This window comes from Theropithecus gelada, chromosome 2, assembly GCF_003255815.1.
Source record: "Theropithecus gelada isolate Dixy chromosome 2, Tgel_1.0, whole genome shotgun sequence".
Classification (NCBI taxonomy): Eukaryota; Metazoa; Chordata; class Mammalia; order Primates; family Cercopithecidae; genus Theropithecus; species Theropithecus gelada.
The window spans coordinates 125,372,054-125,508,445 of record NC_037669.1 but is presented as its reverse complement, the minus strand read 5'-3'; the positions used below and the strand labels follow the sequence as shown (position 1 = coordinate 125,508,445).

The window sequence follows — 136,392 nt, the reverse complement described above, 5'->3', positions numbered from 1 at the left end:
TTTTTTTTTTTTTTTGTATTTTTACAAAAAATACGGGGTTTCACTGTGTTAGCCAAGATGGTCTGGATCTCCTGACCTCGTTATCCGCCCGCCTCGACCTCCCAAAGTGCTGGGATTACAGGCGTGAGACACCGCCCCCAGCCGCTTGCCTTCTTAAAGGTTTCTAAACACCATATATGAGACGAGGCCTCCTAGAGCCTTCTCATTTATTTCTTCTGTTGGAACTGATATTCCCCAAGATATTTACATGGTTTGCTGCCTCATTTCCTTCAGGTTTGGCTGACATATCATCTGTTATCAAACAGGCTTTGCCCGATTGTACATCTTTATTTTCTTACTCTGCTATATTTTATTCTTGGCCCTCACATTATGCACTTTTACTGCTTCTTGTTTATTGTTTCATTGTGTATCCTATACCAGTAGAATGTCAGTTCCATGAGAGAAGATTTTTCTATTTTGAACACTGCCATATCACAAGTGCCTAAAACTATACTTGGACAATAATAATAATAGCTGCTAAATTGTAAATAAAAACATGTATATATGTCCCAGTATATCCTGAGAAATATTTTGATATGTATATATAATGTATATGTATGCAGCTTTACAAAATATAAAAATTCATTAATACATGCACGTGGGAATATATCATACAAATAGAGATTATCTCTAATCAGTATAATTCCATTTTTTCATATTTCTAAGATTTTTTTAATGCACACATTTTAAAAATAAGGACATATCTTAGTAACATTTTCTAGAGATAAATGAAAAAGAAAAATATAGGATAATTAATTGGAACATGAATATACAACCATCAAATTGTCTTGAAGATAGAGGACCTAGGATACCTGACCTCTTATACTTTATCAAGGAGTCCTTCTTTAAGGCTGCTTTTAAAATCTGTTCAGTAGGAACACCTTAGATGGAAAAATGTCTCAAAATATTCCACCACTGAATATCTTTAGATGGGATCTAAGCTAGACTTATGTTACTGAAATTGACACCCTATGCATTGCAGTGGTAATAGTGATATGATCCATCAAATACTTTTCATTAGGAGTTTAGCATATAATAGTTTGAGTTTTTCTCCTTTCAAGGGGTAGTGGCAGTTAAAAAAGAGATTGAATAAATAGTTAGAAGAAGTACTAGACAAAGTTAGAAAAGTTAGAATGTTTTTCAGGCAATGAAGAATGCATGCAAAATGGTAGAATTTTATATACCAGTGCAAACTGATAATCAAGAACCTTAGATTATTCGGAATTTGAAGCTTTCCTTGGTCACCTTCAATCTACTATAAGTAAATGACTACCTCTCTAACTGGCTGTTATACTATGAACTAGGAGGAAGGGCATGGTACTAACTTCCTGTCTTTGAGAACTTACAAAATCTGAACAGAGAGAAGGAATAGTGTTCTGTTAGAATTGTCATTTAATATTTTGCACATGACTTCAAAGAGACAACTCCAAGGGAGATTATTAAAATTTTATCTTTCATGGTTATGAGAAAATGTTAATTCACTTACCAAAGAGAATATTATGCACACATTTAGTTTAATATTGAAATGCCACAGCAGATGTTAGCATTTGAGGTTTTCATTCACTTATTACCTTGCACGAAGATAGTAACTTCAAAATTATCGTATTACGATGATGTAAAACAAAGATAGCACATTTCAAAAAAAGAAAACCAGGGAGATGTCTTTAAAAGCAATGGGAGAGGAAGCACCCTCTAGGAATAGAAGTGTTGTTTTGTATCTGAGACTATAAACTAAAGACAAATTCCTATTGATGTGTTGAAAAACAAGAGCTAAACCAAGTTTTATGCATCCTGAAACTCAGACTCTTTAAGGAACCCTCTTTAAGAAAAATAATACAAATTTACAAATATATAGTTATAGACAGTGCCTTTGAAAGGGGTCTTTGCAAGTCATTATCTCTAAAACGTAAGTTATTTTAGCTTCCTGATAACTCTTTTTCTGGCAGAATGTTATTTTCCAGGGCCTGTTCCCAAAGGCCTAAGATATAATGGAAATTTGCATTACAGATGTAAGTGTAATCCTTTAAATCACCAGTGACTTTTAGACCATGACTCAAGCTCTCTAGCTATTCCTTTGCATTAATGGAAAAAGAAAGAAAAGAAACCCTTTATATAAAATAAAGTAATTAATTTGTTTAGAGTCATTCTGTCAGGAAAACAGTATAACCATGAAAACTTAGATTTGATATAGAAGGGAAGAAGAAGGAAAAAAAAACTCTGACAACATTAATAAATACTAAAAATGCAAATGCCAACAACTTGAGATTAACACAGGTATGCAAATTACTATCTGCCTAGGGTCTAAAAGATATTAGCAAAAGATTACACAAAAAGTAGGTATTCAAGACTTCTTATAAATTCGGGCTCTGCTACTCACTTCATTAGATTGTCAAGGGAATCACTATTTCTAAAGGAATTCTGCTGTAGGCATATACTTTTATTCTCCTGATATGGTAATAGAAAATCGGTAAAATTTAGAATGTGCCCTAGGCACTTTAAGAAGTGTTGGATTTTGGTTACTGTCAAAGTAAAAAATGCACCAGATAAAGTTAAACAGGCAAGGAAGACTTTATTTAAAACTATTTCAATAGGGGAGAAAGACTGAACTCAACTTTACTGAAACAAAAAACATGGTTTTTAAGTGCTGAGGTGAGCTAGTGGAAAAGTACTAGAAGGCATTAGAAGAGGGTTGATCAATGGAATGTGTAGAGAACATTGAGTAATTCCTGAGTTTGCGAATGTTTTTCACTGTGATTGGGCCATCTGTGTTTGGAAATTGGTGCCCATTGAAGTTAGGTTTTTACCTTCATACTTACATTGGGAGAATGGAAACACTATCTCTTTTGACATTAAATTTCCCCAGTCTTTGAGAAAAACCATAATATCCTGGATTATAAAACTGGTAAGAGGCTGGAAGAAGATTTCTTTTTGTTTCAAAGGGACAGATACAAAAGTTACAATTGCAAGTTCTCTACAGCAACTTCTCTTTAAGAAAAGAGAAGTCAAAGCCTATGGCGGGGGGCGGGGGGGGGGAACTGTCTAAACTTTGGTCATGTTGAAGAAAGTTAAGGCTATCTTGGTCAAGGCTAATAATTTTGAATTTTTATTTCATGTATAAATTGGTTTAGATATGTTAGTAACATTCTTTTGTGCTTTTTAAAAATCTTTTGCTGAAATTGGATCACTGCAACCTCTGCCTCTCAGGTACAAGTAGTTCTCCTGCCTCACCACCCTAGTAGCAGAAATTACGGGCATGCACCACCACGCACATTTTTTGGTAGAGACGAGGCTTTGCCATGTTGGCCAGGCTGGTCTCAAACTCCTGGTCTCAAGTGATCAGCCTGCCTCATCCTCCAAAAAGTGCTGGGATTACAGGTGTGAATCACTGGGCCCGTCTAAAAATATAACTTTTTAGTGAATAAGTCATGGAAAAAAAAGTCTATACTATACATTTATTATAAATAATCAGTAAACTGTGTACATTTCTTTGTTCAGAGAGAAACAATTAGTTCACTAACAAGTTCATTTCTTTCTAGCATAAAATTGCAGGTTTTATAGCTATGTGCTTGTGAGTACTCTAGCAATATGAATATTCCCCCAGTTCTTTAAATTAACTATCTAGAATGGGTCATTGGTTCCCCAACTTCATTGCATATTGGGACCAACTAGTGATCATTAAAAAATACTGATGCCTGACTCCTACTCTCACATTGTGATTTAATTAGGATGAGTTGTGGCACGAATATTGGAATTTTTAATAACTTCCCAGCTGATTCTAATATGTAACACATTTTGGAAACTACTGATCTAGGACCTATACTTGCCTCTCTGGAGAAAGCATTGCCATTAAACGTGTCATAAGAAATAGTGCTGTCATAGAAAAATAAAACAGAGTCATCTGGGAAACTTTAAAAAACAAATACCAATATCTAGGCTCTGTTCCCAGATATTCTCATTTACTTCGCTTAGTGTGCAGCAGGCCACAATTATCTCCAGGGATTCTAAAGTATGGTTAAGGTAGAAAGTTAGGAATCACTGAGTTAAATGCCCCATAAATCTACATAAAATTACTCATCGTATATATCTCCATTTCCTTATCTATTATTTCTTCCATGCTGAAACTCTCAAATGCCTAGACAGCTCATTTGGTGAAACTCAGTTCCAAGTGGCTGCAGTGATATCTCTTCTCCTCTTCCACTACCCGCTACTACTCATTCTCCTCCATCTTCTCCTCTTCCTCCTTCTCCATCTTTTCCTTTCTTTCCTCATCTTCCTTGGTTCCTCATATATCCTCTTGGCTTCCCAAAGGTTCACAATGAAATTTTCTTCCCACATAGCAGAATGAAACTCTTTCATATATTATTCCATTCATCCACTTAATAAGCACCAAACACACTTATGGAAGCATTGTGCAAGCATTTAGTATCAACTAGATATCCAGAGATGAATCTCTTACTATCAAGGCAGTGAAAGCTAACTGCTTTTAAAAGTTGTTTTTTTGTTTGTTTGTTTGTTTGTTTTGCCTTTAGAGTAACAATAAAATATTAAACTAAGAAATTGGTTAATATATGAAAGAGAAATAAGCCTTCTTTTGGTGAGATATATGGGTTTCTGTTGTGCTCTATATATAGGGACATGAGGCAGAGAAATTCTGGCCAGGAGAGTATTGACCCCAAGTAAGGGCACCATCGTCAAGCCGAAAAGCCTGACACCTTGACCCAAAGTGAGAACTTACATCCCTATTGTCCTGCTCAAATGTTGCCTTTTCTGAAACCATTCAGGGCCCGTTCCCATCCCCATCTGGTGCACATAAAAACTCTAGACTCAGACGGCAGAGACAGGAGAAGCAGCTGGACATTGGAGACTATGGTTGGATGTTAGAAATAAGTGGCTTGACTTCAGAGGGTCAGCTTGATGATGTAGCTTCAGAGAGGAACAGACTTCAGGGGAATGTCACCTTACTGCCCTGTCCCCTTTTTAGCTCCCATTTCAACTGAGAGCTACGTTCCTTGGCAATAAAATCCCTTGCATTTACCATCTTCAACTCATTTGTGCAACATCATTTCTCCTGCACTCTGAACAAGAACTCAGGCGCCATAAGTGTGGGTGCAAAAGGCTGTCACAATGACCCTCCACTGAGCTCTTAAGCCGTCTGCAGATGACAAAGCTAAAAGAGCACTGTAACATTTCCTTTGGGGCTTCAGGGGTCACGGGCACCCTCTCCTAGATGCTTTTGTGGGGCCAGTACAGATTTTGCTATTACTGACTCCCAAAAGCTCTAGCCTTGGCTCCTGTGCCTGCTCACCTGCGCTCCCCATCCTGTAAAGGGTGGAGCAGCAAGTGAGTGGTGTTCACCCCTGCTGATGCCCATGCACCCCAGTTCCTGCCCATGAAGGGGTCAGGGAAATATGTTTCATATGTGTATCTATTTGTATTAGGATTCACCTCTAAAACATTAGGCCACTTCTGTTGACTTATTATCTCACTTATTGGTAACTCTATTTTATTTTTTAATTTAAATTTTTATTTTGATTTTTTGTGGATACATAGTAGATATATATTTATAGGATACCTTAGATGTTTTGATATCAGCATGCAATACATAATAATCATATTGTGGAGAATAAGGTGTTCATTCCCTCAAGCACTTATCCTTTGAGTTACAAATAATCCAATTATAGTCTTTTAGGTATTTTAAACGTATAATTAAATTATTATTGACTACTGTCAACCTGTTGTGCTATCAAATAGTAGGTATTATTCATTCTGACAATTTTTTGGTTCCCATTAATCATCCACACATCCCCCCACACACAAGCCCTACTATCTTCCCAGCCTCTGGTAACCATGCTTCTTCTCTCACTCTCCACAAGTTCAATTGTATTGAGTTTTAAGATTCTACAAATAAGTGAGAACACATAATGTTTTTATCTCCAATTCCATCCATGTTCTTATAAATGTCAGGATCTCATTCTTTTTATGGCTAAATAGTATATTGTTATGTATATGTACCATGTTTTCTTCATCTATTCATCTATTGCTTACAGTTAGATTGCTTCCAAATCCTGACTACTGTGAACAGTGCTGCAACAAATATAGAAATGCAGATATGTTTTTGATATACTAATTTCTTTTCTTTTGGGTATATGCTCATCAGTGAGATTGCTGGATCATGTGGTAATTCTTTTTTTTTTTTTTTTTTTTTAAGGAACCTCCAAACTGTTCTCCATAGTGGTTGTACTAATTTCCATTCCCACTAACAGTGTATGAGGGTTCCCATTTCTCCACATCCTTGCCAGTTGTATTTTGTGTTTTCCTGTGTACTCACTATTACCAGTAAATTTTGTACCTCCAGGTGATTACTTATTGTTCATTAATGTCTTTTTCTTTCTGGTTGAAGTACTCCCTTTAGCATTTCTTACAGGACAGATCTGCTGTTGATGAAATCCCTTGGCATTTTGTTGTTGTTGTTGTTTGAGGAAGTCTATTTCTCCTTCACGTTTGACAGATATTTTTGTTGGATATACTATTCTAGGATAAAACTTCTTTTTTTTTCCTTCAGCACTTTATGTCATGCCACTCTCTCCTGGCCTGTAAGGTATCTACTGCAAAGTCTGCTGCCAGATATATTGGAGCTCCAAAAGATTTTTTTTTGTTTTTTGTTTTTTGTTTTGTTTTGTTTTTGTGTATGTGGCTTTTTGTATCCTTCCTTTATCATTGGCCTTGGTAAGTTTGATTATTAAATGCCTTGAAGTAGTCTTCTTTGGGTTAAATCTGCTTGGTGTTCTATAGTCTTCTTGTGCTTGGATTTTGCTATATTTTTCTAGGTTTGAGAAGTTCTTTGTTACTATCCTTTTGAATAAATTTTTTGCTCCTATCTCTTTCTTTAGTTTCTCTTTAAGGACAATAAGTCTTAGATTTGCCCCTTTGAGGCTATTTTCTAGGTTCTCTACCCATGGTTTATTGCTTTCTTCTTTTTCCTTTTGTTTCTTCTGACTGTGTATTTCTAAATAATCTGTCTTTAAGCTCACTAATTTATTTTTCTGCTTGCTCAGTTCTGCTATTAAAAGACTTGGATGCATTTTCTTTTCTTTTTTTCTTTTTTGGACGCAGTCTCACTCTGTAGCCCAGGCTGGAGTGCAGTGACACTATCTCGGCTCACTGCAACCTCTGCCACCCAGGTTCAAACGATTCTCCTGCCTCAGCCTCCTCAGTAGCTGGGATTAGATGTGCCTGCCACTGCGCTCAGCTGATTTTTGTATTTTTAGTAGAGACGAGGTTTCACTATCTTGGCCAGGCTGGTCTTGAACTCCTGAACTCATGATCCACCCTCCTTGGCCTCCCAAAGTGTTGGGATTACAGGCGTGAGCCACCATGATCAGCCAACTCTGATGCATTTTCAATAGCCACCTGCATTTTTTAGCTTCAGAATTTCTCCTTGGTTCTTTTTAATCATTTCAGTCTCCTTGTTAAATGTATCTGATAGAATTCTGAGTTCCTTCTCTGTATTATCTTGAATTTCTTTGAGTTTCTTCAACAAAGCTATTTTGAATTCTCTGTCTGAAACGTCACATATTTCTGTTTCTTTGGGATTAGTTCCTGCTGCTTCATTTAATTCATTTGGTGATATCATGTTGTCCTGGATTATTTTGATACTTGAAATGTTCAATTGTGTCTCTGCATTGAAGACTTGCATATTTATTATAATCTTTGCAGTCTGGGCTTATTTGTACCTGTTTGTCATGAGAAGGCTTTCCAGATGACTTAGGTGTTGTGATCTAAGCTGTATCTGCTTTAGGGTGTACCCCAAGCTCAGTAACATTGTGGTTCTTATAGACTCACAGCATACCACATTAATAGTCTTGGACAAGATCCTGGAGGATTATCTGGATTACCAGGAAGAGCCTCATGTTCTCTTTCCTTACTTTCTCCCAGATAGTTTTTCCTCTCTGTTCTAGGGGTGGAGTGACACACCCTTGTGGCTACCACCACTGTGACTGCACTGGGTCAAACCTGAATCCAGCACAGTACTGGATCTTACCCAAGGCCTGTTGTAATCACTCCCTGGCAACTCCCTATGTTCATTCAAGGTCCTGGACCTCCACAAGAACTATTCAGGCCTGTGTTTTTCCTTTTAGAGTGGCAAGCTTTCCCAGGCCCTGGGCGAGTCCAGAGGTGTTGTCCAGGAGACAAGAACTAGAGTCAAAAACCTTAGAATTTGACCACTTGTTCTATTGTATTGTGAATCAGTTTGCATTCAAACCATAAGATAGAGTTTATTTTCACTTCTTCCTTCAGTTTACGAGGCAGGAGAGCCTGAACCTGTGGCCACTGCCACCACAGGACTATGGAGAGTATTGCCAGACTATTGCTGATGTTCCTTTAAGGCCCAAAGGTTCTTCAGTCAGCTTGTGCTGAGTTCCGCCTCATCTAGCACTCACTTTTTAGGGCAGTAGGCTCCCCTCTAGCTGAGGCCAGGTCCAGCATCACCATCTGAGAGGCAAGGCTTAAAATCAGGTACTCCAAGAGCTTTCTTGGTGCTTTATTCCCCTTGGCTGAACTGGTACCTAATGAGCAAGACAAAAATTCCCTTTACTTTTTCCTGTGCTTATCTCAAACCTAAGTAGGCTCTCTCCATAGCCACCACAACTGGGAATGTGCTGAGTCTCATTTGAAGCCAGTAAGTCTCAGAGTCTCATCCAAGGCCCTCGACATAGTACCTGAGTATTGCTGCTGGTTATTCAGTACTCGAGGACTTTTCAGTTATCAGGAGATGTATACTGCCAGGACTTGGTCCTTCCCTTCAAGGCAGCAGGTTCCCTTCTGGCCCAGGGTGTGTCTGGAACTGTTTTCTAGACGATTGGCCATAGAAAGGCAGCCTCATGACTCTGACCTATGCCCTATCCTGCTGTGACTGAGCTGGTATTCAAATTGCAAGCCAAAGTCCTCCCTATTCTTGCTTCTCCTCTCCTTAACAGAAGGAAGGGGTATCTTTTGGAGTTATAAACTCTGCAACCTGAGGTTAGGGGAGAGGTAAGGCTAGCTCTCCTTTAGCTGCCTCTCCCCAGCCCCGCATCCCACCCCCGGCAACCAAGTTCACTGTCTCTTGACCCAGTACAGTACTAGGACTTTCCTAGGAGTTGCAGGTCTTGTGGCTTAAACTGCCTTTCAGGTTTATTTGAAGCATGAGAGCTCTTTAGCCTGTGATGGTGAGGCTTGCAGGAACTCAAGTTCCAACTACTGGAATTAGCAAGTCCCCTCTGGCTAGGGCTTGTTTGCTCTCTCTGTAGACAGGCATCAGATGTGCTTTAACTGCTTTTCCTTTCTGCTATAACAGAACAGCACTGAGTTCAATGCCTCACAATTGCTACACTCTCCTTCCCCCAGTGCACAGAAATGTTCCCCACACCATGTCACCGCTGCTGAGGAGTGTGGGAGGGGTGGTGTCTCTATTCAAGACTGTTTTTTCTACCTCTTCAGAGTCATGTTTAGTTATACAAAACTAAAGCCAGGTACTGTGAGAACTCACCTGATTTTTGACTCTCATGGAAATGCTTTTGTTGTGTAGATGGTTGTTAAATTGGTGTCTTTGTGGGGGCAGGGGACGATCCTGTAGTAACTCCTGTTCTGCCATCTTGCTCTGCCTCCTCTTTCTATTGCAAACTCTAATGGATTGATTTTTAACTAGGTGAAACACAGGTCAAGGTAAGTTAACCTCATTGAATCTGGGGGTTAATGGCTAACTGTAGAGGAAGATTTCTCGCTCATTCTCTCACTTTTCAAAAAATTCTGAATTATAGATATTGTTTACTTTGGATATACTATTAAATTTCAGTGTGGCTATATATTTTTATTATTTTTTCCTCCAGTAAAACAGTAATGCCTTCCTATTTTTGTTGATTTTTTTTTACTCAATTACTGACAATGTAATATAATTTTTCATTCAATTAAATTGTAAATAGAAATGTTTTCCAGTTACAGCTGCAGTTGAAAATGACAAATAAAAAATGATAACTGCCCCTAACATATGTTATATTATATACATTATGTATTTTAATTGTAAAATTATATATGTATATAAAATAATTTTTATCATTTTACCTTACTCCTTAATGTTTAATTAGATGACCTTCACATGATCACCACAGACTGTCCTTTTCTAGCATTCAAAATGTCCTTCTTTTTTCCTTCTTTTGGAGACATTTATTGAATGGCTCCTTAAAAATAAAATGCAATTTTCATCACTGTAATCGTGTGTTGGACATTAACAGTCTCCTGTATGTATAAATTATGTAAGTATACATGTACATATGCATGTATACATTTATAAAACTGGTGTCCCAGTTTTATTCTTTTTCGATCTGAAGGTATCACCAAGATGGTGTTGATAAATAGTGCTTCTGATTTACATTTACATTAAGTATATTTAGTCCAAAAAAATCTAATTTTTTTTGATCATCTCATTTTAACACAAACTGTTTACAGAGTATATTAAATTTAGTAAGACTACAGCTACAACAAGAAATTGTACTGAGTTTTTCACCCCTCTTCAGCAATGTCAGGAAAGTTCTATTTATTGGAATATTATTCATAAATGCCATAACTAAAATCATGTTAAAATTTATCTATGAAATTTAGTTTTGGATGGGCAAGAAATTAATTACCTTAACTTTAAAATTTATTCTCTTCAATATTGATTGGATCCAATATTGAAATGTGAAATCTCACATGATATTGTAATCCTCAGTATTGGAAGTGAGGCTTGGTGGGAGGTAACTGGATCATGGGAGTGGAGTTCCTGTAACTGATTTAGTAACATCCCCCTTGGTACTATATAGTGAGTGAGTTCACACAAAATCTGGTTATTTAAAAATGTGTAAAACTTGCCCCTTGTTCTCTCTTCCTCCCGCTCTCTCCATGTAAGATGTGCCTGCTTCCCCTTCACTTTCAACCATGATTGAAAATTTTCTGCATCCCTTCCAGAAGCCATCATACTTCCTGTACAACTTGTGGAACTGTGAGCCTATTAAACCTCTTTTCTTTATAAATTACCCATTCTCACATATTTCTTTAAAGTAGTGCAAGAATGGACTAGTATACTCTTCATGCCAATAATATTCAGCAGCCAATTTCTGGAAAAATACAACCAACTGTAATTTTTTTTAAGGAATGTGACTTATGTTAATTTTATAATACTACCTAAATAGCAAATGATAAAGGACGATTACTTTCCAGTACTTAAAATACTGATGGGGCTAAATGCCCTGATACTGGTTGGATTTACTACACTTGTTCTTTTCTAAACTTAGAGCTAATTTTCTTTCACACTTCGAAGAAATATACCTAAAAAGTTTTGTCAAAATTAGGTAATAGCCCCTGTGGCTTTGTATCGAATACAAATGCCCATGGCTTTGTGTATTTATGCTAAGACAGCATCTCATCACAGTACGTTCTGTAGGTAGGGTTTTATTCCATTTGGTGTTTTAATACTTATACACTGTTAATGTCTAAATTCACCAAACTTTTTGTCATCTATGTGCCCACTGAAGTACAAATTTCCAAGGGGAAGCCACAAATTCTGATTTCCAAGTTTCTACCATCACTTGGGAGTCCCTGAGTTAGAACCCTCCCTCTAAACTGACCTTTAAGTGGTCACCTCAGTAAGGAAACTCACATAGACTCTGATATGCAACTTTTTTTGTGGGTTTCTTGCTGTTCTTATAACCTTAACCTAGATTTCTGCAACAGTGCTGGGAAGAGTAGCTTCACGTTAGCTTTTTATAGAACAAACATGGAGAGGTTTACGTGTGGGCTGACACTTCTTGTTGCATTTGACCAAATGCTTTATAAGAAGTCAAGGAATTTCTAGATGTAATTCGAGAGCACACCAATTGTTTATCCAAGATGGGACAAAATAGTTCATGAGATCTTTTCATATGACTAGGACTTGTCATATTGTGTCCGGAACTGGTGTGTTCTTGGTCTTGCTGACTTCAAGAATGAAGCTGCTGACCCTCGCGGTAAAAGTTACAGTTCTTAAAGATCGTGTGTCCCGGAGTTTGTTTCTTCAGACGTTCAGATGTGTCTGAAACTTCCTCCTTCTGGCGGGTTCATGGTCTCCCTGACAGCAGTGAAGCTGCAGACCTTGGCGGTGAGAGTCACAGCTCTTAAAGGCAGCATGGACCCAAAAACTGCAGTAACAAGATTTCTTGCAAAGAGCAAAAAAACATACCTTCCACGGCACTACAAAAACATCTGACAGGTTCCCGCTGGCTATCTCAGGCAGTCTGCTTTTATTCCCTTATCTGACCCCTCCCACATCCTGCTGATTGGTCCATTTTACAGAGAGCTGATTGATCTATTTTACAGAGAGCGGATTGGTCCATTTTGACAGTGTTGATTGGTGTGTTTATAATCCTTGAGCTAGACGCAGAGTGCTAGACAGGAAGTTCTCCAAGTCCCCACTAGGTTAGCGAGATACAGAGTACTGATTGGTGTATTTACAAACCCTGAGAGAGACACAGAGTGCTGATTGGTGCACTTAGAGTCCTTGAACTAGACATAGAGTGCTAGAAGGAAAAGTTCTCCAAGTCTGCACTAGGTTAGCTAGATACAGAGTACTGATTGGTGTATTTACAAACCCTGAGCTAGGCACAGAGTGATGATTGGTGTGTTTAGGATCCCTTAGCTACACATAAAAGTTCTCCAAGTCCCCACTAGACTCAGGAGCCCAGCTGGCTTCACCTAGTGGATTCTGCACCAGAGCTGTAGACGGAGCACCGGCCACCCCCAGCCACGCCTGCACTCCTCAGCCCTTGGATCCTTGATGGGACTGGGCGCCATGGAGCAGGAGGCGGCACCCCTCGGGGAGGCAGGGGCTGCTCGGGAGCCAACCACCGGGGCAGGCTTGGACATCATGGGCTGCAGGTCCCGAGCCCTGCCTCACAGGGAGGCAGCTGAGGCCTGGTGAGAACTCGAACACAGGGTCTGCAGCTGCTGACCCTGGTGCTAAGCCCCTCACTGCCCTGGGCCAGCTGTGCCAGCCAGCCGCTCTGTGTGCAGGGCCGCTGAGCCCATGCCTGTGCCCACCAAAACTCACGCTGGCCCACGAGCATGACACGCAGTCCTTGTTCCTGGAGGCCTCTCCCTCTACACCTCCCTGCAAGCAGAGGGAGGAGGCTCCCACCTCGGCCAGCCCAGATAGAGGTTCCCACAGTGCTGGAGCAGACTGAAGGGCTCCTTAAGCACTGCCAGAGTGGACGCCGAGGCCGAGGAGGTGCCAAGAGCCAGGGTTGCTAGCACGTTGTCACCTTTCAATATCTAGCAGTTGTACATATGTTCTATGAACATCTGTTGTTTTCCTAATGATTAATCTTAAGTATATTTTTAAAGGGTCTTTAATGGTGTTGAACAGGTGTCTTCCTGTTGTTTTACATATCAGAGTATTCTACATCAAAAGGAGACTCAAGTGATTGAGAGAAACAGTGGAATCTGGAAAGAATGACACCTGAAACAAAGATGGTGGTGGAGAATTGAGAATCTAATAACCCATCTATCCTGCATGTGGTTGTTTTTTTCTCAGAATGAGGGAGAAGTAATAAGGCAAATATCTTTGTTTACAGTAACCTCATAAGTAATATAAAAACTGGCTTGACTCTTATTATAACTGTATCTAGGGTACCATGAACTTTGAGTGACTGAGTGCTGATGACAGACACATACTATATCTAACTATAGACACTTTTTGACCAATAAACAATGGGGCATGAGGCAAGGCACAGTGGCTCACTCCTGTAATCCCAGCACTTTGGGAGGCCAAGGCAGGCAGATAACTTGAGGTCAGGAGTTCAAGACCAGCATGGCCAACATGGTGAAACCCTGTATCTACTAAAAATACAAAAATTAGCTGTGTGTGGTGGCGCACACCTGTAATCCCAGGTATTCAGAAGGCTGAGGCAGGATCAGGAGGATTGCTTGAATCTGGGAGGCGGAAGTTGCAGTGAGTTGAGATTGTGCCATTGCACTCCAGCTTGGGTGACAGAGGGAGACTCTGTCTCAAAAAAAAAAGAAAAAAAAAAAAGAAAAAGAAATGATAGGGCATGCTTTAACCGTCAGTATACAGACCTATAAATTCAATTTGTCCTATCCTGAGTGCAAATTTTCAATGCTTAATTAGCATAAATAATATACACTCCTTTGTTCTACAATTTAAAATATCTTGACTTCTTTCCTTTAGTAAACTACTCAGTGAATTTATTCAATGGCATATATTCCCTTGCCAAGCATGCTAATAAATGCAGCTCTGTAATTTTTTTAATTGCAAAAATAAGATAGTTTGTCTACAGAAAGTACAACCATTTCTCTTCTGGAATTGAACAATTTTCCTACTAATATGTTAATATTTCTGGGTCCAGGCAAGGGTTGCCCTGTCCCCAGTGGTACACAACCTAACTTTAGACTTCTATGCATCCAGGTTTTTAAAAATTTTTGAATTACAGGAAAGGTAATTCACATATGTACATGTTTGTGGATAGTTGAGAAAAGAGGTGGTGAGGGAGAGCAAGAGTCAAATGAAGAATATAATTTGAAGACATTACATAAATAATTACATTATTTTACATTTTGTTTCTTGGTAGCAGCATTCTGTTTCTATTATAAAGTGTTTTAAAGTGACCGAGCCTCTCATTTTAAGATTCTTTCTTGCCTTTATATAAAAAACAAAGAGACCAATGATTTTCTGTGCTTATTTTAATATCTCATATTGACATTAAATTCATATTTTAATTAGGAAACATAATATTGTAAACTATGGTGTACAGTGTTTCAAAATTTAATTCATTTAAAAAAGATACCTTTTTACAAGTGGTAATGAAAATACATGTGACTAAAAGCAGACCACTGATAATTTTGGGTGGAAAAAACTTAAATTTATTAAGGAAAGAAATAAATTGAAGCAGGACATTGTTTTAATATGCATATAATTAATTGTACAACTGTATATTGTGAAATTTAAACACGTTCTAGCCATTTGGATTTTGAAATGCTAGGTAAAATACTAAGTTAAAGATGTGAGGAATCGATATCATCCTTCTGGCATTTTTGTTTCAGCTACATAATAGCTTTCTTAGTAGGTGTGTAAGAAAGCTCCTGATATTTTTGCCTTGATCTAAAGGAAAATAAATGTTCTATAAAGGGTAAATCTATTAATTAGAGACCCACACAACTTTCTTTCTTGCTAGTGTAATCATTAAATTGATTTTTCCAGTCCATCATGTAATTGCTCCAGCGATGGAATCCTGCTTTCCACTCCCATTCTGCTTCATCAATATTTCCTGTAAAACATAGAATAAGTTGTATTAATCTAAATTTTAATCTGTTTCATTAATTGAAAAACAATTTAGAATACAAAAGCCATTTTCTCTAACTACACTGTACAGCATTATTTTCTTTTTTCACTTATTCTTTATTATTTATTATTAGCTCTTTCTGCCTGAAAATAGATTTTAATAAAATCTTTACAGATTATGTGAAAATGCAAACAATATATATAATTTATGTAAAGTGTAACGTATAAAATGGAAAATGAGTTTATATATTGTATTATGCATAATTACATTACATATATTTTCTTTAGTTTTCAAGAAGATATGTAGATATTACGCTCTTCTCTTGACCCGTTTTAAAATAACATAAATTTAATTTAATGGTCTAATTTACATATATAGTTATAAAACATCATTATTTCTGATGAAAATTATGTATGAATACAGTCATCCTTAGTATTTGTGGGGAGTTGGTTCTAGGACCTCTCAGGGATACCAAAATCCTCAGATACTCAAGTGCCTTATGTAAAATGGCATAACATTTTCATATAAGCTATGCGCATCCCTAGATAATTTATACCTAATATAATGAAAGTGCTATGTAAATGTTTATTATATTATATTGTTTAGGGAATAATCATAAGAAAAAACATCTGTATATGTTTAGTATAGATGCATTTATTTATCAAATGTTTTTGACTCATGGTTAGGTAAATCCATAGATGTGTAATCCATAAATACAAAGGGCATACTGTATTTATTAATGCATAAGGATAACTTTGTAATTGTCATTCCACATAGATTTTACCCTTATTATAATACATTATTTTATTATTATTTTTTGAGACAGAGTTTCACTCTTGCCACCCAGACTGGAGTGCAATGGCGCCATCTCAGCTCACTGCAACCTCTGCCTCCTGGGTTCAAGAGATTCTCCCTCCTCAGACTCCCGAGCAGCTGGATTACAGATGCGTCACCACCATGCTTGGCTAATTTTTGTATTTTTGGTAGAGATGGGGTTTCACCATGTTGGTTGGCCAGGCTGGTCTCGACCTCCTGACCCCAGGTGATCCGCCCGCCTCAGCCTCCCAAAGTGCTGAGAATACGGTCATGAGTCACCATCCCCGGTCAATACATTTTAATAGGAAACAATGTTTAGTCATTGTTTCAGCCACTTACTGTGAAAGCAGTTTATTAATTGTGTTGTAAAATAGAAAGATGAGTAAGATAATTTCTGTTTTCAAGTAGTTTGCGAAGTATATGCATGTGTTAGGAGAAAGGAGTTTGTAGGCAGGAATAGTGTGAGGTGGTGAACCACAAATGGTCTACATACTTCAAGAACTTTGAAATTCTGATTTATTTGGAAGTGTATTGTTAAATAATACAGATTATGAACAGTAAAAACTATTAAATTACCATGTTTTAAGACACATATTTCTGTTCCTGATATAAAGGCATAATAAGCATTATATATAACTGTGGTTTTCTTACTTTTTAAACTTTTAGAATGCTAAGCTACCAAAAAATTTTAAGTAATTTCATGTATACTGAAAGTAGGGACTGGCAACTCTTCTAATACATACTTTTCAGTTAGAAATCTTTGAAATTAATTAAACTTTGTAAGATATTACTTTGGAGGAGAAAATGTAGTGACTCATTTTAAGCTAGTACAAAAATAAAAATACTTAAATATTTGTACAGACATTACAATATCCCTTGTAATTTAGGATATATTTAGGTTTGAAATGTTCATAATGCTTGGATATTGGAAAAATATTTGAAAGTTTACATAAAATGTTTCACTTTCATGTAAAATGGCTTTTAAAAAAGTCAATCACTATAATCACTTTTTTGTGTGTGTGAATAATAGAACTTCTATAAAGGGTCAAAAAAGATTACATGTGGAAGAAAGATGTTATGTATCACATCAAATCATCCACTTCTATGGTCTTTTAAAAAATAAATAAATGCTGTTTTCAATGTTACTTATATAAAATAAAAACTCTAAAGTCCAGAAAATCTTTTCTTGATAAATAAATTTTTGGTAATTTAAAATTTAGACCATGAATTTTAATCCTTATAGAAAGTGTCCTAGATCTGATTTTCTTTTCTTGTTCATGGAATAATACCAAATTCACTGATTTATATAAATTTACATTTATTTCCTATGTGCCATAATCAAATGTCTATACAATTTAAATGCTTTTAAGTGCACAAATGCTCTATAAATCTAAATACTATTCTGCTTTAGAAATAGGGGGCATTGATTAAGACAATAAACTATGAAACATTTAATTATTTTCTAACAAAATCCAGAGAAAGCTAATATGCCATAAAAGTAAATACAATATTGAGTTTGAAATAAATCAAATTCAAAATTAAAAGTTTTCCTCTTTCATCTTCTTCTTTTTTAAGTCCTCCTCTCTTTCTTTTTTCTTCTTATTTCATGTTGGCTTGTTTATTACTAAGACGACAAAATCTAGTCACAACTCAATTTTCATATTATTATCAACATCAGCAATATTCATGATTAAAAACCATCTAACTTAAATGGTTGGAACATCATAATAAAAAAGTGAGGGCTGGCACATTATAAACAGAGATTAAACTTGATTAGCAAATTTTAACTTACTTAAAATTTGAGGGAATAAAGACCTTTATGGGGGTATTTGCTTTACAATTGATTAATTAAAACATAATTATATTGTAGAACGGTCATAATGCTCAAACAATGTAAGTTTCTTAGAATTGTAACCTCAACCAAAATGCAGGCTTCTAACTCAATGTACTTATTGTAAAGGAATCAATATATGTTTTGTATGAATTCAGAGATATAAAGGAAGAAGAACGCTGCCACCGATGTTTCTTTTCATGCCTCATGGTGTCTGAAAGTCCATAAATGTAATGATAATAGCAACGTTGATTGTCATTCTCTAAGTATAAATATTTTTTATAAGAAAGGGAAAAATAATCAAATTCTGAATGAGAGAAGAAAAAGAAATGTGTAGAGAGAAAAAGAAAGTGGAGGCTTGATACTAAATTCACAGGTCAAATATTGATGTGATGTTTTCTTTAAAGAAGATAAAAATTAATTTTAGAAATAAAGAACCCTAACTTGTAGAAATAGTTTTTTTTTATTATTTTCTCTTCTTTATAGTGGTAACATTTTGTGTTTTGGATACTGTGAACAAAATGGAAAGATTACCATAATATATTACGGTTTTAATTATATTTTATCAAGAAAAATGATGAATCAATTGATTGACCTTTCCAGATTCTTATGTAGAGAGTAAATATAAAGTCCTCTTTATGCATACTACAATGATCATACTATATAATAATATGTATAAAAAGTGTCTTAATTCATAATATCAACAATAGGTCGCATAGTATTTATCCATTGACCTCAGCTGATGGCATTTAAATAATACATGTAAAATACAGTAATATAGAGGAGTGAAAATAAAAGAACAAGGGCAAATATATAGCAGAAATGTAAATAAAATAAACAAATCAGAGTTGGCAACATGTATAGCAGGTATGGTAACAATCAAGGCCAAAAAATAAATGCGTAAATAAGTATGTATTAATAGGATTTTAAATCTTCAATATTAATAAAGCTTACAACTCTCATAATTATTTTTCAGAGAAATATCTTCATGATTGTAGAATTTCATGCATCTTTATTATTTCTTAAATAAAAATAGAGCAGAAATAATTAAGGACATTGAGGACCTTATTCATATAACTATGTAGTAAGAATATAGTTGATTTAAAGCATATGTAACCTTAGAGATAGATAGTTTACTTTTGTCAAAGAAAAACAATGTGTTAAAAATAACGTGTTGTTACATTAATTATCACCCCCAATAGAACTTACTAAATTTGCATTTAATACATAAATATGTAAAATAGGAAACTATATAATTTATTTTTTATAAAATAAATTTCATGTCAAGATGTCAAAAGATCAAATAGACATATCAGTTAAAAAGATTATCTAATACTTAAGACAGTTTGTGAATATTTATAACTTACACATATGTGTAGAGATATTAAAAAATAAGTTTCTCCAAAGCAAATCTCTGTGTGCAAGGGCAAAGCAAATTTGCAAGTACAAATGTTTAAAAGAAAAAGTAAAAAATATACACACAGTTGACCTTGAACAACAGGAGTCTGAACTGCACAAATCCACTTATATGTGGATTTTCTTCCACCTCTGTCACTCCAGAGACAGCAAGACCAACACCTCCTTTCCCCTCCTCCTCCTCCTCCTCAGCCTACTCAGTGTGAAGATGACAAGTACGAAAACTTTTATGATGATCAACTTCCACTCAATTTCTCTATCTTATGATTTTCATTTTCTTTACAACAGCTTACTTTATTATAATAATATAGCATATAATACAAATATTATTCATAATATATGGTAATCAAATGTTTATGTTATTGGTAAGGTCTAGTCAAGTAGGCTTAATTAGTCAACTTAATCAGTAGTTAAATTTTGGGGGATTCGAGAGTTACAGGCATATTTTCAACTGTGCAAGGGTTGGTGCCCCTAATCCCCAAGTTGTTTTCCAGAGTCAACTGTTTATGCAAACATAGATGATATTTCCAAATTTGCATTCAGAGGCAAATTTACTAGTAAGTCCTTTTCACTAAAACAAGAAAAAGCAATTTTAGATTAATTTTTAAAGCATAAATAAAATAAATATAAGAGAAGTGAATATATTCCTGATGCGAATGAACCAGCAAACAAAAGAAGCTATTTGGAAGAACGACCCTACCTCAGAAATGAAATTATCATGTTGATGCCATAATAGTCTTACATACTCTAAGAAGACAAAGGTAAAAAATAAAACTCGTGAATATAGTAAAAGCTTATACATTTATGAATCAATAACCAGAACATGTCAGTTTCCCATTTAAAATTACTAAATGGCTTTACTTAGGATATAATTTAAATTCCTAAGCATGATACACAAGACACTTCATCTCTGATTCCTGCTTATCCACTTTGCCTTCACATTGAGATTCAGTGCAGGTATCTTCTCTTCTTAAAAGCTTTTCATGGTCCTGGGCCCTGACTCCACTTCACTGTGAGTAAGCAGACCCTGTCATTTTCATCTGTGTAGCTCTAGCTGCTAGTGCAGTTCCTGGCTCACAGCAACAGTGTATAGGCTCTGTAAATGTTACCAAATTAGTTGACAAAAAAGATTTTTTAAAAGATAAATTATATTTCTATTAGGTATCTTGTTATACATCTGATAAGATGTCCTGAAAAACATTCAGAAACTAGTTAACTGTCAACTACCTAGGAAAGATGACCCATTTAAAACCACCACAAATGTCTATTTAGAATTTTTTTTTTCTCTTTCCATTTTTTATATTTTCATGGATAATTGCTATTAGGAACACTTCACATTAGTTTTCATTAATAAATATTTTGCAAACCAGTCGCCCTCCGAACCTGCAAAATACTTGTGTTGGCTTTAAGAAAAATGTTAAGTGCTATTTTGGAGAGGGGATTATACCAGCATTACTCATACTCATTGTAATTTTGACAACATATTAATCTCGTACTATGGATGCGAGTACATTTTCCACTCTCTAGGAAAAGAAACTTCGAAAATTCTGCAAGGGAAATGGCCTTCGATAAAATTCAACATCCCCTCATGTTAAAAAGTCTCAACAAACTAGGTATTGATGGAACGTATCTCAAACTAACAAGATCTATTTATGACAAACTCATAGCCAATATCATATTAAATGGGCAAAAGCTGGAAACATTCCCTTTGAAAACCGGCACAAGACAAGAATGCCCTCTCTCACCACTCCTATTCACACAATATTGGAAGTTCTGGCCAGGGCAACCAGACAAGAGAAAGAAAGGGTATTCAAATAAAAAGAAAGGAAGTCAAGTTGTCTCTGTTTGTAGACAACATGATTCTATGTTTAGAAAACTGCATCATCTCAGCCCAAAACCTCCTGAAGCTGGTAAGCAAATTCAGCAAAGTCTTAGGATACAAAATCAATGTGCAGAAATCACAAGCATTCCTATATGCCAATAATAGACAAGCAGAGAGCCAAATCATGAATGAACTCCCATTCACAATTGCTACAAAGAGAATGAAATATGTAGGAACACAGCTAACAAAGGATGTGAAAGACCTCTTCAAGGAGAACTACAAACCACTACTCAAAGAACTAAAAGTACACAAATAAATGGAAAAACATTTCATCCTCATGGATAGGAAGAATCAGTATCATGAAAATGGTCATACTGCCCAAATTAATTTATAGATTCTATGCTATTCCCATTAAACTACCATTGAATTTCTTCACAGAATTAGAAAAATCTACTTTAAATTTAATATGGTACCAAAAAAGAGCCTGCATAGCCAAAACAATCTTAAACGAAAAGAACAAAGCTGTAGGTATCACGCTATCTGACTTCAAACTATACAAGGCTACAGTAACCAAAACAGCATGGTATTAGTACCAAAAGAGGCATATAGACCAATGACACAGAACAGAAACCTCAGAAATAACACCACATATCTACAACAATTTGTTCTTTGACAAACCTGAAAAAACAAGCAATGGGGAAAGCATTCCTTATCTAATAAATGGTGCTGAGAAAACTGGTTAGCCATATGCAGAAAACTGAAACTGAACCCCTTCCTTACACTTTATACAAAGATTAACTCAAGATGGATTAAAAACTTGATGGTAAAACCTCAAATAATAACAATTCTAGAAGAAAACCTAAGCAGTACCATTCAGGACAAAGGCATGGGCAAAGACTTCATGACAAAAATGCCAAAAGCAATTGCAGCCAAAGCCAAAATTGACAAATGTGGGTATAGTTAAACTGAAGAGCTTCTGCACAGCAAAATAAACTATCATCAGAGTGAATAGACAACCTACAGAATGAGAGAAAATTTTTGCAATCTATCCATCTGACAAAGGGTCTAATATCCAGAATCTACAAGGAATTTAAACAAATTTATAAGAGAAAAGCAAAGAACCCCATCAAAATTGGGCAAATGATACGAACAGACACATCTCAAAAGAAGACATTTATGCTTCCAAAAAACATACGAAAAAAGGCTTAACATCACTGATCATTAGAGAAATAAAAATCAAAACCACAATGAGATACCATCTCACACCAGTCAGAAAGGCAATTATTATAAAGTCAAGAAACAGTAGATACTGGTGAGGCTGTGGAGAAATAGGAATGCTTTTACACTATTGGTGGGAATGTAAATTAGTTCAACCATTGTGGAAGACAGTGTGGCAATTCCTCAAGGATCTAGAACCAGAAATACCATTTGACCCAGCAATCCCATTACTGGGTGTATACCCAAAGGAATATAAATTATCCAACTATAAACCATGCATGGCCAGGTGCAGTGGCTCACGCCTGTAAGCCCTGCACTTTGGGAGGCCAAGGTAGGCAGATCACCTGAGGTCGGGAGTTCTAGATCAGCCTGACCAACATAGAGAAACCCCGGCTCTACTAAAAATACAAAATTAGCTGGGTGTGGTGGCATATGCCTGCAATCCCAGTTACTCCAGAGGCTGAGGCAGGAAAATCGCTTGAACCCAGGAGATGGAGGTTGCAGTGAGCCGAGATCGCATCATTGTACTCCAGCCTAGGCAACAAGAGTGAAATTTTGTCTCAAATAAATAAATAAAGCCCATGCACATGTATGTTTATTGCAGTACTATTTACAATAGTAAAGATATGAAACCAACCCAAAAACCTATCAATGACAGACTGGATAAAGAAAATGTGGTACATATATACCACGGAATACTATGCAGTCATAAAAAGGTATGAGATAATGTCCTTTGCAGGGACATGGATGAAGCTGGAAGCCACCATCATCAGCAAACTAACACAACTAACACAGGAACAGAAAACCAAACACCGCCTGTTCTCACTCATAAGTGGGAGCTGAACAATGAGAACACATGGACACAGGGAGGGGAACAATACACACTGGGGCCAGTCGGGGGTGAAGAGTGAGGAGAGGAAGAGCATTAGGACATACAGCTAATGGATGCGAGGCTTAAAACCTAGACGACGGGTTGATAGGCTCAACAAGCCGCCATGGCACATGTATACCTATGTAACAAAACTGCACGTTCTACACATGTATCCCAGAACTTAAAGTATATAAAAAAATAAAGAAAATTCTGCAAAAGACCAAATGGCTCAGTATGCATAAAACAGTTAAAAGCTGGCAGATTATAAATTTTTATGTGGTATGAAAAATAATAAAGTTTTTATTTTCTAAAAATAATTGCCTAATGGATGAGTGGTAAACATACACAGAAAATGTGAATTTGTATGATACAATGTGCATAACTAAATGTAGCTACTCATATTGTTGACCTGAGAATTCCTTGGAAAAAGGATAGTACTTTATACCTAGGCTAGTAGTTTTAGTATAAATTTTCAAAGCATATTAATAGGACATAAATCTAATAAGAAGTTAGAGGCTCTACATATAAGTATGAATACATTACATATATATATATTTACCTTGATACATATGACCTATTAATCTGTTATATTTTTATTCTTCAGTTTTCTATGCCCAATTTTAAATCAACAATAATATCCTTTTTAACCAACTCAGTAATATGAATGATTTCACTGCTTTAAAATTATTTCAAATGTCACCAAGTCTTGTGATTGTAAAACAGAGACAATTTGCTTTGTGTGTGTGGGTTTTGGGGCGATAGAAAAGATGGGAATCAGTTTTTTGTTTAATGTCTCACAGGGTAAAGAGAAGGGAAGAGTCATGGAAGGCAATCTGTGAAATAGTAAATTTATAAACATATTGGCATAACTTTTTTAGTTCACTTCTTCGTGATCTTTGTTTTGCATGTATTGTCTTATTTGAAAAAAAAATTGTTTTCTCTCCTGTGAAAATAATAATGATAAGTTTTTTTGTGTGTGTGGTTGTTGTGTTCTGTCTAGCCAAAAAGAACACTGAGTAAATTTTCACCAGAGCCAAGTCTATTTAATAAAGTCTAGGCCGGGCGCGGTGGCTCAAGCCTGTAATCCCAGCACTTTGGGAGGCCGAGACGGGCGGATCACGAGGTCAGGAGATCGAGACCATCCTGGCGAACACGGTGAAACCCCGTCTCTACAAAAAAATACAAAAAAACTAGCCGGGCGAGGTGGCGGGCGCCTGTAGTCCCAGCTACTCGGGAGGCTGAGGCAGGAGAATGGCGGGAACCCGGGAGGCGGAGCTTGCAGTGAGCTGAGATCCGGCCACAGCACTCCAGCCTGGGTGACAGAGCAAGACTCCGTCTCAAAAAAAAAAAAAAATAATAATAATAAAGTCTAAGGAATTAGAAAATATTTTAGTCCATTCACACTGCCATAAATAAAACATCATACACTGGGTAGCTTATGTACAACAGAAATTTATTTTTCACAGTTGAGGAGGCTTTCTAGCAGATTAGACTTCCATCTAAGATCAAGCAACAGTAGACTGGTGTCTGATGATGACCTGTTTTCTGGTTCATAGGTGGCAGTCTCATTGCTATGTTCTCACATGGAGGAATGGGGGAGTTCTCTCAGGAATTTTTTTTTTTTTTTTTTTTTTTTTTTTTTTAGAGCATTAATCCCTTTTGAATGGGCTTTGTCTCCATGAACTCATGACCTCTCTAAGGATTTGCCTTCTAATACCAGCACCTTAGTGATTAGGATGTCAACATATGAATTTTAGGGGGACACAAACATTCAGACCCTAGCAGAAGAGAATGCAGAGGCGAATTAACCCATAATTGCTAGTGGAAGTGAAGATAGAAGAGATTATACTGATATTTAATTATGTTTGCCATCATAATTAAGACACAACAACAACATTCTTCATGTATTTGAGTGTTCACTGAAAATCTCTTCTGTCTCCATCACATTATTATTTTTCTGTTTTTGATCAGTTATTAAACTTGTCACGGAATGCATACTTCTTTATGCAATAAATCTCAATCATTAATTGTTCTGTTGTAATTTTGAGTATGGGGTAAGATCATATAGTGAACCAGTATAAACTCAAGCTAGGCTTTGTGAAGACTTCATGTCATTTAAAGTGAAACAGTTAATTTAACTTGATTACTAAGTTATTTAAAGCCACTTGTTTATTTGTTTTGTTTTGCTTTTAATGAGGAATTTATAATTCAGGCATATTAAGACAATAAGCTAGTATCATTATTTTCTCAAAATCACTTTTGCACTCCCTCATCTTTGACTGACAGTCTTGCTGATTAGCAAATAGCAGTAAATGACTCTCAAAGTAACCAGTCCAAAGGGTATTTTGGCCCTTAAATTTACACGTGGTTTTTAGTGTTGGCAAGCACGATTTATTCAAAGGTCAAAGGAGGAATTATTGGATCTAACGTTTTTTCTTCATTGGGATAAAATGAAGGACTTTTGTTCTTTAAATAAATTTACCCTTCCACTTTTAGTGAAAAAAATATTATCCTTGATAATGGGTCATTTTTCTACTTCCTTTTCTTTTTTCAAATAGGTATGAGATTGTAATATTGAATAGTTATATTCTTGTGTAAATCTGAATTTGTAACATTTGAAATAAATATTGTGAATTTTATTTCTTGCAGGTGCATGCAATAACAGCATAGCCATGTGCTGAAGTATGGTCTGAAAGTAAGCGTTAGAATTTGTGTATTTAAACAAGTCTGAAGGATCATTTTATTTGAGAACATTTATTGCTCAAATGTAAACTACTGCTGAGGTGGTACTTACAAAGCTTATTGGGCTTCCATCTTGAGTAACGTAAACATTTTTCCTTTTAAGAAAGCCAGCTAGTAGTTATTCTTTGAAATTTTTCTTTACGTATAGAGTTGCTTTAAAAAAAATTACAAAAACTTTAGCCCAGGTCATCTGAATAACCCATTCTCAAAACATTAAAGATTAAAATATTTGAAGTTTTGTGACTTGAAAAATGTAAGGTATGGCAAGAACATGGGCCCTTAATCTTTTTAATCTGTCCAAACTATTTATTTATAAAACAAATCCTTCTAACTTCAAACTGACTTTGTTCAAATGTAACATTTTTATTACTAATGAATACATGTTACAATAATCCTCTCATGCATTTACTTTAAAATTATAAAATATATCTAATATGAAAACCTTATTATGGGAGAATTAATTAGAAAAAATGGTATAATACAAAATTATATTTTCAAGACACACTGAACCCAACCTTATGCATGGTCCTAGACCACAGCTAGATAAATATTTCCATAGAGCTCAGTGTTACACAAGCTAGGAATTTGTTCAACATTGTATGGGAAATAGCGGCAGCTGGCCAAAAACTTTGGAGTTTGTTTATTTAATCTGCTTTCTGACAGGTAAGTACTTGGAAACAGAAATTTGTGAAGGATAGTTTTTAAAAATGCTGACATTCAAATTTTATTGTATCATCACATAAATTGCAATAGATCATATATGATTCAACCAGAATGGCTCAGCTTGGCTTATAATAAATAAGTCACTTAAAATAACCCACTAATTTTATCTCAAATTATAACCCTCTCATATAAAAATATTTTAAATAAAGATTAAGAATATGTAGTATGTGATAACGGTAAATCATAGTATCTCTTTGGGTCTCTTGGCAGATTAATGAGTTACCTCATCGTTATTTACACCCGGAGGACACAAGGACGGCACTGTTGCTCTGCCAAGAGAAGCAGAATCCCATCTCTAGTTATATATTATGTCACAGAACATTTGGTAATATGCAGAGCACTGACTGGTATATCAGAAACATTTCCCAAGCAGATGGAGTACATTATTATAATTTTGGTGAGTAATGTCTGATGATCCAAAGGCATATGAAACAATCAAATACAGCTCTGAGATGCCCATGTTTGCTGAAACTAGCCCCTAACTTATCTAAACAAGAAATGGAAAACATCTACTGTATTGTGATACCTAACATACAGCCTGAAAATTACAGAGCATCATGATGAACAGAATAGCAAACTCTGAGGGACCTGACCAGCAATATGTCTGATGGCTGAAAATTACTTGTAGAAAGTACACTTAAAGAACCACATGGATTATAAACAGCAGAAATTTTAAAAATTAGACAGCGAGTTGGATATATGTCATATTTGTCAGAGAAGATCAAACTAAGGTGACACATGTTTGATCACTCAAGTGGATTGAATATTTTCTTAATAATGAACATTGAGATAATAAATGAACAAATTTTGATAGTATTTCCTTACATATTTCTCATCAATCACTTCCTGAAGACTAGTTAACTAAATAACTATTTGTTTATAATATGTAATATTATATAATATTATATTTTGTAATGTGTGTGTGTGCTCTTAGATAAATATTTCCAAGTTCAGAATATTTAGAAATTTTTTATTGTGTTTTTAAATATGTAAACTTTGGAGTTTTTTTCTCCCTTTAAATCAAGGTTTTATTATTTATTAATAAATTTGTTTTGGTATTTTTGCATGCTTTTTTTTAGTTCTATACATTATGATTGATATATTTATTTCTTTGCTCATTAATTAATTCCATAAAGATTTTCTGAATAACAAGGAGAGTTCTATTTTAGTTTCCTTTTTCTATTTTATATTTCCACGGGGTGAAATTTATATTTTAGTTTTCTTTATTTAACTACTAAAGTATTGCTTAGATAGTAAGAGTTCAAAACATATCTAAACTTGATAGAAGAAAGTCTTAAAAATAATGTATTCATTAAATCAAGTTATTTTAAAGTCAGAGATACATACAGTAACTACATCATCATGCCTTGGAGAGTATACTTCATCCCTCTTTTACATAAACCATCATCTTTTAAATAACCAAACACTAAAATACACACACCTGTCATTTCCAAGACTTTTGGGAAAAATGATGTCCAGAATCGGCATTGCTGAGCACGTAGTTTAGTCAATATTCTTGATGACTCTGTATTCAAGGTTAGATATTTTTGTTCAGTGCTTTTGAAGACAGGCCATTTTGTGCTATTATTATGAGTCCCATTTGGATTCCTAAATAATAAAATAGAGACATTATAGTAAAATTGAAATCATTGTTAGATTAAAAAGAATATTGTTTTCTAACAGTGTTCACAAGAGCTTTAAAGAGTTAAAGATAGAAAAAATGTGGATATATATTGATGATATGAAACGTAAGTGAACTGGGCTTAGTGGTTTTAGAACTGAGAACCACTATGGTATTTAAAATTGTAAGAACTAAAATTTAAAGTTGAATTTTTTATATGCATTTCCGCTTAACATATTGGAAGAAAAAATTTTTTATTTCAATAAAATATATCTTCATTCACACTTAAACGTGCTCAAAGGGTGGTGCTACTTTTGTTTCATTCTTTTCCCTTATCTTAGACCCAATCATTTCACAATAAGGAATCATATCACTTACACATCTTTTATATCTATTTCATTCTATATACTCTTATTAATACTTCCTGAGTTTAATACCAAGTTTAATTACAAATCTTATTATGTAATAATCTCATTACTCCAGGAAACTTCTTTCAGTCCCACATTTAAATTTATCTAACATCTCCTAGATCTGTTTACCAATTAAAAATCTTTCAATAATTCTTCAGTGGTTTCATATTAAGGTTAATGAACATGGTACCACCCATATTTCCAAGTTTATTTTCAGATATTCTTTTTATAAACCCAGCCAATAGGAATTAGGTAGAGTTCCCCAGTAAATCCCTCTTTTTTTCATTTCTTCTCTTTGCTCCAGCTGTTACTTCTGCTTGGAATTCTTTTATTTTCCAATTTTATGTGTCTAAACTCATTCAAAACTTTTATATTATCTTTTCATGATATTTTCCATATTTATAGTTGTGATTTGAAAATGGATAATTGTCGACTTTATCTTTTCAATATCTATAGTGTTGAGTTCATTGATACCTTTATAGCGCTCAATAATATATTAATGGCAAGGTCACACAAGTAGGAACTCAGAGTTTTTTTTTAAAGTGGCTCTACACAGTCACTACATCTGTAGATTTCCTTATAACATATCTTTGTTATTAGTATGAGTTAGACACGGATCTAGGCCCTAGAAATATAAAAATGAAACACAAAGTTTTCCTCAGAGAATTTATAAGCATGAAAACCCAGGGTAACAAAGAACTACAACATAAGACAGCATAAACCAAGCCTAAAAAAAGGGCCACAAATTGTTCAGAAGAGGGAGCAGTCATTACATGCTTGAAAGGAAATTACCTTATGGAATGGGAATCTGACTGAAAGAGAGGAAATAAGGAACTGAACTAGAAAGGAAAGCTGGGAAAGCTAGAAAAAGGGATAGAATTAACATAGACATTAACGATTAATCTACTTCTTAGTTCAAATAATAATGAAAAAACTAGTTTTGTTGAATTCTAGGATAGAAGGAGATGCCATTGAATTTATGTACTTAGCATATTAGTGTTATCACATTAGGTCTAACAGCCCTGGAAAATTGTTTAGAATCGAAATTTGTAGGCATTTAATACTCTTGAGGAACTTTTGACTAAATGGCTAGTGTGAGCATAATATTTTAGAAATATTGATCTCAAGGTGAGTATTTAGAATAATCAAGAAACGATAAAGTTTTTCAGCCTTCTCTAACATAAACGAAAGATTAAAGTGACATAGATAAGTAATTCATTCCTTGCTCTTATTCAACCTTAGGCAAAATCATATAAGAAAAACTTTAGTTGAACTTTTCTAAAGTTCAACACAAAAAATCCTTCATCATTCAGATATTTTCTGTATATTATTAATAGATAGAAATTTTGAGTAGTATGAGTAGATCTAAGTTTGTTTTGCTTTGTTTTCTTTAGCCAAAGTCTCTAAGTCCAGTAGAATTTGGAAGGAGAAGTAAAAGTATGGTTATCAAGAGGCAGATTTTTGCCATCAAGAACTTATATTGAATACGCACCATATATTCATATTTTATCACAGATGCAGACATGTTCAACCATGAATTCGGGAGCTTTAGAGACAAATAGTTTCTTGATGTACTAGTTTATTTTATGGAGGAATGGGATATTTTAATAAGAATTATTAATAATCAGAGCTAGTCAAGCTAAACCAATATCATAGCAGGGTTGAAACCTCCTGCTTTAGGGTATTATTTGAGAGAGATCAAGAAGAAAATTTCTCCAGATCACAGATGGCACACTTGTCTAGGTAAATTATGTAGTCTTTTTTCTTTCTTTTAAAGCTGTAGAAACTAACAAGTACAGCTGCTGGAGGTTGGATATTAAACCAGGAGAACCGATGGTCTGATTCAGTACAGCAATTCTTATGTTCCTAAATTGCCCACTTTTCTTCTAATTCTGCTCTAATTTACTTATGGCACCATTTTAACTGCACATTCATTTCTGTCCTCTGTGAATGGCGACTTAAACAGAGCTGACGTGTACTTGAGTTCAAGAGCAAAGCACTGCCAGTGTTCATTTAACAAACTTTGTCCTATGAAATAACTCATGACATACCAAATTGTAATTTAGAGATAATAAAATTCCTTTGCCTGTAGATGTGGATACAGTTTTCAAAAGATTGAAATAGCTATTGAAGTGATGAAGTATTTTATTCTATAATTTGAAGAAATCTCCATGACTTACAAAGTAACAAGAGAGACAATTCTTTCTGTCTGTATCAATTAAACACTTTGTGAAATACAACGTATTTCCACTATACACAATTCCAAAGCATTACATTTTTAAATCTCAAAATCATAAGATCAATTTAAACATCTTGACTTTGCTGTTTCTCAAAGAAGTTTTTGTTCTCGTCACAAAATAAAGACTTCAAAATAGTAATAATTAAAATTTTCCATGAAGTTGTATATGCTCTATTTTTATCAGTATCAGGTTCTTTTTCTACTTTGTAGTATACCAAAATGCTCTATAGATCACCCATTAGAATTTTCTTCATATGTAGGTTTGAAAGGTTTTAAGACACAGCTAATTTAACAGCAAAAAAAGCAGAGAGTATCTTTCTTTAACATCTGTGTTACAGAAAATTACTTGCTTGCCATTGATATTTCAGCACACAGTTGATAACTTATTTTATGAACAGATTAAAGGAAAAGACATCAATTGATTCAGGATGCCCTGATACGAAGAAAAATTTTGCATCTAGCTTCAAAATAAAGTTTTCTTGGAATTATAGAATCCTAGGATTGCCTACCCAAGCCTAAAATGAGAATTAAAATTATCCTTAGGAATTCAGAGACAGTTATTTCTAAGTAAGCTATAGTAGTTTTTGAGAGAATGTATTTTAATTAGCTTTAAAATCTAGTAAAATGAAGCTATAGTTAATAGTTATATATTAAAAGTCTAGATGAACTTTCACTGTCGTAAGAAGTTTGAAGAAAATATATTGGAAAAGTTTTAAAACGTTAAAATATTTATAGATTCCGTTCCATGTCACTTAAATGAAATTCTATTTTAATATAAGGAATAGAAGGGCTATAAGAAGACTTAAATTTAGAAAACAGATTCATTCATTCGTTCAACCAATATTTATAAAGTGTGTACTAGGTCAGGTATTATTTGAGTGATAAGAGATTCAACAAATACAAAATAGAAATTTGTTTATCTTGCCATTTTTATTTGATGAGAAAGACAAGAAATAAGATCAATAAAGAAATGATGTAATATGTCAGATGATACCAAGTGCTAGTGATAATAAAATGAGGAATGGGGATAAATAGAAATGGCAGGTGAGTAAGTATCAGTGTGTGTGTGGCAGGGGGATGGTGAGGGAGTCCGTAATAAAACATCTGATTGTCGTTTGTCTCTTGTTCTTGCAATGTAATCTCTAAACACTTGGGATATTGTGTTATACATGATAGCTTATGCTAACATGATGCCTTATGGTGAGTATATAATAACTGAGGCTCATGAAATGACTCAGGGTGGGGATGGCCACACTGATCATCTTAGGGTAGGAACTAGCCCTGCCAGAAATACCGTCCATGTTATTAGAGGGATGAGACTTTTAGCTATGTGATATCATCCCGACCTCCACAGAGGGGAAGGAGCTGAAGAGTGATTTTAACCATGCGAGCAATGATTCAATCCATCTTGACTATACATAATAATAAAATCCCAATAAAAACTAGAGATACAAAGCTCAGGTGAGCTTCTTAGATTGGCAATACTCCATAGATACAGAAGCACAATAGATGTCGTGAAGATAATAGATCTCTGAGAACAGAGAAGTTTTGTATTTGGAACATTTTAAGTCCAAGATGCTCTACATGTCTCATCCTCAGCTAGTTCTAATTTATATATTTTTGTTATAAGAAAACTGTAATTGTAATTACAGGGCTTTCCTGAATTCTATGAATAGCTCTTGTGAGTTATAAAATCTGACTGAGTCCAAAGGGACTCCATATTTGTAAACAGCTAGTCTGAAGTGAGGGTAGCCATGTGGACCCTAAACTTCTGACTGGTGTGAGAAATCCTGGACCAATTTCGCAGACTGGAAGATTAAACTTGACTTTCTGTAGCTCTGGGTAAGGGAGCTTTGTAATATTTAATAGAAAATGAAGTGAAGAGGAGAAAAGGGATGAGCCAAACAGTTGTTTGGGGAAATAGTATTTCAGCAGAAGGGATGGAAAACAATGATCATGAGAAAAACGTTTGCTTAGAGTTTTCCAAGGAAAGCAGGGGGGACAGTGTGACTAGAATAGAGGCAGGAAGGGAATGAGTGTAGGAGGTGAGGTTGGAGAGGGGACAGTAAGGTCACATTACTTAGTGCCATATATGTCTTCAAAAGTATTTTGTGTCTACTCAGAGTAAGAGAGGGAGGAATTGGAGGGTTTGCACAAAGAAAGAACAAGATTGACCAGGCATGGTGGCTCACGCCTGTAGTCTTAGCACTTTGGAAGGCCAAGGTGGGTAGGTCACGAGGTCAGGAGTTCAACACCACCCTGGCCAACATGGTGAAACCACGTTTTTAATGAAAATACAAAAATTAGCCAGGAACGGTGGTGGGCCCCTATAATCCCAGCTACTCAGGAGGCTGAGGCAGGAGAATGGCTTGAACCCAGGTGGAGGTTGCAGTGAGCCAAGATCATGCCATGGCACTGTAGACTGGGTGACAGAGCAAGACTCCATCTTGGGGGGTGGGGAAAAAAAGGAAACTATAAGATCTCATTTACATTGTTTAAAAGATCATCTGTCTGTAGTGTTGGGAATAAACTACAGATGGTTCAAGAAGACCAATTAGGAGGCTACTAAAATAATTTATGTGAGAGTTGATGGTTACTTGAACTAGAGTAGTAGTGACAGAAATTGAAATAATTAGATCTTACATATATTTTGTAGGTAGAGTTGTCACTAGGCCGATAGATTAAAGAGGAAAGGAGCAGGCAAGGTTGACTCCAAAGATTCTGGCCTGAGAAACTGGAAGAATGAATGTAGTTGACATTGCTGAGATAGGAAAGACTGCAAGAAGAGCACGTTTGGAATGCAATATCAAGAGTTCATGGCTGGGCATGGTGGCTCATGCCTGTAATCCCAGCACTTTGGGAGGCCAAGGCAGGCAGATCACTTGAGGTCAGGAGTTCAAGACCAGCGTGGCCCACATGGTGAAGCCCCGTCTCTACTAAAAATACGAAAATTAGCCGAGCATGGTGGCGCATGCCTGTGATCCCAGCTACTTGGGAGGCTGAGGCAGGAGAATGGCTTGAACCTGGGAGACGGAGGTTGCAGTGAGCTGAGATCTCACCACTGCATTCCAGCCTGGGTGACAGAGCAAGACACTATCTCAAAAAATAAATAAAGTAAAATAAAATAAAATAAAATAAAATAAGGAGTTCACATGTTAAGTTCATGTGTTAAATTTTACATCCAAATGGAGATGGTAAGTAGGCAGTTGGAAATTTGCAGTTACTCTTGATTTTATTGATAGAATCTCTGCATTTCAATTAGATCCACAAGTTCTTATTTAACTTGTATTTTTTATTGGAATGACCTTGTCTAGAATGTAACACACATTCCATGATTAAAAATGAAAAAATAACAGAAGTTAGAATAGCTTTGTACTGAATAGGAGATTAGACAATATTATTTCAAGGTAACTTCAAATTCATTTAAAGGGCATAATATTACTTTTGACAAAAAAAAAAAAAAAACTTAAGTCACAGAAATTTTCTTTTAGGAAAAATTACCCAGAAAACAGTTAACTGAAACAATTTAAGAATAAAAAAATCTTTGATCATAAAATACTTCTGATTATATGCTAATGAAATAAAATGCTTCCATGAGAAATATTTGAGGACTGAAATGAGACATCATAAAACTTCCAAATAATAGAAAACATGAATGGGATATTTTTACTTAGTAATGATTAGTAAAATAATTGGGAGAAAAAAATTATTGAAAAACAACATTCCATTATATGAGGAAGGTAGCAAGCATATCTTTATTGTTACCTCTCTAATATTAACATAGATTTGAAATTATTTTGGTCAAAGGTTTTCACCAATTAATTAAGATTCTGAAATGGATTACTAATATAAAATAGATTATTTTGTATGTATCACCATTTTAATGGTTACAAATTCAGTGTTCTTAGATGCTCACTTTGAAAAATTCACTAAACATGATATAGGCTCAATTCTGTATGTATATGTATTGCAATAAAAACTGATTTAAAATGTTTGTTGTGCTGACATCTTCCTCCAAAAAGTAGTATCATTGCTGTCTGAGCACCTTAAAGTGGCACATTTGGTTGTTTTATCTTACTTTTCCTATAAACAATGTCTTTTATTTATTTTCAAATACTTATTCGCATTCTGGAGGTTGTGTCTTTTCTCTGTTGATTGTTTCCTTTGCGGTGAAGACTTCTTTAGTTTAATACCGTCCCATTTGTCTAAATTTGATTTTGTTACCTGTGCTTTTACAGTCTTAGCCATAACATCTTTGCCTACATCAGTGTCCTATAGTGTTTTCCTTATGTTTTCTTCTGGTAATTTTATGGCTTTAGGTCTTAAGTTCTTGAATGTAATGTTCTCCCGGTTACACTAACAATGTTACTCAATTTACAAATTTCAATACAGCTATAATATTTAAAAACACACATAATGCAATATAACAATTCATAGGATATACAATGCCTATATTTCCCGAAAGCATAGCTCCTTGTCCTACTCTCCTCCTACCATCTCTTCAGACAGACCTTCCTCGGGAACCAAATTGAAGTAGTCAGTGTTTATCACCTCATATTGTTGTATGTACTTTAGCTGTCCTTTTTCCTTTTTCTCATGAGAGGCTAAGAAGTCTCATTCAAACTATCATTTGATTGTTTTGTTGACAACCTGAAATTGTGCCTGACTCATAGTGTGCAGATGGGTACAATAAGTAAGAAACATCACAACTGATGTGTGCTTACCTCTTCGTCCTTCACAGTAAATGTTCATGTTTAAAAACTACTACCACATGGGAAATAGTTCACAGATGACAATTTCTGTACTTTCAAGAAAAACAGTACTCCAAACCAAATAATGTGAAATTCTGCTTCCAATAACTATTTGTTGTGGCAATCAGACACCCTGGGATAACTTTTCAGTGCCTCACATGCAAACTACTTTTTACCATGTGCACTCCTGTAATCCCAGCACTTTGGGAGGCCAAGGCCGGTGGATCGCCTGAGGTAAGGAGTTTGAGACTAGCCTTACCAATATGGTGAAACCCCATCTCTACTAAAAGTACAAAAAATTAGCCAGGCATGGCGGTGTGCACCTGTAGTCCCAGCCACTCTGGAGGCTTAGGCAGGAAAATTGCTTGAACCTGGGAGGCGGAGGTTGCAGTGAGCCGAGATTGTGCCGTTGCACTCCAGCCTGGGCGACAGAGTGACACACCATCTCAAAAAAAAAAAAAAAAAAAAAAATACACAGATTTATTAAATTAAATTAATTATAATATTTATTAACTATATACCCAAATAAAATGGGTTTAATATCCATTGAATTTTATTAGAGCAAGTTAGTATTAACCCACGAACGCATTACGAGTAATTTAATCATGCTAGTTCCATTTTAATCCACAAGGCAATGTCCTGGGTAATTTGTTAGTTTTATAAAACCTTGTATTTCATGGTTTTCTACAAGCTTCTAAGATAAATCTTTAAAGATAAAAGAAAAATGTATTTTTTCTTTGCATACGTACACATATACACAAGCTATCATAGTCTGCTTGGGATGGTATAACAGAATACCATAAATTGGATAGCTTACAGACAACAGAAATTGATGTCTCATATTCTGGAAGCTGGGAAGTTCAAAATCAAGGCACTGGGAAATTTGGTGTCTGATGAAAGAGCTTACTTCTTGGTTCATAGACAGCAGTCTTTTTGCTGTGTCCTCACATAGAAGGGAGAAGGGAGCTATTTTAGATCTCTGATATAAGAGCACTAATCTCACTCATGAGGACTCTGCCCTCACCACCTAATCACCTTCCCAAGGCCTCACCTCCTAATGACAGGTGACAACGTGCTAGCAGCCCTGGCTCTCGGCACCTCCTCGGCCTTGGCGTCCACTCTGGCAGCGCTAGAGGAGCTCTTCAGCCCTCCACGGCACTGTGGAAGCCCCTCTCTGGGCTGGCTGAGTCCAGAGCCACCTCCCCCTGCTTGTGGGGAGGTGTGGAGAGAGAGGCGCAGGTGGGAACCGGGGCTGTGGGCTGCACTCGAGGGCCAGTGCGAGTTCCCACGGGCAGGCGCGGGCTCGGGGGCACAGCACACGGAGCGGCCAGCTGGCGCTGCCGGTCCAGGGCAGTGAGGGGCTCAGCACCTGGGCCAGCAACTGCAGAGATTGCGCGGGGTCCCCCAGCAGTGCCGGCCTGCCAGCGCGGCACTCAAATTCTCGCCGGGCGTTAGCTGCTTTCTGGAGGGACAGGGCTCGGGACCTGCAGCCCGCCATGTCTGAGCTCCTTCTCTGCGGTGCCCCGTGGCAGCCGGTCCCATCCACAGCCCAAGGGCTGAGGAGTGCAGGGGCGGCTCAGGACTGGCGGGCAGCTCTGCCTGCAGCCCCTGTGCAGGATCTACTGGGTGAAGCCAGCTGGGTTCCTGAACTGGATGGGGACTTGGAGAATGATTATTATCTAGGTGGAGGATCCTATGTGCACCAATCAGCACTCTGTATCTAGCTAACCTAGTGGAGACTTGGAGGACTAGCACTCTGTGACTCTGTCTAGCTCAAGGATTGTAAACGCACCAATCAGCGTGCTGTCAAAATGGACCAATCAGCTCTTTGTAAAATAGACCAATCAGCAGAATGTGGGTGGGGCCAGATAAGGGAATAAAAGCAGGCTGCCCGGGTCAGTCAGTGGCAACCTACTCTGGTCGCCGTTTGCACTGTGGAAGCTTTATTCTTTGGCTCTTTGCAATAAATCTTGCTGCTGCTCTCTCTTTGGGTCCACGCTGCCTTTATGAGCTGTAACACTCATTGCCAACGTCTGCAGCTTCACTCCTGAAGCCAGCGAGACCCTGAACCCACCGGGAGAAACTAACAACTCCAGAAGTGGTGCCTTTAAGAGCTCTAACACTTACCATGATGGTCTGCAGCAGCTTCACTCCTGACAGCGAGACCACGAACCCACCAGAAGAAAGAAGCTCCAGATACATCTGAACCTCTGAAGGAACGAACTCCACACACACTATTTTTAATAACTGTAACATCGCGAGGGTCCGCAGCTTCATTCTTGAAGTCAGTGAGACCAAGAACCCACCAATTCCGGACACAGTATTACCTAATACCATCACATTGGGAGTTAGGATTTCAACATAAGAGTTTTGGAGGCACACAGGTTTTCAGCCTATAGAGCAGACAAACGTGTGTGTGCGTCTGTGTGTTTGTGTATTCTGTAACTCGAATATTAGAAATACCCAAAATAACTGAACAAATATCATTTATATAAAATTTTATTTTATATTGTGATACAAATGAAACACTGCTAACAATGCCAAATTATATAAATTAAAAACTTGTATTTTGAGCCTCAGAAAAAATCAATCTTATTTATTCATGCCCACTGCCTACAATAAACCTAGGAAAGTATACATTGAAAAAATGCTTTTTGCAATGAGAAGTGAGTAGCTTTCGGAACATTGGATGTATGTTGGATCAATTCACTATCAGTTCTAAAACAAAACTTTTCACTTTATTAAAAAAGGGAAATTCACCTTTTCTCATGTGTTAAGTTAAAGTAAAATGTCTTGTAAATGTTAATTTTCTAAAACTCACGTTGACTAAAAACACACTGATTCTTCAGGTGCCGTGAGATAGCAAAACGTTTGACTTCAACTTCATCTGGTAATGAGGCGTCATTTTATAGATGAATTTCTCTTAAGCTTGTTCACAAACTAAAATCTAACTCAAGAGTTTTCAAGGCCCACTTATATTCTCCATCTTGACTTACTATGGTTTGTTAAGAAGGTCTTTATAACTGTATTCTTTTTGTTTTCTGGAAGATGTAATAAAGGCAGAAAAAATTAGTTGCTAAAGCAATGTGAACTGTATTATAATGCAGCTATGGATAGAGACTATAAGAGGATTATTTGCAATTTAGATTATATTTAATGCAAATATTTAAATCTACTTCACTTTTATTAGTTGCTTCCTCCCATCTCCAGATATTTCTATTGCTAACAGTAGAAATGAGAAAAGTGATTACTGAAAAACAATTCCCTAGATTCATTATAGTTTGTTCAGTTTTTTTTTCTTTGTTAAATAATAAGGTTTGTTATTTTTAGGCAGGAATCAAGGTACCCAGAGGGACAGGATTATAATAACATACCTTAGAAATTTGCAAAAATTCAGAAATTAACTCAGGATGATTTCTCGTATCTAAATATACTGTGCTATAAGAGTCCATGGCCAAGCGGCTTATTAAACTTTTACTGTTTCATCATTCTTAACTTGTGGATTGGAATACATTCTCAGCTTCAGGGAGAATTTGGATATAGGTTTTTATGAGAAAAAAGAAGGGAAGAGAAAGGGAGAAGAGAGGAGGAGAGAATAACCCTACGGGAAATATATAATCTGTATGATCCTGTACACAAATTTGATCAAAGGCAAAACATTTCAATGTGCTAAACTTTCTAGGAAATAAAAAAGACTTATTTTTATTCAGCTCTAATAAAGAGGAACAAATTACACTTCAGTTAAATACTAGGAAGATGACATATCAGCTGCACATAATTTTCAAACTTTAAGAAAAATTAACAGCTGTAGTTCACGCAAAAATATGGGATGAGGCTTCATCACTAGAAATAAGCAAAGACCAATTATGATATAATATAGCTTGGCATGTGTTATCAAAGTGGATGCCTCGTAAGAAAGAAAGAAACGTTTTGTTTTAAGGGGAAATAAAAACATATAAACAAAAAATGCAAAACTGAACCCTGCATATAAGGTGAGACTTCTTGAGTGATTTCTGGTATCAGGAGTCCTACCTTACTCTAATCATTTGTTTTATTACTAGGTCCTAATTAAGAGTCTTGTTCATGTTGTCAATCAGTATTGTTAAGCTCTGTTCTGTTCAAGAAATAAAAAGGAGTAAAAAAAGCCTTAAGCGCACAGAAATATGTTTCTCTTTTTAATCCAAATCAAAATCTTCATGTAGATTTGATTTTAATCCAAATCAAAATTTTCGCTGTTGCTGAGATGTACTGTGTTTTTTTAATCCTAAATTTCTAACTGGGAATCAAGTGCCCACTTAAAGCACATTTTTATATATTATGAGAACATTTTAATCTTAATAAGTATTTAAAAGAGGCTTGTGTACTTAACCCACTCTCCTAAATACTTCACTAAAGTAGTTGGATAGAGTCATGAAAACAAATTGATTCCCAGTGCATAGTTCTCTTCTAGTAATTTCTTTGTATTGCACATCTTCAGTTATTCATCAGCTGAAAGGTCAAAGAGTTGCCAGACAAAAGATCTCTAAGATCTTTAGTACACTGTTGGTATGATGGATGAACAAAGCTTTCATGGTCTGGAAGATCATTCTGTCTTCTTTCCTCTGCATTGTTTGGATATAAAGGTTTGCATAATTAGCTGGTGAGTTAAAGAGGGATACTAAGCAATGTTTAGCCTCCTCCAACTCCAGAAAATGAATTGGGCTGAATACTAAATCGTATTACAGAAAATTAGACACTTTTTCTTTTCCTTCCTTCCTTCCTCCCTCCCCTTCCTTCCTTCCTTCCTTCGTTCCTTCCTTCCTTCCTTCCTCCCTCCCTCCCTCCCTCTGTTCCTCTCTCCCTCCCTCCCTCCCTCCCTCCAGTCTCTCCTTTCTTCCTTCACTCCTTCCTTTATTCTTCCATTTTTCCCTTTATTCATTAGCTGAGCAAGTGCATCCAGATGTCTTCCCTAATTTCGAAATGTGAAGATGCATTATGTTTGTACCCATTTTCATTTTCTAGTGATAGCAAAGCAACTGTTTTCATTTGGATGTGAATCATATGAATCCCAGAGGAGTGACAGCCTAACGATCTGTAGAGAGCTCAAATGTACTTTCAAATAATGGCACTAGAACACTTATTTTGATAAGGGGGCAGACTTTGCATTAATTATAGATAAGAAAATAATCTCAAACTTGAAACAAATTGGCTACTTTTTTGAGTCTTCCAAATTCTATCAGTTTTGCTCTTATTCACGTCTGTTTGCATTAGTCTGTGCCACAAAATTGATGGCAGCAAGCCCACAGTTTCAGGAATGAGCCTAGGAATTGCCAAAAAAATGTCCTGGAAACTTAGTTTTATAGTAACACATACAAATCTTAAAATAGCTTGATTTTTAAATGAATATTTAAATATTAGAAAAGACCTGGGAAATAATACTCCAGGAAAATTATATGAAAACTTAATTGTGATGTTTTTCTTTAATGGGTAGTTTCAGCATATCAAATAAATATTCTTGAATTCAAAGTTATTGACTTTATACCACTATTCACTGGAGGTCCCTATATTTGGCTAATCACCTCCATTAGACTTTAAGGCTCCATAATAGCAGACAAAATGTCTGTTTTGTTGACTCTTGTAGCCTTGCATAGAGTCAATGTTTGATAAAAGGCTGTTTGGTAAAGGTTTTACCTAAATAAGTAAGCCATTAGACTAATTGTATCAGAATGAACTTTTAAAGTGATTAGAATTATACTGCATACACTTGAAACTACAGTGTATCCTTTCAAACGAAATAACAAACTCTGTGTGTGTGTGTGTGTGTGTGTGTGTGTGTGTGTGTGTGTGTATTTTCTCTTCTAAACAACTGGTGTGGATGTTGGCTAAGATATTTTGAGGTTGTTTGAGATCTGTTTCAGAGGTATATGAGTAAATTTAAGAAGAATATACTTTAAAAACATTTATTAGAAATTTTGTATCTATTAGACACTGAACTAAGCACTTTTTATGCAAAAACTCAGTTAACATTAACTATGATTATTTGAAAGAGGCAATTTTATTATTCAGATTATATAGACAAGGAAGCTGAGATTGTCCAATGTCACACAACTTGAATGGCTGAGGTAGGTGAATTTTCAAATCTCAAAGCCTACAATGTCAAAAACATAAATCTGGTGTTTTCATGGTTTCAACTAAGTACCTCAACATTAATACTTTTTAAAAAATTACTGTTTCCCAATAAAAAGCAATTTTGCTGAGTGTTGTTGTGTATGCTTGTAATCCTAGCTAATTGGGAGGCTGGACTGAGTTAGAAGGATTGCTTGAGTCCTAGGGTTCTAGATCTGCCTGGGCAACATAATGAGCTCCCCATCCCAACAAAAAAGAAGAAAGCAGTCTTCTCATGCAGATTTTGTAAAACAAAACAAACAAACAAAAAACTAGAGTATATAGTTGCATACAGAGATACAAACGGAACATAAAAAAATTTCATTTTCAATGACAGAATTACAAATAATACAGTTTTTAGGATAATATCTGTGCCTGTGGGTGGCTATCTCGTCTCCTTATTTCTTTACTACTTATTCAAAACACATACTTATATCATCTTACAGATGATTTGGTAAACTTTGATAAATAAAACATTTTTCAACTTTTAAGTTGAAATATTTTTTCTATTTTATTTGAAATCTTTACAAAAATCCTATCCAATTTCCAAAATATTTTCTCTGTATTTAGCATTGTGTTTCCTTCCAAATGGCACAGATCTCATCTTGGAATAATGAGAATATAATTGCCGTACATATTCTTCCTGCTTTAGAAAAACTGTATGTTATTTTAGTTGAAATTCCTTTTATGAACCTACACTCCTGCCTAGTAGTGAATTTAGGTTAAAAATTTTAAGGTATTGAACCTACTGTCATTTTGTGTATAATACGCACAGTGTCTAATGTGCGAAGAGGGGATTTTAGGTAATATAATGAATTTAGTGAAGCTAAAATTTTAAATATATCTATGTGTATTTAATTTTATTAGTAGATCTACATAAAAGATGTTGTATATAGGGAAAGTAAGATGTAACAACCAAATGTGCCACATTAAGGTCCACAGACAGTAATGACACTGTTTATGGAGGAAGCTGTCAGTACAACAAATAAACATTGGAAGTCAGTTTTATTACCATAAACATACATACAGACTTGAGCCTAAATCATGCTTAATGAATTTTTCAAAGTGAGCATTGAACATTGAATTTGTAATAATTAAAATGGTGATACACAAAATAATCTTATTTCATTTTAATAAAACATTTCAGATACTTAGCTAATTGGTGAAAACCTTTAACCAAAATAATTTCAAATCTATATTAATATTAGAAAGGTAACAATAAAGATATGTTTGCTACCTACCATATAAAATGCCATGTTATTTTTCCGTAATTCTTTTTTCCCAATTATTTTACTAATCATTAGTAAGTTAAAAATATGCCATCCATATTTCCTACTATTTGAAAGTGTTACAATGTCCCATTTAGCCTTCAATTATTTCTCATGGAAGTACTTTATTTTATTAGCATGCAATCAGAAATATTTTATAATCAAAGATTTCTATTCTTAAATTATTTCAGGAAGCACTTTTCTGGGTATTCTTTTCTCCAAACTTTTTTTCTGTTACTTGAATACTTTTTTTAATCAAAAATAATATTAGGCCCTTTAAAAGAATTTAAAGTTATCTTGAAGTAATATTGTCTAATCTTCCATTCAGTGTTTTATTCTCTCTAGAATATCTGCACAAAGCTATTCTAACTTCCGTTTTTTCACTTTTAATAATGGAATATGTGTCACAATCTGAACAAAGTCATTCCAATCCTTGATAACTTTATTCATTACTATATCTAGTTGGAAAAACAGACCTGCATTCAGGCCCTACTAGAATTCCAGGCCCTGGGGCTATTTTTATTTTTATTTTTTTCTCAAAGAGAACTATGTCTTTATTAATAACAAATATAATACTAAGCTAAACAATATCTCCATAAATTTTACCCAGGATTCTCTGTTTTTCCTGTAGAAAAATCTAAATTCTCCCTATGACATAATTTTAGTTGTACTTGACACCAGATGTATTCACTATTGCTACTCTCTCTCAGTGTATATAGACCTCAAGACTTAAGATAACTTCTTTATTGTGAAAAAATTAGATTACTCTTTTCTGGAGAAATAGCATATGAGGGCCAGTATTCTGTTGATTTTTTAAAAATCCACAATAAAAAAACTGAATTGACTTTTTTCCAGGAAGCTGTTTGTTATTCAATAATTGAATTTTGTTGCCTGACATGTGCCAGGAATGTGGGCAATGGATATAACAGTAAACAGAACCTGTAAGTCACTGATTGCTGAGATCCATCAGTTTAATGACTGGAGATAAATAATAAATTGACTAATAGATATGAATTAAGGTAGTAATATCATCTATGAAGAAAATACAAGCATGATAACCAAATTTTTTTAAAAATGTGGTAATTTGGAACTGACTATTGAGTCATAGAAAGGAGTTCTCAGCTGAACTGAAGAAGGGTATTGAAAACCAACCTTCCTTCCTGCCCTTTTTGGCTAGAGCTTTCTAGCTTTTCCAAACAAACAGAAACGTGAAAAAGATGAACAGACTGGACTTTGCAGCTCTCATGCGTGCTAAATATAGCACAAGCAATTCCTTCTAGACTCTTCTGAAATGACAGTGATGAATGTGATTTCTGAATGACTTGCTAATTGCAACTAAGTCAGTCACAGGATTTCGTTTCTTATGTCCAAGGCAGATGTGCCATAATGAAAATGGCAAGGGTAATTATTTTATACTGAAAACTATTATTTAATAACTTATGATTTAAGGGCAGTGTACCTTGGAAACAATCTCATGACTTTCATTCAAAAATGTCTATCTGAGCGAATGCTGAAGAATCGGAAGCATCTTGTTATATTAAATTTTATACCGCTTTATAATTACAGCTACAGAAATATTGTAATGATAAGATTTGTTTTTTGCATTTTGTATAAATACGTGATTATGAAATATAAAACAAAACATGTAATATACATTATAAAAATAAATAAATAGAAAGATTTTGAAATTCGAAATTAGAAAATGTCTTTTCGGATAATGTTTACTTACTACACCGAGCATGGTAACTTTATAAGAAAGATGAGAAGTATCCCTGCCAACAGTATATTCATCTTATATTTAACTCTTGTTTTTCTGATTTTAGGATTCCTAAGGTATTATTTTAGGTACCACAATTTAAAATAATATTTTACAATCAAGACACACAGGTGGAAAAAGTAACCCACAAAAATTAAAATACTTAAAAAAATGTTAGTTGTGTGACCTAAATTTCCAATCATCACTTGCTTTATTTGTAAAATAGGGATATTAATGCATTTTACACAGAGTGGTTATAAAAACTACATGCAAAATCTATCTGGAATACTTAGAACCCTGCTTGGATCTTAATGAAACATTTAATAAATGGAAACTATCAAAGGAAGAAGAAGATAATGAAGCAGAGGAAGGGACTTTAATGAAGACAGCTACAATACCATCCTGTTACCAATCAAGCTGTTGCTTACAGACTCATCCGTAGGTATACCCAGATCTATTTGCACATATAATAAAATACATATATACATATTACTCACTGGTCAAGTTTACACAATAACCATGTGAGGTAGGTTTTATTAGAGAAACAGAGACATAGAGGGAACAATTAGCTTGGCAACTATGTGGCAAACACACCTTCAAAATCAAGCTGTTTTCCTCTAATGCCGTGCTCTTTTTGATGCATCATATTATGTTGGAAATTCAATTAAAAGTCAAGGTGTTTTCTTTGAAAGTGAAAAAACCCAAGAAATTCATACTTAAAGGTGTGTTTAGGTTTTTTAACATCTAACCTGAATTGTTTTAATATTTTTTGAAAGTAATAAAACATATTTTTAGAAATTTAATTAAAAGTAATTAAAGTAAATAGTATTACATTTTAAAAAATGTTTATAATTTTAAGAATCATCATTCCAATTCTTTTCTAGGAAGTGCATTCTTTCAGGCATGCATTTACCAGTAAGTCACACTATTTTTTATATTGTTTATTTAATGATAAGAGTTTTAGCCACAAAATAGTTTTTAGTTAAAGTACTTATTTATTTTTAGGCTGTACCTGTTTTGCTACTACCATTTTAGCCAGTCATAAGCTGTTGGGAATAGGTCTCTGAACCTTCTTCTGTTTTTGAGTGCTGACCAATTCATGAATCATTATTTGCTCAAGTAACCTCTGTTAAATTTAGTTTTCCTAAAGCATTTTCTTTTAACACTATAAATCAATGATTCTCAATGGGAAGAAAAATTAGAATGAGGAGAAATTTTGGTAATTAGTAGACACATCCATGTAGCAGATGGTACCAGACTGATTTTCAGGACTTTTAAATTTACCAACCAGAGATTGTATTAAAGATATATATGTCCCCTTTTCACCTTTAAACTTACTGTTATTTTGGCCTGGTGTGGTGACTCACACCTGCAATCCCACCATTTTGGGAGGCCGAGGGGGGCAGATCACCTGAGGTCAGGAGTTCAAGGCCAGCCTGGCCAACATGGAGAAACCCTGTCTCTACCAAAAATACAAAAATTAGTCAGGTGTGGGAGTGGGTGCCTATAATCCCAAGTACTTGAGAGGCTGAAGTGGGAGAATTGCTTGAACCCGGGAGGCGGGGTTGCAGCGAGCTGAGGTAGCACCATTGCACTCCATCCCCTGGGCGACAAAGCAAGACTGGGTCTGAAGAAAAAAAGAAAAGAAAGAAAGAAAGAAATTGCTGTTATGTTGACCTAGTATTCCAGAAACAAGTAAGACCTTAATACTTAAATGTTGTAAAAAGTAAAAAATCAAACTACGATTCAGATTCTGAGTTCCCAAGACATAACCTCGCCCCAAATTTCTTTTCTCTATACACTATTTTGACAAATATATCCGTTTTTGTTTCTAATTATACTTACACGTGGTGATTCACATCTGTGTCTCCACATTCTTTCACCCACAATATCTTCCTGAGGTCTAGTCATAATGTTACACACACTGCATATACACCTATGTTTAGCTATTACCCACTTCAATGTTGCAGAACCACGCTATATTAACCTTCACTGTCCCCAGCCCATACATTTTATGTTCTGTAATTTCATTAATGTCCCCAACTTGTTTCCAGTAGCACATTACACTCTGAGGTGAGAACTGTATGCTGCATGGTTTGGAATCACCAGCTTTGCAACTGGAGTCTGCTACTAAAAGCTGGTTGAATTTGCATGAAGTTATTCAAATTATCGAGCATATTTATCCATTAATTTGCAATAAGTGATATGAAGAAGACCAAGTTGGTTGGAGTATAGTGAGCAGAGAGATTATCTTATCAGAGATTGTCAAAGAATTTGTCATATGGGCCCATTTAGATAATGATAAGAAATTTAGATTTTATTCAAGATAAAATACAAAAATCACTGAAGAGTTATTAATCAGGCAGTGCTAAGATCTGGCTTATATTTTGAAAGGATCGCTCCAACATAGGGAGGAGAATAAACTATGAAGAGAAAAGGATGGGACCAAGGAGACTGGCTATTGTAGTAAACCAGAAAAGATCCCTTGGTGGCTCAGATTAGGCTTTTAGTTCTGAAGATAACGAGACCTAAGTTACTTTCAGATCCATTTTGAAGATCAAGATGACAGGAATTTGCTGATGTGGAATGGGGAAAAATTTTAAAAATAGCAAAATTGGTTTTTTTTGGTAACTTGTTAATGAAGGAGACATTTACAGAGATATAAATTCATGAGCATTTACATGATGTTTAATATCATAGAAACAAATGATTTAGAAACAAATGATTTTGTTTGTTTGTTTGTTTTTGTTTTGTTTTGTTTTTTGAGACGGAGTCTCGCTCTGTCGGCCAGGCTGGAGTGCAGTGGCAGGATCTCGGCTCACTGCAAGCTCCGCCTCCCAGGTTCACACCATTCTCCTGCCTCAGCCTCCTGAGTAGCTGGGACTACAGGCGCCCGCCACCAAGCCTGGCTACTTTTTTTGTATTTTTAGTAGAGACGAAATTTCACCGTGTAAGCCAGGATGGTGTGGATCTCCTGACCTCATGATCCACCCACCTCAGCCTCCCAAAGTGCTGGGATGACAGGCGTGAGCCACCACGCCCAGCCAATAGATAATATATATATATTTTATATATATATATAAATATATATATTTATAATATAAATATATATATATTTTTAAGGAAGAGTTCAGGAAAAGAGAAGAAAAGAGATCTAAGAACTTAGCTCTGGGAAGATTTAGAGATTGGGAAGGTGGGAATAATCCATCTAATAAATAATTACTCATATATTAAAAAAGTATTCATTGACTGCCTATTGTGTGCCTAATAATGTCGTAGGTACTGGGAATATAGTTGCAAACAAAATAAATGAAAAGTCCCATCTTTTTAGAGCTTACATTTTGGTGAAAGAGAGAGAGATGAGCAAGATCAATCAGTTAAGTAAATACATGCTAAGGAAAAATCTAAGTGTGTAGGAAGTTGCAATGAGTTTCTAACTCATTCTATTCACTTGTTTAATTCTGTAGTACAGATACTATGATATTGTACAGCTAAGAAATTTAGTATGCACGTCTAAAAAAAAGGTCATATTCTTACTGAGCCAAAACAACACTCTCACACTTAATCAATTTATTTAACAATAATCTCTTAATATCATCCAATACCCAGACTATATTTCTGACTATTCTAAACTACTAAATATGTAATGGGCATAATAATTATAAACAATGTAAACTCTTAAAGAGAATTCTGACTTGGTTATTTTTCTAAAGGTCAAGTTGACAGAATTTACTAATTAACTGGCTATGGAGAATGATGATCAATATTGATCTTGAATTTTTTGGCATAAGCAAGAGAAAGAATGAATTTTTTTTTAACTGAAGTGGGGAAGTATATGAGGAGAATATTAAAAGTAAATTAAGAATATATAAAGTTTGAAATGCATATTAAATACTTAGGTAGATAGGTACATAAGGCACAGGGGTTTAGGAAGAGACCTGGGCTGCAGATATAACTAGAAGTCATCAGTATGTAGAAGTTAGCTAAAGCAGTAAAACTGACTGACATCACCCATGGAATAAACATGCACAGGAAAGAGTTGTCCAAGGACTGAGCTGCAGGACACTACAGTATTTTGACATGAGAAGAAATCACAAAGGAGACTAAAATGGTAAGACTAGAAAGGTTAGGAAAAAAAAAACTCTGATGATTCCTGGGTTTCCATGACTCCACTGAAACAGATGCTTCAAGGAGAAGAGAGATTACATGCATATCAAATACTGATGATAGGTTAAGATGATTCAGAAATAATTAAGTGACTTGGCAACATGGAAATACAGACCAATATGAGAATAGTTGGAATCAGGTAACTGGGATAGTGAAATAAAGAATGAGAGGATAAAAGTGGGCAATTGGTAGAGGTAAATTATTAGTGAGTTTTGCTGTCAAGAAGAATATGAAAATGGGAAAGTAGTTATTAAACAATATGAGTTCTTTTTCAGATTACGCATTTTTTTTTCCCAGCAGTAAAACTACATGAATAATTAAATGGAGGGCAGAAATGATTTTTAAAAAAAGAAGAAAAATACTTTTAGAACTAAATTCTTGCATAGTCATGCGTGAATGGGCTCTAGAGAATCCCACCGGCAAGTCTAGATGGGAGACAAGGGCGTAATTGACATTGCAACTGGAGGGAGTTAGAGAGGACTTGGCCGTGGTTTTTGATAGGTTAATCGATTTTGTGATCTGATTAATTTTGGATTTTGTTTTCTTGTGTGTGACTGCATAAAAAGCAAGTTTGTAGCTGTGTGAGTAGAGAAGAAATTTTTGAGTTTTGGGAAGACAGAACAGGTATAAATATCCTTTAGGAGCGCTGAGGGAATAAATTGGCTAGAGACATTAATGCCAGGCAACATTAAAGAATCTCTTGAGTTTAAGGTCTTGAATTTATTAACATAGTGTGCATACACGTTTATATCCAGACACATTAATTAAGCTGTTTGATAGCAATCACATATTTAAACATAAACAAGTTTGTGATTCTTGCAGGTGAGAAAGATTAGATAAAAAGGTCAAAGCATTGCATAGTTTATTTGTATAAACACTGAAATAATTAAAAATGTTTACAAGATTTTTAGCAGATAGAAGGAAAGTGAGCTAGATGCTAAAACATCTCCAATGGATGAGTAAGATTCAGCAGGCTTTAAGCAGATGAATGCAGCAAGAATAAAATGTAAATCGTATACTCTGATATAATCTAGTAGAACCTATTTCAAGAGAGTTTATTCTGTGGAGGAAGGAGGAATAATGTTTTGAAAACAATGACAAGCTCTTAGTAGGCATATATACGTATATATGGCTGTATGTACATGAGTAGTGGAATAAAAAAGCCATCACTTGAGAGGGGTGAAGATGAAATAGAAACTTCACGATCAGTCACACATCAGTTAAAGCCAAAAGGTAAAATAAGTGTTCATAAATTGAAACTGCAGTTAGTTTTGCTGCCAGATTGCAAATCCCAAAAGAAGAGTTGAGGGCTTTAGAAGCTTAGAAAATGTATTAGTTTGACTAATGTAGATTTCAGTATAGGTTACTAAAGGTTACTAACAGGTTACAAAAACCTATTTCCAAAGGACTTTCAAACATGTTTCTTAGTGGCTTACAAGGTTTTGTTACATATTTTAATTATTTAACATGGTATTTGCACGCTCATATGCACATAGGCAGATGGAAAGACATGTCTCTTCATATGATTCGGTAAGATCTGAGATACAGCACAAATGGATGACAGCAATAACCTAAATCATTAAGCATAACAATCATATTTTTAATCTTTACCAATCTTTCACTTTTATTTTGGTTAAACTTACTTTCTTTGCATTTAGAAATGCCACAATTCTTTTTCTAATTTTTAAAACACTTTGTCTTACTTTAATTTTCAGTCCTACACACGTTCTTAACTCATGAAATAGCCCTGGGTATTGCTAAGTAAGAAAACTGAATCACATTCATTGATTTTCCTTTCTTCTCACACACTCTTCATATCTACCTGATTACCAGAGCTCATAGATAGTATTCCCTGAACATCTGAAATCCATCCTCTGGTTTGTCTTTTCATTCCCAAAGTTACTCCCCAGTCTACACAATTTGTATTGCTGCCCCGGAATGTGACAATGTGTCTCTTCTCATTCTCCCTGTCAGCTTTCTAACTCTCCTCTATGCCATTCTCTCTTCTGCACACAGAATGATTTTTCTAAAATTCAAATCTGATAGCATTCTCCCCTCACATTAAAGAAGAATTTTCACATGGTGCTCTTGGCATGTGATCTGAAACAAGCTTGGTTTACAAATGTACAATCTGGTTTCTTCATAACTCCCCAGATCATGTCTCCTCACACCTGACCTTTTACTTTCTCTTTCTCTATCACCTCTCGGTCTTTGCCTGTACTGTTTCATCTTCCCCCAAAACTTTTTATTTTTTTGAGAAAGGTTTCTGTAAGCTTCCAGGACTGGACTGGGGTTCCCCTATGTTTATTTCCTAAGCCTGTAGTTAACCATAGTATAGTTCTCATTACGTGGTTTGGTAAATTGCTTATTTGCTGTGATCTGCCAGCAGTAAGTGGTAACCTCTGTGATGGTAGGCCTGCATTTTATTCTACGATATACTCATACTGACTCCATAGCACTTAGCCCAGTGCCTGGCTCACAATTGGTGCTCAATAAGTATTTGTGAAATAATTATAGTAAATCATACAGATGTGAGGTAAAATTTAATATAAAATATCAGATATTTTATGATCATCATTTATATTCATAATGTTGGATAAAACCAAAAGGTATTAGAACCAGATACACAAATAATGGTGTAAACACATCTTTATAATAATCATTATATAGTTTTTAAAATCTGCCTAAATAATAGCCAAATCATAAATGAAGTATTATTCTAATTGTTTAATGGCTATATTTGGTTCTCCTTACGACAGTGTTGACTGACTATGCAAAACTCAGTTGTTAAAGGAAGAAAACAGCATGACCAGAACACTATAATCTTACAGAAATAATTATAAATCATGACGCCATGTCTTTAGGAGGATATGTTAAATAAATACAATCAAAATCTCTAACTTTAAAACAACTATGATCTATCATATTTTCCTTAAGAAATTATTACCTTTTTGGGGGTTGGTGGAGTAGAAAAGGAAATGTAAATTGTATCTAATTTTCATTTCCTTTTTAATTTTAAAGCTAAAAGATTTCAAAACTGAAGAAAATGTTTCACTGAGTTCTTCACGTTAATTCATTTAAATTTTTCACACTGGTATTTTTTATAAGTTCAGTACAAAAACCTTGCAGATTGAGGTAAATTATAATTGAATTATAATGTTTGTCTACCTTTCTGACATAATATGATTTTTATTTTTTCTGTGATCTCTCATGATAAGGGCCATTTTAAAAATCAAGTCATATTTCCTGGAACCTTATTTGTCTAGTAAATTTCCTTAGGAACTATAGTTAAAGTTCTCCCTGTTTGGAATACAATAATACTATAATATACCTAAAACATAGTTGTTTTCAACAACCAGTTACTATCAGCAGCATAGTACACTTAGATATTTACTTAATAATGACTGAGATAAAGATAAAGAAATGTTATTATGAGATTTATTTATTTATTTATTTATTTATTTATTTATTATTTATTTTTTATTTTTGAGACAGAGTCTCATTCTGTCACCCAGGCTGGAGTGCAGTGGCATGATCTTGGCTCATCACTGCAACCTCCGCCTCCCAGGTTCAAGTGATTATCTTGCCTCAGCCTCCCGGGTACCTGGGACTACAGGCACATGCCACCACGCCTGGCTATTTTTTTGTACAATATTTTTAGTAGAGACGGGGTCTCACAATGATGGCCAAGCTGGTGTTGAACTCCTGACCTCAAGCGATCCGCCAAACTGATCCTCCCATAATGTTGATATTACAGGCGTGAGCCACTACACCTGGTTGAGATTTTTTAATGCAAAAATTATTTACTCATAGTGAAGTTTTTATGCTTAACATTTGTTCAGTTGAATTTCCTTTAATAGAAACTGACAACCTGGTATATTGTTGCTTGTTTTAAATAATGTTAAGTGTTCCAACTCCAGCTATTGAAAAATAGTGACAGGTTCTGGTCATTAATTTATATATGCTTATGGAAAACATATTTCAAGATTTATTTTAACATGTCAAATACATACCTAATTTTTGCATACCAGATACCTATACCATATGAAAATAATGAGAAAATCATATATTCCTTTTAGTAGCTGTTGATATGTTTAATTTGTAATACTTTAGTGACTTTTATGAACAAATGCTACACAGTCTATGATGTTGTAAGATTATCTTTAAAATGTGTTTTACTTAAATACCAATTTAGTCTTCTTTTATAAACATGACAAATAAATATTTAATTTTAAAGGCTGTGACTATAGACCGGGTGAGGTGGCTCATGCCTGTTATCCCAGCACTTTGAGAGGATTGTTTGAGCCCTGGTTGGTTGAGGCTGCAGTGAGAGCCGTGATTGCACCACTGCACCCCAGTCTGGGAGACAGAGCAAGATCCTGTCTTTTCAAAGAACAACAACAAAAAAAGGCTATGACTATACTATGGTTACTTTATTTCTGCTACAACTCAAAAAGACTAATTTTGAATCACATCTATATTGCTATAAATGTACTTCTAAAGAGCCATACATATCTACAAAACACGGGCATATACTGCAGAAAAATGTTAAATATAATTTTCTCTCTGGATAAGTTAAGAAAGTAAAACATAAGAAAAAAGAAAACTATCAATTATGGAGTAATATACTCACAGTTTGTATCCCTTTTGACTTTATATATTATATTAAGTTTAAAAAGGAAGAAAGCCAATGATTATGCTTACTTTATTTAAAAAGTAAATGATCCATATGTATTTATCAAAATATTATTAAAATATTTTTAATGGATGTCATAATGTTATTTAGTATTTAGATTATGGAAGAAAAAGTTGTTATGGCCCTCATGTTTCTATATTGCAAAAACGTTAATTTGTATTTTATGTGGTCCTTTTGAGGGATTGGATGGACAACATTAAGCCAATATAAGCTAAAATATTTAAATCCAGGTATAAAACCATAGCTAAACCCAAATTCCATATGGTTTAAATTTTAATCATGTATGAGTGTTTTCAGCTGTTGTGAACACATCACTATTGCCAAATTTGAATGTTCATGTATTTTTTTTTGTATGGTATTCTGAATAAAACTTACTTACTGTATACTTTTAATGCATTTATTTTTATGCAATAAACATTTAGGATGAATAAGTAGATTTTAAATCTTTTTATATCCAATATGCTTTAAAATGTTATTTTTCACTATGTATATGTCTATATAATCCTACATGTATAACTTTTTAGATCCATTGCACAAATTTATCAGAGGTATATTAAAGCAAATGTTCGTTAGGTATATTTTAGTCTAATAATTCACCCAAATTTCTGTGCATTTTCATAACACAAGGGTAGCATACTTTCATGATATAGTATTTCCCAAAGAAAAAATACATACTATGATAATGTACACAAATCAACTAAGAGAAGTGTCATTGCTTTTATAATGATTAAACTTACAGTAACAGCAGCAGCTCACTTTAAGGGTGTCTAGTAGAGCATTGTCTTAAATTTCTTTAACTGTCAAACTTTTTAAAAATTATTATCATGCTAAGAATTATGTTATCATAGTTTATGAGAAAATGCTCCTATTTCCAGTCTTTCATTAGTATTTTACAGTGGTCAGAATTTTCTACACTCCTAGGAAACTTTTATATATTTATGATTATTGGTAGTATAAGTTATTATTAAAATTATTATTCTTAGTCATGCTTACTAAATGATAGACATCATATTACATGATTCACATAATTCTTTAACATCAGTTACAGAGTTGAGATTTATTTTGTAGACAAAGTAGTATGTTTCAGATAGGCTATCTTTTGCTTACTGAGTTTTTAAACATAAATATCTGATAACAAGAATTAGTTGTGTTATCTTTAGTTACATTCAGTGTGAGGTAAGGATATTCGTCTGTTCAAGTTCTGATATTCTAGCAGCAGATTCTAGTTCACAGAAAGTGTCTATGAAAGTTATCCCTATTATCCCTCCTAGGAAGATTATGCCCACTCAAAATATCTCAATAGACATTACATATGGTGTTCCAGAAGAATGCAGATTCCCAGCACATACATTTCCTTCCTGTGTGTGTGGATAAGCATATTTTAAGAGATTCACTGAGTACTTTGCATGGATTCATCACTTAACATTGGTTCTTATTTTATCTTTGGATATGCTGTTTTATTGCCAGATTTCTACACTGAGGCTAGGCTAGGATATTGTGCCAGCCAAATCATCTACTAAAGGCATGACAAACATGATAGGAAATATGCAAACAAACACCACTAGTCAAAGTGCTGCTGGGAGTGGGGATGCATTGTGCTCATTAGTTCTGTTTTGTGGCTACCTGGAGAATTAAGTTCCTCCATTTGAAATGAATGGTAAGTTTTTCTACATTGGCTTCCTTAGCAGTATTTGAGGTAAGCTTGCTGTTACTCTTTCTGTCTCTTTCAAAATGTTTTGGTCTTTAGTATACTGTTAAATGAAGAACTGGTGTGGTGCTTTCACATCAAAGGACACACCATGACATATCCAGCTGATAAAACTGATGGAGAACTTTTAGAAGAACGGAGGATTTGGCTCAAGATTAATATATTACAACTCTAAAATATGTAGTAGAGTGAAGTATCCTTTTCCTTCTGCATTTTATTGGAGTTATAAGTTAAAGTGACTGAAATTTATTGCACAGTGATGATAAAAGTAGAGTTGTGTTACCTAATTGATATTTAAGATGCAAGAAATCTTTATTTTAAGAAATCGGTCATGAAAATAACAGTAATGTTATATTTTAATTAGTAGAATATAAAAACCCAACAATTGAAACTCTCTTGCTCAGAAGTGAAAAAGTAAAACTGTAGGTGAATTTAAAATTGAGGATTAGACCTCTCCATTTTGTAGGCAGTTAGACTCTTGACAGAAGGGTTAAATTTAGAAATGATCTCTAAAGATGCAGGTGCAGGTTTAAGGCTTCTTCTATCTGAATTTCCATTTGATACCTAAGGAAACCAGTCTGACAAAAAAAGTGAAAACATAGTTGCCCGCATATTAATGAATGGATAACAAGTTGTATGTAGATGTGCCTAATAGAGCAGTGTAAGTGTGTGTGTGTGGAATGCAAGAATGTGTGATAAATGAAAAAATAATAAAATTATTTTAAACATAAGGGAGGTTTTGCATGAACAGACAATGGTAATGCTCTAGGAATAACTGAATTCTCTTTGTCTACCAAAAAAAATCTAAACTGACAAAAAATTAATGTTATTTGCTCTTAGAAAATTCTACTTTTGGAATTCTGTTCTCAGTATTATTATTTTTAATTTATTAATTTCAAAGAAAACAATATAATAATTTAGATATAATATTTCATCAGCAAGATGATAGTGTACACAGATAACCACAGTTTTACCTTCCTAATGCATAGAGTTAGAGCCTAACAACAGAAATATTATTAATGATAAGTACTGATCCTAGTAAGGATTAAGAAATAATCAAAAACAGTAAATTTAGAGTGACAATGTGGCTAGGTGATCTAGTGAAAAGAAATGGGCCCTGGTGTCAGAAAATCTTGGATACAGAAGCCCATTTCAAACCATATCTGGCCTTTTGACTATTTTTCCCCCTTTTTTTCCTTTCTGTTCTTCTCATCTTTCAATCTCCAGAGATTCCTTTTAGTGTATGTTAGTTCAAGCTCAAAATATCTGAAGGCTGGATATGAAAGACTGTGAATACTGACCTTCAAGAACAGAGGACCATCTGAATTACATCAGGAACAAACAAGTTTATATACATAAATATTTTTGATCTTTATTCATTCTCAGTATTTTAGTACCAACTCTAAGATACACAATTTGTCAATAGCTGAACAGTTTGGAAGTATTAAAAATACTATAATATCCTTATCCAACTATTTCTTAGACATGAATCTATCAATGAAAAAAATGGATCTCATGAGTCTTTTGATTTTTTTTGTGGTCCCACTACAAGAGTTTATCATGTATTTTATCAAATCTTTATCACATACTTTATCAAGTATTTATCCATACTTATACTCTATATATAATTTTAGACATTATCTGTTATTATTGGCATGATAATCTAACCATTTATTTTGCATGTTACACAATAAAATGATTTTAGTGTACTTTCAAACAAATGGACTGTTCCATGCTTAAACTGGATTTAGCATGGGCATTTCCAATTTTCTGTATGATAACATCTTTATTTCATTTGAAAATTTATCTCTTGCTTGTATTTAGAACTTAACTACTGTAGAACAACAGAAAAACAAAAAGAGAATTAAATATTTTACATAAAAATGTCCATTTTGTTTTCAGTTGCCAGTGGCATAATTGTTATTTATTTGGGCTGTATTTTAATGTGGTAGTTTCTCATAATGAAAAAGGTTTAATCAATATTCTCTCAAAGGAAGCATAATACAGAGAATATGCATATACTCTAATCATGTCTGAGTATTGGAGAGGTGCTTCCTAAATGCCCCCTCAGAAATGAAAGTATAGTCTAGTCATTAAAGGACTGTGGTCCATAGCACTTTACACCAGCATTAGTTCTTCCAGAATTTTTTTCTATACCTCTTTCTCTGTGTCCTCATTGAAAGCTACTAGAAATGTTCAATATCCTTCATAATGTAATAGGACTTTTTACATTTTTCTAATTACTCTATCATCATTACTTTTGGTCTGAAGCATTCCATGAGGGTCCTTTTTTTTTTCTGTCAGGATAATTGTTTAAAACTTTTTTTACCAGAAAAATATATCATAAAACGAGAGACTACTGTGGATTTAGTAGCAGAAGTTGCAAAATTATAATAAACAGTTCTCTGCATCATACTGTTAAACAAGACTACTTACTAATAAAATTTACAAGATAATTTAATATGTAGTTGAAATCTTTCTATTGCTGAACTAATTTTTATATTATGTATCGGTGTTAAATAATCAAGTCATTATGTTTAATGTTTTACAATAATCATCTATTTTGTTCTCTTTTATATTTTTCTTCTTTGTTACATGAATAGTTTCTAGTTCTAAAATTACTAAAGATTGCATGTTCATCGTCTTATTCTTTTCCATTTGTAGATATTTGATTATGTGTTTATACCTGAAGTAGGTTCACACTTCTGGTTTATCAACATTTTGTAAAGTCAATACTATTGAAATCTCATTGAAATATTGATTACAAGCAGATTGTGTTACAACTGTGATTGAACTTATGATTTAGATTCCTTTACTTCAAAATATTTTCTAGTCCAAAAAAGAAGGAAAAAATATTGAAACACAATAAAAATAAATGTATGATTAAAAGCGTATTTTCTGTAGAAATTTCAAGAATAACAAAGGACAATTTTAAAGATAAGGTTTAATTTTATATTTAGTAGATAATTATCTGACTCTAATATTATTTTTTCTTTATATGTAAATGGTCTGCATTGTACTAAAGGAAGATAAATAATGTAATTAAATTAAGAAAGATTAAAAAACAACCAGTTCAGCTATCACCTATAATTTAAGGTAGAAATTAAAAAAAAAACAAAACAAAACTGCCTTAATTTACACATACTCTACTGTAAGTATGAGTAACTAACAGAATATCTGACCCCAAATTTGATGGAGAAAACAAGATTAGGATTTGTATGTACTAGAAATTTAGTAATTTTTCATAAGTGTTAGTTTTCTTTGACTTCCACAATGATTTCATTTTAATAAATACAAGTAGTATCCCTCATATTATGATATCTGAGTTAATCGTATACTAAGTATATAAGATTATTGTAAGTAGTAAATTTAGTAATAAATAATTTGCACATGAAATCTGAGATTGCAGTGTAGTGCTGTAAATAGAATTAGTTTAAGGTTTTACAAATAATGTTTTCTGGTTTATTTTATTCTCCTCTCATTCTCTATTTCAGGGTTCATTAACATGATTCAAAATTTTTATGACTGTCTTTTTTGAAATATTTATTCCCTAGATGTTACCATTTTTTTAAGAAGATAAAATGAAAGAAAAATCCAGAAACAATAAAATAAATGCAAATACATAGTTATAACTTTAGAGATTCAGGTTAAAGGAGAAGGCAAGCTTAGTTTAGTTATAATGTCAATAGTTTAGTTTTTGCTCTTTTTTATGATGTTAATCCTTACTTTCCTCAGCTCACTAATCCTTACTGGAAACCTGAAACGTGCATGCTGAGCCCTGCCTAGCCAAGAGCCTATCTTCAGGAATTCAGCTAAATCTTAGAAATGCAGCTTGTCCCTTGAGTCCCCATTCTCCAGTTCTTGCTGGCCTGATTTCTGTTCTGCCTACCAATCCCTGGGCCCTTTGCTGAACTTCTCTAAACTTCTCTCTGACATATTTTTCAGCTTTTGTCAAAATTTTTTTCCTTCGGGCTACTTCCTGTTCTCTGTAGTCCATAAGCTTGCAGTTAGGTTTACCTCATTTAGTGAAAACAAAGCAAAACACCCAGTTCAATGTGAATTCCAACCAAAATACAAATAATGTTTAGTGTAATTATGCCCCATCAGATTTACGGGGCATATTTATACTAATATATATTATAATTAGTATTATAGTTATACTAATTTTTAATTTATACTAATGTTTAATTATAAATATTATATTTATAATATATATCAGTATATTTATAATACATATTAGTATTAGTATTATATTCATATCAATATATGCTAGTATTGGTATCATGCTTACATATTTAAAATAATATATATTACATATGTATTCCTGGTTTAGCTTATTTTCATATTTAACTGAATGTTCTGTATTTTATCTGGCAATATTACTTAGAGTATGTATCTGGAATAATGTCAGGCATATTACATATAGTTTCTCAAATTTCCGGAACAGCCAAGGAGATAGGTATTAACACTTTGATTTTAGAAATTAAAAAAAAAAGGTCAAAGGAGATGGAATTTTTACTCTTTTCCTTTCCTAGTGGTATACAAAAATTCTAATAAAGAGGGAGCAAAGTTTAGGGAAGATGGATCTGGGTTCATCCATCACACCACAAAGTTCAATGTGGAGTTCTGTTTTTCACTAATAGCTGTGGAATTTTGAGCAGCTTCAGCTCTGTAAGCCTCAATATCCTTATTAACACCTGTTGAGGATGATGATACTTCTTTAGAGAATTGCTATAATCATGAAAGTGAAGTCCTGAGCAAATATTAGCAACTAATAAATTTAATTGATGTAATTGTTAATATTATAGATTTAAAATTATGACTCCAAAGGCTAACTGGTTGGTACTTTCTTAAGACTATCCTACCTACACAATAGGCTGAATTATTATTTTTCTTTACATATTACATGAGAAGTATATTCTTTAAGGACTCAATTATTTTTATCATAACATTCATTATATTTTAACAGATTAATTTTCTATTAGACATTACATAATACTTCTATGAATGTTCAAGGACACACAGATAGCAGCACGTACATGTTTTGTGGTCTCAGGGTCAATATTTTGTCACTACTTATACCAGCTTTCTTATGAGAAGTTATTTTCCCCCTGTTTCTTGTCATGCAATTAGAGTGTGACCTCTCAGTTCTGTTGTAAGGTTACTTGCCTTCTGCCTATGCCTTCTTAGAAATTTTTTGTTTCTGATTTGTCTTTCATCAAAAAAAAAAAAAAAAATCAATGAGTAATTCTCTTAAAATTTAGGGCACACTACAAGTTAATAGGTTTCAATATGACCTTTTCTATGGAATACATATCAAATAAATATTTGTCATACTTTTTTTGATGTTCAGAATATCTAGGATGTTGCCTATTTTTCTCTTTGCTACCTGTCTCTTGATTCCTTTTATTTGAGCTCCACATAGTCTTAATTACTGATGACCTAAGTTCTAACCATGTGGCTTGCATTATATTAATGAGGATAGTTTTCTATAAATAAAGCAAATAAAATTAAGTAGACAGACACGACGCTTACACAAAACCAGATTAATCACTATAATCACTATACCATTCCCATCAGTTCACAATCATGTTGCAATATTCCCCATGAAAAAGCAAAGTCAATCAAAAACACCTCTACCTTCTCTTGTCCAGACATCCCCTGAGTTGACTTCCTGATCCACTTTTGAGTGATGCTCTTTGAAAGAGTTGCCTCAAATTGCAATTACTGATTCCTCTCCTGTCATTCTCATTTGCATCTCTATTAAGGTTTTAGTTCCCACCATCCCATCAAAAAACCGTATCTTTGCTACCAATATGTCTACATTTCCAAACCCACAATCATACACGATTTCACATAATTTTCTTTGCATTAATTCTATATTTTATACGGATATTCCTTGGCTGAATAGTTTCTTTACTTAGTCTTGAGTGGATACCATGTTCTCCTAGTTGCCCTCCAACTCATTTGGCTACTCCATTCTCTCTCTACAGTTTCCTCTTCCTCCTCCCACCCTCTAACCTTGGGGTACTTAGACATGTGTTTTATCTAAAACTTCTGTAAGTGAAATAAACCTGTCTCATGGCTTTAAATACAATCTTCATACTTTTAGATACCAAATTTATAACTTTAGCCCCCTTTTCTCCCTTGAATTTCGGATGTCTTGGCACAATAAAAATTTAAATCTAAATTAAAGAATTTAATTTAAATATTTCTGGAAAAACAGGTCCCTTAAACTTGAAATGTCTGAAATAGCACTTTTGATTTCACTGTCCCAACCACATCCTCCAATAGTTGTCAATAGATCAGGAAATGGTACCTCTACTCTTCTGGTGGCTTAAGTCAAAAATTTTGCAGTATAGTATCCTTGTCTCAATTTATTCTCTTATATTCCACATCCAATATCTCAGCAAATATTGTCAGACCTTCCTTCAACGTATAACCTGATTCTGATCATTCTTTCCCACTTTTACCCAATTTAAGATATATCATTTTTTAATTGGATTGCTGTAATAACTTCCTAGTTCTTCTGTACACTTCATTCTTGTGTACTTACCAGTCAGAGATTTCTTTATAATGTTTGAGCCAAAATATACTACTTGAATTCCTGAATATTTCATAACTAAATGTCTCACTCAGGAAAGATTTCAGAAACTCATCTAAGCTTAAAATCATATATCTTGGCTCTTTGTACTTCTCTGACTTTACCTCTTATCACTTCCCCTTCACATACCTACTCCAGCCACACTATCTTTCTTGCTTTTCCTGCAACATCCCAAATACTTTAGTCTTAGAGGAGTCTTAGAGGTTGTTCTCTCTTCTGGGAAAATTTTTCCCCAGATACTCACATGATTTACTCTGTCCCTCTATTTTAGTACAACTTTGTCAGAAGCTTTTCATGACCGCCTTACAAATGATAACACATTCTATCCGCATCTTGTTCTATGCTTCTATGTTTTACATTTTTTTTTCAGAACTCTCACCATGATAAGACACAGTATGTATTTGTTTCTTGTCTTTTTCCTTCTTTAGATTGTAAGGCCCTTGAGGGTAAAAATTTTCTCTGTTCTCCATGCCTCACTGTTTTTTATTTGCTTTGTCATCTTTGCCTATTTATGTTGTGTTTACCGCTGCATCCCTATTACCTCAGTAATGCTTGATGCATGTGGGCTTTCAAATGTATTTGTTGACTAAATAAATGAAAGAATGAATAAACAAGTCTCCATAATATATGACCTAATCATACAAAAAATTTTAACATACAATTACAAAGTCTTCCATCAAAATTGTAGACTTTTATTTCAAGCAGCTTGAGAAAGCATATATGTATGTATATATGTGTGTGTGTATGTGTGTGTTTGTGTGTGTGTGCGCGCGCGTGTGTGTGTGTGTGTATATATATATATATATATATTTTTTTTTTTTTTTGAGGCGTAGTTTTGCTCTGTCAGCAGGCTGGAGTACAGAGGCATGATTTTGGCTCACTGCAAACTCCGCCTCCTGAGTTCAAGCGATTCTCCTGCTTCAGCATCCCAAGTAGCTGGGATTACAAGCGAATGCCACCACACACGGCTAATTTTTTGTAATTTTAGTAGAGATGGTGTTTCACCATGTTGGCCAAGTTAGTCTCCAACTCCTGAATTCAGGTGATCCACCCACCATGGCTTCCCAAAGTGCTGGGATTATAGATGTGATCCACCACACACATCCAGAGAAGGTATAATTATAAGGCTTCCAGAAACCTTATCGAATCACCCAAAGCAAGACTAGTATTATGGCTCCTAAGCATAACCTAAAATTTAACACTCATTACATCATTGGGTTATGATGTTTCTTTTTTATGATATATTAAAATATTTTTCCAATTAATATTTTGACTTGTCATAAAACAAATATTATTTTGATATCAATTCCTAGATGTTGATATGCCAAAAACTGTTCAATTTAATTTTTATAAGGTAAAAATTCACTTGTTTTTAAATAACAGAGATCTGTGGATTGGTTAATATTAACATTTCATGTACAATAAGTGTGTGGATCATCTCATCAAGTTAATAGTACCTATTATGGTAAGATAAAAGAATACTAAAAAATATTAACATATAGAAAATAAAGGTGGTGGGGTTCTGCTTTTTAGCACTCTGATCTTGAGTGTTATAGACAGAGAAAGAAAATTGCAGCAGGTATAATTTCTTAAAACTCATCAATCTGACCATAATTATTTTATACTGAAAAGTATTATTTAATAACGTGTGATTTTAAAAGCACTGCACCTTGGAAACAATCTCATGACTTTCATTCAAAAATGTCTATCTGAGGGAATGCTGAAGAATCAGAAGCATCTTGTTTTATTAAACTTTATACCAGTTTATAATTACAGCTACAGAAATATTGTTATGATCAAATGTATTTTTCACATTTTAAATAAATACATAATTATGAAATATGAAACAATGCATATAATATAAACTATAAAAAATAAATAGATTTTGAAATTAGAAATTATACAATGTCTTTTTGGATAAAGTTTACCTACTACACTGAGAATGGTAACTTCATAAGTAGGATGAGACATATTTCTGCCAACAATATATTCTTCTTATGTTTAACTACTGTTTTTTCTGATTTTAGGACTACTAAAGTATTATTTTAGGTACCATAATTTAAAATAACTTTTTAAAATCAAGACATGCAGCTGGAAAAATTAACCCACAAAAATGAAAAATTAAAAAATTAAAAGCAAATGTTAGTTGTGTGACCTAAACTTTCCAATCATCAGTTGCTTTATTTGTAAAATAGGGATATTGATGCATTTTACAAAGAGTGGTTGTAAAGAATACATGCAAAGTCTATCTGGAATATTTAGAACCTTGCTTGGATCTTAATGAAACATTTAGTAAGTGGAAACTATCAAAACGAAGAAAATCATGAAGCAGAGGAAGGGACATTAGTGAAGACAGCAACAATACCATCCTATTACCAATCTAGTTGTTGCTTACAGACTTATCCATAGGTATACCCAGATCTATTTGCATCTACAATAACATACATATACACGCATTACTCACTGGGCAAGTTTTCACAATAACCATGTGAGGTAAGTTTTATTAGAGAAACAGAGACATAGAGGGAACAATTAACGTGGCAACTACGTGGCAAACATGGCTTCAAAATCAAGCTATTTTCCTCTAATGCCATGCACTTTTGATGCATCATGTTATGTTGGAAATTCAGTTAAAAGTCAAGGCCTTTTCTTTGGAGGTGAAATAATAATAATAATAATAAATACTTAAGTAGTGTGTGTTTAGGTTTTTAACTTTTTTTTTTTTCCTTTTTTGAGATGGAGTTTTGCTCTTGTTGCCCAGGCTGGAGTGCAGTGGCACAATCTTGGCTCACTGCAACCTTGGCCTCCTGGGTTCAAGCGATTCTCCTGCCTTAGCTTCCCGAGTTGCTGGGATTACAGGCATGCACCACCACGCCCAGCTAATTTTTGTGTTTTTAGTAGAGATGGGGTTTCATCATATTAGCCAGGTGGATCTCGAACTCCTGATCTCGGATGATCCTCCCGTTTCGGCTTCCCAAAGTGCTGGAATTACAGGCATGAGCCACCACGCCCGGCCTAGGTTTTTAACTTCTAACTGGGACTATTTCAACATTTTTAGAATTAAAAGTAATTAAAATAAAGAGTATTACATGTCTTAAAAATGTTTTAAAAAAATCATTCCAATTATTTTCTAGGAAGTACATTCCTTCATAAATGCATTTACCAGTAAGTCACTCTACTTTTTATAGTGTTCATACAATAAGAAGAGTTTCAACCACAAAAAATAGTTTTGAATGAACACACTTATTTATTTTTAGGCTCTATCTGTTTTGCTGCTATCATTATTTTCTTTTATGCTGTTAACCTTGTCTTCTGTGTTTGTAGTTTTAAAAATATTTTAGGTGTGTTTCTGTCCTTATGTTTTTGCTAAATTCAATAAACAGAGAATCATTAGCCTGAGTCATATCTGATTGTGGAACAGAAAACTCCATACAGAAAAATATTTAAATTCACATTTTATTTACTATGTTTTGTTACTTTGTAATATTTAAGCTATTATTTCTGACAGGTCTTTTGAAGCATTATATCAATGTGTACATTCCTGAAATAATTACTTTGATTTCTAAAAAAATGATTTATTCATATCAGACTGAACTTAATATGTACAAGTGGACTGAATGTTATACTTTTTCCAACTAAAAATCATGTGCGGAAACACAGAAAACAAATCAGATTATTTCCAAGTAAATCGATCCTATAAATGAGATTTTCCATGTTTTAATGAGCCATTTTATACTAAGAGTGCTTTAGGGTTTTTTTTGTGCTGCACTGTGAGAGAGTATTCTGAAATATTTGATCAAACATATCTCAGCTTTATAGCTCTCTTTATAGATTTGCCCCTTTGGGGGACATCTGATTTCTCTATCTCATTCCACTGTCATTCATTGTAAAATATTGCTGCACTCTGAAATGGTTCTGAAAGTGGTCTTATGTACAGTTTAAATTGTCTCATAACACAATTCTTTCTTTTCAAATACATGACACTAATGGGTATCAGTTTTTTTTTAACCTACATTAATACTCTATCTGTTAAAATAAGGTAAGTTACAGGAATACTGCAGTTGGCATTTTTGCCTTATTCATTTCTGAGTAACTCCTAAATTAATTTCTAAGGAGAAAAAAAAGGATTTAAAGTGATAGAACATTGATGCTATTATGATAGCAATAAAATAAATTCAAGGGTATTAAGCGCTGATTCTTTTTCAAAGTCACGAAAATGTTCCATTGGGTTAATTATGATAATATACCACAAATAATTATAGAATCAGAGGGTAAAAATTTTTTTCTTCACTCTGGAAACCACATGAACTATTATCTGTCAGAAAATCTAATTATAAGTCTGATAATAATTGGGCTAGATGGACAGATGACAGTCTCACAAACTTAAACTTGCCTCTAAGTCTCATGACATCTAATTTTAGTCTGTTCTCTGCCCTTACCTCTATAACATTAACCAAGCAGGTATAAGCACACTAACATTTAAAATTACAAGTTTGCAACCAAATGCATTTTGTAAGCATACTTAATGACTGCTTTAAAGAATTCATGGTGAAGGCAGCCTGGAGAATGTATAATACAAGGAAATGAAAGTTAATAGCCTTGAGTCACAGTTAATCTTTGTTCTGTCACCTATTAGTTGCAATTCACTTTTCTTCTGTGGAACACACTTTTCTCACTTAAAAAATGTTAGATAGTCTCATCATTTCAGGATTTTTAAATTCTAATAATAGAATGCACATACCTCACACCTTATTGTTGTGATAGTACACTGTTCATGTTAAGAATATCTTTAACAGATATTATTTTGATATATTGAAGACAACTCTAAGAATTGTATTGTGGTGAAGTTCTATAATATTTATTATTTGAAAAATATAACAAAATGTAAATTCAATTATACTTTGCAAGTTAATTTCTTGGTGAAGGGATTTGCACAAATACTATATAATAAGTATAAATATATGCTAAATTCCTATGCAGACATTTAGAATGAAGTAGCATGATTTCTCCACCCATAATTTCTTTGACCTTTACCTTGTTTTTCTGTTGTCCTTTAAAAACATGGAATGGTTCCAATAAAAAAAAAAAAAAGAGAGAGAGAGCGCACCAAGAAAATATACCCATTTGGGAAATAAGTGATGTTAAAATACTATTATTTCAATCCATTTTTTATTGTGTCATATAAAAATATACAAATTAAACGTTAAATATTATTAAATTAAAACTACATTAAAAGCTTTAGAGAATAAATTATTGAGTGTATTTCAGATATTTTAATGACATTATGGACATCTATGTGGCCACCCTTCCTTCAGTGTGGGTGTGTGTATCTCAAATCAGAAACAAAATTGATTCCTTTAGGAATCTGTCAAATCTGCAATTTCTGATTATTACAATTAAAATTTAGTAAAAAGGTGAATATCTATTTTCAAACTGTCCCAATCATTTTAAAATATCTTGTGTATTAACAACATTTGGCTTAGCATGTAATTTAGTCTTACCCACTCCCCATTACAAACATCAAGAACTGTTCTCATTTACTTTTTTCCAGATCAGTTAACTTCAGTAGTGAAAAATTTATTAATACATTTTTGTTCTAGTTTAATAAATTGCTCATTCTGTGATAAATTTCCTTAAAGTGTAAGGGAATAAATAATAAATAAAATATTTTGATATGAGAATAGCAGCTGGTGTCCTATGATGTTACTTTCAAATTACTTTGTTAAGTAGCTTGTGATTTCATGATATCAAAACAGGACAAAATAAAAGTGACATGTCAGAACATTTATTCCTGGCAAAAAGCATTAGAAAATATTAATCATTTCAGAGAGGTTCTGAATAAATAAATGATAAATAAATAAGAGGCTCTGAATGAATGAATTAATGAATGAATAAGTATAGAAGCAAGTAAATTGCCTCAATATTGAAGTTTACCTGTATTTGTTTGAAAGCTTAATTGATTAATTAAGTAGTTTTGAGTCAGGAAATTAAACAATTGTACTTTTTTTGGCACAGAATCTAAGTTTAATCTTAGATGAGATTAGAGCATGAGAAATAAATAACTGATTTTTTTAAATAGACAAGAGGAATACAATTTTCTGTCAACGACAAGTTTTAATGGCAATGAGATAGTTATATTTATATTCCCATTTTACAGATTAGAAAAAATACCACGGAATTTTAAGTAGTTTGCCTACGTTTACATATACAAAGGATCTGTAGAAAGATTGACACTGGGCACATTACATTGGCTATCACGCATGATCTGGAAGGCTGTGTAACTGCACTGTGAATGGTTTTCTCTGAGATTTTACACTGAAGAAGCTCTGAATGAAGATAGTACCAAGGGAGGATATTGTAAAGAAAAGATTATCTGCAGGAGTAGAAAGAAGCTGGAGGGGTTTTGAAATAATGATAACCTCCATTTTATACTATCTTACTAATTACATTTGGCATATTTTCCTTCTTTAGTGCTCTAGTCTTTCTCATAACCCAAGTTTAATTTCACCAATTTTCTGTACCATTGGGATAGTATTGACAATATTTCATTAAGTTCTGGTAACTTAATTTTTTTCACTATCAAGTTATTTCTTGGATGGGTGATTGGTAGACGTATTATGTTGTACTGATATGTTTGCATATATTATAATGTAATAAACATAATGCACATATAGACCTGTGTGCTATTTAGGTAAAATTTTAAGTTCATTTCTACAGGTAGCATTAGAGGAAGAGCAAAAGCAAATAAAATATATATAGGTAGCAATTCCAGTTAGCAAAGGCCTAAATTATATTGTGACTTCTATTTTGTAAGAAATCTTAAAACACCGAAACTGAAGACACCAAATCTGAATATCCTTTAGTGTTAGCTCAAAATAACCTTTAATTTTATTAAGAAATCGAATTTGAAAACCTTCCATCTCTTTCATAATTCATAAAGTAACTGAAAAATGAGTTTTATATAATTGAATGAGATCTATAAAGGTTAAGATGCCCTTAAAATACCAATGGAGAGGAAAATGTTGGACTTTCACCTTCATCCATGATAAGGTGAGATTAGCCTTCTCATCATAAACAATTATAATACTGGACAAAACAAACAAGGCAATGAATTTCAGAAACCGGATAATGGGCAATGCAAACCTATGACAGTTAAGAGAAGGGGAATGCCAATTGATAATGGAATAACTGGAAAAATAATCCTTGAAAACTATAAACTATCAGTACTGAATCAAGAAGGAATAGATGTCTAGATAGCTGTATATCCTATGAAGTAGTATATTTATAATAAGATATTTTCCCATCAGGAAAACTCCAGATCTAAGTGGTTTCATTGATGAAATATGTTAAATATTTAAAGACTTAAATAATCCCAATGGTATGCAAACTAAAAAATCTTGAGGCAGAAGGAAGATTACTACATTTTTTTTTTTCTCAGAGATGAGATCTGTTCTGTCATCCAGGCTTCAGTGCAGTGCCATGATCATAGCCCACTACAGCCATGAATTCCTGGGCCCAAGTGATCCTCTTGCCTCAGCCTCCCAACATTTTTTTTTTTTTTTTTTTTTTTTAAATGTAGAGATGAACTCTCTCACTTTGTTGCTCAGGCTAGTCTCAAACTTCAGACTTCAAGCAATCCTCCTGCCTTGGCTTCCCAAAGTGGCAGGATTATAGGCATGAGTCACCATGTTCAGCCTAAGATTATTCTTACATGAAAGCTTTACAAATAAATTAAAATAAATAAAATTATATACTGATATTCCTCATGAATAAGAGGAAAACATCAATAAATTGTATTATTATTAGAAAGCAATATAAAAATGACACGGTATTATGACAAAGTTGTTTTTATTCCAGGAATTCAAGACTGTTTTAATATAATTCACCACACTAACAAAATTAATGAGAAAACAAAGCAACAAAAACACGATGGTCCTTTCAATAGAAGCAGAAAGAGCATTTGTCACAATTTAATATCTATTTATAATAAGGACTCTCAAGAAATAGGAACAGAGGAGAATTTCCTAAATTTAATATAGGGCAAAACTATAGTTAATACAGACAATACTAAAAAGATGAACTCATTCCCTCTAAGATTTGAAACTATATGCTTTCACATCTATTATTTAATATTGTGCTAACAATCCTAGAGAATGCAATGACAAAATCATCAACAAGAAAACAACAGATATAAATATTGAAAAGGAAGAAGCCGACTGTCCACAACCATTCACAGAAAATAGCTTATTTAACCCCCAAATTAAAAATATTAATAAATCTACTAAACTTTATACGTGAAATTAGCAAGGTAGCATGACATAGAAAATCAAGTGTATAGTGAGATACTAGCAAAATCTAAGTTTTAGAATACATAAAACTCTTAGGGATAAATTTAGTTAAATATATTCAAGGACTGTACATATAAAACTTTTAAATATTTATAGAAACTAAAAACATAACAAAATAAAAGGAAAGGTAAACCATATTCATGGATTTAAAAAGCAGTAATGTTAATATAAACATTCTCTTTATATTAATCAATAATTTCAACACCTCATCAGCTTTTGTGAAAACTGAGAAACTGATTCTAATCTTTATTTGGAAATGCAAAACTAAAATAGACATAAGTGGTTTTTTTTTTCAAATCAAAAGTTTTGTTTGTGAAAACAAAATGTACTCCTTTAAACTCTCCAATTAAAAAAATACTGTGTAGACATACTATATAAGACACTCCAGTACTGGCATAAAAATAGACATTAGACCATTTAGTGTGACAGAATAAAATGTACTCATCCATATCCACACATATATGGTCAGTTCATTTTCAAGAAAGTAGCCTAGGTAATTTAGTAAGTAAAGAAGTGTCTTTTCTAATGAATAGTGATGTAATATCTGAATATTTATATGGGAAATAATGAACCTCAACCCCTACATTAAAAGTTCACAGGTATGAATTTAAATATATTATGAATCAAAAGTAAAAATCTAAAACCATAAAGCAAAAAAAAAAAAAAACAGAAAAAAAACAGTCTTTACAAATGTTGGTGTAGGGAAATACTTATTTGATAAGATGGAAATAAATTAATAAGCTGAGATTCACTGAAATTCAACGTCAAAAATCAAAGTAAGATAAAAATTGGGGGAAAATACTGAAAGTACATAGGATATGTATCTTAAATATATAAGAATTCTTACAAGTCAATGAGAGATAAACCCAGTAAAAAATTGCAAAAGATTTAAACATTTCAAAATAGAAAAAATACCAGTGACCAGTTAGCATAAGAAAAGATGTTCCACATCTATATCCATCAGAGAGAAACAAAGTAAAAGCACAAAGAGATGTCATTATAAAGCCAGAAGAACAGCTAAAATTGAAGATTGATTAGTTGCGAGTGATGCTGAAGATGTGAAACAAGTGGGGCTCTGGTACGTCATTGCTTTTGGCAGTATAAAGTTCTCAACTAAGGAAAATGGTTGAACAATTTCTTTAAAAAAATAAGCATGTGCTTATATATGTTCCTGCAATTCCTCTCACTTTTACTCAAAATAAGAGAAAAAAAAATCTTCTACAGATTTTGTACAAGACAAAAGTCTTCCAGAAAAATATTCATAGAACGCTAGTCATAATACCCCCAAAAAGAAACAACGCATGGGTGAATGGATAAACAAGCAGTTGTACAATCATCCACAGGAAATAGTACTTAGCAGTGAATAACAAATAAACTCCTTACACATACAACACAGATGAATTGCGGCTCTGTTATGCTGAGCAAAAGAAGCCAGACACAAGATTATATAAGCTATGATATCATGAATATAAAATTCCAGAAAAGGTAAAACTAATCTATAATAAAAATAGAATCAGTGATTGACTGGACATGGGGAGTAAGAGGACTGTTTGCAAAGAGGTGGGGGGACTTTATTCTGAGGCAATGGAATTATGCTTTATCTTTATGGAGTAGTACATATTGGCAAAACTTACTGATCTGTATGTTTATTATGTATATTTTTTATAGTATGTACATTATATTTCAATGAAGATTATAAATAATACACATAGATTTACTAATTAAGAAGAATTTATCAAAACATTTCATGAATCATGAACTTGAAAACTCATTTTCCTAAATGATAATCATAGCTCCAATTCTACTTTTACTTTCTTAATAAGACATTTTGAAGTTCTGAGGAAGTAGAGACTAGCAGAGTTTCTCAATCTTGGCATTATTTACATTTTGGAAAGAATAATTATATCACTGTGGAGTGCTGCCCTGTGCATTACAGGGTGTTTAGCAGCATGCTGGGCCTTCATCTGTTCCCCCAATAGTGACACTCAAAAAGGACTCCAGACATTGTTAAATGTTCCTGGGGGGTACAAAGAAAGGGTCCTAGGAGCAAAGTCTTTGACCTTGGAAATTACAGATTTGGGACATCAAGTCTGTAGTCAGAAAGATGTGGATAGATTTCCAGACTTAACAGTTGTCAACTTTGTTTTCACTGCAGTTCACTTAATTATTCAAAGCTTCTATATTAATTCACACGTATACTTTGAAAATAGATAATGAACATCAGGATATTAACATTATGCTTGACATCAAATCAACCCTTAACACGAATATATAGTGTTATTATCTCCGTTCAACTGTGCAAATATCGTCTGTGAATAAAATTACTAAAATAACATCTTGTTATTGCTACACTACTTTACAGTTTAACTTTTTATAGCTTATGAGCTCCATTACATATATTTATTATTATTAAAATGTTAATTTTTATTTATTTCCCATTATAAGGCTAATATTAAATAATCTTATTAAATAATTAATAAATAATTAAATAAATAATTATTAAATAATTAATCCTATTGTCAAAGATTTTCTTTTTTGGTCTGTTATATGGGTGCCAAAAACAAGGCATTTAACACATCTGATTCTTTGTGTTCTCCATTGTGAAACAAGAAAATGTAAATTCTTTAATTATTGCAACATGCAAAAGAAATGAAGTCTTTTGAAAAATTTAGGTTTCAATAATTAAAAAAATTATCCTTAAATCCTTAAATTATTTACAGTCCCTAGAATTTAAAGAAAGAAATAAAAACATATATAAATGATGTAATATGGATAAAGCCTCGAGGGAGAGAGCAGAATGAGATATAAGTAATTCTAATATAGCTCTAAAAATAAGCTGATGCTTCATTCCTTGAGCAGAAATTTATGCTGATGTTGACAAAGAATAAAATATTTTACAGCCACAGGTAATATAATAGCCCACGTATCTTGAAAAGGCAATATAATATTTTTTACTCATACTACCTTTTACCAGCTCTCATTCAATCATTAGCCAAATATTTGTTAAGTATGATAGATACCCATCATAGTAATTCAATGAATATCAAATCAAAACCACAGATTCTGTTTCAAGAGGGTAGTTTAGTATAGTTGAGGAGGAACAGCTTACAATGAAAGAGGAAATAGACCAGTTACAGTCAACTTCTGTGAGAGTGAACAATAGGTCTGAAGCAACTGCACCTCTAGTAATTAAAGAAATGCTGCATGAGATGTGTAGTAGATTAAGACTTCAAAAATGTAGCACTTTGTCATTAAAGAGGAAAGAGGTGTTTTAAACAGGGCATATTGCTAGAAGAAAGTTCTAAGGTGCAGTTAAGCTGAGAATCTTTGGTATTAGTGAGATAACTGGCTCACCCAGAACCTGGTGTTACTGAGTAATGTGAGTTGCAGCAAGATTATAGAGGCCTTTCAATGCTGGGTGGAAGAATTATAACTTTTTCCACAGTGAATAAGTATTAAACAATTTGAAAAGAATTGTACAATTGATATTGTAGAAATATACATACAGTGACATGAAGTACAAAGAATTCCAAATGGAGAGTGGAAAAGAACACCAGAGAGCAGTAATGTAACTATCAGCGTTTTGCTTAGTTATAAAAGATAGTGTGAAAGACTGAATTACTGTATCAATCAATTTATGATTTATGTAAACACTTCTTGTATAAATAAATGTCTAAATTTCTATTTTTTAAAAATTATTCACATTGGTACAATTTACTCCCATGCATAAAATGTGGTTTTGGTTTACAAATGTAGTGGAAGGAAAAAAAATACTTTCTATAGATACATGCATGCACTTAAAAAATATATTCTAAATGGTTATTTTCTTCTGACTCTTGAGGACATAATATCACAGTATTTATAATATGTGGGGGAAATATGTTATTTGTAATGTCTCTGATTATCTAATATCAGCCATAAGACTGCTCAGGTGGAGAACAGCTTAGCTAAACCATCATGGCCCCAGTGAAACACAGGCTGCCTCAAATCTGAACAGGTCTATCAGGAAAAAAATAAAAACCAAACAATACAATGGTAAATGTTGTGTATTTTGGGTAATCTGAGGGCCAATTGCATCACCACCATGTTCCTTCAATTTCCTAAGCAGAGATGTATTACTTCATGTATCAGGTATCATGGGACCAAGCTGAAGAACTTGGAAAGAAATAGTCCTACTCTGACCTCAATCTGTGAACTTTGTAAAATACCATTCAGGACATAGGCATGGGCAAAGACTTCATGTCTAAAACACCAAAAGCAACGGCAGCAAAAGCCAAAATTGACAAATGGGATCTCATTAAACTAAAGAGCTTCTGCACAGCAAAAGAAACTACCATCAGAGTGAACAGGCAACCTACAGAATGGGAGAAAATTTTTGCAATCTACTCATCTGACAAAGGGCTAATATCCAGAACCTACAAAGAACTCAAACAAATTTACAAGAAAAAAACAAACAGCCCCATCAAAAAGTGGGCAAAGGATATGAACAGACACTTCTCAAAAGAAGACATTCATACAGCCAACAGACACATGAAAAAATGCTCATCATCACTGGCCGTCAGAGAAATGCAAATCAAAACCACAATGAGATACCATCTCACACCAGTTAGAATGACGATCATTAAAAAGTCAGGAAACAACAGGTGCTGGAGAGGATGTGGAGAAATAGGAACACTTTTACACTGTTGGTGGGATTGTAAACTAGTTCAACCATTATGGAAAACAGTATGGCGATTCCTCAAGGATCTAGAACTAGATGTACCATATGACCCAGCCATCCCATTACTGGGTATATACCCAAAGGATTATAAATCATGCTGCTATAAAGACACATGCACACGTATGTTCACTGCGGCACTACTCACAATAGCAAAGACTTGGAATCAACCCAAATGTCCATCAGTGACAGACTGGATTAAGAAAATGTGGCATATATACACCATGGAATACTATGCAGCCATAAAAAAGGATGAGTTTGTGTCCTTTGTAGGGACATGGATGCAGCTGGAAACCATCATTCTCAGCAAACTATCACAAGAACAGAAAACCAAACACCGCATGTTCTCACTCATAGGTGGGAACTGAACAATGAGATCACTTGGACTCGGGAAGGGGAACATCACACACTGGGGCCTATCATGGGGAGGGGGGAGGGGGGAGGGGGGAGGGATTGCATTGGGAGTTATACCTGATGTAAATGACGAGTTGATGGGTGCTGACGAGTTGATGGGTGCAGCACAGCAACATGGCACAAGTATACATATGTAACAAACCTGCACATTATGCACATGTACCCTAGAACTTAAAGTATAATAATAATAATAATAATAATAATAATAAGTATTCTCACATTGATTTTAGTTCTCCAACTAAGCATCTTTTTCTATACAAACTTTGGCTAACATTGTTGAAATGCTTTGAAATATTCTGGAGATAAAATCGGAAGATTTTTTAAATAAAATTTCTATGATGATGATTTCTTTTAAACACTCTGACACAGGGAGTTGAAATGCACTTCATAAGAAAAAATAAAACCAGCTTTGGTACAAATAGAATAAATAATTAAAACATTTCTGTGTCTTTATAATAAAGTTTTCCCCAGAGACCAAGCAAAACTAAGCAAAACAGATCAAACCAAGTCAGAGAACAACGACAAAAATCAGCACTTACCCATATTTTGCAAAATTTGCCCACCGTTTCACTATGGATCTACTCAAAATTTCCTCAGCTTTTGTGTAATTAACTCTTCTTTCCAGAGGTAAACCAAAGACAAATTCAATTTCATAGCCATGCATCACTCCCATCCATTCTGGCCACGGAAGTTTGGAGGATCGGTGTTCAAAATAGTAGAAAAAGGCATTATTTCCCCATTCTGAGAACTTCTTGGTGAACTCCAAGGCAGGGCATATGATATTATAATCCCCAACAACATCATCCAACGCCTCACGGTAGTTTTCAGGTCTCTGATCATCTACCCAGTCTGTGTAATGAAAAAGGATGGATTCCTTTCCAAACTCACTCACGCCTGGAAAAAATATTTTTAAACCTTCCTGAAATTCGTTTCTAGTTATGATACTATCGTTATCTTTGCTGAAGCCAGGAGCACCATAGACTAAAAAAGCTGTCCCTTCATCTTTATTAACACCCACCAAGATCTGGGTTTTTTTAAATTGTCCAAGTTCAAGTAATATGTCTGGCATGTCAGTGAGAAAATCACCATCCATGGTTGGACCGAAGTTTACTGACAAGAGAGTCCCATAGGGGACAACAAATGCTTCATTCAGAAGAATTTCATGGGGATCTTTATTTCTAAGGCACTTGACTATTTCAGTCTCATTATCTCTAGAGCAACCAGTCAATTTAGCCAAGGTCAATGTTCTGTTCCTAGCTTCATAAAGAGATGTTACTGCCCAAGGAGCATTAGAGGATCCACTTTGTAGAATGGCTCTGGTGAACAATGAATGGCTTCCAGGAGAAAGCAAATGCAGGCTAACTGAAGCTGCTCCTGCACTTTCTCCAAAGAGAGTTACACTTTTAGGATTTCCACCAAAGGCTGCTATATTTTTTTGAACCCACTGAAGAGCCAACTGTTGATCAAATAAACCCATGTTCCCTGGAGCCTCAGGATTTCCTGGCAAAGCTAAGAATCCAAGGGCACCCACCCTATAGTTCATTGACACTACAATAACTCTTTCAACTCGAGCCAGAAACTTGCCATCATACACATGTAAAGATGATGTTCCAGTCTGAAAACCACCACCATAAATCCATATCATTACAGTAGCATTTTTTGGTTTAGGTGCCGGAATCCATACATTTAGATATAAACAGTCTTCACTGAGGTCAGTGTTTGGGTTCCACATCTCTGATCCGTGGAAGCCTGGAAAACTTTGATCTATGTTTTGATAGCAAGAATTTGCGTATTTTGTGGCATTCCAAATATCAGACCACTTGGTCAGAGACTGTGGCTTTTTGAATCGAAGTCTACCAAGAGGTGGCTGTGCATAGGGAATTCCAAGAAAGGCTGTTACCGTGCCACCAAGAACTGTTAAGTTCATCCCTCTGACTTTTCCATTCTTTGTTGCAATTACGATGTCATCTTCAGTATGTGACTTTCCAATAAGCATGCAGAGCAAAAGAAACCAAAAGAGAAATCTGATGCATATGATTGTGACTTTGCTATGCATATTGATTTCTGAAAGAGAGGTAAGTATAATGTTTTATAAGCCTTCTGCATATAGCATATTATACTTTACTGATGATAATTATCTAAAATATAGTAGTTAGTAATTCTACAAATTATGAAAACAAGAGATATTTTAGTTTTCAATTTAGAAAAAAATAGTGGAATGGAAAATAAAAAATATTCATTTTGGGGATATTTATTGCTAAAGCTTTGTAAGGAAGAGCTAGTAGAATGTTTGTCCTAGTCAAATTTAATATTACTTCTGACTATATGTACAGTTCCACCAAAAAAGCAGTAAACAGTAGTCTACCTACATCAGATATAATTTCTACCTTGGTAAGAGGAGAAAATACAAGTTCATATATTCTCTGAAATATCATGACTGGCTGGTTCTTGGCAGCACTGTTAAGTAGGTTAAGAATTTTTAAGGATCAATAGATTGTCATTATTGTCCTTTTCTGTTTTCTTTGTCTTTTCGGTGGTCCCTTTTGCCAAGTGATATCTTCCTCTGTACGATATCTTCCTCTAGTATATAAACTGAAGATAATGTAAACAAATTATTCATAGAATATTAAGTAATGAATATATGGTAGTCACCATTATTCTACAAACTGTGAAAGCTAACAAACATGCCACCACTGGTAAGGGCTATGGAAAAATAAAAAGTGAAGGCTGAGGATATATTTCAGGTAATTTCTCTAAAATTTAATAAACATGAGGGACTCTCTATAACATTTATAATGTCAACAGAGAGAAGCAGGGGCTAGTACTGTAATGTCTGGGAGAAGACTGTGGCTTAAGAGGAATTTTATACTCAGTATTACTCAACATGTATTAAGATTTGTTATAGCAATTTGTTAACAGATTAAAGTATATGCAACTAGTGAAGCTAAATGTGTTAGCACAGTCAGAATTACTTGCATTTTTATAGTGAAAAAAATGACTGAAATTAGAGGATCGAAGCTTAGAAACTATTGGGCCACATGGCAGAAGCAAAAATAATCTTTGTGACCTACAAAATCATAAATATTTGACATTTATGAAATATTAAACAATATTTAATGGATGACACAGACTATTGGGGAGATCAACATTTTATCAGAAATTCATAATGCAGACATGAGTTTCTTTTCAATAAGAAAGAAATTAAAAATCAGATTTGGGAACTGTGACAAAAAGGGACAGCAAAATGTAATGCAAATATCATTTAAAAGAACTAATGCCTCTTTTTTTTTTTTTTTTTTTTTTTGAGATGGAGTCTCACTCTGTCGCCAAGCTAGAATGCAGTGATACGATCTCAGCTCACTGCAACCTCCACCTCCTGGGCTCAAGCGATTCTTATGCTTCAGTCTCCCAAGTAGCTGGGATTACAGATGTGTGCCACCACTCCCAGCTAATTTTTGTATTTTAGTAGAGATGGGGTTTCACCATGTTGGCCAGGCTGGTCTCGAACTCCTGACCTCAAGTGATCTGCCTGCCTCAGCCTCCCAAAGAGCTGGGATTACAGGATGAGCCACCACGCCTGGTCATAAAAGAACTAAAGTGTTTATGTAATTGAAAGAAACCCGACTAAAATAGTCAATTGCAAATACTGATTCTCATTCACATAATAATAACGAAGATCCATTAATGTACAAAGTCTTCCCTTTATTTTTTCTCAAGTTGCAATCCAACCTACACAACCAATGAACAAATCCTACAAACACTAAGCATTTGTATTAGTTTTTTTCTTTATTTAATTTAGATTTCTCAAAACAAAGAGAATAAATAACCATTCTAATGTCTATGTCCCAGACCTAGGATATCATATTTCAAATCAGCCTAATTCACCAATGGTCATAGGACATCTGGTGACCTACAAGTATTTTTCATCCCAATAAATATCTGAATTGATTAATTCATGATCTGGAGCATTTGGTTCAGGGCTTGATACTTAATGGATATATCTATATCTATATCTATATCTAATTCTAACAATATCCATATGCATATGCATATATATTTACATATAAAATGACTGCTATAATAATAAGGTTAAAAAAAATCAAGCTACAAGATTATTATGTTTTCAGTTCTGTTTGGTAGAATTAGATGTGTGCTAAGATCAATAAAACATAATTAAAATATATTTTTAACAGCATTTCTACATTCATGATATTTAGGTACTATTATATAATAATAAATGCAATTTGTTGTACAGTCAAATGCCACTTAATGAGAGGGATACATTCTCAGAAATGCATTGTTAGGCTATTTTATCATTGTGCACATATTATAAGTGTACTCACGTAAACTTAGATGCTATAGCCTACCACACTTTTAGGCTATATGGTATAGGCTGTTGCATCTAGGCTACAAATCTGTACAACATGTTCCTATACTGAATACTGTAGGCAATTGTTAGAAAATGGTAACTGTATGTGTATGTATGCACAGAAAAGGTACAGTGAAAATACTATATTATAATTGCATAAGACCACCATTATTGATTGAAACATCATTGTGTATTGCATGACTGTATCATAAATCATAGTAAATAAATAAAATATAACAATGACTTAAAGTTTCCTATTACCTGACACTAATAACATTTCAGACATAATCAAAGTTTTAGAGGCACTACTGCTTCAGTTCTTTTTTCTTTCTGATAACCACTAATCCCTTTCTCATAAATAAACGCAGGAGAGCACCAGGAGAAAAACAAAGTGCTAGTATGATTTTTTATTTTCTTTTTTGAAAACGTCCTCTAGGAAGAAAAAGTGAATAAGGTGCAAAGTTGATTGGACTGTTCGTTCTAAGCTGCAATTTAATAAATTAATTGCAGCATCCCTGGTTGTATCCATTCTCCCTCTTGCCTAGTTCAGTCAATGTTCTTCTAAGTCTAATGCAAAAATCATCTGTTTTTTTTCTTGATTTTAGTTGAATATTAGTTTGTCTTTAGAAAACTCCGAATTGTAATAAATTTTGGTCTCTGATAGTTTTCAAACTTGTTCTATAAACAGTTTAATAATCTTATTGCAAAGCAAGTACTATAGTTATTACAAAACTGTATTTGTGTTTTGTGTAATTATGAAATGTGGTTTCATTGTTTATGTTAAATAGTTGCTATAACATCTAAATGGTTGTAATATCTTCCCAAGTCACTTAATTTGATTTAATACAAAATTTGTTGTATGTTTGTATTTATATTTTGTGCTGAATAAATCTTGTTATATAACAATATGATATGAATTAAAATCTTTAATTTTTTGGTAACGATATCTGAGTCATCAACTTGCAAATAAAGTAATTAGTAACAATCCAAACAATCCTTGTAAGCATATATTCACTGCAAGAATGACAGTGTAATGCCAACTCATATGTATTGTTGCAGAGTGTTATATGACATTTAGTGTGTACTTTAATGTAAAAATATGCAGATGTTTATATACTTACTGTTAGTGTATTGTAAGCTAATATTTTTATATTTAATTGCAGTACTATTTTTAAATAAGCATCACTTTGCCCTTTTTATAATCTGGTATTCTCTATTCTAACATGCTGCTCTGTAGTTTTGACATTAAAAGATTTTACACATTTTAATATGTTTATCATGTAATTGAGCAATCAAAAGAGAAATAAATGAAAATAGAACAAAAATATTGAGTCTATATCTCAAAATTTTTATTAATGATTAATATATTCAATAAAACCTTATTTTTCTTTCAATAAATTCTGGTGCAATTGGATACTGTCTCATTAAATGATTCTGAGAGAACATAATATGTTTATCATAAAGAATGAGGCACATTTTCACAATTACAGCTGTATATCTGAACCTAGAACAATTTGCTTATCAAAATAGTATTTAATATTGGAAATAAAGACAGGAGTTTTTGTTTGGAATTGAGAAAATCACAGTTTTTGAAGAATTGAGTTTTTGAGGTAACTGAGTTTTGGAGGAACTGAGTTTTAGTTTGGAATTGAGAAAATTTACTGGCAATTTTTGAAAATGCTAAACTGTTAAAACAATAAATATTCAAATAAAAAGGTGACAAATCTTTTTTTTTTTTTTTTGCATTTTTAGTTGAATTTTGAAGGTACTATCACAATTGCCTAGCTGACATTAAGAAAAAATACGAAATGTTATACTATAAGATATGAGTACGATAAAATAATTTGTATAAAGAACTTTTATTTGGGATACTTGACTATCAAACAGATTTTCAAAATAGTGGGCCAGCCAAGAATTTTTAAAGGATGGTCAAGCAAATATTCATAATATTTTCCCTGCGTATATAGTAATTTCCCTATCTTTTAAAAAGTTACAATTAAATAAATATTTATTTCTACTTGGAAATAAACCCTCTTAAAATGTTAGAGAAAGAGCCATCTAGGTAATATTAATATGATCTAGAACGAGCACTATTAAATGTATTTGATGAAATTAGAACAACAATATCTTATATCAAACTTAAAAGCTTGTTTTGTTGCAGACTAAGTGAAGCGGGGAATTGAGGAAGTCTGTTTATAAATAGACTACATCACTGTCTTTCAGGGATTCTTCAGCTATGCTTTAGGCATGTATACATACAGAAGACACTACATTAGATATAAGAAACTTAAGATGTGTATCTGTCCTCAGTTAGGAAGAACATTCACAAACTTCATCGTGTGAATAATTTGAACATTTGTTAGAGATTTCTTGAGTCTTCTTTGAAAATTAAATCTTCTCTTAGGTTGCTATCCAATTACAATTCTCTTAACATCTGGGACCGTCTAATTTCGGTAAGAGTAAACAGATGCTGGCAAGAAACCATCGAAATGAACATAATATATAATATAAATATGTATTACACTTATCAAGAAATGAATCAAAGAAGGAACCAAATTTATAGATAACACGTGACTTTAGCTACTATTAGCTTATATTTTATAAAAATGAAATATGGAGTACATCCCAAACATATTTTTACAATTAAAAAAGTGGGACATTTCAAACAAATGATAACCAAAAAAATTAGGAGAATATAACAGAACTTTGATAATCCAATTAGAAATTTTATTTGGCATCCAAAAGGCTACTTTATTTCATATCCAGAAAAAATTCTGAAGATTTTTATTCAAATGTTAAAGCCACACCTTAAAAGCTCAGACTTATCCTTAAACAAAGTAACTATTTATATAAGTAAACTGTCATTGTATTTATTGTAACTATGAGTTTATATTAAGAAAGGTATTACACAGACTAGTGACAGGAACTCCTAATCGAGTTTATTATCATGAAATATATTCATAAAAACATAGAAGACATACTCATAAAAGTATATAAAAATAGAAGTCATAAACAATGAAATCACATTTCAGTTTACTTTTAAACATTCATACATTTTATATCCTTAATATTTGATTCCCTTGTTAAAGTGGAACTGATGTTATCAAAATAATAGTTTTACAAGATTATAGGATGAGCAGAAGGTATATTTGCTTACTATTTCTATAATAGCAAAATAATAGCAAATGTAAAACATTTTGCCGCAATTTAAACAAACATATAAAAAGTGAACAAAAAGGGCAAAGGGGACATGTTCATAATCATCGTAAATCAAATTAGAAAAGAGGTTTTTTTTTTTTTACATAAAATAAACTTCAATGTTTCATTTGTCAATTGTTATTGTTACAGTTTTAGGTGACAAAATGTTGACTGAGAAAAGTTCAGCAAAAAATGAGTTAACTATTAACTGTATCCCACTTAAAAAGAAAAAAAAAAAACAAAAAAAACAAAGTAAGACTAGTCGAAGATTACTTTTACAGAGAGATTCAATAAACAATGAATTTAAGGGTAAACCAGTATGGAATGTTTTTTCTTAGGAAACTCGCTTAGAATATATATCACTGTGATTCCACACGCGCTATGGTCCTTTATACAGAGTTGAATAAATTCATTATTTTCTCAGCAGTTAAATAAACAAAGTCTGCGTTCCCTGAATAATAGGAAGATTTCATGCATGTGCCTGCTGGCTCGCTTCCTCTGTCCCATTTGCAAGCTTCAGTAACTGTTCCCCACAGAGCACCAAAGGGACACAACAAACACGTGAAGAGATCACTCTTATCCCACAGAATGAGCTTTACAGTAACTTGAATCTCTATATGACGGTGTAAATTCAGAGCAACTTACCCGATTCTCTGCAACAAAGGTGGTAAACTTTTCAAGGAGTGAAAATCATGCAATACTTCAGAGAAATGCAGGATGCAGCTGCTGCTCCAGCCTGTAAATTGGACTGCACTGACATTCAGTGTTACTGAATGTAGCAATCAACTGTTACTGACAAAGCTCGCGAGAGTTGGCAGCAGCAACTTGATCTAGAGGCAGCCAGTCTTTACTTTCTGACATCTGTTCAGAGGCTAATGGTATGAATGCAATAGTGATTCATTTACAGTAGTATTACAGGATTCATGCTTTACAATTGCAGATACTCTTCTAAGAATGAAGAAAAAAAAACATAGAAGCTTCTTTAAAATAATCTGAAATGTAACAGAAAATGCATGTTTCTTTTAACACTATCTAAACTTTAAAAAAATTATTTTTTAGAATATACATATTTCCTATGCTTGTCTTAATATTTAAAGATGTATATATCATTCTAAAGAAGTGCTATTATCGAAATCCATTATAGCTTCAATCTGTGCTAGTTATGCAGCTAGAGAAGATAGTAAAAGAGAAAATAAGAAACAGAATTCTCCATATATAAGCTATGCAAATCAAAAACTTAGTCCTACTAACTGAATGAATGTCTCTGATATGTATCTCCTTTCAACCCCCACACTCCAACACTTATTTAAGTCATACAAATTTCAGCATTGGTAATTTCCTATTCAGAAGACCCTGCAGGCAGTCATATATGATGAGAAGCCACAATTTTCTGGTCCAGACAGGAAAAAGAAAATGAATAACCTTCACCAAACTCTATAAAAGAGACACATTTGTCAACTGGCAGTGCACATGCTCTGGGGAATATATTTATGTCTTTGGCGCTCATCTTTCTTGAAATGATGTTCAGGAAAATAATTAAAAAAAAAAAACCTTTAATAAACTCTTTAATCCCTATCTTCTCAATGCAGTATATTCTGAATCTTCTGTAAGTGATAGCTTTCACTTTTAAATCTCTTACTTTTGGGCTCACTATGGAGTAAACAGAAAGCATATTTGCAGGTGAGCACTTTTTTTGCCTTTTGACAGAGTGTTAAATTTTCAAACAAACAAATATAATTGGCATTTGTTGTAATTCTAATTTATGCCATTCATTATAATTGACAATTTACATTAAATCTTTTATATTATTCCAACAAATATGAGAGTTATTATTATTAACCACCTCATCAGATGAGAAAGCCAAGGTTTATACAAGTCAGATGCTTACTATATTTCTTACCACTAGTACCCGCTGGGAAACAGAATTTTAATCTGTATTAGTCTATTATTTCATATCAAATGCTTCCAAGAGAATAGCCATTTTGGTCTTTTAAACTTATCTTTTCTGTGAAAATTGTTACTTAGGCAGTATTGACTCAATAATAAATATCACGATCACAATTTATCATGATCATAATTTATAATGTATTTAGAATATAGTTTATGTAATAACAACTTAGTTACACAAAAGGTACAGAATACATAATCTATCTAAAAAGGAGGAAAAGGAGGTGGAGCACAGTGGTTCACGAATGTAATCCCAGCATTTTGGGAGGCCTAAGTGGATGGATTGCTTCAGTCTGGCAGTTCCAGACAAGTCTGGGCAACATAGCAAAACTCCATTTCTACAAGAAAATGGGTCAGGCATGGTGGTGCACGCCTGCATTCCCAGTTACTTGGGAGGCGGGTGAGGTAAGAGGATCACCTGAGCCTAGGAGGTCCAGGCTACAAGCCATGATTGTGCCACTGCACTTCATCCTCGGTAACAGAGTGAGATCCTGTCTCAAGAAAATAAATTAATTAATAAATCAATTAAAGCAGGAAAAGGCTTTTAAAATGGAAGTATACTGACAAATTTGCAATGATCTATATAGTGATGGCATTTCTGTTTAAAATATAGTAAATCTGATGTTCTACATGAGAGTTCATGGGTTCAATATACATGATTTTTAAAAATCCAAATGTCAAAATTCTTCTCTCCAACACAAGTCTACTGCATTGTTTCCTGTGTTAACATACAGTCAGCCTATCAAACCTGGCAATTATTAAGGAATGTTTTGTGATGCTAGTGAATTCAGCAGAGCATTTTACACTCTTTCTGTATCTACTCACTGCTAGGTAAAAATATGTCACATATATACACGTATTTCATTTTCATCTTTAAACAGGAAGCCAAACAATAAAATAATTGGTTTCAAGCAGATCTTTATCTTTAATGCATGTTTAAACTGGCTAACTAGCAATATCAACTGATTACACAAGTTGGCAATTTTTCTTCTGCTCAATGTCTTTACTTCAAAGAACCATCTTCTGTTACTGCCGCCGTAGTTCTTTTCCTCACATGATTTCACAGCTATGCCACATTAGTTCATTATTTCAGTGCACCTCTAAAGCATTTCTTCTTCCTGTCTTGGGAGTTTCTTCCTTGTGGCTCAACTTACAGCAGCTGCCTTGCTTCTGTGAGGTCATCCTTTTCTCACACACATCCAGCGGAAGGATGTAGGTCACACACAGTGAGCTTGTTTTAGGGTTAGTAGGCAAGCACTATTCCATTACCTCACAACCTGGATGGTTAATGATCCTGCTGTTAAATGTTGAGTATGCCTTGTAAGCGACACTGATGAAATACCACAAGACACTTGACACGGCACTAATACTGCTCAGATTTTGCAACCATATATGCTGAAGTCTGGGCAGGACAATCATTATGGTCTTGGCTCTGTGATCACTTTCAATTAGCCAGTCACAGTGGTTTTTTGCTTTTACGGTCCCATTGTAACTCAGTTACCACTGTTTTCTAGATAGCAGCATTCAGTAAGATTTGAGATGGTGTGAAAAACATTAATCCTGTATTACACATTAGTTTCCCGTAGGCACACTGATGCCAAAAAAGTGCTCTAAACTTATATTAATTTTATTCATTTTTTACAGTAGCACTGTGTTCTCTGAAATAAATATGGATGTAAAGAAAAGTGTATTCATGTGTGTGTGTGTGTGTGTGTATATATATATATATATATATATATATATATATATTTTTTTTTTTTTTTTTTTTTTCTGAGATGGAGTCTCACTCTGTCCCCCAGGCTGGAGTGCAGTGGCACAATCTCGGCTCACTGCAACCTCTGCCTCCTGGGTTCAAGCAATTCTCCTTCCTCAGCCTCCTGAGTAGCTGAGATTACAGGCACCCACCATCACATCTGGCTAGTTTTTGTATTTTTAGTAGACACAGGATTTCACTATGTTGGACAGGCTGGTGTCGAATTCCTGACCTCAGGTGCTCCACCCGCCTCAGCCTCCCAAAGCGCTGGGATTACAGATGTGAGCCACTGCATCCAGACCAGAAAAGTATATTTCTACATTTTACATATCACAGAGAATGAAAAGATCATTTTGTGTATTCCAGTCAATTTTTAAAAATATGTGTATGTGGTTATAGTTACACAGACAAATATAGTGGTAGTCAAATGGCTTATTATCATTCTTCTTGCTTTTTATCTTACAATATTAATTTCCTATTCAAATATTTTGATTACTGTATGATATATTATCATATGGGCATATTATGGTTCATTGTATCTCTTGTTATTTATAAGATGATAATAATAATGTTAGGTAATAAATATTATTTGAAAGCACTATTCTATCCACTTTGAATACATGAATTCATTTAAAACTCATGACTACCTTTAAAATAAGCACTATTATTATCCCTATTTTACAGTTGAGAAAATATAGCTACAAAGGGTTTAAGTAACTTGCTCCAAATCATACAGATAGTGAGGTTAGTTTCTGACTTTTTTAATGTAAGTGTTATTACAATAGGCATTTTGTATATTGATATTTGAGTGCATCTTTTAATTATTTTCTTAATTTATTTTCCCAGAATTGGAATAACCAAATATGATGGGGACAAAGTACATATACATATATGTGTATATATGTGTGTGTGTATGTGTGTATATATGTTTATATATATATGTGTATATATATTAAGTCTTCTGGAATCCTACACAGACTGTTGAATAGAAATAATTTTCCAACAATTGTGGCACAAAAGGGAAATGTTTTTATAATCAGACTGAACATGTCTCTGGAGCCCAGGGACCAGACCCTCACAGCTGGATGTGGCAGGTGTTTGAAGGTGGATATCTCCAGAGATATTAGAAGTAGGTCCAGCGTCATAGGTAATAAAATTCTTTAGTGATGTTGTGGCGACTAATATGGAAGGCCTTGCAGGAAGTGATATCTGCAAGGGATAACACATAGATATTTTGGGGTTAAGGGAGAGTGAGTGATGGGAGGTCTGTGGTGCTTTTTACATGAAGATACAGATAGTTTGGGTAAAGGAATTATGGAAAGAGATCTACAGGAAACAACAATTTGGTTAGACACTAGAATATTAGATTCTAAGAACAGAAATAAAATCAAGAAAAATCAACAGCTTCTAAGGAAATGTGGTGCCAAGTGGATTTTCATGAATTGGCAAAGCCAGGAGAATCAAAGTAAGAAAAAAAATTCTGAACTAAATTGTTCAGGGCTTGAGCAAATAAAAGGAGAAACTCATTATTTTAAAACATAAACCAAGAGAGAAAAACAGCAAGCTTCTTTGTTTATCACCTAATTTACTGAATTGGCTTAAATTTACTCTTCCCAAACCCTTGACTATTCTTGGAGTCTCACTCTCAGAAAAATTGCAAAGTAGCATGTTATCAAATTAATCAAAGTGCTATTTAAACATCCAGATTTCTAGGCCACATCCCTGGACTTTGGTTTCAGTAGACTTGAGGACAGCATTATCCTACTGTCCTCTGTGAAGCTGATAGAGGAAATTCACAAACTACACACTAAGAGGCAAAGTCCTGGAGCCTGGATACTAAGGACATTTTTGTGCTACCATATATATATGCTTTTTCTTTTTTTTATTCCTTATTCTCATGCACAACTGTACCTTTTGCTTCAAGCTAATTTGGAAATACATCACACATAGTCTTTGGTAGCCTACTTTCATATAACCTATCTTAAATTTTTCCAAAATAATGCTACCAAATATTTTTCAACTTCATTTATATGCCTATATATTAATTATGTGTATAGGTACAATATAATTTATCTAACTTGCTTTTATTTTATATGAAGACTATTTTAAATTTTTCCTGGAAATAGTAACATAAAAATGGACTTAATAATTACAAATATTTTAAAATGTTTCTTATTTTCCGTGGAAGAATTACTTAAATCAGAATTCTTCTAAAGGTATCTATGCTTTTATGACTAAGATATATCAACCAACTACCTTCACAACACATCAGCAATTTATACTCTTACCAGCTGTCTAGGAAGCTGTATGTTGTTCTCATGCCCCAAAACACAATTTAATGTTACATATTCTGTCTTTTGCCATTTCATTTGATAAAAATGTACTATTTTTAATTCATTTGCTTATAACTGTGACCACCCATATTTCAGGTGTTTATTCATTTCCTAAAAAGTAACTTTTTATTTCTGTACAATTTTAAATTTATGGAAATTTTTGAATCAGTGCAAACAACTTGTATATACTATTTACTCAGATTCACCGTGTGTTAATATTTTAAGCCATTTTCAATTATGTCTTCCTTTACACATAAGATAAAATATGTGCATTTACAAATTAATTTTTCTGAATTATGTCAGTTATTTGCAGTACCGATGTCCTTTATCCCTCAACACTCTGGTAAGATCTATGAACATTTCCTTCTCTCTAGCTGTAAATATAATAAGTGAATTCAATCAACAATCTGGTAATAGAATATAAGACTATTTGAGAGGAAAAGCCCTGTTATTATGGAACAGCTCTAATTTAAAGAAGAAAGATAATTAATATATGTAGAAGGAATAACACGGCAGAAAAAAATGTTCAAACCTTGATGAATATACTCATTCAGTTAAGAATTAACAATTGTGTTAAGACCACTAGATGTATGATTGAAGGAAAACTGGATAGATGATGTTCTTGAGAAACCACACATATTACAATCCAAATTTTATAACTAAAGCAAACGGTAAATCTTAATGTCACAAATAGCAGAATCAGTAAAATGTTAGGTAAACAATATCACCTAGTCTATCTAAAAACTTTGAGTCTTTTATTATCACATTTAGATATGAATTCCACTTTATATGAAATAAAGAAAACAAAAGAAACAAACAAATTGTATCTCAATGGAGCACCCAGACAATTCCTGAAAGTGGAACATTCTGGCTTGGTCATTTCAACAAAACAATGAAAGTAAAGTTCTATGAAAGCCTGGGCAAAATGCAAGAGACGTAATCACATGCAGTATGTGGTTCATGACCGGAAATGGGTTTCTTGGGGGATAAATTTTGGAAATTTAAATAATTTGGGGGTACTAGCTTAGAAACAAATAACAGGTGAAAATTCTTGAAGAAGTGGCTTGCAGAACATTATGAAAAATATAATCCCATTGTGGTGTGCACGTATACAGACACACACACACACACACACACACACACACACAGAGAGAGAAAGATTTGGAAGAATAGAAATTAAGACTTTATGCTCAGATGATTTGGCAGAGATATTTATACAAAATTATGGAGCCAATTTATTTTTATCTTGCATATATTTAAGAAAATAGGAAGAGATAGAGCTGCCAAATTTTCATTATTGAAATGATATAAACTTCATGTCAAAGCAAGTTAATAATAATAAAATGCCAGCACTTTGGGAGGCCAAGGCGGGCAGATTAGGAGATCAGGAGATCGAGATCATCCCGGCTAATATAGTGAAACTCCGGTCTCTATTAAAAATACAAAAAATTAGCCGGGCGTGGTGGCAGGCACCTGTAGTGCCAGCTACTCACCAGGCGGAGGCAGGAGAATGGCGTGAACCCGGGAGGCGGAGCTTTCAGTGATCCAAGATCGCGCCACTCCACTCCAGTCTGGGCGACAGAGTGAGATTCCCTCTCAAAAAAAAAAAAAAAAAAAAAAAAAAAAAAAGAAGAAGAAAAGAGAAGTTGGAGTTTGAAGAAACTGAGGCAACAAGATTTTAAGGGGAAATGGAGTAAACAAATTGAGAGGAAGACTAAAGATAACAAATTAAAGAAAAAGGAGCAATTTGGGAAACCACCCTAAAGAGTAGAAGTTTTGGGAAGGTAGATGCATAATAAATACTTCTAGAAAGATATTTGTGGTGAAGTGTAATTCTCTCCTGAGAATCTTCAAACTTGTTAGGAGAAACCAACACTGTTTTTTAAAAGTTCTGGAGCAGATGTGCATGTGGGTTTTTGTGTTTCTGTGTATCTGTGTGTGTGTATTTGTGTACATGTGCTACAGAGACAGTGGATACAAAAGTATCCAGAGTTGGGCTTCCAGGGAAAAAATGGTACAGTCTCATTTAATACAATGAAGCAGCTGAATATTAAATATATTAATTAATTAAAAATTGTTATGCTATTATGTTTCTGAGGTAGAAAATTGTACCATTTTATATAATTTCTTCATTTCTGTAATTTGAAAAGTTTCCAAGTAAAAATAAGCTTCTTATAAAATACATTTGATTATCATAAGATCACATTTTGGAGCCAGGCAGTCATTTCAGACGTGAGAGTTAAAGGAGAGCAAACCAGTGGTCCCCTCCACAGCAGGGACTCACCTTCAAAACGAGGGTCATCTGGTGCTGTCTTCTCAGATTTTTTTCTCTGTCTCAATGTTTGTCTTCAGTCTTCTTTCCCTTTATCATCTTTGCAACATTCCCAGATATCTGTCTTTCTGTTATTTTTTATTTTTTTGTGAAACTGTATTTTCTTATTTCAGAATAGCTTTGTAAATGCCAAAATTTAAATCTTATTTCTTGCGGGGAGTCAAAAGCTACAATACAGAAATTGTGAAGTGCTGAGATTCACCTTTGTTTTGGAACTGGATCACCAATGTAATGCCAAATAATCTGACATTTAGCTAAACACTGTATTGCTAGTATATGACTGCAATTACTAAATATAATTAGGCAAATAATAATTAATCTTGATATGTCTTAGTACAATCTGTATCTTAACAATGTTTTTCAGTCTGCTCATATTTGGTGATTATATTCACAGCATGATTTTATCATAAAAAAGAGATTTACTCAGGGTGTATTTCTAAATACATAGAAGCTTATTTTGCTGGCCATGAAAAAACATCAGTATAATTTACTGCCTCCAAGTAACTGTTTTATTCCTGACTTCCTCTTTAAACCCAATTATGGTACTTTAGCTGTTTTCTGTATCATCATTGTTCTGAAGTCAGATTTTTGGCTCTGTTTAAATGATCAACATGACATAAAACATATAGATTAGTGTTACAAATCCCCAGAAACATGACTGGAAAGGACAACTTATTTGCAGGCCTCACAAAGTATTCTTCTGCAGATAGACAACCATATCTAACTGATTTTTATGGACAAATTGTTAAACTATGTCTACATGAACTTTGTAAATTTAAATCAGTAGTCACAGAAAAGGCATGTAAAGCTGTGTGATGATTATGTCGACTTAACTGAGTAAATGAATGCCCTAATAGCTGGGAAAACTTTTTTTTCTTGGTCTGTCCAGAAGAGATCAGCATTTGAATCAGTAGACTGAGTAGCTCTCACCAATATGGGCAGGTATCATCTAATCCCTTGAAGCCTCACCTAGAGAACAAGAAGACAGAGAAAGAGCGAATTTTCTCTCTCTTCTCGAGCTGAGACATTAATCTTCCCATCCTCTGCTCATCTTCTGCTCCTGGTTCTTGATTCTTGGACATATATCATCCCCACTCAATTGTCGAGCCTTTGACCTTGGACTGGAAATTACACCATTGATCTGTTCTTCTGGATCTCTGGCCTTCATATTTAGACTGAATTACACCAACAGCTTTCCTGGCTCTCTAGCATGCAGATAGCATATTGTGGGAATTAGCCTCCATAACCATGAAAACCAGTTTCCATAACAAATTACATCTTCTCCATCTCTACATATCCTGTTGGTTTTCTTTCTCTGGAGAACCTTGACTAATATGAGATCTCAAGAGAGAATATGCATTTCTGTCTTACCTATTTCATTAAGTTTTGGGGAAAAAAATCACATGGAGTAATACACAGATGTCTTGTTATGATATTGCCAAAAGTTTCGTTTATCACCTACCCCATCTCTTATCCTATAGATATTTTATGATTTTCACATCTTTCTAAAACACAGAAGTATACATATTGAAAACCACTTATAAACTATTTCTGGATTTAAAAAGAAGAATCAAATTGATATTACAAAATAATGTATAACAAAAATACTGCATATAATCCACTGTAACTTGCAACTGAATAGATATTATTATTAAAAGTAAATTGATAGATGTAAATGCTTGTTGGAAAAGAAACAAAATTGTAAACGGTGAAGAATCCCATGCAAGATCTAAAGAAAAGAATGATGAAGAAAACCAAGAGAAAATATCACATTAGAAATTGTAGTAATGAGAAGAGAAATTAGTAAAACAGAAGATGGGGGAATGACAATGGGAGCACCAAAAGCAGAACTGAGTTCTTTGAAATATTCCTATCAAATATCTGGGAATAAATATAACAAAATATACACTTTGTATGATAAATATTTTACATTTTTATTAAATTCATCAACAGATGACCTCTTCTCCCCCAAATAGGAAACTATATCTTGTTCACACATGAGAAATCTCAGGCCTGCAAGATGTTCAGTCTCTATTTGTTACACAATTCCAAATAAAATTTCCTCCAAAATTTTTAACAAACCTGAAAATTCACTTAAAACGTTATGAAAAGTAATGAGCCCAAAATAGCCAATATATTTTTAGAGAAGAAAAATAAAGAGAAATTAATTTGTCTCATTTGATATATTTAATAATGCACTTCAATGATTAAAATTATATAGCATTTGGATATATTGCATTTGGATAGTGATAAATAACTTTGTAGAAGAGAATAGATATTCTGTATCCTCAGTTGTATATAAGGATATATTATATGGTATATTAGAGGGATATTAGAACATGACCTATGTAATAAGTGAAATGAAACAATTGTTCATCATATAGAAAGCATTTTGATTAAATTTCTACTTTATAAACCATACACAAACATATTTCTGCATGAAAATGAGACCTATGTATGAAAAACATAAGGACCAGATTATGACTAGGCAAATTTTCATTGTCCAAAGTAGAATAGCATGTAATAATCAAGAATGAAGATAAACATCAATACCAAAGAGTTTAGAGAAAACATCGACATGTGGAATGGCATGATGTGTTTTTAATACATTTTAAGTACATACTAATTTTTGTTTTGTTTACTGCTGCATATGCATTTGGTTGGATGAATATAATGTTTGGATAGTTGCTATATATGGAGAGAGAATATATTTGTAATATATCTATACTATTTATTGAACTTGTTGACGCTTGACTCCTAACCACAGCCCACAGAAAATTTTGAATTTTAAATGTATTTGTATGTTCATTAACAGTTTTGTCTTTTTCCCCATAGTTATGGGTTTTAAAATGAGAAGAAGGACCATGTCCAGTTCATCACCCACTAGTGCTCAGCCCTAACACTGCAACTCTGGTGTTCATTAAATAATTATTGAATGAATAAATCCCTATATTGTATACTCTCAATCACATTTGATATTATCTTTTTCTAATAATTGTATACTTATTATTTAAAAATTATCTTTGAACGTTCATTTATAAGATTTATATATTCTGAAAAATTATTCCACTCCGTTTCAGTTCAATCTTAATGTATTTTTCTTCTATTATAGTTTTTTATTTAAAATAGTAGTATGTGATTATTTCCCTCTCTAGTGTGAAATAGAGAATTAATAATTATAAATTACTAAAGTTACTAAAAGGTATAAATACCTTTATATGCTTAATTTAATCATTATTCTCCCTTCTTTATATAGTACGTTCATGCTATAAAATAGGAATTTGTTGATTCCATTTTGTGTTCTATTACTGTATATTTTCTTCTTTATATATCACACTATATTTGGATTTGCATGTTTTATGTTGAGGGTTTTTTTTTTTTTTTTGTAACCATATAATATGAACTTTTTTTTTCAGCCTTTATTTTAATTTCTGGGGTACATGTGCAGTGTGTCCAGGTTTGTTTCATAGGTAAACGTGTGCCATAGTGGCTTGTGGCACAGATCAACTCATCACCTAGTTATTAAGCCCAGCACCCATTAGCTATTCTTCTGGATGCTCCCCCTTCCCCTGCTCCCCCAAAAGGCCCCACTGTGTGTTGTTCCCCCACAATGTGTTCATGTTCCATGTATTCTCATTGCTCAGCTCCCACTTATAAGTGAGACCATGCAGTTTGATTTTCTGTTCCTGCATTAGATTCCTGAGAATAATGGTATCCATTTCCATTTATGTCCCTGCAAAGGACGTGATATCATTTCTTTTTATGGCTGCATGCTGATCCATGGTATATATATACCACATTTTCTTAATCCAATCTATCGTTAATGGGCATTTGGGTTGATTCTATGTCTTTGCTACTGTGAATAGTGCTGCAATGAACATACATATGCATGTATCTTTGTAATAGAATAATTTATATTCCTTTGGGTATAAACCCAGTAATGGGATTGGTGGGTCAAATGGTATTTCTGCCTCTAGATCTTTGAGGAATCACCACACTGTCTTCCACAATGGTTGAACTAATTTAAACTCCCATCAACAATGTAAGTGTTCCTTTTTCTCTGCAATTTCACCAACATCTGTTGTTTCTTGACTTTGGATCTTTATATTTTTCTAGATGAACTGTCATTTAAAAAAAAAAAACATAATAGTATATCCATCCATTAGAATTTGGCTTATAAAAAAGCAACAGAAAGCCAACTCATATTAGCTTAAGACAGCATGGGTTTTATTTTTCTTACATAAGGAATCTGGAGGTACATGACCATGAAAGGAAACTAAAAAGTGAAGGTGTTTTTAGTCTGCCATATTGCAACACTGAATATAATTTGTATTTTGTTAGTAAGGAAAAAGCCAAATTTGCATAGTATAGAAAACTATTAATATTTACCATTGTGTAGTATTTTTAAAAGTTCCATTAGTTAATTTCATTAATTAAGGAAAAGTGTCTTCTTATAAGTAAAATGGGTATCTCTCAATTTATTTATCCATGTGCCTAAAAGTTAATGTAAAACAATTATGATATATTTTAAAATATGGTTTATATCCTATGTATTTTTGTATGTCTTTAGTTAACTTTTCACTAATTGGCAATAATTTGCAAATATATGACCAGAAAAATATTTTTATTATTTTTTTTTGGAGATGGAGTCTCACTCTGTTGCCCAGGCAGGAGTGCAGTGGCACGATCTCAGCTCACTGCAACCTCCACCTCCTGGGTTCAAGTGATTCTCCTGCCTCAGCCTCTCGAGTAGCTGGGATTACAGGTGCATACCTCCACACCCAGCTAATTTTGTATTTTTAGCAGAGCTGGGATTTCACCATGTTAGCCAGGCTTGTCTCGAACTCCTGACCTCAGGTGATCTGCCTGCCTCGGCCTCCCAAAGTGCTGAGATTACAGGTGTGAGCCACTGCACCCTGCCAATATTTTTATTTTTATTGCTAAGCATATTCTGTTTCCCAAAGCACAAATTGTAGTGCCAATAGTGATTAGTCTTATTTCTATTTTCCTCCTTTTCATCTGCCTAAAAAAATAGGCATATTTTTAAGCTAAGTTATACTCAGTGCTTAAGTCAATTAAACATCTGAAAAGGCTGGGGTAGGTAGTCACAGAAAACAAAATGGATGCACTTAGAGTAAATACCTTATGGTTGCTTACATGTTAATTTTCTCATATCACAATCCTATATTTGAATTTATAAAAGGTACCTAATTTTGTTTGATTTTGTGAATTTACGAAGATAAAATTCACCTTGCTAATTTCCTGGCACATAATATCTACTATATAAAAATTTGGTACTTGTTTGACTATATTAACAAAGTATACAGTATATCTATTCTTTTTCTTAAAACTTCTTTCAATGTACAGTGTGCCTCTTTCTCTAAGAATTTCATTGTTAAAAAGAGAAAGCACACTTAAAAAATGCTCCTTATCACTGGGGATATTTTTTGAAGCCATTCATCTATTATAGGTGGTTATCTACTACAGGGATTTGTCAGTACCTATCCCCAGGGTATTTTCTCAGCCAGCTTTATTTCAACTGGATGCACTCATTGAAGCAATTTATCTGCAGGTTGAGCATATCTCTTTTATCTAAGGAAGGCAAAAGAAAATCTGGAACATCAAATTCAGAAAGACATTCCTGAATTAGTTAGACACGTACCTAAGGTGATTATGCCAATGGTTGTAGTCATGAAATACAATGGCAAAGGGAGACTTCATGGAATGTGTATGTGCATGTAGGCATTGGTAATCATGGCTCCAATCAAAACCTTACTGTTTTCGCTTAGAGGAAGATTTGTATAAAATTTTAATATACCACACACAATCTTAGTAACAGCTGATTATTTATGACATTTTAGAGGCAGATCATTAGCAGTGTTTTGAGAGCTACTTTAATCAGAATTTAAGCTTTTACTTAAATTTTACAATATTTAATGGGGCTCAATTTCTGTAATCGAAGACTTGAAGTATATTTATCTGGGAGACTTCCGGTATATGCCTGTTTTCTCTGTGTAATTATTAATAATGCAAGCTTTCACTCTAAGATATTTAATGACCAATTACATAAGCCCCTACTGATGGTAAAAGGAAGTCAATGAGAAATACTATAACATATTTCTATGTGACAGAAAACAAATATGAACTCATAGTAATATATTTTTGTGTAATGATATGGCTATTAACGATTTATATATATTCAAGAGAAAAAAAAAACAGTATCCTTTTTTTGGGAGATCACTTTGTAAACAAAGAAAGATCTTCAAAATCTCACTGGCATGATTACTTTTCATCATATTTTCTTAAATTACCAAGGCATTTCATCACCTGTTAAGATAAAGCAGTTCATAGTATCAGCTTGGTACAGAAAGGATTTATTGACTGTGTAGTCTGGAATGTTACATAGTGATGAACATAAACCCTGCTTCTTGCCACTCACACTTCACCTTACAGTGTTGCAGCTGTGCTTAGCAACAGAATGCCAGATGGCACGGAGACATCAATTGATTACTACTCAACAACAATGTCACTTATCAGAACAGATGACAGATAAATTGACAAAGACAATGCTATGTTTGCAAGCCTGAATAAAGAAGCACTTTAAGTAGATTTATGGCTGCATTTTAAAACATATACTCTTTGGAAACTTTTGTCTAAGGATAAAGCAACAAACAATTATATGCACATTCATGCTTTGCTAGAATCTTTTTTTAATGCTTAGATTTCTGTACTGGTCTACACATGTAGAAGATAATATAACATATCAAAGCTCTTTGTTGTATGCTATTGCAAACACCAAATTATCTAAACTCTGTTTTAAAAATGCATTCTTAACTATCTTTTTGTGCTGATCAGTTAACATTACAAACTTGGGCTGGAAAGAAAAGCAGTAGAAAAACTGCCTAAAGAATTCTGGAATTCACAAGCTGTCAGCATGAGTTATCTGTTCACAAAGAATGGCTTTTATGAGTAAGCCTTGTTTTTGTAGAAGACATTTATTATCACATTTGGCATCACTTTATGTAGCATATCTTGGATTGTTTGCACTCAAATCTTGGCTGTGCAATATATCTGATGGCCTGGAATGGATGTCAATGCTGAAAAACACACATGCCAGGTTATTCAACTTAGCTGTGGTAAATAAGTCCTATTGATTTTCAAAAATAATATTCCTTAGAAGCTGCTTGATTATTGTAGCTTCTCAAATTTATTTGAAGAGATGCTAGTACGATAGCAGAAATTCCATTTCAACAAATACAGTTTATTGCTGCTTTTATTCAATGCATGAATTGCTGATAACTATTGTTCCTGATAAAGAATGTGCATTTACTTAAGTTCAAATATAATATTGCTTTGGACAGAAAATTGATCTACTCATCTGAAATGTTACCAAAGTGCCTCACTTCCAAGTAAAAGAAGAGTTACTTGGAAGACCTAAGAAGACTATTGGAAAAGACAGCTCCGTGGATCATGGCGCCTTCTGTGTTGAGTTATAATTTTAACTCAGCAAATGTAAATTTATTGTCTATAACCGACCTCATTGTCTCTCAGAACACACTTTCTTGCTGATGGTGGTGGCAGAGGAGTGGATCTTACGCTTGCTTCTTAAAACATAATTTGATCTCTTCTGATTTAAAACAGTTATTTTATTTTCACTTAAATATTCTGTCGATATAAAGTTGAAACACACTATCAGAACTATTTTCTGCTTCAAAGGGTCTATTTCTGCCATGACTTTCTGAAGTTCAGTGCCTTGCTTCAGTGTGAAGCATTTTAGTCTTTATCAAAGGTATTATCCATACACATCATCTTGTCCTCACTGACCTTTGCACTGGCCATCAGTCCTGAACTGATGGCTGCAGGTGTGCCCGTAGTTCTGATTATCAGGCTGGCATTCACTGAGGATGACTGTGTAGCGCCCCCCACCCCCAGTCCCAGATCACAAGTTTATCTCATTATGTTCTTCTCTGATTCTAATTTAGGGTGTCTTACAGGTCACAGGTCTTCCTGGTATTGCCACATATCCAAGAGAAAATGAAGAATTTCTGCAGCTCTTGCATGCCTCAAGCAAGCTGAGAGATCCTTGTGACACCATTTTTGCCATTCCTTCTGCAGGTGCATGTCAGGCCGCTATTTCTAGTCTTCTTGGTTATCACATACCTCAGGGATAAGGTCTCTTTCAGCTCACCCCTTTCCCAACCTTGGATTTATTTTATCTTTTCCTAATTGAAGGCTTGGGGCCTGGGTCCTTATCAGAGATCTCAAGACCTTAAGTATCTGGGTATTTATATTCCTAGCACTGTTCAAACATTTATTTCCTTTCTAAGTCACAGTAAAGCTGCCATGATATCACTTATCTATTATGTCCTCTATATACTTTGGCTTTGGCAAAGAGCCATGCTCAGATTTTTAAGTTCCATCTAGATATTTGAAATGAAATTTCTAAAATGTAGGGGGAAAATTAACCACGCCTATTATCTTTCTGTAAATGAAAAAAGACATCTAACTTAAAAGTAAAAGTTGAACAATAAATACTTTATTTAGGCTGTATTTGACCTTGCTCTAATACAAAGCATGCCATTATTTCAATAGGTATGGAAGCCGGGGTACAACCCAGTTTATTAGGAATAGAATTCTATTGCTTTAATCTACAAAACATAATCTCGATTTCATCCTACCTCAGTAAGACTTTCCCTACTGGAAAAGACAAGTACTCTTACATAAGTGTGCCATTTAATCCTAGAAGTTGAAAGCTGAATATTATCAAACTTGATTGTTCTACCCACTTGTCGTTTCTCAAAATTTGGCTAGATAAAATCTGGAATCTAACTTGTACTATCCTATATGAACACTAGAGGGAAGTATGCCTTTCCCTAAAACAGTAGTACTTAAAACAGTACTACCCTAAAATAGTAATTGTGCCTCAGAATCACCTAATGGGCAAATTAAAGCATATTGCTGACCTCCATCCTCAGAGTCTCTGATTCTATAGGGCTGAGATGGGCCCATGAATTTACATTTTCTTCATTAGTAGCTTTGCCATCAGCACAGGCAGCGCTTTCTTTGAGCAACTGTGCATCATTATCCTGTTGTAACTCACAATGGCATCTGGCTCAAGAGTGATGGAGATGTCCTCATATCTTAAACAATAACAAAACTCAGTGTGATATTCTTCTCTGACTTCCCAAGACTTCGCAAAAGTGGCATCGTGTCCACATTTCCAGCTGAAAATTTTCTTTCTGGCCTTCATATTGGCTCTGGTCTTTTCCAATAAATTCCACCCCTTTCAAATATTCTCTAGGCCACAACACTTAGAGCTTAAGATGTTGCCTCTGGGTATGTTCATTCTGTACCTGAAAAGAGGCTCAATATGTTGACAGTTCAGAGTCCTAGAAAGAAGATTTACAGGTTATTTTTTAGTTCCCTCTTTTTCTTCTTACTTTTCCTGAATAACCTGTTTCTTCCTTGGTATGCATGTATATATGTTTGTTTTCCTAAAAGATAATGACCTTGAGCTCAAATAACTAGGCTTCTGGTTTTTATTCTAGGGATTGGTAATGATTCTGTGGTGTGGATATAAGTCCTCATGAATAACAGATCTGGGACTGGACTCCATAGTGCAATCACTAAGGTCTTTCCTGTGTGTATCACTGTAAGTTCGTGAATTCTCTTCTGATGTTCAAAGGGCCTACAATTGTGCAAGAAGTAAACATTGAAGTGTCCACATTGGCAATTTTGAATAAAGCTCAGAAAAATCTCGCAGCATGTGTGAGAATCACTTCCATGGGATGACTCACAGGCAACCTGCTGGAAATTGTTGATGAAGACCTTGCCGAACAACAATAAAAAGCATAAACTACATGACTTCTCAAACCAACTTACGTAAGGCATGTGCTCATGTGAGAACTGGTACACTTCAAGCCTTGGCTTGCCTTCCGTGGTGCTCAGTGAGAGTGGTAGGGCTCATGCTGGCCAGGCTTATGATGCTGTATTTGCTTCTTGACACATGGTCACTGTAAGTTTCAGCACTCACTATTGCAGGTTTCATTATCTTCTTCTAAACTCTATTTCAGACCAGATGAGGTATATCTTCTAGGGGCTAAGCTTCACATCTTTACCTCATTTCTCCAATTATTGATGTGACATAAACATATGTCCTGCCATTTAAAAGGACTTCTCTTTTGCTTTTCGAGAATATTTTTGATATGGTTTGTCTGTGTCCCCACCCAAATCTCACCTTGAATTCTTACATGTTGTGGAAGGGACCTGGTGGGAGGTAACTGAATCATGGCAGCAGGTCTTTCCCATGCTGTTCTTGTAGCAGTAAGTCTCACGAGATCTGATGGTCATTATAAGAGTGAGTTTTCCTGCACAAGCCTTCTTCTTCTCTTGTCTGCTGCCATGTGGGACATGCCTTTCATTTTTCCACCATGGTTGTGAGGCTTCCCCAGCCATGTGGAACTGTCAGTTCTCCATTAGACCTCTTTCCCTTGTATACTGCCCAGTCTCAGGTATGTCTTTATCAGCAGTGTGAAAGCAAATTAATATAATTTTATTCTCTTACAAAAGCTAAATTTTATAAATCAAAACTTGACTTTAAAACAGACCCTTGAAAAGCCTATATTGTAAGGGCTTTTTTTCTTCTTTTTATATTCCTGCTATGTTAAATTTCCTTGAGGCAGCATATATAGCCCAGATGCACCCTGGAACTTGCGTAACTCAAGCACTGGGATCTTAGGTGTAGGAAGGCAATAACTTTGACTTAGTGCTATCATTTCTGCTAAAGAATAGCTAAGGCAAAATAATTAACGTAAAAAATACTGAAAGCACTATTCAGTAAACAATGTTGTGTGTCAGAAACATGCTACAGTACCACAAGCGGGTAGCACCCCTTTATTGATTAGCGTATAATAGCTCCAGGACACTATTTTTTTCTGATATAGACATGGGGTTTTACAGACCCTTTTAGCCCCAGTGCTTAGTACAATAATTTGATTATTAAAATTCTTACTATATTTTCACTGAATAGGATAAGAGAAAAAAAACAGGAGATCCTAGTCATTTTAAGTTTTCATATTCATAGAGAAAATGGCAGTAATCTCTGGAATTGTAGATTAATCTAGGACAGAAGTTTTCAAAGTTTTGAGATTCTGGACACCTTTACATATTTAAAAATTTTTGCGGATTTTAAATATTTTTAAAATATAAATTATAGCTATTATTAAAGCATATTGCTTTGATAGACCTTTAAAAAAAAAAAAAAAGCATGTGTGAGAATCACTTTCATGGGATGATTCACAGGCAACCTGCTGGAAATTGTTGATGAAGACCTTGCCGAACAACAATAAAAAGCACAAGCTACATGACTTTAAAAATTAGACCTTTGAAAATTTTTTCAAAAACTTAAGAATTAATTTATTTAATTCAGTAGTACACTTATGTGTTAACATAAATACATTTTTATATAAAATAACTCTTTTTCAGATCAGCAAACAGTATAATCGTAAGAGTGTCATTGTTTCACATTTTTGAAAATTCTTTTAACTATCCACCTTAATAAAAGACAGCTGGACTCTCATATCCACTTGTAAGTTCAATCTGTTATGATACCACATGTACAGCCTCTGGAAAACTTCACTATACATTATTCAGATAATAAATGTGAAAAGGTAAACAAGGTCTCAGTATTAGGAAAAGAGTTTGACTTTATGAAAACCCTGAAAGGGGGCCGGGCGCGGTGGCTCAAGCCTGTAATCCCAGCACTTTGGGAGGCTGAGACGGGCGGATCACGAGGTCAGGAGATCCAGACCATCCTGGCGAACACCGTGAAACCCCGTCTCTACTAAAAAATACAAAAAAAACTAGCCGGGCGAGGTGGCGGGTGCCTGTAGTCCCAGCTACTCGGGAGGCTGAGGCAGGAGAATGGCGTGAACCCGGGAGGCGGAGCTTGCAGTGAGCTGAGAGGGTCCTAGGGAAATAGAGGCATCTCTGATCATATTTTAAAAACTGTTGGCCTCATTATTCATGGATGGTTCTGTAGTTTTCTTATAGACACTAAATACAATTCTCAACAATTAAAAAAATGTAAAAGTAAATAGATAAGCAAAAGAAAAAAAGGAAATATAGGGAAAAACTATTCATTCTCTCTATGTCTATTTAAGTCATACCCTTATAAATTTACCTATATGTTTAAAAAGTTTTCCTAAACCAGAGTATATTTAATGTGAAGTACAAATTGAAGGAAGAAAAACACAGTTTCCACATTTTTGTATCGATTTGTTTTGCATGGTACATTTACAAAGGTATGGTTAAAAAAATGTGTATTATATTTTTCTTAATGAGAAAAATATGACAACTTAGGACCACATAAGAATAATCAAAATATCATACAATTATTAAATTTTAGTTTTTAATGCTGTCATTTATTTCAATAAAAGTTCCAGATATATTGAAATTTTAATAAAATGGAGACATCAAATTTATTATGCATCAACCAAATTCAAATTTACACACACTTGAAGCAACTCTCAAATGTGCCTAGGTAAAAAGTGTTTGTAATTCAGTTTTGAAATATAAAACTGAAAGATAGGTGGCACATAAATTGGCATATAATTCATCAGCTGTGGTTTGTAGTCTTAAAGTTCAATAATGACTGCCAGTATAATACATATGTAGCTAGGTGAGAATAGTTATTTGTAATATCGAAATACAAAGCATACAATGAAATTAAAACATTCAGAAATATTTGTGTATGTTCGACATGGTCTCGTATCTTCTTCCACTGAGTTTTTGGAAAGTGTGTTTTTGTAAGCAGAGTGGTAAATGAGAGACATACACAAAACAGAGAGTCATATAAATAAGCTAGGACCTAAAATATGCTAGAACCTTTGTGTCTTTCTCCATACATAAATCAGAGAAACAACATTGATGTCAGAATTGAGACTCAGACATTCAAATATTAGAGATTTAATATCTCAGTATTAAAGAACTGAGAAATATGCCATTATCATCTGTGTTTCTGCCAGTTATTTGTATTTACATTATATGTGATTTATTTGACTTCCTTGAGAATTATCACTCAAGATTCCAAGTCACTAGCTCTCGATTTATATTATCTAAAGTCTTTTACAACTCCAGTTTGATTAGTCTTGTTCCTTTGAATAACAGCTTTTATTTTTTCCTCAATGGTTCATTTTACCTATTCTGTAACCTGTAGTTAGAGAAGAATTGGTATAGCACCTCAATTCATATATCTTGATATAACCATTTATTTTTCACTTGAAATAATATTTTTCTCCATGTAAGGAAATGAAGTTATTCTCAAATGATAGACTGGAGAGCTCTGTGGTTAAATAGTAAAATTGTATGGAGATCTAGAAATTACCCTGGGCTTAAAGGTGTTTACAAAACAAAAGGTGTTTGTAAAACAAAAGGTGTTTTGTAAATACCTTTAAGCCCAGGGTATTTTCAGCTTCTTTTAAAATAAAATGAATATTTTTTAGTGAGGCTGAGGCAGGAGAATGGCGTAAACCTGGGAGGCGGAGCTTGCAGTGAGCTGAGATCCGGCCACTGCACTCCAGCCCGGGCTACAGAGCGAGACTCCGTCTCAAAAAAAAAAAAATAAATAAAATAAATAAAATAAAATGAATAAACTTTAAATTGATACATTCCATCAAAATCTTCTCTTGAACATATTTTACCTCAAAGATTGAAACCACCAAACATAATAAATATATTCACTGGGGAATACATCATCCTTAAACCAAAGCAGTGCCACTAAACATTTCTAAAAAAACTCACCACATAAGCTTCTTTCATAACAGAAGGATCTGTTATTCTCTGAATGTACAAGTAGTATGTGATCATGAACATCTCATTATAAGCATCTGTGCAAAGTTTCCAGATTCATGCCATGATTCCTACATATTGGATAATTTATCATAGTGCCATCTGCTTAAAAAACATAGTTGCCAACATGGATGGATTATCAGAAAAAATAAATTATTTTGTGTCTTTATGTAAATGCTTTTGATGATATATGCATGAACATTCTGCATAGATCATTAGCTTTTCAAAGCAAAATAACGTTGTAAACATGGAAAAACCTTTGAAAATAAATTTAATTCCAATCAAAGCAATAACTCTTAACCAAAATGATAACCAAGTATCAGTTGTTCTGGTCAATTCATGAAAAAATGCATAGAAATAAGCAAAGTGATATTTTGAGAAAAATGTTCCATCTCTAAACATTTGTGTTAGTCTCATATAGTTACAAACTTGTTTTCATAGAAACATAGTAAATACATATGGTTACTTAATTTGTATGTAAAATTTCCTATTGCAATTTATTTGTAATTACAATTATTGTCCTTTAGAACTAAAGAACATATTTTAAGTGATTAACACTGGAAATAAAACGCAGTGCATCCAAGCTTTGCTATATCACAATTTGTTGAGAAAATGACCTAAAATTGTAGTTCACAGACAATCTGGATGCAAGGAAATTTGAAGTCAGCTAGTCAAACTCCTTTATTTTAGAGATGGGAAATTATTATTCACAGTGATTAAATGTTCACTGTTACAAAACCAGTTGTATTAGTCAGAGGGATAGAACACACACACACACACACACACACACACAAACACTCATGTAGACAGAGAGATAAAAAATTATTCTAAGGAATTAACTCATGTACCTTTGGAAGTGAATGTCCAAAATTTGCAGGGTTGGCCACCAAACTGGAGTCTCAGGGAAGAGATGCAGTCTGTATTCAATGATAGTGTGCTGGCAGAATTCCTTCTTGCTCTGGAGAGGTCAGTCTTTGTTCCATTCAGGTCTTCAAGTGATTGAATGAGACCCACCCATATTATGAAGGTCGTCTGCCTTATTTGGTGTCCAGTGATTTAAATGTTAATCTCATCCAATAAACTTTTTCACAGAAATATCCAGAACAGTGTTTGATCAAACATCTGGGCACCATGGCCCAGCCAAGTTGATACAAAAAATTAGCCATTCACACTACAGTTTACATTGCACTTTCAATGTTCTATTTCCATTGCTCAAGGAACTCTTTGGGTATTTATACATTTCCTTTCATGGTATTTCTTACACATCACTCTCCCTTCACAGAATTTAGTATATACGAAATTGCCATTACAAAGTATATTCTAAAAATATACTGAGTATATGACTCCCCTATTAAATGGACTGAGATGTCTGTTTGGGTTCAATAACAAGTTTCAGATGTTATATAGATCCTAGATAATAAGGATCTATAATTTCTAGAATTTTTCATGCTGGTTATAAACTTTAAGTAGGATCATAACCCTAAAACTATTAGAAAGGAGAAGGGACCTTAAAACTAAGTAAAAGTAATAAACTAAGAGGTTTGTGCCACAAATATTCAAAGGGGTCTTCTTGAGTATACTTAACACGAAGAATTTCAATAAAGGTACACATCAGCCCTTAATATAAAATTATTTTGCACTTCTGTGTCCTTATTTCTGCTATTTCTTTTCTGATTTTCAGCTCATTCTCATTCTCCAAAACAAAACTGAACCATCACCCACTACTCTGTTTTTTGGTGGCTCCTTCCTCTGCTGGCAGAGCGACTTGTTGGTATTTTCATATTTCAATCCAGACAACTTCCTGTAACATAGTTTACTCATTTAAGTGAATCAATATTATTTTCTATAACAAAATTCCAACACATTTAGCATTTAGTTCCCTGTAAGAAGCATTTATATATTCAAAGTTTCTTTCTTTCTTTTTTTTTTTTTTTTTTTTAGACGGAGTCTCGCTGTGTCGCCCAGGCTGGAGTGCAGTGGCGCCATCTGGGATCACTGCAAGCTCCGCCTCCCGGTTTCACGCTATTCTCCTGCCTCAGCCTCCCAAGTAGCTGGGACTACAGGCGCCCGCCAACACGCCCGGCTAATTATTAAATCAAAAGTTTCTGGAACTATGAAAGGAAATCTTTTCATCATTTAGGATTGGTCTTTAGCAATTTTATTATCCGAAACAATTCAACTTCCTGATGATTTTCACGGTGACAACTACTATGCAGATATTTGTTAATATTTATTTTCTTTATTAAAAAAAGAATATAGTCGTCTTTCAGTATCTTCAAGGGATTCATTCGAGGACTTCTTGCAGATACCAAAATCCCACAAGTTTCTTACAGTTGATTCTGTATATTCATGGCTTCTGCATATCTTGACATGGAGGGACCACTGTAATGTCTTCTGTAATGTTACAGTTTTAGATGCAATATCAAAGTTTCTTTCTGGATTTTCTCATTTACTAATTGCTGAAATATTTGCCTTTAATTGGATCATTAATTTTAATCATGGTTGAATCATAAATATTTAAAATATATAATATTTTCATAGGTGTGAAATATTTGACAAAATATACTGTGCCTATTCACCCCTTTTTTACTTTTTTAACCTTTTTTTAATGTTGTGGGTATATAGTGGGTGTATATATTTATAGGGTACATGAGATATTTTGATGCAGTCTTGCAATGTGAAATAAGCACATCATGGAGAATGGGGTATCCATCCCATCAAGCATTTATCCTTTGAGTTACAAACAATCCAATTACTCTCTTTAAGTTATTTCAGAATATTCACCACTTTAGCAATGGCACCTGCCATCTTCCATAATAGGTACTACTAAATAATTATTATTTTAAAACAATAAATACATCAGATACACTATGTGACAGCTATTAAGGTAAACTGATTTTGGATTTCCATCAAGACAAACCATAATAAAATTACAAATTTCTTTTTATGCTATTCTTAACCTTTTATTATGAAAAGGCTGAAACATATATAAAAGTTGAAATAGTTATATACTGAACACCCTAATATCTACCACCTAGATTCTACGATTACTATTTTGCTATATTTGTTTTATCCCGTATCTATCCATCCATCTACTTATCAATCCATCTTAGCTTTTTGATACATTTCAAAGTCAGTTGCAGACCTCAGTACACTTTATCCCTAAATACTTTGGCATGCATATCAATGACCTGAGTTCAATATTTATTTGTGGACTTTTTTGAAGTAAACTTTACCACATATCACTTGTTTTTTTTTGTTTGTTTGTTTTGGTTTGTTTTGTAAAAAGTACTATGCCTTTCCTATCAAGCTCTTTAATGTTGAGAACTGCTTCTTACTCAACTCTATCCCCACCCACCAAATATCTAATAATGACACTGGTAATGAGTGATAAACAAAATGAAAATAATCATGTCTAACATATATCAAGTACTTTCTTTGTTCCAGGCACTGCTCCAAACATTTCAAATGATTTAACAAATTTATTTTTCTTTACATTCTACACCATTCTGCTATTAGCACACTTTTGCACCTTACTAAATTCAGGAGCCCTATACTGTCTTCTCTTCCATCAGAAAAAAAGTTAAGATTTAAAAAGCTCTTACTTGAGAGTGTTTAATAATATAAATGGACACATCACCAAAGGTTTTTCTTTTTTTAAATCCATCTAACATGGAAACATCAACACAACCCGGAAGAGATAATTATAAATCCATGCTGACTACACTTGACATTTAGGTACATTTTATTTTGAAAGTTACAATTAAAATGAAATATTAATATCTTATGTGTGGGTAGAGCAACACTTTATAGTAAACACATCCACTCGCACTTTCAAATTTTATGCTCTTTTTAAAAACCTATGAGACACGTAGGACATTTTTAAGTTCCAACTGCATAAAGAAAATCTCATTGGTCTGGTTCAATTTTTAAGTGTGATCACTAAGGTCAAAACATCTCTTAGTTTAGGAACTGGCAGTTGCTAAATCCTAGTATAATCAAATTTTGTTGGACTAGTAGGAAAAATGATCTCATCTGATAAAATTCAGGGCTCCTATGGGGTCTATTGATATGACAGTATCCTTTAATGTCTTTTTCTTTCTTTTTTTTCTTTTTTTTTTTTTTGTCATTGGGAAGCCACTAGGTCTTAGTTCTCTCCTGCTGGGTAACAAATTATCACAAACAAAAAAATAGAAGGCTTAAAACAACCAGGATTCATCATTTCATAGTTTCTGTGGGTCAGGAGCCTGAGCTCAGCTGAGCTTTCTTGTGTGCCTAGCATTTCATAAGGTTGCAGCATAGGTCTGCCAGGGCTGCATTCTTATCTGGATGCTTGACTGAGAAAGGATCTATTTTCAAGCTCACTCAAAGTTTTGGCAAGATTCATTGTTCTTCACAATTGTATGGCTAAGTGCCCCAGCTTCAGACTGGGTAGTGGATAGAGCTCACCCACAGCTGCTGTAGGTTGCCCCCAATTACTGCAGGTGGCACCTTCCTTGACATGTTGAGTTTCCTAACATGTCTGTTTACTTCATCAAGACACTAAGGAGTGTCCCTAGAGCCAGTCTGAAAGCAAGATGGAGTCTTACATAATATGATATATCCATAGGAGTGACATCTCTTCACCTTCCTTTGCCAAATTCTATGTATTAGAAGCAGGCTACACCTCCTGTCCACAATCAAAGGGAGACTATTACACAAAGGTGTGAACCTCGGGAAGACCCAAGCTGGTTGGGTGTATGTATTCCATAAAAACAGGTTTTATCAGTCCTAGATGAAAACAGCAGAAATAAAACTTTCTCTGAAGTTTTAACATCACTAGCAAATGATGACTCTAGTATTTAAAAATAAATCACTCTTGTTCCCAGAATTAAAACCTCTATATGATGAAAACTTTATATCTGGCTCTTTTTCTTGGCTCTTTGACTTCTGTTACACAGCTTAGCAGCATGAGTCAGTTCAGCCCTGGCTTCAAGCCCCTTCCCAGCTTCATCCCTGGCCTTCACTCAGTATTCACCACTGTACCTAGCTGGCAGATGATGTGTTTCAGATGCCTGCACTCCACACCTGCTTCTGAAATTTAAAATACAGAGGGCATGGCATGGGAAATAGGCCCACAGGAGACTGGGAAGAGAGACCCCAAGGCAAGCAGAAAGTAACTCAACTGAAAGCAGAGGAAAATCAACTGAGGAACAGAGAAAATAAGATGATAAAATGAAGGCGATGGCAGGGGTGGAGAGAGACTCTTCTCTTTATGTTCTACATGTTTTATCTGGAATATTTTTAAAAATGCAGACATGGCTATAAGTACAAAATTGTAGGTGGCAAATTGATACCCTGAAGGCTGCATATTTTAAAGATGTAAATGTATGTGAAGCAGGCTGCAGGCTGCTCCTCCTCCATTAGGAAGGATGGTGGAGGTGATTCTGGTGAATGGTGAGCAAGGATGCAATATGGAGACTTAGATGGAAGGGCAAGCAGTTCAATGGTAGTCCAAAGCAATCCTCAACATGAAGGGACCAGGAACTGAGGTTTGGTCCTGAGGCATACAGATAAGCATCAAAGAGACAGCTAAGCAGTAAGGTCTTTGGAGTATTATTCTGGGAAAATCCCTAAGAAGGATGTTGTTCTTGAAGATAATGCTTGCCACGTGGTGAGCTGGCTGCACATGTCAGGAGTATAACAGACCGTGGCAGACAGAAGATGTTTCCTACAGCATCAAGAAATCCTGAATGCCCTCTGCTTTAGTCATCCAATGTGAGGCTACTCGTTCATTCATCAAATATAGCAGTCAATAAAAGAGATGAAAACACTTTCTTTTGTGGAATCTAGCATTTTAGTCAAGGGAATCAGACTCTCATATAATAAATATGTACATTAAATAATGACAGTTGATAAGTCCCATGGAAAACAACTAACAGGGCAAGGGGTTTCAGAAGCATTGAGTTAATTATAAGATAGGCATCACTGAGAGAGTGACATTTAAACAAATTATTGAAGAAAGTAAAGGTATAAGCTATACAGATGTGTCCTGAGGTGGAGTCACATCTGCTGTATCTGAGGAATAAAAAAGAAGTAAGTTTTCTAGATGAGACTTAACAAGGGGTACGTAGTTATCGATGAGAACAGACAAGTAACAAAAGACCTTATCATGTAGGACCTTCTAGGACATTAACAAAACTTTGGCTTTTACCCTGAGTGAAATAAGAAACTATTGGAGTGTTTAGACAGGTAACAGGAGGCCTGGAAATTTTGCTGGTAAGATGCTGCACCTACAAGCAGGCTTCAGTGTCCTACCCTGTGACTGATTTCTTTCCTACTCTTTCTGACATCCAAGCTGTAATAATCCTATCAAACATACAGAAATCTCCTGACCTTGTAGTTGCCCCTAATTCCAGCAGGTGATACTGCTGGAATATGATCTGGGAAATAATTTTCAGGGATTGACAAATACCTTTGCCTTTTAACCAAGCAGTACCTGATGAATGTGCTTGAAAATTTAATTTTTTATATTGATGTTTTTGTAGTATATGAACATAAAACAAAATCTAAGTCGGCAAAGGACAATTTTGATGTATTTGCAGGTCACTAAAATCTGATGATAGTGATCTGTATAACATCAAGTCAAGGACAGAGGCCAGTGATGCCTAAAATCATATTCTAATTTCACATATTTTCTGTATATGACTTTTAATTATTTTTAAATGGGAAATGACCCATCTCCAGCCTTCAGATTTTAATGTTCCCTAAACTCTTTTCCCTTTCTCCACTTCTTATTTTTATCTACACAGATGTAAGCAATTACCTGGTTGTTGGACAAAATCTATTGGTATGCATTTTTCTATTTGACAGAGCTAATCTACCAAAAAAAAATATAAACACTGGGGATTTTATTTATTCTTCCATCTCCATCTCAAACCAGTGTGAAACAGAAAACAAAACAGGAGCACTTGCTCTTCAGACTTAAGCTCTTCCCCAAGTGAGTTCTGCCAGGCCTGGATGGAAGCTCAGGAGATACGAAGCCCACATGGTCTCACTTAACTCTATCAATTAAGGTAGCCTTATAAAACTGACATTTTGTACTTTTTTACCTTTTTTCTCAATTTGTTAGAAACATTCAGGTGATGTAAAATGTTTATTAGGCCTCTTTAAACTCCAGACGCTCTTTGTAAATTAAAGCAGACATTGGTCCCATGATAATACAAGAAATCCGAACCCCTAGTAATTAAGATGGCTATATCATTGTGAAACTATGTTTTTTCACTGTTTTCAGCTTTGTGCTGAAATTTCTTGTCAATCTCATTCTTGTAATAGTAAAATGCTGCTCCTAGGTGAAAATGATGCCACATATTCCAGACTTCAAGCTTAATTCATTTTGATTTAGCTAGAAGAAGTGAGCACATGTTTATGTCTCTGTTCATAAAATAGATGACATATCTTAAAATGCAAATAAACAATACCAGCACAACCCATTTTTTTTTTTTCAATTGGAGAAGATTTATGTATGGGGCATTTATGCATGATCTTAATTGTATAGTTTAATGAGTTTTGACCAATGTATATAGCATAAAACCAACAGGCAATCAAACTGTTCCATGATCTCAGGATGCCTCTAGTGTCTTTTACAGAATATGATTTTTGAGGGCATAGGATTAAAATGTAAGTAGTGGAAAACTCAATTTAGAAGAATATCAGGATTTCCAGGCTTGGGTATAGTTCAAAAAGCATCTCTTCACACAAATCACATGGGAAAGTGGGAGTGTAGGTCTTACTTCTGCCTTAAGAGTACTAACTTATGGGAATGTGTTGTGAAAATAAATGCTCTAAAAGTGAAAAAAAATGGGTGGAACGCCTGGAACATTTAATCAAACCCCTAGAAGCAATACAACACCTACTTTTAATATCCCTGGATGAAACATCAATCTTTAACATCCATTTGCCCATTGTTGATTTGAAGGCAAAAGATTTCCCCTGAGATCTATGTTTAAGTTAGGTGTTTCAGATAGCTTTTTCCTTATTGTTAGATGAAATTGCTGGACATAGACAGTTAAGTTAGCAGAGTTCCTCTTTAAATTTTCAACGGCCTCATGTGTGGCATAACAGGATAGTAAAGAGCTATATATGTGGGTCCTCTTTGTAGAAGAACTTCTACCAGTCTTGGAGTGTTCACTTTTATCATAAGAAAGGAAATATAAATTTACTTGAGAAGATAAGTTGCTCACTCATCTTAGATATTTCAGCTGGATTTTCCCAGATAGTTATAATTTAATATGTCATTTTTTCCTCTCCTAAAATAGCTTAGCAATCTGCAACATTTATAAAAATGTGATGCAGGATTTTCCTCAGCCCCTTTACTGAACTTACTGGAGGGGCGCCCTCCTACTCAGCCCATGCGCTCAACCCCTCATAGGAGAAAGCACATGAGTGAGCAGGTGTGGGATCCAGGCACCAACACAGGAACAAGCTCTGTGTGGGTCCCCCAGCCAGACCAGGCCTGTAGCCTCTGGGGGAATGCAGTGGCACCCAAGGGAGGGTGCCCATGACACCAAAGCCCCAGACGTAGTGTTGCAGTGCTCCCTTAGTTCTGCCATCCATGGACAGCAATGTGTTAGCAGCTCAGTTAACCCTTTGCCTCATCACATGAGGTGGCTACCCTCCATAGGCAAGGGAAAAGGGCCGATGTGACAGCCTTTCTGTGTACCCAGACTTAATGGGTCCCAAGCTACAGTCCAGTGTCCAAGAAGAAGGTAACGTGGATGGTTGAAGGGTGGTGAAGGTGGAGAATTTTCTGAGCAGTGAAAATGGCCCTCAGCAGAGAGGGGAGCTGGAGAGGGCATAGGAAGGGCACATTGTCTTCACCGAATTGTCTCTTATCCAAAGTCAGGTCATCTTCTCTCTACTGGTAGAATCTGGGCTCTTATAGATACAGGATAGGGAGTGCATTCTGATTGGTTTGCGAATATGCAAAAAGACTAAAGTGAAAACGCCACTCAGAGGTGATCATGACAGTGTAGAAAACCAATTAGGAGAAGACAGGTATATTTAAAATAGATGAAGGGTGGAAATGAATCAGAGGAAAGCACACCAAACAGGAGGACAAATTCTCAGTCCGATCTGAGGATTTAACTTTTAGCTTGGCTTTCAGGCTTCAAGCTGTATTTGGCTTGGACTAGGGTTACACCAGGTACTCTTCTCTCTGCCTAGGCATTTGCCTGCCTTCGTCACTATCAAATGCAAATTGACTTAGTACAATAGCTTGAAAGATTTCATGTCTTAGGGAAACAAAATCTTTAAAGATTTCATGTCTCAGGGAAATAAAATAATCTACCCCAAACAAAACTCAAATAAAGCAAGTGTAATTGTAAATAATATGAAAATTTAAATAAATTTTAAATAGTATATTATCAAATAAATAGTAAACATTAGGAGAAATTTCTTATCTTAAAAATTTTTTTTTCCATAAGTTGTTGGGGTATAGGTGGTATTTGGTTACATGAGTAAGTTATTTAGTGGAGATTTGTGGAACCTGGTGAACCCATCACCAAGGAGTATGTACTGCACCATATTTGTTGTTTTATCCCATGCCCCTTCCCACTCTTCACCACAAGTCCCCAAAGTCCATTGTATCATTCTTATGCCTTTGTGTCCTCATTACTTAGCTCCCACATTTCAGTGAGAATATACAATGTTTAGTTTTCCATTCCTGAGTTGCTTCACTTAGAATAATAGTCTGTAATCTCATCCAGATCATTGCAAATGTTGTTAGTTCATTCCTGTTATGGCTGAGTAGTATTCTATCATATATCCATAACAGAGTTTCTTTATCCACTCGTTGATTGATGGGCATTTGGGTTGGTTCCACAATTTTGCTATTTTGAATCGTGCTGCTATAAACATGCCTATGCAAGTATCTTTTTTGAATAATGACTTCTTTTTCTCAGGGTAGATACTCAGTAGTGGGATTGCTGGATCAAATGGTAGTTCTACTTTTAGTTCTTTAAGGAATCTCCACACTGTTTTCCACAATGGCTGTACTAGTTTACATTTCCACCAGCAGTGTAGAACCGTCCACACCAACATCTACTGTTTTTTGATTTTTTTGATTATGGCCATTCTTACAGGTGTAAGATGGTATTGCATTGTGGTTTTGATTTGCATTTCCCTGATCATTAGTGATGTTGAGCATTTTTTTTCATATGTTTGTTGGCCATTTGTGTATCTTCTTTTGAGAATTGTCTATTCGTGTCCTTAGCCCATTTTTCAATGGGATTGATTTTTTTTTTTTTTTGTCTTACTGATTTGTTTGAGTTTGCTGTAGATTCTGGATATTAGTCCTTTGTCAGATTTATAGATTGTGAAGATTTTCTTCCACTCTGTGGGTTGTCTGTTTACTCTGCTGACTCTTCCTTCTGCTTTGCAAAAGCTCTTTAGTTTAATTAAGTCCAAGCTGTTTATCTTGTTTTTATTGCAATTGCTTTTGGGTTTTTTTTGGTCATGAAATCTTTGCCTAAGCCATTGTCTAGAAGGGTTTGTCCAATGTTACCTTCCAGAATTTTTATAGTTTCAGGTATTAGCTTTAAGTCCTTAATCTATCTTGAGTTGATTTTTTGTACAAGGTGAGAGATGAGGATCCAGTTTCATTCTTCCACATGTGGCTAGCCAATTATCCCAGCACCATTTGTTAAAAAGGGTGTCCTTTCTTCATATTTTTGTTTCCTTCATCAAAGATCAGTTGGCTGTAAGTATTTGTTTTGTTTTTTTTTCCTGGGTTCTCCATTCTGTTCCATTGGACTATGTGCCTATTTTTATGCCAGTGCCACACTGTTTTGGTGACCATCACCTTATAGTATAGTTTGAAATCAGGTAGTGTGATGCCTCCAGATTTGTTCTTTTTGTGTAGTCCTACTTTGGCTATGTGGGCTCTTTTTTGGTTCTAGATGAATTTTGTAATTGTTTTTTCTAACTCTGTGAAGAATTATGGTGGTATTTTGATGGTGAGTCCATTTAATTTATAGATTGCTTTTGGCAGTACGGTCATTTTCACAATATTGATTCTACCCATTCATGAGCATGGGACATGTTTCCATTTTTCTGTGTCGTCTATGATTTCTTTTAGTAGTGTTTTGTAGTCTTCCTTGTAGAGGTCTTTTGACTCCTTTGTTTTGTATATTCATAAGTATTTTTTTTTCAGCTATTATAAAAGTGATTTATTTCTTGATTTGATTCACTGCTTGGTCATTGTTGGCATATAGAAGAGCTACTGACTTATGAACATTAATCTCATATCTGGAAACTTTGCTGAATTCTTTTATCCATTCTAGGAGCTTTCTGGAGGAGTCCTTAGGGTTTTCAATGTAAATGAACATATCATCAGCAAACAGGGACAGTTTGACTTCCTCTTTACTGATTTGGATGCCGTTTGTTTCTTTCTCTTGTCTGATTACTCTGACTAAGGGTTGCAGTACTACGTTGAAGAGAAGGGTGAGAGAGGGCATCCTTGGTTTGTTCCCATTCCTGGGGGGTGGGGAATGCTTTTAACTTTTCCCCATTCTGTACTTTTTTGGCTGTGGGTTTGTAATAGATGGCTTTTATTACATTAAGGTATAACCCTTGTATGCCCATTTTGCTGAGGGTTTTGACCATAAAGTGATGCTGGATTTTATTGAATGCTTTTTCTGCATCTATTGAGATGATTGTGTGATTTTTGTTTTTAATTCTGTTGATGTGGTGAATCACATTTATTTATTTGTGTGTGTTAAACCATCCCTGTATCCCTATCATGAAACCCATTGACCATGGTGGATTATCTTTTTGATATGTTGTTGGATTCAGTTAGCTATTATTTTGTTAATGATTTCAGTGTCTATGTTCATCAAGGATATTAGTCGATATTTTTCTTTTTTGGTTGTGTTCTTTCCTGGTTTGGGTATTAAGGTGATTGTGGCTTCACAGAATTAATTAGGGAGGGTTCCTTCTTCTCTCTCTTGGGGAATATTGTCAAAAAAATTGGTATCAATTCTTTGAATTTCTGGTAGAATTCTGCTGTGAATCCATCTGGTCCTGTACTTTTTTTGTTGTTGGTAATTTTTTAATTACAATTTCAATCTCGCTGGTTGGTATTGGTCTGTTCAGGGTATCTAATTGTTTCTGATTTAAGCTAGGAGGGTTGTATTTTTCCAGGAATTTATCAATCTCTTCTAGGTTTTCTAGTTTATACGTGTAAAGGTGTTAATAGTAGCCTTGAATGATCTTTTGTATTTCAGTGGTGTTGGTTGTAATATCTCGTTTCGTATCTCAGTGAGGTTATTTGGAATTTCTCTATTTTTTTCTTTGCCTAATATAAGAAAGGACACCCTTTTCAACAAACATCTTTTTGTTTCATTTATGTTTTGCACTTTTTGTTTGTTTCAATTTTGTTCCTCTCTGCTCTGATTTTGGTTATTGCCTTTGTTCTGCTGGGTTTGGGTTTGGTTTGTTCTTGTTTCTCTAGTTCCTTGATACGTGACCTTAGATTGTCTGTTTGTGCTCTTTCAGACATTTTGATGTAGACATTTAAGGCTATGAATTTTCCTTTTAGCACTGTCTTAGCTATGTCCCAGGGGTGTTGACAGGTTGTGTCATTATTGTCATTCAGCTCAAATAATTTTTTAATTTCTATCTTGATTTCATTTTTGACCCAATGCTTATGCAAGAGCAGGTTATTTAATTTCCAAGTATTTACATGGTTTTGAGGGTTCCTTTTGGATTTGATTTCCAGTTTTATTCCACTGTGGTGTGAAAGAGTGCTTGATATAATTCCAAATTTCTTAAATTTATTGAGGCTCATTTTATGGCCTGTCATATGGTCTATCTTGGAGAAAGTTCCATGGGCTGTTGAATAGAATGGGCATTCTGCGGGTATTGGATGAAGCGTTCTGTCTATATCTGTTAAGCCCATTTGTTCCAAGATATAGTTTAAATCCATTGTTTTTTGTTGTTGTTGTTGTTGACTTTCAGTCTTGATGACCTCTCTAGTACTGTTGGTGGAGTATTGAAGTCTCCCACTATTTTGTGTTGCTGTCTATATCATTCCTTAGGTCTGTTAGTAACTGTTTTATAAATTTGGGAGCTCCAGTGTTAGGTGCACATATGTTTAAGATTGTAATATTTTGCTATTGGACAAGGCCTTTTACCATTATGTAATGTCCCTCTTTGTCTCTTTTAACCACTGTTGTTCTAAAGTTTGTTTTGCCTGATATAAGAATAGCTACCCCTTCTTCACTTTCAGTATCCAATTGCATGAAATGCCTTTTTCTACCCCCTTACTTTAAGTTTATATGAGTCCTTACATGTTAGGTGAGCCTCCTAAATGCAGCAACTAGTTGGTTAGTGAGTTCTTAACCATTCTACAGTTCTGTATCTTTGAAGTGGAGCATTTAGGTCATTTATATTAAATGTTAGTATTGAAATGTGGGGTACCGTTGCATTCATCATGCTTTTTGTTGCCTTCATTGTTTGTTTTTTTGTTTTTTTTACTTTTGCCTTTTAACTTGTATTTTTTTATATATATATAGGTCCTGTGTGCTTTATGCTTTAAGGAGATTCTGTTTTGAGGTGTTTCCAGGATTTGTTTGAAGATTTAGCGCTCTTTTTAGCAGTTCTGTTAGCGGGGTGGCTTGGAAATGGAGAATTCTCTCAGTTTTCATTTGTCTGAAAATAACTGTGTCTTTCCTTCATATATGATACCTAGTTTTGCTGGATACCAAATTATTGGCTGAAGATTGTTTTGTTTGAGGAGATTGAAGATAGGGCCCCAGTCCCTTCTAACTTGTAGAGTTTCTGCTGAGAAGTCTGCTGTTAATCTGATAGGTTTTCCTTTATAGGTTACCTGGTGCTTCTGTCTTACAGCTCTTAAGATTCTTTCCTTCTTCTTAACTTTGGATAACCTGATGGCAATGTGTCTAAGTGAAGATCTTTTTGTGATGAATTTCCCAGGTGTTCTTTGTGTTTCTTGTATTTGGCTATCTAGGTCTCTCATAAGACCTGGGAAGTTTTCCTTGATTATTCCCCCAAATATGCTTTCCAAGCTTTTAGAATTCTCTTCTTCCTCAGGTACACCGATTATTCTTAAGTATGGTCATTTAACATAAACCCAAATTTCTTGGAGGCTTTGTTCATGTTTTCTTATTCGTTTTTCTTTGTCTTCCTTAGATTAGGTTAGTTCAAAGACCTTGTCTTTGAGCTCTGAATTTCTTTCTTCTACTTGTTCAATTATATTGCTGAGACTTTCCAAAGCAATTTGCATTTCTAAAATTGTGTCCAAAGTTACCTGAATTGTTGAATTTTTTTTCTCTAAGCTATCTATTTCATTCACTATTTCTCTCTTCACTTCTTGTATCATTTTTTGGATTTCCTTGTACTGGCCTTCACCTTTCTCTGGTGCCTCCCTGATTAGCTTAATAACTAACCTCCTGAATTGTTTTTTCAGGTATGTCAGGGATTTCTTCCTGCTTTGTATTCATTTCTGGTGAACTAGAGTGATTTCTGGGGTGTGTTGACGATCCTTATTTTATCATATTACCACGGTTGGTTTTCTGGTGTCTTCCCATTTGGGTAGGCTCTGTCAGAGGGAAGGTCTAGGGCTGAAGGCTGTTGTTCAGATTTTTTTTGTCTCACGGATGTCCCCTTGTTGTACTCTCCCCCTTTTCCTATGGATGCGGCTTCCTGTGAGTCAAACTGCAGTGATGGTGTTCTCTCTTCTGGGTCTAGCTATCCAGCAAGCCTACCCAGCTCCTGGCTGATGCTGAGGATTTCTGCACAGAGTCCTGTGATGTGAACTGTCTATGGGTTTCTCAGTTGTGGATACCAGCACCTGTACCGGTGGTGGTGGCAGAGGGTGCTGGCTCCTTGAGGGTTTTTAGCTTTGGTGGTTTAATGCTCTATTTTTGTGCTGGTTGACCTCTTGCCAGGAGGTGGTGCATTCCAGAAAGCATGAGCTGTAGTAATGTGGAGAGGGACCAGCAGTGGGCAAGGCCCTAGAACTCCCAAGATTATATGTCCTTTGTCTTCCACTACCAGGGTACTGGAAGGACCATCAGGTTGGGACAGGGCTAGGTGTGTCTGAGTTCAGACTCTCCTTGGGCGGGTCTTGCTGTGGCTGCTGTGGGGATGGAGTGAGATTCCCAGGTCACCAGAGTTGTGTTCCTAGGAGGATTACCACTGCTCCTGCTGAGTCATGCAGGTTGTCGGGGAAGAGGAAAAAGCCCGCAGTCACAGGCCTCACCCAGCTCCCATGCAAACCGAAGGGCTGGTCTCACTCCCACGGTGCCACCCACAGCCTGTTTACAGGTGGAGGGTGGGCTTAAAAACTTGTCGGAGGCTTTCTGCCTCCCAGCTGCAAAAGAAAAGGGCTTCAGTTCTTCCCCCACCTGTGAAGTCTGCAAGCCGGATTCACATTCTCCCCTGCACTCTGGCCAGGAGGCTTCTCTCCCTGCTTAAATTGTTACAAAGTTCAGGTGGGGAGGTCCTTCTCCCGGTGGGGTTTTACCCCCTGCTCCTCTGGCCACCCTCTTGATGGATTCCTGTGGTGCCAGGCAGGAATGGGCTGCGGGGATTCAGTGAGCTTTCAGGGCCTCCCTGCTGCCTCCTCCATCCTTGTATTTCAATCAGCTCCGCTCTCTAACTTGACTCAACTCCAGGTAAAGTCGGGAACGTCTCCAACAAACAGACCTTCAGCTTCTCCGGTGGGTGGGTGTGTGTGAAAGGAGGGTCTCTCTTTCCCACTTCTGCAGTTGGGGCACTCACAGTATTTGGGGTGTTTCCCTGGTCTTGTAGGAGCAGTCTGCTTCCTTCAGAGTGTCTGTGGGTCCTCTCGGGATTGCTGGTTCGTTCTTGCAGTCAATATGGAGCTAAAATTCACAAAGCAAGCCTCTGCATACTGCTCTGTCCGGAGTCACAATCTAGTCCTGCCTCCTGTCCGCCGTGATCCACTGTATCTCTCATATCTTAAATATTTTTAATATGGAGTTTTACCATGTTTTTCCTTTGATGATGGTGATATTGATGACAAGAGAACTTAATCAATCTCTCTCCTAGTACCAGTCTCTGGGCCAATGTTTTGCATGCATAACCTCAATGCATCCTCACTGCAACTCTGTGAAATAGAAAGCGTATTATTCCTGGCTTCTGGTTGAATTAACTGAGACTTAGCAACACTAAGTAATGCCTGAATTGGCTTATCTGAAAAAGTGGCAGACTCAGGGTCCAAAACCAAACAGTATTAATCCAAAGACATATGCAGTTTCCATGACAGTATTTCTCCAAATATGGGCCATGAAAACTTTACATCATTGTCAATGGAAAATGAAGATTTTGTTCTCACACTGTGCCTTCTATGTGTATGTCCAATGTTAATTCAATAATTACATTTTGACCATACTCAATTCTTAATACACAATTCCAACATCTACGTTTTCCTAAGAGCTTAGGGTAACTTTGAAGGCCAAGAATGAATAAAAAGAATTATTTTGTCCATGTGACCAGCTTTTGTAATGGGAAAAGATAATTTGTGTAGACTTTTCTTGTCTATGAAAATTGTCTAAATATTATGGCATCAAAAGAGAGTGACTTATTTTTACTAAATATGAAATTCTGTTTAATGTATAATGATGCAATGATTCTTAATCATTTGCCTATCCCTCTACATGAAACAACTGAGGAATAAAATGCATTCCTGTCAGTAAAAGTGACTGACTAAAGCAGTGATCTAAAAATGGGAAGAAAAGGAGACGTGTAGTTAATTAAAAGACTCTTAACCTCTGATTTATTTGAGAATCCCTGATGACATTTTTGTCAACCATTAGTATTGTTAACTTCAACAATGTACTGGTTTGAAAGTTGGTGAAAAAATCATAGAATTATTATTGACAATATTCATAAGATATTTATTTTTGAATCAAACATCGTACATGTAGTAATGGAAGTACAGGATGTTTGGGAATTAGCCAAGAGGAAGGTCCATTTTATCTTGTTTCACTAAAGAAGGATTAAAAATTGCTTGCAATTTAACAAGAGGAAAAGTATATTCTTGCAACACAAAATTGTGGGTAATACATTTTATTGTGTAGTAAATATGTATAAGAAAAAGGTTTATTATATACTGTCCATGCTGACATAGCATATTTTTTTGACATGAATACACAATTTATAGAAAATGATTAAATTATTTCAGAGATTATTTTACATTCTATCACTATAAGCTACATTTTGTTGCTAAAAATTCAATGATCAGTTCTAGCTTAGAGTGACAGATGTCCCCAAATTAAGATATCAGATATTTGAGTTATTCATTCTGAATAAAACCACAATGCCAAATGCTGCCACAGAATGTAAAGAAAATTGTCGTATCAATTAAGAGGAAGTCAGTAACGATCCGTAAGTTAAAAAGTCATAATTGTGAAGGCTATTTAGTTAGAAATTTGAGTTTTATATGTTTAAGAATACATCATTGACATATTAACTATTTCTCTGTTTCATTATCTATATAATGTAGCAGTACTTAAAATAACATTTTGTCAGCAAATTTCAAGAATTTTTGGAGTTAAAAAACTCTAAAACTTACTGCAAATTGATACCCGGTACACATCCCTACATTATCTCGGCTGTATGTCTTCACACGCCTGGAAAGCTGGTCACAATGGAGTGTTTGAAACCATCATTTTCTTTGTAACTTTTATACAGCACATAGCCTATTGAAATCTTGTCTGTATTGCAGCTCTCTGTGTGCATCTTTTATCATCTCTACTGAACTCTAAGCTCTTTGAAGGTAGAGTCCTGGTGTTCATCTTTGTTTCTGTGCTTACAGATTAGAGATTTAACAGTGGTAGGTTTTGAGTTTAAAAAAAAATGTACTTTCCCAATTTTGTTCTTCCCATAAATGACCTGAGCAGAGAGGTTATGAAAACAGGTATTGCATTTCTATGATATAATTCATGGGAGAGCCAAGACCTTTGGTTTCTGCAAGCTGTTATCACAAACATAGGGCATTTATAGTTGCCATAAACATTTGTTGCAACAAGAGAAATATATAAAAAGCATTTTCTCATGTGGATATGACTGCATTATGAGTTTTCAAGTCTCTTTTCTCCAGTGTATTGTGAGAATTAAAAATACTTATCATCTACAACGTGATGCAGTGGGTTGTGTGGAATGAGGAGGAAGAGGAAGCTGAAGTATTAAATCTACTGATATCTCTCTTGACCATGTTTCTATGTGTCTGGAATCAGTGACCAGGCCAGAGTCAAGAAATCTCAAGAAGTTTCATATCTCTAAATGCAGTTCAGAGACCAGGGATATGGAAGTACAAAGATGGACTCAGTAAATTGCCTAAATTATTTGAATATGCTCAAATATCATTAGTTTCAATTTATTACTTTTTATCAAACCCAAAGTACACTCAATGTTTTACGTTGGTTACCTTAAATTATACTTCCTTTCTATGGAAATAACTGTTAATACACAATCAATATCTTCTTATACTGATTAAAAATTGTTAATCAAATTATAAGATCTTACATTTCTATTAACATTAATATTTGAATAATTAAACCTGAACAGCTACACACTTTAATTAATAAAATTTTCTTTCACCGACAGAGAGCTGTCAGGCAGTATAATAAAAGTACCTCATTTTAAATACCAAAATACTGAATAATTTTACATTCAACCCATTTATTAGGAATAATACAGAATATGTTGCATGACAAGCATTCACAAATGTGAATATAAGATATTGACATAACCTAAATTAGAATATGCAAATATATTTTATCACAATATTTTCCCTATAAAGATGAAAAATGTCATTTCGTACAATTTAGAAGTATGTTCAATGTGTCTTGAAACAACAAAAAACTCTATTCAAACATAAGTATTTCCAGAGGAAAAAAAAAGAGTTTTTGTTTGTTTGTTTGTTTTTTAATAATATGTAGCCACAAGAAAGAATGAGTTCATGTCCTTTACAGGGATATGATTGAAGCTGGAAACCACCATTATCAGCAGACTAACACAGGGACAGAAAACCAAACACCACATGTTCTCACTCATAAGTGGGAGTTGAACAACGAGAACACATAGACACAGAGAGGGGAACATCACATACCCAGGCCTGTCGGGGGATGGGGACAAGGAAAGGGAGAGCATTAGGACAAATACTTCATGCATATGAGGCTTAAAACCTAGATGACAGGTTGATGGGTGCAGCAAACCACCATGGCACATATATACCTATGCAACAAACCTGCCCGTTCTGCACATGTATCCCAGAACTTAAAGTGGAAAAAAAAAAATGAAATGAGAGAGTTTTCTTGTACAGGCCATAGGGCAACAGCTCACTTCATTTGTACTGAGTTTTCTATATTAGTTATCGTATAACTAATATAGAATATTAAGAAATATGTCAAGAAAAGAGTGACATATAGAATTTCTAAATATAATCATCACAGTTAAAGATTCCTATGATTTAACTTTTTAAAGTTTCCTCATTAAATGTTGTTGCTGTTGTTGTTCCTATGCCCCATTCAACTCATTTAACACTTTAATGCTTCATGCCTTTTCCTGATACAAAGTTCCCTCACAGTCCCCCTTTCCCTTCAATACTGTTAGCAACTAGAAGTCAGAATTGAGAGTCCATCTTACTCCCCCTTGTATTTCCCACATAACTTATTGTGGGTTCATAGGGACCTCATAATTGTTAACACCAGTGGAAAGAATTCTCAATAGCTGACAAATATGTGGACAAGGGTAAGAGGTAAAAATAATAATGCTCTCAAGAATTGCATGTTATCATTATCTGAAATGATACTGAAGTTTTCAGTAATAAAGTATAAAATGATAAAAATTAAAAATATAAATTGAATATATTCTCCTCATCTAGAGGCATAGCTTTAGAATTAACTATACAGTCTCTTAATTATTTTCATCTTCGATTAATGACTAGGGTTACATTGGATAAAAAGTCAGTATTTTCTACTGGCAAATTAGGCAATTCTATCAATGAAAGTTTAGGCATGATTTGGACTGTTCTAAATAATTTGCATTGTGAAAATACTCATTTACCATAATGTGTCACCACTATACACTCCATATGGTAAGGTGAAGGGTATGCATTGAAGTTTGTAGTCACGTCAAAGAATATAGATTTAAAAATCAAATGATGATGGAATCAGCCTGCATTAAAAAGCTGCTTTTCCAATTATTAGAATGGATGTTTGCATAAATCTGGATAGTGAAAACAAAATTATCTTCTACAGTAAAATGGTAGATCTAAATATACAAAATCAAAGCAGAATTATGCTGTGTCATCTTAAAAGGAAAGGAAGTGTCAAAATTTGGTTAACAATATTAAGATCCCTGAATAAATAATAAAGTATAAGATGATTACTAAAGGAAAAACAGAAAAATCACAAGCAAATTTATTAGTTTATTTACATTTTCTGTGTTCAAAGGGCTGTGATCATTTCTTAAAATATAGCAGTAAGTTGTATCCTTGTGTTCGTCAGATTAAATCAGCAAATTTAAATGATTAAAAACACATAATAAAGTGTATTAATAAAATAAGCAGATACATAAAAGCATAACTATAATGAATGTATATAATATATGTATATACAAATAAATTCATGCATGTGTGTATATATATATACTAGAAGGCAGAGTGTGTGAAGGTAAAAGGTGACAGAGTGCTCTACTTTAGAATGGTCAGTGAAGCATTGTGAAACATAGCTCTCAGAGTTTATGTTTATATCTGAAGGGTGACCAAAGGGTAGCGTAAAGAAGCTGTGGGGAGGGGCACAATTCAGTCAAATAAAACAGCAAGTGAGAAAGCCCTAAAGTGAGATTTACCTGTTGGAAAACTGGAAAGCAGGTCACCTAGCAAGTAAAGGTGATACCAATAAAAGGTAGTTTTGTGATAAAATTGTGAAAGTCAATGGGAATTCTTCACTGTCTACCTCATGCTTCTGCTACCCTTTGTGTTGGCTTCATTTTCAGGCAGTTTTCTTCCCATGGTGACAAACATCAGCAGGTCCATTTTTTAGGGCTCAGAACCCATGGACATGACCTAACGTCACAAACCTGCTCCTTTGAAGTCTCTCCCATCCAAGTTAAAGGGAATTCCATCTTTCCTATTATTTGGGGAAAAAAAAGTTAGGATTACCTTTGTATCTTCTTTTTCCTACGTTCCAAATATAAGCAGTAATTCTGGTAGGAGGCACCTTCAGAATATTTCCAATTTCTGTCCATTTTTACCACACATGCCCCAGCTACCATCTTCTTTTACTTGGATTATTACAATAACGTTTTCAGTGATCTCTCTATTTTATACTTATACTTCAGTCTATTTTCAATGCAGCAGCCACTTCTCGACCTCATCTCTACCTCATCTGCCATTCTTTCTCTTTACTCACACAGCTACAGTCACACTAATAAGCCACGCTGTTTATATAAATTTTTCTGAGCTTTACTTCACAGGATCTATCTCATGAAATTATTTAAATAATTATAAGTAAACATGCATTTGAATGTTTCTTGTTATGTTTCCTAAAAACTTATAATTAAATATTAGCCGGTGTATTAATATTATTGGTGATTAAAGTTTTGGTTTCTCAATAGAGAAAAACATCATACCATTCAAAGAGACTTTTATAGTTTTGTTTCTAGTTGTTACTTAAGTTAATATAATACTATTATAATTTGCACACTGCATCTTATTTTGTAATATACCAAGTTAAAAATAAATTATTAATTTTGTATTAACAATGCTGTAAATTTGAGCCAAGTAGAAAAATAATATTCTTGATTCAAGATTTAGATTTTAGGTGACTGTAAATGCACAAAAACAATATCCTTCAAAGAAAGATGGATTATAGGTCAAATTAGCACAGGGGCTTGACATAGTCTGTGATTCTTGTGTGAATGAGAAAGAGTGGCAGGAGGTTCTTAACATACAAACACTGAAGCTAATGAGTATAATAAAGAGGACATTACAAAAAAAGTGTGGTCTTTTTTTATTACTTATTTGCAATTTTTCACTTTGAGTTCCTTATTCTTGGATCTAAAAGGCAATTAAAAAAGGGACTTGGGGAAAATACTTTAGCCAAGAATAACTATCTGTATCTTACTGTGAACCCCGAATATCTGGGACAGTTCTCAGGTAATTTAGAAAGTTTACTTTGCCAGGGTTGAGGACGCGCACCCATGACACAGCCTCAGGAGGTCCTGAAACTTGTGCCCAAGGTGATCAGAGCACAGTTTGGTTTTATACATTTTAGGGAGACATGAGACATCAATCAACTTATGTAAAAAAACATTGACTTGGTGTGGAGAGGTGGGACAACTGGAAGCAAAGTCTGGAAGACTTGAAGCAAGGCTGGGGCTTCCAGGTCATAGGTAGAGAAGAGACAATTGGTTGCATTCTTTAGAGCTTCTGATTGGCTTTTCCAACGGAAGCAAACAGACATGAATTTATCTTAGTGAGCAAAGGGGTGACTTTGAGTAGAATGAGAGGCAGGTTGGTCCTAAGGCGTTCCCAGCTTGACTTTTCCCTTTAGCTTAATGATTTGAGAGCTCCGAGACTTGCTTTCTCTTCACATTACTTTCAGACTTTTATTGGTCTCTAGTTTTCTTGTTTATGGTATTTTTCTTCTTACTACTTAAACAATGGTTAGATGGTAGTTCATGATAAGGGAACAAACATTAAAAAAAATAATGCCCTGTATCCAATAGTAAAAACACTACCTGTTTCACTTTCTGCCCTGCTTACTTGAAAAAAGCATGGTGGGCATTATTGGCTCATCCAGTTAACTTTAAAGATTGTGAAATATCTTCAGTCTCTATGCCCTTAAAAAATAGGACATCGCATGTACTTTATATTCTAATTAATCAATTGTGAAATGATAGCATAATGACCAATCAAAGACAATACGCATAACAATGTACCTAAACCCCTTTCAGGAGGAATCTCTTGCCAAGAAATAATCGAACGGCATGCATAATATAAAATATGCATTTCTGTACAGGTCTTTAATCTCTACAAGAGGAGAGGTACTCTCTTGATAAGTAATAATAGAAATGCATTACCATTTAAAATGCTAAATAAGAAGGCATTCCTAATCTCCAGTACTTTATGTGAATTACTGTTCTTTTTCTAGCAAAATGCAATTTGGTAGACAAAACCTAAGTTTTGATATACATAAGTGTAAAATATGTCCTTTGTAAGGCAGACTATTCCATTGTGTTTCACAAAAATTTGTCACGACAAAAGAATAAATCTTAGTTTTTTTTGTTTAGTCTGTTTTTATTTCCTTAATAAAACACAGTTTATAAGATAAATTAGAGTTGAATGGCATATTTGTTTGTCATTAATAAGTGAAACCATCCTTTATCCATTAGTGAAATTGAAAGTATTATGTAATAGGACCTTAGAGCATGGGAAGAGCATAGAAAAATAGAGTAAAAATAATCAACATCAATATTTATCAATGTTAGCATGCTATACAGTTACCTATAGTGTTTCAACATGCTGTCATTAATTTAAAAGAAATATGATGATAGAAAAATTCATAAAGTTAATTAGGACTTAATTTTTGTAATCTACAAGAAAGTGTATACCCTTTAATAAAAGGGATACTTTTAAGTTAATAGATTCATAATGAAGCATTAATTGACTAAATATTTTAACTGGGAAGTTAGTGAAAATATAAATATTGGCTCAACTTGAAACACTATATGTAAGTTATAGATAATGCTCCAAATATAAATATATATATACACACACCAAAACACATGCCTGAAAATTGATAAAGATATTGAATAATTAAGTTTGTGGTATCCATATTTACCTGACATTGAACATGTTGCAAATTTGGCAGAAATATATTTTGTCATTTTCCTGTGTGTTGACAGTGTTGATGGTAATATTTCGTTGTTCAATTAGCAAAGCAATTAATTAAAACCTAGCTAATCTGGGCTCTATGCTATGAAATGGTATTAAATACAGCACAATATTTGGTCCTAAACACCAAAGTTCTCATAATCAGGTTGTTGAAGCAAAATATAAACACAATGAACCCAAATCGAAATGGAAAATCATCAGGTAGTATCTGGACCATTATGATGCTGTTTCCCCAAAAATTGAACTGGAGATGTGGAGATAGGGACAGGTGTTTGGAAGCAGAACTGAAATATTGTAAAGAAATGTCAGTGCACAACATGTGCATCAGTGAAAACCACAAAGTATTGATGAAAGTCATGCAGAAACAGAAGCTAAGATGAGACAAAGTTATGGAGTGGAGATAGGAAACACAGAGTAGAGGGAGAAAAGTTAATTGTAGCCACACATGGAGTGTAGTCAAAGAAAAAAAATTGTTTACTTTTAATGAAGAAGTATGATATTTTCCCACTGTTGTAGATATGCTTGAAATACATTCAAGATCAATGAGGCAGTATATTCAACCACTGGGAGCTGGTTGTGTTCTTGCTAGGGGATATCATGACATAAGACAACACTTTATGACTGACTCTCCGTTTCTTTCTATTTCCATCTACATCTTTAAAATAAAGCATCTGTTTCACTGTTATATAAGGTTACCACATGTATTAATTTTCTATTACTGCTGTAACAAATGACTACAAATTGAGTGTCTTAAAGCAACACAAATTTATATATTATAGTTCTAGAGGATGGAAGTCCTAAAATGGGTCTTACAAGGCTAAAATTAATCTGTTGGTCAGGCTGCAATCCTGAAAGGAAGACTGTAGGGAATAATTCATTTCCTTTATTTTTCTAGCTTCTAGTTTTCCAATCTCTGTCTCTGACTTGGGCCCTTCTGACTCCATGTTATAAAAACCTTTGTGATTATATTAGATCCACCTGGATCAGCCAGTATAATCTCTCTGTCGAAAGACACTTAATCACATATGGAAAGTCCCTTTTGCCATGTAAGGTAACATATTCAGAAGTTTTGAGGATTAGGAGGTGGACATCTTCACCCTCTCACACTTCACATAATAAAACTTCAGTGAACAAGTTGACAAATGGTTTTAGTATGTGATGGAAGTTTATTAGCAGGAGAAAATCCTTGGAATTTGGCCTGCCAAAACAGAAATTTAGTTAATGCAGCAGAGATATTTGAGAAGATTGACTACAATTTTGAAAGAAGTTCTACTGTGGATAAAATGCTATCAAACAGCATCGCATGCTATAGAAAAATATTTTGTGAAAGAGTCAATCTATGTAGTAAACTTCTTTGCTGTTCTAATTTAAGAAATTAACACAACGTCCCCAACCTTCAGCAAGCAGCACCCTGAGCAGTCAGCAGCTACCAATATCGAGGCAAGACCCTCTACGATCAAGATGATCATGACTTGCTGAAGGCTCAGATTATCATTAGCATTTTTGAGCAATAAAGTGTTTTTTAATTCAGGTATTTACATTGCTTCTTAGACATAATGCTATTGCACACTTACTAGACAACAGTATATTGTAAATATAACTTTTATATGCACTGGAAAGCCAAAAACTGTGTGTGACTAACGTTATTGTGATATTTGCTTTGTTGCAATGGCCTGTAACTGAACCCACAATATCTCCAAAGTACACCTGTATTTGAAAATTAAAAGAAGAAGAGAAGCAAGTTGAATTGAATTTTGAAGATTAGATGCATTTTCTTATTGTCAAAATAAAAGAATAATTTAAAGCCATGGTCCAGGTAGAGGAAAAAAAAAAACAGCATAAACAAAGATATGAAGAAGAAATAGGCTCAAAAGAGAGACATTTGGATCAACTAGTGACAGCAGAATATTCACAGAAGCAAGTAGAAAGAGAATAATTTGATAATTTGGATTTGGAGAAAGTATGGAAAAGTTTGAAAATGTAACAAAAAAGCCTTCATCTTACCCTATAAGCATTGACTTTCCAATATAATAATAGTAAAGAAAAACAAAAGTTGTGGTAAAGAAAAGGCTGGAGGGAGAATTCCAGGTTGCTATTACAGTATGAAATCAAGAAATTCTAAGTACTTACTTCTATGATGATGTTAACAATAAATAAATAAATAAATACATGCTAAATCTTACTTTGAATTTGAAGAGAATTTTTTATTTGGTGAATATAGTTATGGAAAATATTGTAAATTTTGAGTGCAGATATATGTGATTAAAACCTTCTATTTTTACTCTTATTTATCAACATTTATTGTCAGTTAACATAAGGAAGTAATGGTAGTTTCTTCCTACAGCAACAAATAAAAAGTAATGTTTACATCTAATTAGAACATACCTAGGCATAAATATGATTTTAAATTTTTCATGCTTATATGTGAATTTGAGTAAAAATATCTGAAATTCAAAGTGAAAACTGATGTTTTACAGATAAAAAGAACTGTGTTGCTTTTACATTTTTACACTATTTAGAAGGATTTATTGTTCTTCTTGGCTTGTTATTGATAGTTTCATCTTCATATACAGCCGAAATCAGAGCTTGCTCTATTGCTATGAGAGTGATGTGTCATATCATCACAAAGGTGAGAAAGAAAAAAAAATACATAATTATTTTTGGTTTAGGAAGCCCCTTTTCAGAAAAATTATTTTACTACTAATGTAGTAGAATTGATAAGTTCATGTCAATCAAAGATAGTTAATCCCAACTCTAAGTAAACAACAGTGACTATTTGAAAACAAGATTTACCTTGAATACTATTGTCTTTGATATTAGACAATAGATGATAAAGTGCCTTAAGAAATAATGGATAGTGGTTCAAAAAAATATATATGCCAGGTAGTTTATAAGACATATTTCTCACAAAAAATACTACATTCTCTCAATATAAGGATACTACAATCCATAGCGGTTAAATGTTTGTTGTCACCAAGCTAGAAATTGGTGACTGAAGTGTGGAGAATCAAACACTTTATTTCTACTTTTGCCACGTGGTTGCCAAAACCTTTTATATTAAACAGTATTGCCTCTCTGAAAACTAGAAGTTTGAATTATATGCTCTCCAAGGTCCACTGAGTATCAACATTCTGTAAATATTAGTGTAGCTAGGATAAGAACATGAGTCCTAATTATCTCCCTTATAATAGAATTGTAATAAAATAAAGAATCATTTTATGACATTAAAAAATGAATGACCTAATTCAAGGACAGGCAAGCACAAGCCATGAAGTAAGGCACAACTTTCAGAAACTAAATTGTTTGAAGAACTGGGTTGATACATGCCTTTCAGAATTTTTGATCTAATCAGATACAGAGTGTATTTTAAATATGAACACTTGAAAATTTCTTATGGCATCAGAATGTGCTGAGAATCTAGCAAGAAACAATGATTATCTGCACTCTAGTCACCTAACAGACAACAATAACCACAAACAAACAAAAAGGCAATATGTCAGTAAATTGTTCTCCTATGTTAGTCATTCTCAAACTTCTTTGTGCATTTGAATCATCTAAGGTGCTTTTTAAAAGATGAATATCTGGACCCCTCTACCATGAAATGCTGATTTAGTTGATCTGTCATGAGGATTAATTATCTGTATTTTTAAGTATCACTTTGCATTTATATCTATTATAGATGTTGCTATAAGAACCTCATTAAAAACAGTGAGGAAATATATTCCTCGAAGCTTGGCAGTGCCACAATATTTATTGCTGTTACAGTAAATTATTAGGATAAGAATGAATTCTTCAATGAACAATAAATATGCTAGATGTTTCAGAACATGAGAAATTCTTATTGTATGCCAAAAATAAGCTCTGGGACCATATGGAACGTTTTTTATGAAGGCCATCGAAACCCTGGCCATTAAAATAATGTGCCTTCTCATTTCATGAATATAAATTTTTAAGTTTTTATTTTTTTTCAGTAGTATCAATGGATGAAAATATTTCCAGATTATGAATTTTCAAATAGACAACACTGAAAATATTGTATCTGGTTGGCCATTTGTTAAAAGATGAGATGACTGAGGGAGGGAACCATATAAGAAAGTTTTGTTTTGTTCTTATAATTTAGAGTTATAGAAGGATTATATCTGGGGTATGTTTTCTAAGATGGAGTTAAGTTTTTATACTCTCCTTCCAGGCTTTTCAGAATGTTATTACTCATACATTTAAAAATTTGTCAAATAGATAAAAGGAAAGCTCCAAAATATATAACTGTTCTTGGACGGGTTCCTGAAGAAGAATGCTCACTTGGGTTTCTGGCTTACAGCTTAAATAATATCATTACCATTGCTAACAAATTTTTGTAAAGACAACTAGAAAGAAATACTTACGTCACTGCAGCATATGCATGGTTTTCTCCACAGGCCAGCATTTCCAACTTTTTGGTTTGTATTAAGGAATTTACTAGCTCTTAGGTTTAACACATTTAGATGGGTGATGTGTGATCAAGAAAATCGTTGTTCCAAGTTCGGATGAACCACCATTTCCTCATAAAATAAAGCAGAATAATAATTGCTTAAAAAGAAAGAATTGGAGCTGGAAAACAAATGTTTTTTACTGGTCGTTCTGGGTAAAAAGGAGTGCATCTTGTGAGGTATGCATGATGCTAATAGGGATCTATCTTAGTCAGTTTGTGTTGCTATAAAGAAATAGCTGAGGCTGGGCATGGTGGCTCAAGACTGTAATGCCAGCACTTTGGGAGGCCAAGGAGGGCAGATTATCTGAGGTCAGAATTTTTAGACCAGCCAGGCCAACATGACGAAACCCCATCTCTACTAAAAATATAAAAATTAGCCAAGCATGACAGCAGGTGCCTATAATCCCAGCTACTTGGGAGGCTGAGGCAGGAGAATCATTTGAACCCAAGAGGTGGAGGTTGCAGTGAGCTGAGATCATGCCACTGAACTCCAGTCTGGGTGACTGTTTTCAGAGTGAAACAGTCTCAAAAACAAAAAATAAAAAATAAATAAAATAAAAATAAATAGCTGAGAATGCATAATTAATTTTAAAAAATGATGTTTATTGGCTTATGATTCTGCTGGCTAAAAGATCTTACTTCTAGTAAAGACCTCAGGCTGTTTCCATTTATGGCAGAAGGTGAATGGGAGCAGTTGTATGCAGAGATCACATGTTGAGAGAAGAAGCAAGAGAGAGGGGAGGCACACGGCTCTTTTTAAACAATCTGCTTTCCCAGTATCAGAGCAAGAACTCATTCATTACTGCGAGGATGGTACCAAGCCATTCACGAGGAATCCACCCACATGACAAAAACAACTTTCATTAGGCCCCACTTTCAACCCTGAGGATACAATTTCAACACGAGGTTTGAAGGGGACTAATATCCAAACCATAGCATGATCCATCCATCTGTACTTGTTTGTTTTTTACCTCTGTCACATAAAATAGGAATTAGAAAGCCAGTATTTTAAAGAGAGAATTTGCTCTTTTGCATGATGGAAACAACGTTTAAAAGCATTCTTGGGATGAAACATCTCAAGAATGTCATATTCTTTGGGGAGAGACTCTTTGCGGGGGGTGGGAAGCACAGTCAAATCAGCAGGTGAGTTCCCTTGCTTCTTTGCCCTTCCATTACACCATCATCTAATACATATAAATCTTCAGATTGAATTCAATCAAACTTCTGGTCAAAAACTATGCCATCGTCACTAAGCGTATTTCATTGGCAGGCACACTGACACTCACTGCATTCCCAAATTCCCTTTGGCAATTGTACATTGATATTGCATTGCAAACTCACATGACCCAACCCTTTCAAAATTATTTCCGTTTTCCCCATTATTTCTAAACTGGCAGTAACTTCACCTTATCCATCCTTTTCAACAGTTGACCTTGCTATGAAATCCCTTTTTCTATACATATCCACCATCATTGTTTTTCCTGTTTTCCTTCTATTATAGTGTAAAGGTTTAGTTCACCCTAAGATATATCCTTACATGTGCGTTCTGATGCTCATCTTCTCTATCACCACCTAAAAGAATGTCTATGCATACATTAGTTGGTCTAAAAGAATCTGTGATACAGAAACATGTGGTTCTTTGTATTTACTACAAAGAGTCAATTTACATTAGGGATTAATGAGAAGGAATGATTTTACCAGAGATTTTTATAGGAATGGAAGAACAACTATTGTAAAACGCTGAATAGAATTTCACTCAAAACTCAATTAAAAGTGTCTAGTGGCTATTCCTCAAGCTCTTTAGATTGTTACTAGAATGATGTCCTTTTGCTTTTCTTCCCACATAAAGAGCCCAGCAGTCCCGATCCTACATTTTACATACCTATGTGTTCCCCATTAAGTCTTAATTTCCCTTTTATCCAGGTAAAATAAGCTAACTTACATTTATCCTAAATCCATTCTTGCCTCATTGCTTAAAACTTTACTCAGCTATGTGGAAAATCAGTAGATTGACAGTAATAATTTCTACCCAACAGATTAAAGACCCTCCGCTTACCAGAAACCACCTTCTTTAGAAGTAATAGATAATTACAAATATCCCAAGAAACTACTCAGCTACACAATTATTCCTTTTCAGTCCGATGCCTTCAATTTTTCCTTCACCAGTTCTTCCCTAACCCATGTTTAAATATATTTGAAATGTTTTATTAGGTTGGTGTAAAAGTAATTGTGGTTTTTGCCATTGAAAATAATGGCAAAATTCACAGTGGATTGTATTATGTGTTGTTCATGAGGGACAATATAAGAAATATATTATGTAGTGTCATTGGTCATATCATAGATTATAATTTAATAGTGATTAATTATTATTTATATTCACTTATGTTTTCAGACTATGGCTATCCCATTACTTTCAGTGGCAAAAAGTGCAATTACTTTTGCACCAACATAATAAGGGAAAAGACAGACAAACGACAACTAAACCTATACCCACATACAAACGTCCAAACGAAACGTCTAATTACCATCTGTAAACAGATAATTCCC

The 136,392-nt window shown here is 34.3% G+C and overlaps 1 protein-coding gene across 2 annotated transcripts; it reads right to left on the bottom strand.

Moving 5' to 3' along the window:
• Positions 1 to 14,769: 14,769 nt before the first annotated feature.
• BCHE (butyrylcholinesterase) lies at positions 14,770 to 84,039 on the bottom strand. 2 transcript variants are annotated; one of them, XR_003118185.1, is made up of 5 exons: positions 83,881 to 84,039; positions 76,208 to 77,732; positions 73,558 to 73,641; positions 28,267 to 28,433; positions 14,778 to 15,371 (listed from the first exon to the last, which is right to left on the bottom strand). XR_003118185.1 is itself a non-coding variant. In XM_025377063.1 (4 exons), exons 2-4 carry the CDS (start codon positions 77,722 to 77,724, stop codon positions 15,247 to 15,249), a joined length of 1,809 nt encoding a protein of 602 aa, XP_025232848.1. In that variant the 5' UTR covers positions 77,725 to 77,732; positions 83,881 to 84,039; the 3' UTR covers positions 14,770 to 15,246. The 2 variants fall into 2 exon arrangements, 1 of the variants encoding a protein (XP_025232848.1); XM_025377063.1 differs by lacking the exon at positions 73,558 to 73,641 and having other exon boundaries at positions 14,770 to 15,371.
• Positions 84,040 to 136,392: the final 52,353 nt, after the last annotated feature.

Excerpts from the sequence above, each read along its gene's own strand:
- BCHE (XM_025377063.1), bottom strand. The coding sequence starts at position 77,724 with ATGCATAGCAAAGTCACAATCATATGCATCAGATTTCTCTTTTGGTTT. Across the intron at positions 28,434-76,207 it reads GCAAATTTTGCAAAATATGG|GAATCCAAATGGGACTCATA; the intron begins GTAAGTGCTGAT and ends TTTATTATTTAG. Across the intron at positions 15,372-28,266 it reads AAAAGTCTTGGAAATGACAG|GAAATATTGATGAAGCAGAA; the intron begins GTGTGTGTATTT and ends TATGTTTTACAG.